Genomic DNA, 144,179 nt, shown 5'->3' on the forward strand with positions numbered 1-144,179 from the left:
CAGCAGTTACTCAGAATGATTTTCTTTATTTGCTTCAGTAACAAAACATTTTAAAATTCCTTTTCACAAACTGAAATCAATTCATTTTGAATTCATTGTGGAGTATATTTCGCATAGTTCATCAATATGCAGCGTCGTTCTGACGAATGATTAGTGCCGTACTAGAGTTCGACTAACATATGTTTCCTGCAGTAGTGAGGCCTTTAGTATGACGCTAATCACATGTCAAAGCGACTTTGCGTAAGGCGGAGTGTCTCCAGGCACGACACTAAGGGCCTTACGCAGAGTCGTTCTGAAGTGTGATTAGTGCTATATTAAAAAGTTCGACTAACGTATGTTACCTGCAGTAGTCAGGCGTTTAGTATGACGCTAATCTTACTTCAAAACGACTCTGCATAAGGCGGAACAAGTCTAGCAGATCAAGGAATATACTCGAGTTTGATTTATTACCTCGAAGAGATATATCATGTGTTGTGCAGAAAAAGATGGAACATAATATAGGATCTAACTTTCTTTCAGTTACTTTTAACTTGCTTGATTCCGGAATAAGGACAACGCTATTCTCACCTTTTTTGCCTCTTAGAAAAGAAGTCATATGCTTTCTGAACACTACACCATTAACAGAGAGTAAAAAATAAATAAATAAATAAATAAATAAAGTTTCTTCGGATTCTAAAAGCAATTGTACTCAAACTTTTGTCACCAGAAAAACCTAAAAAAGTTAATCTTTTTCGAAAATCCAAGGGGGCAATTGACCCGTCTAGTCCCCTTTGTGGGCGCCCATGGGAATAACATATGATAAATAAATTTTCCCTTGGACCTTCAATCCATATTTAGAAAAGAAACATTATTCGCTATATGTTACTGTTTTTGCCCTATACGGAATAAGAACTCCTTCTTAGCTAAGCGGTTAGCACACGTGCCTTTGGGTAGGTGATCCCGGGTCAATTTCCGGTAGGAGCTAATTCTGTTTGAATGCCACAGCAAACTAGAAGTCTACGTTTCACACAGTTTTGCAGCTGAAAGGCGATGAAAGAGAGAAACAGGACTAACCGAAGATTGGGCGCAGCAAATTGCACTGATCAGGTACTAAATCTGAGTAGCTAAATTATTACAAGTAATTACATGAACTCTTATAAATCACTTATTTATTACGTTAATAAACTTCGACATACTCTTAATACATTTACGAATAATGCCGTACTATTATCTTAAAATCACAAGCAATGGTAACATGAATCTAACTACTCATTGCAGTATCCAGTTTGCAACAACCACAGGTGAATGCATTTCATTCTCTTTTAACACTCCATGTACATGGCGTTAAAACACTAGTCACTTGTTGCCAACACTGATATTCCTCGCTATTCAGTACCCAATAACATTTCCCTCCTTTCTTTTTTCTTTATTTTTTTATTTCCAATAAGCTTGCATTCGTTTATATTTGACTTTTAAATGTGACCATATCTATTTTCTAACTCCACAGAAATTCAAGCCGTTGATATAAACCATCAATTTGCCATTTGCGATACTAACCAACAATTTGATATATTGCCATTTGCGATAATATGTGTGACAGGTCTGCCTCTATTGTAATCAGACTGCCGTAACATCTAGAATTAAAAGAATGAAATCTCCTCATGTTTTATATAATTTCTTCCGTGATTTTTTTCCCTTCTTCTTAGTGTGTTTATCATTATTCGTTAATTTCAGCAATGATCTCTATTCAGATTCATGAGACTGAAAAGTTTCCTTAGCCTCTATTGACTGTTTCGTGTCTTTCAGTTTTCCATGTTTCAGTGATAATTGATGTATCCCTCGAGTCTCAATGGAGGCGATTGCCGTTTTTATTTTATTATTTTATTTTATTTTATTTTGGTGTTTTTTCGTCTCTAATTAATGATTTTGATGTATTTCCTTCTTTTTGTGAACCTCTTCTATTCGCTTATGTACATTTATTTTATTTTCTATAGTCGAGAGTTGAGTCTCGTGAACTAGTATGCCTTCTCTTATTTTCCTATTAGGACTAGTTACTGTTTGCGGTAAGTGCTTTAGATGCATGCCTTTTGTAGTTGAAATCGAATTGATAGAGAAGTGTGGTAAATTTAGTTCCTTATCATTCTTGGATATTAAACAGGGTTGTTTCTCTGATTTAGTTGCTCTCTCCTGCTGTTGACTTTGTCTTTGGTATATTCCACGACATACCGGAGTAGATTTATCTACCATAGGGGACAAACATATGCAAAATGCCCCGGCAATTGACTACTGAAACAAAGTTTATTTACTGCAGGACATATCTTATCACTATGACTGAGGAGACAATATTTACACCGCTTAGATGAGATGTACGACTTCTGATAGCATTGGAAACACTCATAGCTTTGCCCTTTTTGCTTCAAAATAATTCTCTTCAGGTAACGTATATCCCTAACCAAATAACGTATAAGGATATCTCGTTTCTGTAGTTCAAATTTAATCCATCAGCTGTTACCGCTAGAAGGTATTGTAACACCACTATCCAGGCCCAACCACTGCAACGCGGGAAATACGTTGAACGATCTAGCCAACAGAAAGGGCTTTATGTGGCCAAGATACACGCTCAACAATTACTGATGGAATGAAAATCCAAAGGATTGGCAATATTGAAAAATACACATACAAACAGTACAAATCTATGTTGAGTCTAGGACGTCACCATCATCAGACTAAATCTTCAACTATTAAAGCTTCAGAACTTTCAAGTCTAATTTGTTTTCTACCTTTTTAGTAAAGATTTCCTTCTCTCCGATAAAGCCAAGGAATTATTAAAAAGGTTAACATTCTAACTAATAAGTAAATTACTTTCTTTCAGCCAAAAAAGAAAAAAAAAACAAACTAAGTTGAATTTAATAGTTATATTACAAATATTCCGTCGCCTAAGACTCGAATACTAATTCTGAGCAAATTATTTTGTCTCTCTTTTCGTTTTTTATTGAGAAAGAATTAGCAATTTATTTATCTCTTTAACTTCAAATCATAATCGAATAATAATTCCAAGAGAATTAATAAATTTAGAAATCGCAAATTATGGCAACCAAACCTGAAAAATACAAACATTCATATAACTGAGGTTTTGGGTCCAAACCCGCCACCTAACTTCCCTTGGATTTTCAGTTGAAACAGGGTCAAACAGCAATGAATCCTTTTTCTTTCGAGAAAAAAAGCCAATTATTCTTTATTTAGAGGCAACGACCAACAACAGACGTCAAAAAAATTGGACAAAAAAAGAAACTAACTTAATACAAAAAATTTTAACACACCTCATTTATTCTTCAGTAATATTTTACCTCTTTGGAATAATTCCTGGCTTCTAATAACTTCTGGACTACTCCTCATTTATGAAGAGAGAAAGAACAGACAAAGAAATCACATGGTCCGGGACCATGTATTCTAAAATCGGATCCCTTAATTTCCCAGGAATGAAACGAATTTGTTACCTCTATTTACATATAGTTCCATCATTAATTAAAAAACGACTATAATTCAAACACGCCACTCTAAAGCAAAAAAAAAAAAAAAAAGACTGAGTCAAATCACTATTGGGCAACAGCAGCTACAACTATCAAACAACGTTTTACTGAAACACACGAAAAATTGCTTCATTCAAACAATTTAAATACGTAACATATTAACTCGAACAACAACTCGACTCAGAATTCAGGATCGATTATGGATTCAAGGTCTGGGAACGATTACTAACGCTCTGCGAGCATTTACCATCATTTTTGTTTCGCTTAGGGAGGATTGTTCTGTTACAGACAATCGACATCCCCTTGCAGTCCGTATTGTTGACTCAAGTGGGAGCCCGTGGCCATCATCACCTAGTCATCTCCTCACCTTTTTGTGGAGGGCCAGTGCTTGCACTGACCGACATCTCCGCGAGGACGTATTGCTGCCTCAAGTGAGAGCCACAGTAGGCTTCCTCTCCGCATCTACTTCGTACGATCGCCTCAAAACACTCAGTTTGCTCAACATAATACACGGGCAACACTCCTTGAGTGCCCCGTTTTTGCTATTATAACTGTCTTCTCTCGTTTCCATCATGCATAAACTACCAGGAGTATGTCGACCACCTTCTTCAAAACCAGAACCTAAAAAAAAACTCATTTCACCGACCTCTCCCGCAAAACAAGAAATTTATCAGGATCTTCTGACAAATCAACAAGTTTCGAAAAACGAGCACGCTCAAGATCTCCAGTTTACACTTATCAGGTGCCAAACCAATCTTCTACTACAGACCAACTAACTGATATGGACTTGGAACATGTTCCTACTGGACCATCCGGATCTGCTTCTACCAAACCTACCATCCATAATTTCCTGCTCACGAAATATGATACTAAATTTAGAACACCAAAACTTGTCTATTTTCAACTTCAAAAATATATGCCGAGAGCAGATATTGCTGACATAATCTTCACCCGGAATGGGATTATTCTCAAATCTCCAGACATCAACTTCTCTACAAAACTTCGAAATAAGGCCTCTTTCGAAATTTTTGGCCCACGGGCCACTATGCAACGCCTTTCACCTTCCTCCAAAAAACAACCGCCTATTCCTCGGCGACCTCCACAACTCTCAGTCGTCATCCGAGGTGTACCTCCAGACTACACTGACGCAGAAATCGAAGACGAACTACGCTATGCTGGACATGAAATCACCAAATGTATTCGAATCATCAGACAAAATGGACCTACCTATATGGTACGAGTGCTCACCAATTCTAAAGATACCATCGATTACCTCCTTCTTTACGGTGCTTCCATCTATTGTAAAAGACATCGCGTAGAACCTTCTAAAACTCCAGCTCCTTTATCAGTACGCTGTGCACGTTGCCAAGAATACAATCAACATACCACTGCTAAATGCACCAAAACTCCTATATGTGGATACTGCACTGGCAATCACAATACCAAATCCTGCCCCAATCTACAAGCCGCTCCTAAATGGAATACCTGCTCCGAAACTCATGCTACCTATTCCTACAAATGTAAGGCTAAACCGCAACCTCTACCAGATAAACCCAATCTAACTGTCTCTGTCCGTACAAACGACGAATCAACTCCTACCAATAACTCCATCAGAGACCCAATCACCATAGAAGACATGATACGATTTACTACCATCGTTCTTCAAAATGTTCATCCTTTTCTTAGAGACCATATCGTACTACAAATCACAAACACTGCCAAGTCTCTTTTTAAAGTCCAGCTTCAAGCCACCTACTCAGGACCTCACGTACACTTCACTTTCCACCCAATTGAACCTAAACATGACTTGGAGTCTTAGATTTATGGTTTTCACCTTCTTGTTCTTAAATATTCGATCCGTCTTAAAACACAAACTCGTTTTCGAACAACTCCTACGTGAAGAACAAGTCTGTGCCTTTGCGCTCAATGAAACATTTCTTACACCCAGTTCACCATTCAAAATTCCTGGATATCAGTTATTTCGTTATGACTGTGCCAGAAATGTCCTCAGAGCACAAGGCGGAACAGCAATAGGCTGCTACCGACATCTTCCTGTCCGTACTCATACTTTACCCCACAATCTCCTCCAGCCTCTACCAGAACATAATCTTAATACAATCTACTTTAAATCCCTAACCATAACAGTAGCTACTATCTATGTTCGTCCAGGCCATCCAATTCCCTAGGACTTCTTTCATTACATCAACAATCACTTTCGCCATTATATCATTATGTCAGATATCAACTTCCATAGCCGGTCGAATCGAGAACGTACACACTTCATAACCTATGTCCAAAATCACCTGACAGCTGAAATCAAAGATCTTCCTTCTGCCTCAAGACCAATCAGCGATACAACCCCTGATGTCATCATAACCTCTACTACGCTCAATATCGCAAACATTCCTGTTCTCCCGCCTTTTGGCAGTGATCACGCTCCAATTTTGATCGATATCACCTCACCTATAGAACCCACACGACAGCCTGAACCTATCAAATACTATGACTATCAGCATGCTGACTGGAACGCTTACCAATCAGATATTACCAGAGTACTGCATTCCGTACCTGCTCCTACTTCTGAACAGGATCTTTACCATCTTACCGACAAAATTCAAGAGACAATCTTACAAGCAGCTCAAGATCATATACCTGTTAAGATGCGTTTCCTTCATAAACCGCCTGTATCACCTCAATATCGTCAAATCATCACTGCATCACGACAAGCCTTTAGGGACTACCAACGAACTCGAAATCCTGACGCACTTCGCCTCCATCGCCAATGGAACAGAATGGTCTCTAATTATCTCTCTGCCTATAAGCGCCGACAGTGGACGCGAGCCTGTAATTCTCTTTCCATTAAATCCAATCCTACTCAATATTGGCAAAAATTCAAATTACTTACTGGAAAATTCCAACGACCTACTTACCCTATCATGCTCAATACCCATCCTCTTCATACCGATCTCGAGAAGGCAAATGCTTTCGCTACTTATTTTCAGCAAATATTCACTCCACCACCTCAACTGGTTAATAGACCAATTTATCGTCGCATAGCACGATTTTGTGACCCACAAAACCGATTTCTCCAACCTGACTGTACACATATTTTGGAACCTGATAATAACCTAACCTCTGAAATTCTTCCGGCAGATATCCAAGCTATCATCCATCGAAAACGCTCAACAGCTCCGGGCTTTGACTCTATCACGTATAAGCTAATCAAGGCGGCTCCCCCAGTACTTCTACAGCTCCTAGCATCTATCTACACCTTCATATTACGCACAGGCTTCTATCCACTTGATTGGAAAGTCTCCAAGGTCCTTCTCTTCATTAAGCCCGACAAACCAATTCATGATGTTTCCTCATATAGGCCTATCCAACTGACCTCTTGCCTTAGTAAAATTTTTGAAAAAATTCTTGTTACACGTCTCCATGCTCATCTCACAGATCGTAATATCATTCCTACTCACCAAGCAGGCTTTCGCCCTGGCATTAGTCTGAATGACCAATTACTTCGCCTCAGTAACACCATCACCAATCATTATAATTCTTCTCACCCATCTTGTCTTCTACTGTTCGACCTAGAAAAAGCGTTTGATAGAGTATGGCATCAAGGGTTGCTATATAAACTTCACAAATTTCACTTACCCACTAGCTATGTCCGCCTTATACATTCCTTCCTTGCCAATAGACTCGCATATATCCTCATAAATTCTACCATATCTCATCCTATATTCCTACACACTGGAGTACCTCAAGGCTCTGTTCTCTCCCCGTTACTGTATATACTTTACGTAACAGACATGCCACCCCTACCGGCGAATATTCACTTATTTCAATATGCGGACGATACCGCTTTTTTGACTCTTGGAAAATCTATTCAACATATTAATCGCACTCTACAACCAGCCATAGATGCTTTTATCAACTGGTGTGACATATGGAAACTCTCCGTCAATGCCTCAAAAACCCAAACCCTCATTATTCAAAAACGTCCCTCCAAAATCCGTCGAAATCCTAACTTGCTACGTCTTTCAGTTCAAGGCACTCCCCTATTACCAACTTCCCATGTTAAATATCTCGGAGTGATCTTCGATAGTAAATTGACTTGGAAACCCCATTTGCAGAAGATCCAAACTCAAGCCACTAAACGATTAGCTTTACTGAAAAGCTTAGTAGGTACCTCATGGGGCCTCCATACACAAACTGTTCTTACAACATACAAATCGTTTCTCCGACCGGCACTCACTCTTGGCCATACTGCATGGATATCTTCCCCACCACAACTGTATCAGCGACTAGAAATCATTGAACGCCACGCTTTTCGCATTCGCCTTCCGTCCCCTACCGCACTACTCTACGAGAGAATTACTTTTCCTACCATTCTTCAACATCTCGAACAAACCCGCTCCAAGTATATCACCAAAGGCATTCAATCAGGTAATCTCCTTATTCTTGACGCCATTCATATAGACATCCTGCTAGACACACCTTCTCAATATCTTGATACCCCTCTTCAACATCATCTCACAATGTACTCCAATACCCTTGATGACAACGATCCTACTAAACAAGATTTTTCCATCTACCACCCTGACCATTTATCACGGCACATCTATCCATCTTTGCACTAGTACTCATCATTGTGGTTCCAGAGGCTCATCTGTGCTCATTAGCTCTGAGTTGCCACAGAGCAGAAGCTAACCCTGCATTTGTCTCTACTAATCATCTTCCCTGTGTTTGTCTTGTCCAATTGCACTGCATTCATCTATCATCTCACTAGCAGCGTTCACCCCGCTTCGCTGCGGTCACCCCGGAACGCAATAAACTTTGTTACTTAGATAATTTTTACTTTTTCGCTTTCAAGTGATATGATAAAAACCATAGAAGATTGCAGTAAATCTTAACATTATATCGCCTGTCATTTATGTTAACCCGCCCCGCTTCGCTGCGGTCATCCCGGTGCTGGCATATTGTAAAAGTGTCTGTAAAAATAAGCAAATCAATTAAAAAATTTTAAACAGAAGATTCAAGCTATTTTCCGCTGTATATCGCCTGTCATTTATGTTAACCCGCCGAGTGACACGGTCATGCGGGTTGCATATAAATACGTTTATTTTTACCTATGATGAACTAACAAAGGATTTGTGGACACCTGAATGGTCAATTATCTCAAGACACTGGTAATTAAAAATTAAAGTGATATGATAAAAACCATCTAGGGTCCAAATCCTAATAACCCCCCAAAAATGAAAGAAATTGGTTCAGCCGTATTAGCGTGATGAGCGGACAAAGAATTGTACGTTCTCTTTTATATATATAGATTATCCCGTGGATGAACTCCTAGCTTCATTTTCTCGCCGCTTATAGACACCTAAATGATGCCCTCCATATTTGAAGAGTCCGATATATGCAATGGATGTCCTGAATAAATAAATAAATAAATAAATAAATAAATAAATAAATAAAAGAAATAAACAATGTGAAAACCCAACTACATTAATCAATGCCACCCCCCCAAAAAATGCACTGAAAAAAATTAAAAATAAATAAATAAATAAATAAATAAATAAATAAAAATAAATCACTTAGCCCTCACCTTCTCTCACCTATCCCTTAGCTTTCCCTTCATGCCTTTCCCGAAGAAAGGGTGTACCCCTTGACCGGTTTAACCTTGTAAAAAAAAAAAATTACACCAAGTGGATGACAGTTTATCATTTTATTATATATTTTATTTTTGAAGAAGCAATAGATTTATTATGTCTAAGCTTCATAAGTTAATTTCAATAAACTGTTCATTGATGTATGTGTATATCCTGTAAGTTGAACGCAAGGTTTTAACTTGGTTGTATCCAGTGCACGAAATGAGACTGCATAGGGTGTTATTACATACCGCCTCTGATTTTTCAGTGTTCAAAGACATACCATAACTGGGTAGGCTATTCTAATATACCTTTAATAAATCAATTTTCATACTCACTAACTGTCGAATTTTTTTAAATGTAAAAGATTGTGAAAAAATAATTTGTAAGTTAAAAACAAGTTTTACTATATTTTTCCTGTCTTTTGTGTTTAAAAGGAGTTGTCTAGAAAGAAGATCACCAGACAACCGTGTTGAATTGGGTTGGTTCCAGATAAAGGTCATAAGACAGAAGGGAATCAGTCATGGGTAGTGATGGGTAAATTCCCATTGAATATTCCCGGGAAGATTCCCAAAAATGGGAATATTCCGAGAATTATGTACAAAGAAAGCTGCATTCTATTACTACATTATGATTTCAAACTAAAAGTAGTTTTTATCACAGTATACTTTTTACTGTTGTCTCCAGACGATTCTTTAAAATTTTCATTAAGAACTGTATCGTGTAATTTTATTAATATTTTATGGGTTTTTTTTTTTTTTTTTTTTTTTTTTTTTAGATAAATATGCAGGAAACACATTTGGTATACAAAGTCCTTATACCTCTACACCGCTAAATAGTTTAAATTTATATGTAAATGGATTTTGTAAATTTGACCCTACTACTAATATTAAAATCATATTAAATTTTAAAATGTTATAAACAAAATAGTTTGGTAACAAAATAGGCTAGAAAACATACGTAGTCTCTCGAGAAATTTGTAAGCTTCCCAGTGCATGGGATGGCATATCAAGCCCGTATCCATTAAGGTTCTAGGGGGCCACCCCCCTAAATTTTGGTTGCCCCCTAAAAGTTTCACGCTAGGTTGGCAAACGAATTATAATATGGTTGGGTCGGGCCCCCTTAATTTCGGCCGGGACCTCCTACATTTCTGGGCTGGCTACAGGCCTGTGGCATATATATACACAATGTTGATTTGAGATACACTGTGCTTTGTTACTGTGTTCTTTCTGTGTGCTATTAAATCTCTAATTTAAGAAGGTAGGCTATTTCGAACAATATTTGTGGTGTTACAACAATTCTACAAGAACGCTTCGGACAAGAATACACAAGTAGAAAGAAGCAAACAAATCCTAATTAACAAAGGTCCGGTAGACCTACTAATGAAACATCCTGAGAAGCAACTTTGATTTTGATGTGAAACCATTACATTTTAAATGTATATGTATTTACAACTACAGAGATTTCTTTCTTCAATATCTGATTCTTCCTCAGAGAACGAAATTCGAGTCAGAGAGAACAGACAGACCGACGTCTATTACTAACGGTGCTTAGGGGTGTATGATAACACATCACCTCTATCTCTAAAGAAATTCTAGATAATTTTCAACCTGGTTCGTTTTTATAATTTATAAATTAGTATTTTGGTACTTTCGAGTGCAAATGGAAATGGAATTTTTAAAAAATATTAATTAGTAATATAAAGTACAGCCAACGAATTTCATTTTTTAAACCTCCAAATTATCTAAACCCTAGAAGTAAATGATAATAAATGAAAATAAAGTAATTGCTCATATTTTGTTTGAAAATTTGGAAAATAAAATAAAGAAATGGAAATAAATTCTTTTTCGGGACTTTATATGCCAGGGGAAAAAACCGGAATATTCCTATCTTTCATTTTCATTCCCACCGAGAATATTCCCACTGGCCATCACTAGTAATTGGCCCATCCAAACAAAGGGTGAGGTGACTCACTTAAACTGAAGTCGGAAAATACTATTGTTATGAGTTCGCTGGTACTTCTTTTGTGTCTACAATTCTAAAGAAACACGTAACTAAGTCCGGTACTTATGCGAAAAAAGAAATACATATTATGCAATCAAAAAAATCTGTTATTTTGCTTAAGTGTTCAGGATCTGTGTCATGATGATTAAATTGATGGAAGGTATATGCTTTCATTAAAACGAATTTGTGTCTTTCTAATAACTGCACAACGCCCTTTCTGGGATCTGGAATAAAGCTCAGTCGAGTGTGAAGTCCGGCAATTTACCTAGTAACTAGTTAATACATATATATATATATATATATATATATATATATATATATATATATATATATATATATATATATATATATATATATATATATATATATACTGTACTGTACAGGGTGACCGCGTCAGCGTTACAAAATTTAAGGGATGATTCCTGAAACGGAAACGTACAGCGTGCATACGTGCAACGTACATAATTTCAGAGCTACCAGCTGCCGAAAGCGTGGGAAAATGACATTCAAAGCTCTATAGCTCGACTATGGCGAATGATAGAGCTAATGCGGCATGGTCACGTCAAAGACACCGAAGCTGCTGTATTCAAAAATACTGAGGTCGAGATCGTGCAATTCGTGCACAAGGTATTCCCCAAAGGAGCGTAGGGATTCCCGGATAATCTGTCAAGAAAGAACGGTCGAAAAGGATACGGATGAATAGCTGTCCCAACTGCTAGCGATAATGCGTCTGTACTAAGTCGATATCTCGCACAAGCACAAAATGGCGAACAGTTTTATACGTGCCATGTGTGGTTGCATAACGCGCACTAAATAAGAGTGGGAAACATGAAAGGAAAATGTGAATAATTTGGTACAAATGCTAAATACATGATATTATGCTGTCCTATCATTGAACAGACGCTTTTAATAAAATGTAATAGTCATGAATACTAAAATGTTATAAAAGGATCACACTATTAAAGTCTTTCTTCCATGTATTGTCATTGAAAGCAAATAAACAAAACTGAGCGAAACAACCATAATGCAAAAGAGGTTGTTTCCAAAAAACAAAAGTCACAAGAATGGCAATAATGTCTTCAATCAACATTTTACAGCAGGATTGAATGCAGCCAAGAATATCATCAATTACCTTCAAACGAGACAAATCTCTCAATTATCCTACAATAGGTGATGGACATGGCATCCCTCTACTTCAACACAGGCGTTACAGCTTCGCAGTAAGTTCTGACGCATCCGCTGTAACAACCCAGAATTTGTTCTTATAGTATCACAGGCAGAGAGTATTCGTGCTGATAGTTCTTCTGCGTTGTCCATAGGCGTTTCATAGACAAGTGTTTTGACATGACCCCACAAGAAAAAATCAAGTGGAGGGAAATCTGGGGAACGTGCAGGCCAATTACAAGGACCGCTCTTCCAATCCATCTGTCACGAAACGTTTGATTCAAATACTCTCGAGCACTACCTGAAAAGTAGGCTGGGGCGCCATCATGTTGAAACCATATCCGTTCTCGAACACCGAGAGGGACATCTGGTCACTAAGACGAATAACCACTGAAAAAGATCGTGAAAACACAGTAGAGAACAACACGTGAGAAATTTACCTGTAACAAGGAAGCACACATACGGCCAAATCTTAAGCAGCACAATACGAAAAGAGCCGCTGGCACAACACATTACGTCAGTCATATCCACACTTTCGTGGTCAAACTGAAAAGCGACATATATCAACAGTAAGTTATCACGTGACAGGATACCAGTAACGAATCTAGAACAGACACTTCTCAAAAGAGGAACCAGAAGATTGAAATCACCAATCCTGACTGACCATAGCACATTAACCAATACGCCACTGATATCATTAGCGTGGAAATAAACTTCCCCATACTTTCTATTAAATATGCCCCTAACCATAGCGCATACACAATTTGAAGCTCTAACAACTTACTTCTTATATTTACGTGCATAATTCTTTAACTTATAAACTTGAATGAGAGGCAAGGTTATCAGGTTATCTACTTTTATTGCATTTAAAAACCTATATAAGAAACATGAATAGCTAACCTCTAACCCTTTTTCATTCTCGTGTAGGCCCTACATAACTTACAACGAATGTATATATAACTCATACATAATACAAAGGAAAATAGTTGACCTTATAGGCCTATTAATGTCTTATGTGGTTCAGATTTGTTCTTCCTGTAATGTAATGCTTTCGAAGTATTAAAGTTTTTATGTAAGATAAGAAATTTTCAAAACGTAATGAAACGCACACATAACGGTACTTTGTAACGGGATAGCCAAACAGGGTAAAGTCACTGTTGCCAACTCAAAATTTTTATCAAAACTTTCCAGGAGTACATAGAGTTTATGGTAAACATAAAACCTTATATCTAACAGCTATAACTAAACTTATATCTAATTCTACAACTACATCTACTTCTCTCCTATTCCATAATATCCCCAAGCTAACGTATTTACACCATCCTGTACTATATATCTTTTATCATGACTCGGGTCTAACGCTAACTTATTAACAGCTATAGTATATACATCATGCTTATGACTACAATTAAGGCTTATATCTTTATATAGTTTTCCATATATTTATTGATTGCTTTTACATAATTTTTACGACAGTGCGAGATTCCACCATTTATACCCTTCTCTAACATTAATATCTTATCATAATCCATCAACATTTCTAGATTTGATTTTTGTCATCTTTAATATTGAATTCCACGATAAGCCAGGATTACTGAAATATCAAGCAGGATCTAAACCAAAAACTTTTATACATGCATCTCTAAAATATTCAAACACATCTGCTAGTATTATCACATCAATTTTGTTATAAAGTTCGGTATATTTTGCAAGGTTTTTAATATTGAATAATTCCAAAAGGCTTTCAGCATGTCAATTCTCTTGATCACTTATATGAGTTTGGTTAAGCTTATTGAAGAACAGTTCTTTTGGTGGTACTTTTGTTTCTTCTAATCTTTCAATTGAATCAATATAATCATACATATATACACCTTTTTGAATAACGAAATCTAGTAGATCATTGGTAAAGTATTTTGATGTTTTGATATATATATTTTTGTAAGGTTATTAGCTACTTCTGCTAAATTCTTTGACACATACCTAAATGAATCTAGAAATCGTAAATGGTTCCCGTTCTTTCTATCAAGCTTCACGTATTTTTAGTACGTTATATATTTTTCCTCGTTATTTACAATGAGTTTTATCTCACTCGTATCGTAAGCAAGCTCTAACAAACAGATGAGTATCATAACCACTTAAATAATGAATAAATACTGGAATAAAATTCGGATTTTTTTTTTGGTTAAGATTACAATAGTTGTGAGCTGCACCTCTAAACTTTCCAGTTAAATGATCATGATCTGTTACCTTTGCTTTATTTTTATTTATCTTACACAAACACTTTCTTAACTGATATTTCTATTCTTCTATTTTGCTGTGTACATAATCTTTATCTTTGTAGAATAGTGTCATCTTTTCTAATGTATTAATTTGTTTTCCAACTGCTAGTGGTAAATCACTTAAGATTCTCTCACATATCGACCGAAGTAGCTGAAGTGGTAGAGCGTTGGCTTCGCATTCGGGAGGTCGCGGGTTCGATTCCCGCTACCGACCATCCTGACTGGAGTTTTCCAGGGTTTTCCTCAGTCCTACCAGGCAAATGACGGGATGGTACCTACTAAACAGGTCCTAGCCGATACCTCCCGAAATCTTTTCCATTGTTGTTAGATATCCAGTGTAAAATGGCCTTTGAGCTGTATCTGGTGATGGTTAACTAAATAAAAAATAAATAAATATATGGCAAGTATCTGAGCAGTTATAATTCTTCTTCCTCTTCCTTTAGTATGTCCATTTCAACTTGATGATTGTATGACTTCTTTATTTTTCTTGCTTCATTTTGTAACATTTCAGCAAATACTTTCCCAGCATCTAGACCAACATAATTAAAAGGGATTTTATTATCTCCATTTGAGTACTTAATATAATAGAAGAAACTCATTGGAACATACTTTGAGTATTTTACTGTTTTAGAACGATTATGTTCTAATTCATTTTACATAATAATCTTTCAAAATCTGCACATATTGCAAATGGCTCTCATAATGATCGATTATAATTTTAATTCTATTTGATTGTCAAATGGTTTCCAAAGTTCTACTCTAACACCCTCATCTGTTTTACAATATAACTCATGTTGTTGTAACTGCTTCCCATTTCTAAAATACCTGAAGGTCTGGTGGACACAAACCTTCTTAAACGGCTCAGTATGTTAAAAGGTAATGCTTATAGTTTCTGGACTGTGTACAAAATTAAAATATTTCAAACTTCTCATAAAATAATGTTTTACATTTTTATAGTGTACGATGTTGTATGTATACGCATATTTTGTATTAAAGCACAGCCGATTTCAAAATTACTGATACCAAAGCACTTAATTAAAATTTTCTTTATAATATAAACGGGTGTAAAAGAAAATGTTCATGATATACGTGAAACAAGCTGCAATGTAAAATTGAGAACATGTTTCTCACTCTATACATGAAAAACATGAATCGAAGCATAAAGATACAATTTTTCGTCTAAACTGATTACCATTTTAAACCACATAGGAACAATATTACATCTCACGTTTGTCTTCAGTTTTATTGTCAGCCTCAGAATGCTTCAGTCTATAAAATAACCAAAGGTTATAGCTATGGAACACAATTTTCTTCGCAGTGTCGCGCGGGTTGCATAGCCGTAGCTATAAAAATATTCAAGTCCCATGAGGCAAAGGAACGAGTTGGCCGAAAAAGTCTAAATTTTCTGCATTACCTACTACTAACACAAGGTACTTTTCGGGACAATTGAAATTCAAGAAAAAAATTTTCGCTCCACACTACTTTCAATGAAGTATAATATTCAATCTGGCTGTGAAAAATACCAGATGCGTTATAAATATATCGTTATACTTGTGTGTGTGTAAACTTGTGGTTTCGTGTTTGTGTGACTGTTGCTTTTTCCCTTCATCGAGTATGTCAAAGCTGGTACTAATAGTCCAACTTCATTTAAGCCTCGGTACTAAGCACGTTTTATCTTTACTGGTTCGAAGGTGATGAGAAAGTACAATAATAGTCTCAGTAATAGGGAAACATTGTACCTCAGAGAAAGAGCATGCACTGAGGATCGAGTACCAAATATTCTGTGATGAATGCATTCTGACTCAAACAACAGAGGGATTGAATTGCTAAATTAAAGACGCCATTCCCATCTTTAATTTTATTAACAAAAATAGAAAGTAAAAAAATAACAAAGACGAATGTGTATTATTAAATTATGAGCGTACAAGTTTAAGATGTTGCAATATGACCCTTCACATCGACAAGCATAACCCCGCTTCAGATCATATGTTACTAGAAGAACACGGAGTTAACCCATACTTAATAAAAGGTAGTATCTTTGATTATTTGTACCAATAACTTGCATTGCGGAAGTAAGAAAGACTATTTCTATATAAGTGTTTAGTCTCATATCGAAGTCACGGCCGAATCTCTCGTGTGAACAAACTCCTCATTGCTCCGATCATCTTCGCCGAATGAAGCAGAGAAAAATTCTATATTACATACTTGAACTTTGAAAGCGCAGCACGCACAGGTTTCCACTGAACACTAGAATGAATGCCGCACAAAGAAAATGAGCTCAGGGCGGATCGTCTCGTATATAGTGAGATCGTCCCACACATTTCTTCCATTTTCTGACGCCGCTCGAGAATTGACGTAACGAGGTACACGAACCTTGGAGAATTTTTCACGTTCATGCCCAATAGTGGGCAAGACTTCTAGTTTCTATGAGTTTTTTTCCCTACCCCGCTGGGGAAGATGAATTTTCTTTACTTTGACTCATATATTTTTAAGTTTGAGTTTTTGTTCAAGTGAATAATGTTTTTGTTCACTCAACGCCTAAGTGATGCCTAATAGTCTAAAAGCACTACCTCAGCCCAGACAGCACAATGCACGTACAGTACCCGTATAGTATATGTACAATTGCACGGATGCAACATGTGCATCATCTGTATAGATGCACGCCTGTACATGTGATGCACATATACATCACAAGTTCTATTCAACATCTTCACGTGCACAGGACATGTGCAATGCACACGTACACGTCCTGCACAAGTGATTTACACCTACCGCGTAGGTGATTTACAAGTAGTACATATGCGATTTACATGTAGTGCACAGGTGATTTACAAGTAGCACATATTCGAGTTACATGTAGTGCACAAGTGATTTACATGTAGGACAACGCTGATTTACACGTAGCACACAGGTGATTTGCATGTAGGACAGAGGTGATTTACACGTAGCACGCAAGTGATTTACATGCAGGACAGAGATGATTTACACATAACACACAGGTGATTTACCTGCAGTACCCAGATGATTTACATGCAGGACAGAGGTCATTTACACGTAGCACATAGGTTATTTACACGCAGTACCCAGATGATTTACATGTAGAACAGAGGTGATTTCCTCGTAGTGCAGAGGTGACGTAAAAACATATTCGAGATGCAACGAAGAAAAGAGTTTATATATTTGGCGCCTTACACAGTAACATCATATATAACACCAAAGACATCGCCTTCAAAATATATCACAAGTAACTAGTAATTGTGAGTGAGAATTTCACTTTTGGAGTTCATTATTTACAACGAGTAAAGCTTTAGATAGTATATTTGACATGTTTGCCAAGTAAGAAAATAACACAACATGTGCTGTAATCAGTCACGAAAATAATTTTGTAAACCTATGAACTGTCAGACAGTAGTTATATCAGTATAGTGCTGCCACCTGTTCATTTTGTATCCTAGCTCAGCGGACGTTACGCAGTGTTTTACAATCATTCAGCTGTTATTCGTCGAAATGTCTCTATAACACCGCCTGAAGGAGAAACGACACCTACCAAAAATAGAGGTTACTTTATATTGTTGATGAGAATGAGAGTAAAAGAATGGAAGTTAAAGTATACACTTGCACGGTATTATGGATGTGTCATACACATGTGCAGTAGCCGTGCAAATGCACATGTGCACACAACGGCTTAAGTACGGGTAATTTAAATTTGCTTCATCCATGCAAATGCACATGTGCACACGGAACTTTCAAGCATGGGTTATGCACGTGCGCTGCATCCACGCAAATGCACATGTGTACATAACGGTTACAGCACGGGTTATATAAATGTGTGCTTCATCCATACAAATGCACATGTGCACATAACGGCTTAAGCACGGCCTCTGTACGTGCGCTGCATCCACGCAGATGCACATGTGTACATAACGGCTTAAGCACGGGTTATATAAATGTGTGCTTCATCCATGAAAATGCACATGTGCACATAACGGCTTAAGCACGGGTTCTGTGCGTGTGCTTCATCCCCGCAAATGCACATGTGCACGTAACGGCTTGGGCACGGGTTATATAAATGTTTGCTTTATCCATGCAAATGCACATGTGCATGTGCACGACTTAGTCACGGGTTATGTACGTGTGCACAACCCACGCAAATGCATATGTGCACACACACGGGTTATGTATGTATGCTTCATCCACGCAAATTCACGTGTACGGCTTATGCACATCTTATGTATGTGTGCATCATCTACATAAATGCACATGTACACATGTACGGCTTACGCATGGATAGTAGGGTGTATCCAAAAAAACTTTTTTTCGAAATCCGGTTACGGCTAGTGCGGATTTTTGGCCAAATGGCATCAATAAAACGTATAAAAAATTTCAACTCGATCAGACAACTCCTTCTGCTGCCGAGTAGAGCCCAAATATTAAAAAAATCAACAAAAGATTCACTTTTCAACTGATTTTCCAAAAAATATTTTTTTAAATATTTCCTATATTTTTCGGTCGTTTAAATTATTGAAATAGCATTGGAAAGGAGAAATAAATACATAAAAAATATTACGGTTATTTCTGTACACCACAAGCATAAAAACCTATTTAATTATTTGTAAAAAATGTACTGATTTTCTGGCGTATCATACAATTAAATTTTAATATAAAATTATTGAAGTCTCTTGAATAACGAAGAAAACACTTTAGTGCTAAATTCTAAGAGCAGTAATAGTATAAATAATTTGTTCCCAATGCCGTATGCATCTGCTTATCACACTAGATCACCTGCCGCCCACCTCTCCCCGAACGCCTCTTCTCTTGTACTTACCCAGCTGAAAGGATCAGTCTTATCAGTCGCCAGTAGTCAACCAGCTGTGTGGAACGTGATTGTCGCTGCTTGAGTTATTTATTAGTGCTGTAGGAAATTTTAACTAAATAATTTGTTTTCGTATGAAGTGCAGTAGGTAGAAGTGAGAACATTGTTTCAGTTGTGTTAAGTACTTTTTATTAGGAAGAAAGTGACAGATACGCTGACGTTATGGCATCGACAAGTTTGTTACGGTCTGCCGTTAGGAATAGCATTATTGGGACACTCAAGGAATTAGGTAGAACACAGCTACCAATCGTTGAAATGTATTGAGACAATACCTATGGGAGCGAGAAGAAAAAATGAGAATTTCGGGATTCCGGAAAGAGCCTTCAACAAAGGATTTATCTTCTATCTTCGCCAGGAAGATTGTAGAAAATTGAGATTACGCCTCAATCAGCGGCGAAGCAATTTTCAGTGTGAGAAGGATTGTTGCAATGATATTGAAGTACTATAATATTGTCCGTGACTTGCAAAACTCAGCAAAGTCCGGTTTCCAAAATTGTGCGAAACGAATTCCTGATTTTCAACAGTCTGCCAAAAATATTTCATTTGATATAGCCTTTTGTAAGTGTTCCGATTCTCTTGCCTGCAACTGCGAAAAACGAAGAAAAGTGTCAGTGCTAGAGGTGCCTTTTCTTCTAGATCAAAGAACCACAAGATTGAGGCGTAATCTCAATTTTCTACAATCTTCCTGGCGACGTTAGAAGATAAATCCTTTGTTGAAGGCTCTTTCCGGAATCCCGAAATTCTCATTTTTTCTTCTCGCTTCCATATATATTGTCTCAATACATTTCAACGGTTGGTAGCTGTGTTCTACCCAATTCCTTGGGTGTCCCAATAATGCTATTCCTAACGGCAGACCGTAACAAATTTGTCGATGCCATAACGTCAGCGTATCTGTCACTCTCTTCCTAATGAAAAGTACTTAACACAACTGAAACACTGTTCTCACTTCTACCTACTGCACTTCATACGAAAACAAATTATTTAGTTAAAATTTCCTACAGCACTAATAAATAACTCAAGCAGCGACAATCACGTTCGACACAGCTGGTTGACTACTGGCGACTGATAAGACTGATCCTTTCAGCTGGGTAAGTACAAGAGAAGAGGCGTTCGGGGAGAGGTGAGCGGCAGGTGGTCTAGTGTGATAAGCAGATGCATACGGCATTGGGAACAAATTATTTATACTATTACTGCTCTTAGAATTTAGCACTAAAGTGTTTTCTTCGTTACTCAAGAGACTTCAATAATTTTATATTAAAATTTAATTATACGATACGCCAGAAAATCAGTGCATTTTTTACAAACAATTAACTAGGTTTTTATGCTTGTGGTGTACAGAAATAACCGTAATAAATTTTTTATGTATTTATTTCTCCTTTCCAATGCTATTTCAAAAATTTAAACGACCGAAAAATATACGAAATATTTAAAAAATATTTTTTTTTTTTTGGAAAATCAGCTGAAAAGTGAATCTTTGTTGATTTTTTTAATATTTGGGCTCTACTCGGCAGCAGAAGGAGTTGTCTGATCAAGTTGAGATTTTTTATACGTTTTATTGATGCCATTTGGCCAAAAATCCGCACTAGCCGTAACCGGATTTCGAAAAAAAGTTTTTTTCGATACACCCTAATGGATAGTGCACATGTGTCGTACACATACGTGTTGTCTGGGAGTTCTGTGATTTGGGTAAATCAAAGCCATGGTCATGCCAGTATTACATGCATATGTTTCGGCGTTGTAAGAAAACGGATTGTAAGATTTCTTATTTTCTACTTATAGTACTTTAGTTAATTACCAAGGTTTCATTGGTAAAGTGATAGATTAGAGACCGAAATTTGTTTTTCTATGAACTATGCAGTATGAACGAAGGTATTTTACCAAATATTTAGAAAGATGTATCCTTACAATCGTTGTATTCCTCTAGCAAGTTATCGCAAAATGCTTTCTTATTGACTTAAGAGCAATACATTTGTTACCAATGGTATTGATTAAATTTTTGTATTATCCACCATTTTGAACCTAAGATGAATAACACAGTTAATGCCACACTGCTATCGAAAGGGGATTTTCGAGAATTAAACTTTGCTAATTACAATTCAGTATGCTGATTGAGAGTCCAGAGTTGAAAACAATTATCGAGTGAGGAGGGATACATAGTTTGATTTACGGATACTTGTAATAAGTTTCCTCTATTTAGATAACCGCTCGTACCAAGTATGATTGATGGATCTAAAACATGACTCAAAAGAAATTTTCAAGTAACACTTAAGAAACCGTGAAGCACCTTACGGTTTATTTGAATTAAATAGTAGCAATGCAAGAACTGCATTTTTTCAAATCTTGTACTTGTTAATTGAAATTTGTATAGCATAAATAAAGTGAGGAACACACAAAGAAATGGATGATTACACTCAACTCGTTACATCTTCTAAAGCTTCTGGGGTTATACCTTATATTCAATATAATGTTGTAGACATTTCTAGATATTGTTGTAACTAAAATTGTTGCAACTAGATTATTTTATATACTAAGGAAGGTATAAGATTTGCTGTCATCTGTCTTTTCTCAATGTCTGATGAAGAGGATGTTAGGTCCTTGAAACTGTAACAAAAATCGTGTAGTTATTAAATAATTCAATATAATTAAATATTACGTTTTTTAAAAAGGAAATAAATTATATATATATATATATATATATATATATATATATATATATATATATATATATATATATATATAATTTGTAATCCCATAGAGTAGAGACACTAGTTGATATTACCGATAAGCTTTCTTTTTTTAAAATTTCGCTTTGACAAATGATAGATATACAGGGGTTACAAAAGTTGCATTCTATGCAAAAGCGGAATGGAAATATATAGATAAGATTTCAATAACCACCTATAAGCTTACTAATTGTGTTGAACTAGTATTCCATTTTACTTGAACCATTAATAATTGTGTAAAGTCATTTATCAGGTGACAAATTTCAATTGTTTCTAGTATAGGTGTTACAATATTAGCGTGTTGTATTACATGGATATTGAGCTATTTCTATTAGAACTCCATAGTATTTTTTTTAAATCCTCCTAAGGTCATTCACAACGACAATTGAATTTAAGTCTATTCCTGTACTTATGAGAATTGTCACTGTCCTAATTTTTCTTGTCTAAGAAGAGATTTTCACCTGTAAGAGATGAATTGAGGATTATAAGGTCCGTAGGTTGGAGCAACTTCATTTCACTAAAAGGGTTAATAAATTATGTGGCACCGGCATGCACGGAACCCGAGAATTAAGTACAATTTTAGGTAACTGCTGTCCACTGACTAAATTGATAGATTGCAAACAATTTGTTCTTAATGCTGCCTTTGGGGATCAGCTCTGGAGTCGTGCTGACTCACTGTAGTCTGGAACTCTCTGGTATCACCTAATACGAAACTGTATTGCCCTTTACGTTAAGCATCTTAATAGGATAGCAATCAATGGAAGCCTGAAAGTAAAGTGACTATTATTTTACATTATCATCAACAATTACCATAACATCGTTGGCCACTGGGATGAGAGAATCGTATCTTTCTCGGGGGGGATAGGTGTAGTTGTTCATAGTTAGTGCACAACACATGTATTACATATATTGTGTTTCGAGGTTCGAAACATGAATAACTTGATACAATGGTGTCAATTTGTTTCGGGAAAATTTTACCTAAAGGAGCTGACCACACATCAGTTCAAGAAAAGTACGTTAATTGATGTAACGTGTGAGTGTTACTAGTATTGAAATCGTGTTGAGGTGAAGGTAGAGTGAGACTACGAGAGGTGAATATGTTTGTACGGATATCCCCGAGGGTGCAGACCACACATCAGCTCTAGAAGAGAATATATATATATATATATATATATATATATATATATATATATATATATATATATATATATATATATATATATATATATATATATGTGTGTGTGTGTGTGTGTGTGTGTGTACCGTGTCCTGCGAAAACGAACTAACTTCATACTTTTGAGAAAATTACGTTTAAAGGTTGATGTCCAGCATTAGTGTAGCCGTAATCAAAAGTGAAATTATGTTTCTTTTTTTGGAAAGGTGTTGATTTTCCTCTCTTTTCGATTGTGCAAAACGTTCTAATGCTTATCAGGAACCAATCGTCGCATTTACGTGGATTTTCAAAATTTGGCGCTTAGTTCACTTTGGCATAACACGGTACACACACACATATATATATATATATATATATATATATATATATATATATATATATATATATATATATATATATATATATATATATATATATATATATATATATATATATGAGTGTGTGATGATACGAACATCGGAAATGTCAATCAAAATAACTATGTATCATGAACAAAATATGTATATATGTGCTGACCACACATCATTATTATGGTGCCTCTTTTGTTTGAGCCGTGTTTGCAATGAAAAATATAAGGACAAGACTGAGGTAAGTCAGTTCTTACATGATGAAGTTTTGTATAACCTGTCCCGTTTCTCCTTGTGTGGAACAATAACGAGAGACTAAATTGTAATTGCTAAATATATTCCTCATATACTGAGGTGACTAGAGGCTGGCAGTTCGTGTAGTGAATGAATCCGAGATGATTGACAAGATGTGCAATGCCCTGTATTTTAGTAAAATGCTAGGAGTTTGCTGCATGGCGAAGAAACATTTGCCTGTTTTTTTTTTCAGGAGTGTACCAGTTACAAGGGAAGAATATACCAGTTACAAGGGTAGTGTATAAGAAGGAAGTTTGGATGGAGCAACTTGGCAGATGTTGGTTAATTTTAATTACACAGTCTGTTTTCTAGAGCTAATGACATCCGCAATGTGGTACGTGAGTTATCAGCTTGACTTATGTCAATTTCGTTGGTTGTGAGGGGCGAGGAGGGTCACAGCGACGCAACCGAAATTATTCTTTATACTGTAATAGACCAGGGCTTGCTAACTTAACATAACTATAACATAACGAAATAGACGGAAGTAACGTAATATATTTGTTAACACATTATGTTATGTACCAATTGTAAATTCATATATTTGTTACGAAACACTAATGTTACTATACTTATCAAATAACTATAATGGTACCGTCTTAAAGGAGCAAACTACTTTCTGTTTATCACTAAATAACTTTATGAAGAGATTGATAGGTATATAGTATATTGTAATAACGTTATTACTTTATACGTTATTCCCAAGGCTTACTGATTTAACTTAACTTTAAAATAACGAAAAAGATGGAAGTATAGCCAAGTATAGCAATATATTTGTTAAATATTTTGTTATGTACCAATTGTAACTTTATATATTTGCTTCGAAACAATTATGTTACTATACTTATCAGATAACTATAGAGTAACGAATTACATGATCAATCTACTTTCTGTTACCACTAAATAACTTTATGAAAATATTGATAGGAATATAGTATATTGTAATAACGTTATTACTTTATACGTTATTCCCAAGGTTTGCTGATTTAACTTAACGTTAAAATAACGAAAAAGATGGAAATACAGCCAAGTATAGCAATATATTTGTTAAATGTTTTGTTATGTACCAATTGTAACTTTATATATTTGCTTCGGAACAATTGTGTTACTATACTTATCAGATAACTATAGAGTAACGGATTGCAGGATCATTGTGCTTTCTGTTACCACTAAATAACCTTATGAAAAGCTTGATAGGAATATAGTATATTGTAATAACGTTATTATTTTATAGGTTATTCACAAGGCTTGCTCATTTAACTTAACGTTAAAATGACGAAAAAGATGGAAATCCAGCCAAATATAACAATATATTTATTAAATTTTTCGTTATGTACCATTTATAACTTTTATATTTGTTATGAAACAATAATGTTACTATACTTTTCAGACAACTATATAGCGACGAATTAGAAAAAAATAAATACTTATTGCTATCATTAAATAACGTTAAGAAAAGATCAACTGAAATATAGTACATTTCAATAACGTTATTATTGTATAGCTTATTCCCAGGACTTTCTAACTTAACGGTATCATAACTAATAATTACCGGAACAAAATGTTTTTTGTTATGAGTGTTTTATCCAGGCATGTGAGAAGGGGAAAATGTCCTCTCCAAAGTTGTAGAATTCCCGTCCCCCCCCCCCAAAAAAAAATTTGAAGATATACATATAGCTACACATATACAGCGTATTTTAAAACAACACTTTCAAGGTTTGGGAGGTGATTCCTAACACCAAGATAAGACAAAAAATATAGACGAAAATGTGTCCAAAAATGATTCCTTTCGAAGTGATAGGCTGCCGAAAACATGAAAAAATAATCCTCCAAAACAATGGGAACTACCCTAGTCAGGTCAGGACTTCACTTATGAACTAGTATCTGCCCTATCCAAATATCGATGTTTCATAATTTGCGGTACTACCTCAACAATTTTTAGAGAGATAGTTGGTAAGCACTTCAGATTATATGCCCATAGCCAAACACCCTGTATAAAAAATGTTGAATGAGTATTTTAGGATTTTGAAACATTGATGTTTGGATATGACACATATTAGTTCCTAAGTGAAGTCTGGGGCCGCGGTGGCTCAGTGGTAGAGCGTTCACTTCTGGTGCTAGGGGTCCCGGGTTCGATCCCAGCCCCCGCCAAGTGAACTTTGTGGTGGACAAACACCGTGTGCGTGGGTTATCTCGGGGTTCTCTCGTTTCCTCCCACTTTCTTCATTCCACCATTTCACTCATCTCTCATCATCACCGTCTCCTTTAGCCTAACCGGCATAACCATGGGACGTAAAACTCAAAGATTTCATTTCCTAAGTGAAGTCTTGACCCGACTAGGGTAAGCCCCTAGTTTTGGAGCTATGGACCTTTAAAGTTCATTTTTCATGCCTTTGACAGCCTCTAGCTCCGAAAGTAAGTATTTGTGAACTCAGGTTCGTCTATACTTTTTGTCTTATCTTGGTGTCAGGAATCACCTCCCAAAAGTTGTCAGTGTTTTTTAGAAACACCTTGTATATATAGCTAGTTTCAAATTTAACGTTCAGTTTATGTTTTTCCAATTTGCGAGGTTTCAGTCGATGTCCTTTTTCATATTCCCCAAAAAGTCAAATTTGTTTTCATGGTACCATTTTTATGTGTTCAATATTATAATCCGAAAAACTTACTGTTAGTGGTTTACTGATGAAAGTGTCAGTAGCAACCTCTCGTTTGAAGGATAATTATGAGTGACTAATCGAGTTATTTGGAAGCATTTCATAGGTATCACAAGAAAGTGATGAAAGAAAGTCTGTAAGCATTCCTGAAGGCAGATTTTGAAGACTATGATAAGCTCCATAATGAAGTTGTGCGACCATATGTGATAGCATTGTTAGAAAATTTTGATAGATTTGGGGATACCGTTCGAAAAGTTTCTTTATCGTCCCAAGTGTTCAACTGTGGTGACATTATGCTTATGGAGTGGCCCCGTGTAGCGTAGTCGCTAACTCTCGCCTTCGGTGCGAGCGGTCTCGGGTTCGATTCCTGGTGGGGACAATCGGTCGAAAATGAGGTTTTCCTCATTCACATGAGGCAAATGCCAGGGTGGTACCTAACTTATATGACTCAGGCCACTTCCTTCCTTCCCTTTAGTTGGATAGTGTGCTCGACGAGGGACGAAATCCATCAAACGTGACGAGCTAAATGCATTGATGCCGAAAGCACAGAAATCTAAATCCTAAAATCCATTTCCATTATGCCTATGGATAACGCAATACAAGAACTCAAATCTTTGTGTGATTTTCTTTCTTTGAATTTTGAGGAGTGTGTACCTGAATATAAGTGTTTTCATTAAATTTTAAAGAAGTGTGCAGAGAAGAATATGAAGTTGAGTGAAATGTTACGCAAACTTCAAGCGGATAATATTGGGGACGGTTTCCTACACTAAGACATCTAGCTGCCATATTAAGTATGTGTCCTATAGGTACTTGCAAACTTGAAAGATAATTCTCAAGTATGGAACGAATTTGTACTAAATTAGGACAGCTTAGACCATGTCGCTTAAGTTCACTTGTGCGTACGCGCTTTTGGCGTGGGAGACCCGGGTTCGATTCCAGCGGGAGCTCATGTGGTTTGGATTCCACGTTAATCAGTAGGTCCACGTCTCATATAGCATCGCTGCTGAACAGGACGTTAAACTCAAAATTAGCTCATTAAGTTCACTTGTGTTAATATTCATGGAAAATCCTCGTGAACTGGAACTTTTCCATGTAAGAAATTTTATCAAAATTTGCTATAATCCATCCCCACAAAGAATTGCACTGCCTTTTCTAAAACTTCAAATGTAAACTACGTTGGCTTAATAAAAATGTGTCTTTAAATATTTAGTTCATGAAAAGGTAAGAACCTCTAGATTAATCCTAATATTTTAATAATTGAATAAATATGAATATTTATCTAATCAAGATATTATTAGTAATAATTCTTGTATATGGAGAAGCTTTATATTTCAATACTTCAAAATTAATGTATAGCAGTAAAGAAGAAATATACAATTCTCTTAAAGTATACTGACGGTTTCTTTACACACAGTATATGAAGGTATGGGTTGCATAAGGTACATGGATACTTTCCACATTTTTAATTAGTTCTCCTCTAGAACTTAAAATTACCCCCCCCCCCAAAAAAAACGAGACGACTGTATAAAATTGTTGTTACTACTAAAAAGGCATCATTAAAATACTGGCTAAATATTTTGTAATATCGTTATCAGTGTTTCTTCCAGACATGTTTTTGGGGAGCACCGCCCCCCCCTGGAGGAGACCAAAATAATACATCTATAATACAATAATAAATAGAATACTACCAACAGTGCCCCCCGGAATACTAAGTATGCCCCCCTAGAATATTGTTTCTGTAAAAAAAAAAAAAAAAAACAGATCGATATTATGGCATATGGTAAAATATTGCGAACAAGAACAATAAACTAAACAGTGAAAAGTAGCTTTTCATGTATATATAAGGCCACAGGGGTAAAAGCGGATCTGAAAAGGTAGGGGGACACATGACGTCACGCCGTCCCCTGTGCCTATCTTTGCCCATTGTAATATTATTAGAAAGTGGGGGGATGCAACGGATAATTCCTGGAAGCGGAGGGACGTCGTCCTCCCGCGTTCCCCCACACTTTTACCCCTGCAAGGACATAAAATGCATACAATAATGATTGTACGTTTTTGTGTATTATTAAATGCAGGTGTAAGTATGCATGAGCTTGCTACATGTCGTAAGCATCGGTGGACCACCGATGGGCAACTAGCGACATCTCGCCAAAGATTGGCGGCCCCGCAGCTTCAATGCGCGGTGACTCCACTTCCATTCTGAAAATTATACCACCAGTGACCCACTAGTGCCAGAGACGCGACGAAACGCCAATGAACAACAAAACTACTCCCCCCCCCCCAAAAAAAAATATGTTAAATCGTCTATATGCGTAATTTATTTACATTAAGGAGAGTCTAAAAATCAATTTAAAAAGTTTTAAAAAATCACCCCAAGATGGGCGCGAACTACCGAATTTTCTATTATTAGGCACGTGCGCTTCCGACTTGGCCACTGAGGCGATGAAGAAAACGTTGCATGTAAAGGGATAAATACTTGAGATCTTTTTTAATTTTGCTAATCAGTGTGCTACTGTAACCGTGCATATTCGACGATAACCTTTCGCGATCAGATAAAATTCGCTCGCCATCCAATTTTATAACAAAATGACGCGCGTCTATTTACTTTATCTCATGATTCTCCCATATTCACTTTCAAATCATCGGTGACAGTTGCCATTTAAATTCATATAATTATACGCACTCATCTCAAGATTGCTCACGCCGTGTGGTCTTTGTGGTGAACAAGCACTGTGTTCGTGGGTTTTCTCGGGGTTCTCCCGTTTCCTCCCACTTTCTTCATTCCACCATATCACTCATCTCTCATTATTACCGTCTCCTTCAGCCTCACCGGGTGATAATTTCAATACCCCGACTATAGATATCTCTTTCGACCCGACGAAACCCTGCCGCCAGTGGCACACTAGCGGCTATCCTTCGACGCGTCGCTATATCGATGATCGACATTTACTGGCAAGTGGGCCACTAGGTGTTGGCAACGTTTACGGCATGGGGTATAGGTTACTACCAGGTATGATGTTTTATTTCTCGGTAACTACTGGCCGGATCTGTACTAAACTTGCTGGGAAGGAAGCTCATCGTCCATGAAAAAAGAAAAAACTATACACTAGGTCGTTTGCTTATATCCGACCATATTCGATTCGGTGCTGTTACCTGGTGTATCATACTGGAACTATGGGTCTGTTGGCAGAAGCGGTGTTGTGTGTGACCTTCTAAGTGCGTGAGTGTTATCAAATGTCGTCGAAAAACAACCAGTATGGGCAGATTAGGTAATGGTCCTTTTCCATGCTAAGTTTTCGTACGTACGCAAGTTCCAAGTACCTGGCAAATTCCAAATGGAAGAAAGTTGTCACAGTGGATTATCCATATGTCCATCTCACTGCTGGTGCTCTCATTCCGGCAATCATATACCGTGACATTGACGGTAAAAGACACAACAACTTTATTGGTGAGTGTAGGGACAGTTTTTCTCGTGGCATCATGGTTGTTGCGGGATTCAGATATGAGGATAAGTTAATGATACACAAGATAGACAAAAACGTGAATGTGAATGCTAGATAATTCCGAGGGTCTATTTCAACACCTATCTATTGGAAATAGATCCCATAATTGTATGGAATGAGCGCGAATCAGGTGATGTTCCATATAGACAAGGCTTCGACTAATACCACCAGAACATTGCTACGGTTTTATCAGGTGATGGCAAAGGAATTGAGGATTTGTGTTATTCTTTTTGAATACATTCCTGTGGAAAGCTCAGATGCCAGCCCAATAGATTGTTGCGCCTTTGGACTGTTGAAATATCTTCAGAGTCACCGACCGCGCACGCTGGTAACCTGGTGAATTTCATTCAACTCTGGGCCCTGGTTGCTCTCTTTGATTTTTCTTATAGCGTATTCCAGGACAAAGTTGAATAATAATGGAGACAATGCATCTCCTTGTTTCAGGCCATTCTCCACATGAAAGCTCATGAAAAAAAAATCCTATCCGGACTTTACTTTGGGATTCATTCGTTTACATAATAATAATAATAATAATAATAATAATAATAATAATAATAATAATAATAATAATAATAATAATAATAAAGGAATAACAGAAATACAATCCCAATTACGAAAACAATTCCTTCCAATGAAGAAAAATAGTTGCCATGACGGGATTTGAACCCAGATCGCTGCATATAGTACCCTGCTTTCACACCTTTTATTTTTTTTAAATTCGTTCCAATGTATTAGTGTTATTGATGGTGATTGTTATTGGTAAGAGAAGGGCGATTTCTACATCAAATATGATTGTTCGCCAGGCGCACCTCATGTCCTTTCGATGTATTCCAAACACGACAGGGACACGAACACAGAGATATCGAGGACAGTTAAAATTCCGACCTTGCTTCTCAGAGGGATTCGAACACCTAGTGGATTGCGACTCATGATACGAAGCCGAAATCCCGAGGCTTTTTTAAAAATTTTTATTATTTTTTGTGGGCTACTCGGCTATTGCCAGAGGCTACACTTCACCAAATTCATCATACGAATATAAAATAAACTAGTAGTTACGGAAGACAAAAATATAACTTTTTATTTCCACACGAGTTGATACAATTAAAAGAGTGCTAAACTAATGTCTGCCGTGTTTCTTCTTTGGAAATTAGAAGTTAAGGTGATGAAATGTAATATAAATCGAGACCATCGTTGAAAACGATGACGTAGCGTCAACTTGAAGAACGTTTCGTGATATTTTTCTCATTGACGGAGATCTATATAACTTGTTTTTGAGTTAAAGAAAATCTTGAGTAAGTGATTGTGACGTTCACATGAAGAACGTCTCTTTATACGAGCATTAGGATCGTGTGTATTGTCTTACATGCAACGATTATAACTGGCTAATAGTGTGGATGGATGGCGAAAGTGAAGCGGTAGGTATGTGGTTAGCATATTGAACTTTTATTCTGTGAACCCTCGCTCAAGTCCCCGATAGGTCCATTTTTTTTCAAATGTTTCAATTTCAATTTCAATACATACTCAGACGGAAGGGTCCCACAAGTTGTCACTAAAATCTGATTGCCCCATAGCACATCTGATAGAGAATCATCAGAAATGAACATTAGCAAAATTTAAGGTGCTATGGACCAGAAGGATAGGCGCTAGGAGGCTTCAAAATTTGAATATCCAAAATATGGTATTATAGAATTTCGTACGTTTAAAGTAAATATCTTGAAAACCGTTAAAGCAATCAAAACAAAAATTGCACAATATAATGAGAACAAAATGCCCTATCGAAAAGCATAAGCAATGTTTCCATAGGTGAAGCAGTGTTGCCAACTCAGCATAAAAAATATTTTATTTGAAATAGCACCATATACAAATGTGCACAGATTTAAAATGCACTTTTAACACTAAACATAACAGTAAAGTGTAGTGGTGCAGTGTTGCACGTTATTGCACCTACGTCTGCTGAAAATGTACAATGGAGAAGTTTGATATGTGGCAACAGATGGTAATAAAGTAGTATGAATTTAGTTTAAATGCATAAGACAGATAGTATAACATAACAAAATGTCAGCAGTGTCACAAAATATTGATGCATTTGAAAAACGAAATTGAGTGATACCATTTTTATGTTCTATGTCAGCTTCGAATCTATATAGGAGTGTAAACTGGGATCAGAATCACTATGAAAGAGAAAGATTACAATGAAATGTAAGGTGAAAAGTTCACCTTAATGCTAGCGGTCTACTAGTCTACGCTTAGTTGCATGCATGGAGAGCATACCCGCGACCGTTCGGTCTATTTGATGGACGGGTACCGCTCAAATGTATCGCACCCCGCCCGTAGTTCCTCAATACGCTATTGAATGCTCGTGCACATGCTGCACCGTCAGAATTTGTCCCCTAATTCTGACTCGCCTAAACGATGTAACCCCCATTCTCTGAGGGAGTGGGATACGCCCACTGCGCGGCCGGACCGAAGTCCTGAGTGCCTACCAGTTGACCTACTGGTTGAGGCAGACTGCTAGCGAGTCAGTCCTACTATGCTCTGCAGGCATGGCGCCCGAGCGTTATAAGGCAAGCTCACCTCCCGCCCGTGTTCACCGTTACCCAGATTCCTGGGATTGGATCCCACAAGCTACCGAATCCCACGGTATGACCACAGCCCGACAGAGTCCAACCAAATCCGGGGCCCCAGGCAATGCCCGAGGGGGCTTGTTCAATGCCGGCCCTGCCTGCCTCGTTCAACTGGCAACCGCCTTGTCGTGTAGAGGTACCACGCACACGTCGAGATACTCCCGTATCTCATCCCGGACCCAATGGTACGTGTTAAGTCACCATTTGAGTTTGGTGCCAGCCCATACCCACAGAATTTCCTCCCTTTAGCAGGATCAAAACCGTTACCCAGATTCCTGGGATTGGCCCCTCCCCACCTCCGTTTGGTCTCCCCGCAGGCAAGAATCCGACACTCCCCCCGGTAGGGTCATGCAAGCAATACTGGACTTCCTCTAATTACGGTAGAGGTACACCGTACATTACCAGAACCAATGACTGATGTAGACCGTTTGCTCAAAGGCAGACATTGTCATTTGGGAGCCGTGTCTCCCCTGGTAGGCCCGCTCAAACAATACGGGGCTACCTATCTTTTACGTGTTTAGGTACCACGTACACGTTTTAGCTAAGCTACTTGTCCGAATCCCAATGGTACGTGTAACCCACCATTAGAAGGGACACCCACACCCTTCCTTCCTTAGGGCCGTTCGAACAATACGGATCCACCTCTAATTACGGTAGAGGTACACCGTATATTACCAGACCCAGTGGCTGATGTAGACTGTCTACCTTTAAACACAATGGCCATTTAAGAGCGGCGGCTCCTCTAGTAGGGCCGTGTATTGCTCACTTCCTCAGCGCTCCTGAGGTACGAGTATGAGTTAGGATAGTAAGTATCCCATCTCGGACCCAAGAGAACGCATTACACTCTCCTTGAGGGCAGTACATCATCCTCCCGGTATGGCGCTGGATCCGCCCACACTCTTGGACACATCAACTACCCACTCTTTTTTAGCGTGTTAGGGTACCACGCAGCCTTCTCTCCCAGACCCAAGGTACGGCCTAGTTGCCCATTTCAGGGGATACCTGCATAGACACCTGGATCAGCGCTAGTAACTGCTGTTAGTGTACAGAAAAGTTTCGTGTAAGTTGGGTTGCATCTGTCCAGGCGTTTTACAAAGTGCAAATTATCTGGACCCCAAGGAATGGAATTAGAACACTTAGGAGGGAGCTACTTTTGCTGGTGACTGTACATTTAAAAGAATAATATCACACCAGCGACCCTTAAGAGTAATAAAAGAAAGTCTATTAGTAATAAATTCAACGCGCTTAGTTGCTGATACTCTTCGTTTGTGAATGAAAAACCCTGTTCCTAATTGGTGAATTTTATTTCCTTCCCCGTAAAAGAACATAAAATTTCCGGAATTCACAAATCCATTTCCTTCCAACCTAACTTAATGAACTCCTACTAGGTCCATCCTGTATTCCTCTAGCTCATTCGTTACGTATTTTAATGCGCCTGCCCTATAAAGACTTCTAATATTCCATGTTCGAAATCTCATGTCCATTTTCTTTTGCTAGGGACGTGCAAAGTTATCAGTTCCGGTCCAAGGCTTCTGTGAGTGTTTCTGAACACATACCTGTTTTTTATATGTAATATTTTTAAGTAGTCATATCATTTTAAAGTATAATATGTTTTGTCCTTACAAACATTCAGTAAATATAATCATCGCAAACTTCTGTCTACACACTCTCTTTGTAAGATATCAAGGGTGACTTACTGATAAGGTGGCACTATTATAAGGACATTGTTGATAAGGGCAAGAGTAAACTGACATTTTTTAACATAGGGCGAAAGCATACATGCCCATGAGACATGACGTGAAATACGGAAGGCGCGAATAGAAATGATGAATATGACTTCGCAACTTGTCATCAGTTTTTATTTACATTACGATATCCTTCCACACCAAACCCCGTTAAGTTTTTTTCTTTTATCTTATGACGTAATTTTTAGCCCTTTTCTCAAAACTCTTGTCTGAAGGGGATTTGGCCTATAATTTTTTCGTCTTACGAAGTCTTTTGGTGATTGACACATGGAAAGGAACAAGACGGCGAAAGAAATTTTCTTGTACCTTACATGACATAAAGTTTGGCCCTTTTTCAAACCTTCGGGGTCTTACTGTAACCAAAAGCACCCGGTTTGACGCGCAAGACTTTTTCTTACGTTCCCGCCGACCTGCACCAGATATAGGGGTGAAACAATTTGTACCTCATGACGTGATTTTTTCATGTGCTAGCTCCCTGTCCAATACTAACTCCAAAGGATAGATAGTTTTTTTTTTGTTGTTCCCTTCGTGTGACGTTTCCTTTTTCTCGGTAGTGGTAAACACAACACTCGAAACATTCTGCTCGATCGCCTGAAGGCAAGACAACACAGAGCAGCAAGCAAGCAAGGGCTACCTCTCTTAGAACGATTGGGTGCTGCCAAGTTTCAAGCTACGTCTTATCAGCAACATACAAAGTTGAGTAACAGTAGCGAGACAGGTGCAATTATTCCGGTGCAATTACCGGGGTATAAAATCATATGATAGCACAATAATATTTTACGTTTCAATTCTAGACAGTACTGTCTGTGAATCGAAGCAAAATAGAAAAATCTATTATTAACAATAGTCTGGACCGATTGCTCCTAACCGGGCCCCGCGCCTAAGGGTGCCCCGTGCTATTGCCGTCTACTCTACCCTCCAGTCTAACCTACTCTCCAGTAACGTTTTAACAACGTATTGGGCCGCAAAGTAAACAAGTGTGTTGTGGTCCCTATGACTAAATTTTGTTCCTAGTACATGTACTTAATACATGGCATTTTGCTCGCGGGGCCCTGGTCAAGTGGTCATGGTACCGTTAAGACGGCACTGCTACTCTCGGTTTTCAAGTACACAACATACGTATTGCAATACATATACATCCGTGGACTCCACAAGGGAGGGTATGGCCTCTCCCTAACAAGTAAATGAATAGTTTGTATTCAGTTACCGGGCATAAGCAAAAATTTTCTGAATTAAATGCTATAGTAGTTTCTTTATTTTTTTATGCTTACAACTTTTGTTGTAAAAATAGATATTACATCCAGGGAGTATTCTGCAGTGTTTCTACAAGAAAAATGTTTCTCTGCCACTTTGGTTGTAAACCCTTAATTACGGAGAGAGCTAATTAAAAAGTAATTACTGGAATCAGTCATCCTCCTTGCCCTTTTATTATCCCTATCTCCGTAATTAAGCGTTTTCGATCAAAGTTGCTGATTTTTTCTAGCATTGAAGTTCTTAACACACATGCGAAGTTAAAGCTCCTTCGTGGCTAAGCATTTAGCGTATGCGCCTTTGGCGTGGGAGACCCGGATTCCATTCCCGTTGGGAGCTCACGTGGTTCGGATTCCACGTTACTCAGTAGGCCCATGTCTCATATAGCCTCGCTGCTGAACAGGACGTTAAACTCAAAATCAACTCACTCAACATAAGCGAAGTTTTAAGGTTTTTCCTGGAACATCCTGTATATGAATACGTTATTGCATATATGAATACGTTTACACATACATTTGTAAATTATGTGTTTGAATGTTTAGTATCACACACATGTATTTCTTTAATTAAAACTTAGAATTTATCTTATTATACAACTTTTTACTTTAAATCTCAAATTACATTTACTCCTGTCAGCCAAGGGCGCACATTAGGGGGGCAACGTGGGGCGCTCGCCCGCTAGAAGAAATCGTACTTCAAAATATCGAAAACTTAATTGAATTTTTAAAATAGTTGCAACAAAATTTGAAACTATATCTGAAATGTCGCTTATACGTGCCCCCCCTTGGAAACTACAACATGGGCGCCCTTGCTGTCAGCAGTTAATCATCATAATTATCATAGCAGAAAATCTGAGGGTGATATCGGTGCGAAAAAACGGATTGCATTTTCGTTTTCAGGACATGTGAGTTAGTAACGATTGTGTTGTTTTATCTCTGCATATTTTTGAAACTTGAAATTTGTAGATACTGTAGTCTATGTGTTGTCAGTGCTTTAAAGCTTATTACTGAAACTATATGTAAAAATATATAAGTAAATAAATATATAAATAAATAAATTGAATCCGGGGCTGCTATTACTTACGTTATAGAGAGTTTTAAATTTAGGTTTCGCCCTACATTTCTTGCTTCCTCGCTAACCTTACTAATCAACAAAAATAATTGAAAGAGGGAGCTAATGTAAGCTATGTGCAGAACGATACTGAAGTACACCCGTCGCGTCGACAGATTTACATTTGTTTGTGTCACAAAATAAAAAAAGGTGTCACCCGTGTGCATTTTCGTGTTGTAAACACATTTGATTGTACTCATGCCCATTGAAAGGAATAACTCTAATCCTAGGACAACAGTTTAACTGACGTGAAACCTAATGCATAAATTGTCATTGAACCCAGCGGCGTTGCCAGGTTTCGGAGGGGGTTTGGGAGTCCTCCAGGAAATATTTTAGGCAGTGTGTGGATTCGAAACGCAATTTTCGGCTTTATTGTAATGACTTAAATCTTTCGGGGGTCCGGGGGTCCTCCCCTAGAAACTTTTTAGCAATATTTAGACTGGAAACGGAATTTAAGGCTTTATTTTAACAGCTTTTTACAATTTCCGGGAGGTGGTAAACAGACTCCATGACCCTCCCGCTGGCTTCGCCATTGCATTGAACTCATTGAAAAAATCTGATTTTACTTGAGACAGTATTGTAAATAGATAGTAATAGGCCATTGACCATAAGAGCTCCGAAAAACCCACTCGCACTTCCAGTAATTTCTGTTTTGAGAACTGAACAAAGGATAATACCACAATTTCATTCCACTATTTTATTCATTCTCTCATCATCACCGTTTCTTTTAGCCTACCCGGCATAACCATGGAATTTAAAACTCAAATATTTCATTTCATTTTGTTACCTTTATTTCATCTTTTGGCAAACGCTCACAACAGTTATTTCGCCGAAAACCTTGCTTTCCTTGTAGCTTTTGAACTAATAGTTATATCTGTTTTCAGCTAGTGTATTTTATATTTGCAACTTGTAAAACATTTCTTCCTAACACAATTTAAAAGGAAATGAGATGAAAAATAGTTACATAAAAGTGTTCTCAGTCTCGGGGTGAAGTTAAAAGAACATGACACAAAAATCACAGCTCAGAAATAAATTAGTGTTAGCGTATTACTCGAAACCACTTGACTTTTCCTCATTGCAAGTGATACTTTTGGGTCACTTGCTGGTTTTTATGTTTAAATAATGCTTTTAATTTATATATTGTTTTATATCAGTATATTGGTATTGATTTATATATTTTAAGTTATTATTATTATTAGGTTAAGAAATCCAGATCTGGTCATTGGTGATTAATTATTGTTATTATTAATTGTATGTAAATGTATTTCTATTTTCAGCTATTACAAAAAATACCTCTAGTAAAAAGAATAGTTAGATAGCAACTCTGTTTCAGAGAATAACAGTTTTAAAGTGTTCAGAGAAAGCTTCTTTTTGGTAGGAGAACACCCTCCTCCCTACCACTCGTTTTTTCTACATAGCTTATGATATGATAGCTTTCTTATATAAACGGAAGATTTTTACAGGAAAGGGTGTCAGTTGACCGTCAGTCTTGGGGGAGACTTCGAACAGTTTTCAAAAATGTAGTCTATAGGACGGACTCGGTTCGGTGAGCCGAATGGGAGTATTTTTCTCCCCGTAAGAGAATATCATACTTCAAGTAAATGAAGGGGGAGTATTACGGAGGTCTTGCTTAGACTCGTTAGGTTCTCCGAGTCTTAAATAGGGCAGAAGGCATGAGCTATATTAGGTTCTACCTTCTAGTAGGTTTTCATTTTTAAGGGACTTCTTTCTTGGACTAAAATGAGGTTCTGTGAGAAGAAGGGATATAGAAAAATAACTCTTATACTAATTCAAGAAACAGAATGTTGCTAGGGAATTAGGCCCCGTAAAATAGGGACAGGATTTGATCCTTGAAATGCTACATTACATATTTAGGTGGATATGGCATTTAGATTAACAATTCCCTGATACTAGAATTTTTGAGTACGTGTTCAAAACTGAAGCTGTATACGGTTTTGGTCGGTTATAAGGTAATTTGTTCCTCTTGCAGGACACAATAGTTTTTTTTTTATGAATACTCTGAACACAGATTCCTGGGTTCGATCCCTCGAAGTGGACTCGTAAGAGGCTACTGATAGAGTTTTTAATTTTTTTAAATCACATCTCCTAATTCAGGGAGTATGGTTCTTATCTAACCTTTACATCCCAGATCTATTTAAGGATCTTTCGTTACTATAAGGCGAACTCATTTTCCTTACCTACCTATCCCTATAAGTTTTTAGATAGATATCCTTCTAGTGCATCTCCTATTTAAGGGAATACACGAAATAGGGTCGTAGGCCAGGGCTTTTGATGTAGTGAGTCAATGCCCTTTATAAGTTAAGGTTGACAAAGGACGCTTTTAGTGAGGGCTAACCCTTCTGTCTGCCACAGGCACATAATTAGAGAAACCTTAGCTTTATAAAGTTTACTAAAACTAGAGGAATTAGAGAAGAGGATACCCAACAGGTATTTCTCATGCGCTTTCAAAGATAGATATTTCATAGAATTATCAACTTTTTTCTAAATAAACTTTTAATAGAGGTAACTCATGTGTTATGATTTCATATGTAGATAAGATCCTGAGTTATAAACCTGTTTATTAAGTTAATTACCCTAGAAATTGCTTATTTTGTTTTAAGATACGAGTCTGAATATAATGTATTATATTCTATTTTATTTGTTAAAGTTTGTCGATAATTTTGTGATAGAGACACGAATAGCTATAGCTCACAGTCTGACGGATTTCAGCGCTACATATAATAAGTAACTTGAATCATTTATTATATTTTTTTTCACAAACATCATGCTCACTCTTTTTTTTCACTTTTGTGTTAATTCTTTGCTTCACAAACGAGATTCAACTCAGGTCACGGCGAATGATTGGAAGCTAAATCTCTTGCAATGTTTGAATATATTTTTCGAAGAAATCAAATGCTCCGTTTTAGTCATAATATCTTACAAGGTTGAATTCACGTTTAATATACACCGTGATCAAAAGTATCCGGACACCTGTCTGAAAATGACTTACAAGTTCGTGGCGCTCTGCATCGGTACTGCTGGAATTCAATATGGTGTTTACCCACCCTTAGCCTTGATGACGGCTTCCACTCTCGCAGGCATACTTTCAATCAGGTGCTGGAAGGTTTCTTGGGGAATGGCAGCCCATTCTTTACGGAGTGCTGAACTGAGGAGAGATATCGATGTAGGTCGGTGAGGCCTGGCACGAAGTCGGCTTCCAAAACATTCCAAAGGTGTTCTATAGGATTTAAGACAGGACTCTGTGCAGGCCAGTCCATTACAGGAATGTTACGGCCGTGTAACCACTCCGCCACAGGCCGTGCAGTATGAACAAGTGCTCGATAGTGTTGAAAGATGCAATCGCCATCCCAGAATTTCTCTTCAACAGTGGGAAGCAAGAAGGTGCTTAAAACATCAATGTAGGCTTGCACTGTGAAAGTGCCACGCAAAACAACGAGGAGTGCAAGCCTCCTCCAAAAAAAACACGACCACACCATAACACCACCACCTCCGAATTTTACTGTTGGCACTACACACGCTGACAGATGACGTTCACAGGGCATTCACCATACCCACACACTGCCATCAGATCGCCACATTGTGTACCGTGATTCGTCACTCCACACAACGTTTTTCCACTGTCCACATTGGATCCTGATGCAGTTTGGAATTCCTGTGTAATGGTCTGGATAGATGTATGCCTATTACACTTTACGACCCTCTTCAACTGTCGGCGGTCTGTGTCAGTCAACAGACGAGGTCCGCCTGTACGCTTTTGTGCTGTACGTGTCCCTTCACGTTTCCGCTTCACTATCACATCAGACACAGTGGACCTAGGGATGTTTAGGAGTGTGGAAATCTCGCATGCAGACTTCTGACACAAGTGACACCCAATCACCTGACCACGTTCGAAGTCCGTGAGTTCCGCGGAGCGCCCATTCTGCTTTCTCACGATGTCTAATGACTACTGAGGTCGCTGATAATGACTACATGGCAGTAGGTAGCAGCACAATGCACCTAATATAAAAACGTATTTTTTCGGGGTGTCCGGATACTTTTGATCACATAGTGTAGCTTCTGATACGAAATGGACGCAAGACACTAGTCCAACCAACCAATCTCACATCCAGTAAGTGTTTAGATAATACATTATAGACGCAAAGAGTTCCAATGCCATTAATATATGATATTAAACAACACGCTCAAAATGATAGAGATTCATCTTACCGTTAGAATGGAGAAATGTTTCTTTCTTAGGTCCAGGGTCTTAAGGAAGTGGCTGTACCAGTGACCACAACATAATGTACCTTGGATCACTCACTTCATGTAGGCGGAATTATAAGAAAAGAAACAATAAATTCGGCTTTTTGTAAACATTTTACATTACACACCTTATTGCAAATTTTCCATTACTTTTTTGCATGACTATCTTTTAGATATGTATGTTTTGTATCAGGTGATATGAAACTGTTTGAATAGCATTCTTCATGACTTTCAGGTCTACAGTATTTCGTTTTCCCTTGTTTTACTTCGTGATATTGTTCTGCAATAAAATTTATCAATAAATATAGCATTATATACAGGGCCGCAATTCCCATTAGGCCAAATAAGTTCGTGCCTAGAGCGCAAACTCTTTTAAGGGCGTGAAATTTAGTAGTTATAACCTTTTCCAAAACATTTTGAGTTACAAACTTAAAAAGAGCAAATTAAAGATTTTTTACGTTAGATAGAAGCCAGTACCCTTCAAATCTATGTTGTAATAAATACAAAAACAGTCATCTACATTAACAAAGAAGCACCCCGCATCTACTCAGTAACGATACAACACGCTTCTTTTCCTATACCAGGAATGGTCTCCACGCCCCTTCAATTAATTTGGAATCAAAGGAAGAGGGTGGGTGCCAGCATATTTGTTGGGGGAAGGGGTCGCCGAGGTTCTAAATGCGGAACTGACCGTGTACGTGTAGCCCTGATGAACACGGGCAATAAGTGTCGCACGATCAATCCGCGACTATTTCCTGTGTTGTTGATGCGAGGTCGTGTAGGCATTGCAGTGACAGTTGGCATTATTGGCAGCAGAAACAAATCTATGGATAGCTAGTGATGGCCAGACGAATCCGGATCAGGATATCCGGATCTTGGATAAGGATCCAGAATTTCGGATGTTGGATCCGGATCAGGATATCCGGATCTTGGATCCGGATTAGGAATTTCGGATCTTGGATCCGGATCCGAAGTTTTGGATCTTGGATCCGGATCCGAAGTTTCGAATATTGGATCCGGATCCGGATATCCGGTTCCTGGATCCACACCCGAAATTTCGAAGTTCAGATTTCGACTCCTGTTTTGAATATTTTAGGCCTTAGATTGAGACCCAGAACTAAAATATCCATATGAATAAAATTTACTAGGTGAATTTTATCTAACTCTGTGGGAAGACAATTCAATTTAAATGACAAAAGATTACATCAAAATCTCATTTTCACATTTTTCGGGATTAGACCACTGTTGCGCACACCCCATCATTTAGTCTTTAGTATATCTTTAAACGTACTACAAGTATGCCACTTTCATCTCAAGTCAGTAGTTGTATAGATCTGCCTTATATTAATCGAGTTAGGATTAAAATTCGATTGTTTGTGAGACCTATGATAATATTTTCAGACTGAGTTATAACGTTGAAAAACTGCATAGTAATGTTGCATATTTTCTTTCTGCCACATTGGAATTTAATGTAGTCTATCTTATACAGTCGGCTCTTATGATTAATTCAATGATCTGAACTCCTGCAGCATTACGCTAAAATCATGGATGTCTGAATTTTCGTCATCATTTCTATTTTTTTTTTTTTTTTTTTTATTAGGAGCAAAATAAATGTCATAAGCGGTATTTTACATAATACATATAGACGCAGATCAGTCAGTTGATTGCTTAAAGTTTATAGCAAAGCTATTACATTTCTAAGACACTGGCGGCCTTAGGACAAAATCCATGGCTTTCCCATAAAATCTTAAATATCTCTATATATAAAGGGCAAAGTCCTGAGTGACTGAGTGAGTGAGTGATAGATCACCGTACAGGCCAAATCGCTTAAGCTACAAACTTGAAATTTGGACAGTTTATAGGCTTTGTGACGTAGGATACCACTAAGGAAAGACTTTGGGAAATTCGACGAGGAAGGGGGGAAATGGGGTGGAAAATATTGATGATTCTTGACGTTAGATACTTCAAATTTGGTATTTTGGTTTCTCTGTGAAAATAATTTGATACTTGTTTAAGTGTTTTTTAATATTTAAATTAGAAGGGGCAGGGAAGATGTAGAAAGTAAAAGAAGGGGTGGTAATTGCAATTATTGCAATTAGTATAATAATATGCCTATATCTCGGAAACTTAAAGGATTAGAAACATGGAATTTGGTATTTGGACTTCTCACTTAAAATAATTAGATACGTATTTCAACGTTTTTTAATATATGTGGCCCAGAAGGGAAGAAAAAGGGCAAGAAGAAAATTAAGTGGGGATTACAATTATTGTATTAATATGTTCAATCTTTTAAGGTTAGAGACTTGAAATTTGGTATTTGCATTTCTCATTGAAAATAATTTGACATGTGCTTCAGTGTTTTTTGACGTTTTAGTAAAAAGGAAAAGAAAAGAGATGGAAAGGAAAGAGGGTGGGGATTGTAATTTTTATAATAACATGTCGATATCTGGGAACCTCTGAAGGTTAGGAGCATAGAATTTGGTATTTGGACTTTACATTTGAAATACTTAGGTATGTACTTAAGCGTTTTTTTATGTATGTCTTAGAGGGGAAGAAAAAGGGCGGGGAGAAAAGACTTTTATATCTCGGAATCCTGGAATGTTAGAGAAATGAAACTTCTTATTTGAACAAAAATTCGTTATGAAATGAAATCCTTGAGTTCTACGTCCTACGCTTATGCCGGTTAGGCTAAAGGAGACGGTGATTATGGGAAATAAATGAAATGAAGAAAGTGGGAGGAAACGGAAACCCCCGAGAAAACTCACGAGCACGGTGTTTGTCCACCACAAAGTCCACACGGCGCGAGCTGGGATCGAACCAGGGATCCCAAGCACCGGAGGTGAACGCTCTACCACTGAGCCACCACCCTCCGACTTTTCGCCCTCCCCCTGCATCCGCCTGTGTGTTTACATGAATGATATAGCTCCTTATACAACCTATGCAGAGTTAATAGTAGTGGATTACTAATTACAAAGATACATGTTACTGCTCGAGGCTCCATATGGTATTTTGTATACACATACAGTACATTAATACATTGATTTTGATACATTAATTGCCATTTAGAACTTCATCTCTACTACAATTCTTAATTCTAACTGGAGTGGTACGGTCACAGAGAAACGTATTTTTAAAGAAAGAAAAAAAAAGCTCATCAAGAACAAGAAAAGGTAGTTGCTCCTTAATTTGATTTGATCTATATTTTATGGGCTGTTCTATTAGCAATGGCCTAGCCCATCACTACTAGGAAATGGCCTCATTCAGTGACCACAATAACTCAGAAAGAATGAGAAAAGTAAGCAGCCTGAGTCTAATGAAGAAGCTTGGGCTTGAGACTAAGGTTTCATCCCAGCATTTGACTAGTGTTACAGAAAACAAAGGACAAATTTCCATGAGGACGACCGCTTTAAAAAAGATTTACTACCTTTTCGGTCAAGTATTTCCACTAGAATCGAATCTGACAGTGAGATTGCTCTCACCTAAGTCGACAGTTTTACTCAATCAAATTTGGAGTAATTGTGACATATTAAGGCACGAAAACCAAATATCAACAGAATGAAGAGAACGCAAGGCTGAAGAGAACGCACGATCAGATACCAAAAGTGTCTTAAAATCTTATTTTAAGCATAGGAATGAAAATCACTTTGTCAATAATTTCGAAACTTTTGCTGATTCGGAACACCCGAATTTTCTGACACGGAGTTTCGAATCCGAATCCAAGATCCGGTTTTTCAGGTCCGGATCCAAGATCCAAAATTTCGGATCCGGATCCAAGATTTGGTTTCCCGAATTCGGATCCAAGATCCGAAATTTCAGATCCGGATCCAAGATCCTGATTTTCGAATCCGGATCTAAGATCCGTTTTTTCGGATCCGGATCCAAGATCCTGATTTTCGGATCCGGATCCAAGATTCGGATTTTCGGATCCGGATCCAAGATCCGAAATCTCGGATCCGGATCTGGCCATCCCTAATGGATACGCATTCAAGATCGAATTTCACAGGAAACTAGTTGCTTTCGTATAGTTAGTTTATAACTTTGTAAAGAAGAAAAGGAATTAATTCCCATTTCTTTATGTTCGAAAAGCAATGGGAATACAACACTCGGGTACATCAGTTTATTGATTTCAGATAGGCCTACGACTTGGGAAATATTGTACAATATTCTTACCGAACTCGGCATATACCAAAATAGCTAATTAGATTAGTAAAGATATGTTTAAATAAAACTCAAAGAAAAGTCCGGGTAGGAAAATATTTTGCCATGATCTTTCACATACAGAAGGGACTAAAACAATGAGATGCACTGTCGCAATTATTATTCAAATTTGTTCTGGAATATGCTATAAGGAAAATTAAATATATTTATAGCAACAAGGCCTTAGAGCTTAATGCCATTCAGCAGGTTATGGCTTATGCTGATCATGTCAAACTGATAGGAGATTATGTGAGGACAATTGAAAGACATGCAGAGGTTTTATTAAATGCCTGCAGGGATATGGGCTTAGAAGTAAATACAGAATAAAACTAAATACATGAAAATGCACCGTGATCACAATACTCAAGTAATGGATACGTTAAAATATCAAACAATACTTTCGACATAGTAGACCTTTTCAAATATCTAGGATCCACATTATCAGACCAGAATCATATCCGTGAAGAAGTTAAATGTCGATTGAAAGCATTGAATTCAGTCCAAACTCTTTTGTCTTCGTGAATTCTCTAAAAAGAAAAACAAGTTGAAGCTTAAAATATATAAAACAGTTATTATGCCTCTTGGACTGTATGGTTGCAAAACTTGCTCAATTACTGTGAGGAAAGAACGCAGACTGAAAGTATTCGAAAATAAAATCCTGTGGCGAATATTCGGACCAAGAGGGATGAAAATGGTGAATGGCGGAAACTTCATAACGATTAACATAATTTATACCATTTACCTAACATTGTTAGAGTCATTAAGGCTAGGAAGTTCAGGTGGGCAGGTCATGTAGCGAGAATGGAAGAAAGTAGAACCACTTTAAAGATATTAATTGGAAAGCAAATCAGGAAAAGACCATTAGGAAGACCTAGGCGTATGTGGAAGGACAAAACTAAGATGGATCTAACAGAAATAGGAGTACAAAGGTTAATTGGCTAAAGACAGAACTCAATGAAGAGCTTTTTTGAATACGGCTTGAATCTCCGGGTTCCATAGGCCACAGAATTCGTCAAGTCAGTTATTTATGAAGAAGAAAATGAGACATTACTGGAGTAATCCTTACGTAAACTTCACCTGCCTGAAAGACCTTCACATCTATATTTATAGAATTGAGATAGCAGTGAACCAAAATGTTTCATATTTTTTCACATAAACGTAAATTCATTGTATGAACTGTTGTTGGTAAACTACACTGGAAGATAACTTTACTTGAAAGGTTTCATAGTGCTGTTGCAATTGATGGATCTGAAGTCCGAGTGCTTTGTTTTTTTTATTATTTTTTATGCTATTGTTTAAAGATAAACGCCCTCCATCGTAAGCAGGCACAAATTTAAAGTACTACACTTCATATTTTCGTGGCTATATGATTACTGTACAAACCTTTGGTGTGGGAGAGCAGGATTTGATTCCTGGCAGAAAATCAAGTCCTCATAATTCTACGTAAGCTATAGACCCACGTCTCACATAGCTTCAGTGCTTAATACGGGTAAACTCCAGACCAATCAATTAACCAATCATAAACAATGGAAAATATGACATTGAAGAGTGATTAAAACAAGCTTACATGTCTGGATTTTAATGTAATTTTTACTGTCAAAACTTTGTGTGATGTGTCCTACGTAGGATCCAAATCACATGAGCTCATGGCGGAAATCAACCCCAGGCGTCCCGCACAAAAGACAAGTGCCCAGAAGTAAAACGCTGTTTATAATTTAATAGTTTGGATTCAAATTTGAAATAGTTCACTTTCCTGTAACATTTACGAGTTACTATAATAATTCATCAAAATTTCTTCAATTTCCGTGCTTAACATTTTCTGAAGCGTCTATGGATGGAATTCCAATACTCTGTCCTTTTGGGAGAACCTATTCGTAAATTTAACAAATATTGGATATTGGTTAAGTTTTAATATACTTTTCTTTAATTACATAAAGGATATTAGTCGTGCATGAAAAAGGAATGAGGCCGCGGTAGTTCAGTCGTAGAGCGTTCACCAATGCAACGTGGGGTTTCCGGTTCGATGCCAGCTTGCGCCAAGTGGCTTTATGGAGGACAAACACAATATGTGTGGTTTTTCTTAGGGTTATCACGTCTCTTCGCACTTTCTTCAATCACTTCATTTATTCTTACCATCGTCATGCACTTTATCCTATCCGGCATAAGTATGGGACGTAAAATTCAAATATTTTATTTTCATTTTCTTTTTAACAAGTCTTCTCCTTTACAACTTACCACACTAATATTCAATAACATTAATACAACTGTACGCAACTGATTCTTAATCGTAGTAACGAAATGCTGTTTTTTTCTGTCATAACATTATTTTTTATACAAATGGAAATGGTAATAACGTATATTTTAATGAAATTATATTACGTTTAAAAGCTCTGTCTTTTAAATTATCATCCAATCTATTAAGTTAGCATGCAATAAGTTATTGCAACTGTACGATACATGTGCGCCGACTACGTGTGTGCTCCGGGGCTCTAGCACCCACACAAATAATCTTATGGGTGAGCCGCAGCCACGAGATTTTTAATTTGATAGAAATAAAATAAACATTTCTCACTTGATTGCCATTACCAAAAAATAATAAGCAATTAAAACATTGAGATGGAAGTTAAAATTTCTAACCTCTAAAACATAATTGTTTGTTTCAAATGTGTTTGTGCAAAGGCAACCAAACAGCACACTTAAGGGCAGGGACATGCCGAAGAAACCTTGCGATCGACGTCGAGGTTTAAGTCGCGGCCGCACCCTCGATACTAGCACATAAACATGGATTCAAATGGGTAAGCGCATGCCGATGACGTACACTACATGACGACCTAGAGGTCGACCGCGAGGGTGAATTAGTGGTCGCGATGATGAACTGAGTTTGTTTTGACATCGATGTTCAGCGGAAGCATTACTGTGGCTCGTATTTTCATTGGTTCTCCCTGAAGCGCTGCACGGAATAAAGTCTTCATTTGTTTAGAAGTTCGTCTGCAGCGGATTGAGTGTGTCTATGCTCAAGAGGTTTTGCTGCACTATTATATTTGATTAGGGCCAGTCCTACAATATCCTGATATTCTTTCTGATTACTATCAGTCAGAATTAGATATCAGGAAGTTGTCAGTTACTTTAACCTGTGGTTCGTTCTACAATATACTGTGCCTGATATATACTCTGTCAGATAGTTAACCCGAATCAAGGTTTTAACGGACCATTTGATTGGTTGGTTTTCTGTTGCTCATACTAAAAACAATTGAAACGTCAAGTGCGTTTTCAGTATGCTTGTTTAAATTATCCTATTGAAAACATGGGAAACAGAAATGAGTACCGGTATTTTTTCTTATGCACGTTATTGTCCAGGGGTACACTATCGTAAAGGCAAACACAAACTTAAGTAATAAACACTTTTTAGGCTACACTAAGTCCCTCTTCATATTCATCCACTGCAGTGGCGCAACTCGGTGGAGCAACTGCTTGTGAAGCATTGCTTTAAATTGCTGCCTTCGTTTGCTTCCACTGCAGTTGCTTCCACTAAAACGGTTGCCGCCACCGACCGTTCTCGCGCAACTGTCTCGAGCAACTCTCAGTGTCCGTCACCCGAGGAAAAGCATTGCTTTAAATTGTAGCCTTCGTACGGGGACACTGCAGTGACGGTCACCGCACAAGGTTGCCAGTGTATCTCGATGCCAATGTATGTATATGTTCTTTAAAAAAAAAAGAAAAGAAGAAGAAGAAGAAGAAGAAAAGGTGCTGATCAGACGAAACATTCACACTTGATCTTTCCGTGCCTGCCCTAGTCGCGGGTACTACCCCTCCCCGATGGGAGCTCCTCCGTGGCTAAGCGCTTAGCGTACGCGCCTTTGGCGTGGGAGACCCGGGTTCGATTCCCGGCGGGAGCTCATGTGGTTCGGATTCCACGTTAATCAGTAGGTCCACGTCTCATATAGCCTTGCTGCTGAACGGGACGTTAAACTCAAAATCACCTCACCTCACCCTCCCCGATGGGGGAAATTTTTAACACAATAGAAAATAATAATGAAAAGCTTATTTTAGGCATACCTTTATTTCGTTTTAGTATAAATTTTAATGAATTTTCATTTTACATATGTTGTGAAAAAAGACTTTAATTACTATAAATTAACGATCTTTTCTTGTTGTTTGAAATAGTTACAGAGAATGATGAGTTTTACAATATGCGTTGGCGCAATAATGAAATAAATTCGTTTTGAATTTTCACCCGTAATAGTTTGAATATTCCAACACTAAGAATTTCATTAAAGGAATTAAAATAATTGGATTGCAAGGGCACCCATAAGGAGGGGCAAGATGGGGCGATCGCCCCCCTAGAGGAAATTGTACTTTAGAATATCGAAAATCCAATAGAATTTTTACACTAGTTACAGCAAAATTTGAAACTATTTTTGAAACGTCGCTTATACTGCCCCTCTTGTAAGCCACAACATGGGCGCCCTTGTCGGATTGATGAACTTTATCTAGATTTATATTGTGACAAAGTGTTGAGGAGCACATGCACAGAGGGTTGCGAGGGAAGTGCAGTACACCATAATTACCCGCCTCTTCGCTACTGTCTACTGCAAGTAGAATGTTAAAATTCTATTTAGCTTCGACGACCAATGATTAACGCCAATAGACTTCCTAAATCAATTATTATTTGGAGACTGTTTGACTTCTGTTATTATTATTATTATTATTATTATTATTATTATTATTATTATTATTATTATTATTATTATTATTATTAATATAATATTTTTGCGCTTTTCTTCGTCTTGCTAAATTTTTATTCAAAGTGCTCCCCTCAAAACGTTGCGCCCTGGGCCTAGTGGTAAATCCAACTCTGCCTAGTCGTTTATTATGTTTTGTTCTTTGGGTATTAGTCATTCAACACCAGATTAGCAGCCACCCCTTATGCCAAATGAATCATTTCCGGATACGTTTATAACTATTATTATTATCACGTAACGGGACTTATAATATTTTATTCTTAGTTCGTCCGTCCGTTACTCCTACGACAACTCTTGGACAAATGCCAAATTGTTATATTCTGTTTTTGCAATAGATATGTGGAGCGATTATGGTATCTCGTCCGAGTTCGTTAATGGAGACGATTAATCAACCGGACGTGGTAAAAATCAACCATACGTTTGGTTTTAACATTGCCATTATAGAGCGAAAGCCATAATAGATAGCGAGAAGGGGTTTTCTCAAATCGATTAAGTGTTCCAAGAATATCTTCCATGTCCATCCTTAATACTGTATTAAAACCGGAAGTGGTAGAAATCCAGTACGACTTCCGGTTTCAATATTAATCTATATAAAGAAAACCGATAAGAGAACAAGTTCGATATCCTTGGAATCGACTTAGCGTTCTAAGAATAGTTCGCATTTTCTGTTTTAACACTTTATTCAAATCGGTAGTGGCAGAAATCAACCATTTCCGCTTTCAGTGTTGATCGCCATAGAATAAAAACGATAATAGATAGCGAAAAGTGTTTTTGTAATCAATTTAGCATTTCAAATGTATGTACTATCTCCCCTCTTAACCCTCTATTTAAACCAGAAATGGCTACTTCCGGTTTAAACGTTGATTACTATAAGGTAAAAACGGTAATAGGTAGGGAGAAGCGGTTTTCTGTAATCAATTGTGTCCCAAGAATAATATTCCATCTCGACTCTAATCTGTTTACTAAAACCAAACCTGGTACACATTTACCATTTTTGGTTTCCAGACTACGTAATTTGAAAAAAATATTGGCACGCTCCACTTTATTATCCTTACAGAATTATGTATTATTATTATTATTATTATTATTATTATTATTATTATTATTATTATTATTATTATTATTATTAAATCATTAAGGAAAGAACTAAAGGACGGAAATATGTTGTTGACAAAACCAAATATATATTTATGGGATTCTTTGTGACTAAATGCTTAGAACTTGCACCCTTGCAGGAGTCGGGTTCGATTTCCGGTGGCAGGTACTGTGGTTTGTAGATCTACGTCCCATGTAGCCTAGTAGCGTACGTGTTGAAATGAAGTTGAACTCTAAGTAATAAAAATTAAAAATGAAATGAAATTTTTAAGTTTTACGTCCCACGGATATGCCGGTTAGGCTAAAGGAGACGGTGATGATGAGAAATGAATGAAATGATGGAATGAAGAAAGTGGGAGGAAACAGGAAACCCCGAGAAAACCCATGAGCACGGTGTTTGTCCACCACAAAGTCCACACGGCGCGAGCTGGGATCAAACAAGGGACCACAAGCACCGGAGTAAGTAATAAAAATATATAAACAAAAATATAGGTAAGTGGAAGAGTATTACCTGTGTCTAACAAAAGAATATAAATTGAGAAATTAATTACAAAGTTTATGTTGACTTTGGAGCTGCAACACCTCAAAAAAAAGTATGGAAATAATATGCATATGTATATAGTCCTAATGACAGGATTGCCCTCATGCAAATCCTCCTCTAAGGCAAATCTCTTAGCAGAAAGAGAGCTGTCCTGTGAATTCTCAGGAACCTCATTCAAACTAGTTCAGGCCAACTGTCATCCGGGGAATCTAAAATATTCCCCTTCATGTCAGCATCTTCAAAACCCAGGGAACTCACTCAATTAAAAGGATTTAGTTCTAAATATCTAAAAATTGGACATATGGACATATGGAAGTAGTTAAAGATCTTCATTTTGTCTGCACAGAGATCACGATACAAAGTATGATACAGGACAGTTTGCAATCTCGTTGATAGCTTAGGATGCACGGACATTCGTTTTTTTCCTCTACGTTTCTTCTTTTTGAGCAGCAAAATAAGAAGTGCTTGCTTACTATTAACAGCCATTTCTCAAAGTGGAATATCTTGAGACAGTGGAAATGCTTCTACGAACTATATGAACCGGATAGTCGTCGAATGGATACTGAAATCTCGAACCATGAATAGCTATATGTGCGCTTCTGCGTGTTCGATGTATTTCTATGTGTCCTGGCAACACCATTCATAACATGGGCAATAAAAGGGGTGGGGAAACAGAAAATAACAAGAAGCCTTGGTACCTGCTGTCAGTTGCTCGTCTTTTCATAAGCAGTGGCGCAACTCAGTGTTTCCACTCAGTGGATGCGAATGAAGGGGATCTTACATATGCATTGGTACTATATACATAGAAATATTGCTGTTCGTCCTTACAACCTAAGAAGCATTACTAAAATATATAACGTTAATTTCGTTATATATTACACTCCATTTTATAATACTACACGTAATAACACGATCTGAGCTTTTAATTAATTCATTTATTTGATATTCCACCTCTAAAAATATGTAAATTAGATTAATAATTTAGATATTATTTTATAGATCATTCAATTTCAATAATTAAATTCTATATTTTATATAGAATATATTTCTTCATCTTCTAACTATACAAATTACATGGCGCTTATGTGCGGGCACTTGTAGCCAACGGGTACTACTTATCATTATAAATTGGCATATATTCGAGCTAAAATGGTCTTCTAGGCCTCGCTATATATCGAACAATCTCCTCATCGTCCTCGGACAACATCAACAATTCTTCGATTTCGTCCATGATTCACTACACGACAACTAACAAGTAGCTGATAGCTGTTAACAGGCAATTGAACTTCCTGTCAAAGTACCAACCAGCCGATAGGGTTTATCAGCCACCTGATTGTTATCAGGACATTGTAGAACACTTATCGGAAAAATGTCAGGAGGATATTTATATCAGACCAGTGGCGTATTTAGGGGGCTGGCTTCCGGGCTTAAGCCCCCCCGAAATCTTACTTAGTATAGTAAAGTAAATGAAATATAATGCAGAATTTTCTCATTTCCAGGCAAAGCCCCCCCCCCCCCGAAAGTTAGCAAAGCCCTCCCGAAACAAAATCGTAAATACGCCACTGTATCAGACAGATATCAGAAGATGGTAGGATTGGCCCTATGAAAGATATATTAATAGAACTAATAATGTTCCAGCAATATGGAATAAGAAATACAAACAACTTCATAATAGGCACGTTTTAAATACAGAATGGAAGAAAATAGCAACTGAAATGGGAATGTCAGATAAGTTATTTATTTGAGAATTATATTGTAGCTTATTATTATATAAGGCAGTGGCGGTCACAGGGAGGGGGTTTTCGGACTGAAGTCCATAAATTGTAGAATTTTTAAAGAAAAAAAGAAGCTACTGTTAATCATATCTATGCTTAAAAACTCCACGCCGCCCCCATTTCGAGTATTAAACGTATATAGTGCCTTATATAATAATAACCTACAGTATAATTCTCAAATAAATAACTTATCTGACATTCCCATTTCAGTTGCTAAGAAGCTATTGTAAATAATATCTATGCTTAAAAACTCCACGCCCTCCCCCAATTCCGAGATGAATAAAAAGGATTTCTTCTAAATTCGTTATTGACGTAAGGCAAAGAAATACTTGTAAAGACAGGCACGTATCCATAGGGAGGAAACGTCGAATAATGGAATTGCAGTGCTGAAATTTCATTTGCTGCAGTTAATACCACCTCCACCCCAAAATCTGAAGACAAACCTGATTTATTTATTTATTAAATTTTACTGGGAAACGACTTCTAGCCTGAGTGCTGAAAGAGGACATTTTCTTCACAGAAAATTGAATAAAATGTAAAAGTCTTTGATTTAGAATATTGATAGAGATGAACAAGAGATGAGACTCAAATATTTTTGCGAAACAAGAGACGAAACTTTGGTATTTCTCATATCCCGTCTCGCGTCCATCCCTATTTATAAACTGTTTGGTGCTTTCAATTTCAAACTCTGGTTTTGCAGTGATTTTTGTGCACTGACGGAATAATTTCACATGCGTCACAGCAATATTTTCCCTTAAACTGAGAACTTAACAGCGAGGGTGCGACCTCCTCGCTATGTGCGCCCTTCATCATCGCGACCTAAACATCGAGGTAGCGACCGCGACTTAAATCTCGATCTCGATCGCAAGGTATCTTCGGCATGCATTTACTGTAAGTCAGTTATTTTGTAGTTTATGTTCACAACAAAACCCTTATACAGTTCTTTCTGCAATACCATTAAAATTATTTGTTTTTATGAAGATTTTTTCACTTTAATATGTATGAATGTGGTGTTTTCTTTTAGTAACGTGTTGATAATATCATTGCCTCTTGCGATCATTGTGCATCATATAAGTTATTTTAAAGTATACACTTAATGGTACGATTACATATGTTGAGGATATTCATTACAGTAACTTATCCTTAACCTTGGACCCGGGTTTGAACCCGTTTCTCTTGCGTTTAAATCAGACGTGTTAAGGCAGCCCCAACTTATCCTTATAGTACCGGTATGTTTTATTTTATCACACCACAGCCCTTTATGACAGTGTTCAGAAAATCTTTTAACTAAAAGGAAATCAATGAAAAAATATCGAGACTCCCCTGAAAACGCATAACAAGTCCTGCCATTGATATGCACCCACATAAGTTTTGGAAAGTCGGCACCGTTGGTACGATAACCTCAACAACGAAATGCTTTCTTCGCCTGCTAATAACGTTATTTTTAATAAGTATCGTAAATGTGAGAGTAACGTTTGAAATTATACCTATGACAATAACGTTACTAAATTGGTTTCGTTTTTCGTTACGATACAGGAAGTGTAACAAATAACGAATATATTTGATGCAATTAAATACAATGATATTAAGTTAAACAGTTATGTCTTTAACATTATAATTTTGTTGCAACTTATTACGTTATCATACTTTAACGTTACTGCAGCATAACTCAACGTTAGTAACGAAATGCTCTCTTCGCCTGCCAATAACGTTAGTTGTAATAAGTACCGTGATTGTGAGAGTAACATTTGAAATGATACCCATAGCAATAACGTTACTGAATTGGTTTCGTTATTTGTTACGATATACGAACGGTAACAAATAACGAATATATTTACTGCAATTAAATGCAATGATATTAAGTTAAACAGTTATGTCTTTAACGTTATCATTTTAATGAAACCTATTACGTTACCATACATTAATTTGATTGCAGCAGTAACCCAACCTTAATAACGAAATGCTCTCTCCGCCTGCCAATAACGTTATTTTTAATAAGTACCGTAATTGTGAGAGTAACATTTGAAATAATACTCGTGGCAATAACGTTACTGAATTGTTTTCGTTATTTGTTAGGATATAGGAACGGTAACAAATAACGAATACAGTTACTGCAATTAAATGCAATGATATTAAGTTAAACAGTTATGTCTTTAACGTTATCATTTTTATGAGACCTATTACGGTACCATATATTAACTTTATTACAGTACTAACCCAATCTTAATAACGAAATGCTCTCTTCGCCTGGCAATAACGTTATTTTTAATAAGTACCGTAATTGTGTCGGTAACAGCTAAAACGGTATTTAACGCAGTAACGTTATTCATTTAGTCTTAGTTTTTGTTATCATATAGGTATGGTAACAAAAAACGAATTAAAAATAACGCACATTATGTTAAGTTAGCAAGCCCTGTAATAGACGCTTTTATTCTACCATTTCGAGAATCGCCGTTGCTCCATGGACATCAGAAAAGTACTTCAAATAAGTGTATTTGTTTTTAATTACTTATAGAAGAATGGGTGTGGTCTTCTTTATATAATGTTATTCGAGAATTTTGTTATACAGTGTGTATCTCATATCTTGATGTTTTAACATCTACCTCCCTTTCTTTTTCTTTTTTAATTTAGATTAATTTTACTAAAGATGAAACTTGTTGAAATGATACTTTAAATTAACTTAGTTAACCAAATGATTTCCAAGCAGATTTTAAATAATTAAGTTTCCTTATACCTTTGTAACTATTCCAAATGCAGTTTAAATTTTATATTAAGTGGAATTCTTAACCAGGGTACATTGGAGCATTTCTATTTTTCTTCATTAGTCTCAACTTCGCTATTCTCGTAGTTTGTTTCAAATCACCTATATGAGTGGAGTTCCCTCTTTTTTCTTAAAAAAAAAAAAAAAAAAAAAAAGATTGCGTATACGTTGACTGTCAATATGAACAATATATCAGAAATAGCTCCAAACTATCTTTAGTGCTTTTACCATTTACTTTTTAAGTTCTCGGGAAAGGTGATATGATTTGGAGCATGCATTATTTCATTACTTGAATTCATCCCTAGTCTACGCCTTATGGCAGCTAGTGTACATATAGTGTTCAATATAAGACGTATCCCAGAATTGAGCATAATGAATATTGAGCGTCGATCAAGTCGGTTAATATGCCTATTTCAAAAATTTAGGTTGAATTTCTCTCAATAATTTCCATCTAAATGCTAATTGGACACCAGAGGGTAGCGAAATATTAAAAATGGTAATCTTATCAGCTTCTTGTTTTATAGTCACTGTTAGAAACTTTGTGTCATTACCTGGGGAGCTACCACTTAGTTGAATTATTTCCCTGAGGTTGATCTTGAGAACGCTTATTATTAGCTGATGTAGTAGCGGCAATTGTTGTTGCTAAATGTGTGTCATTGTCTGCTCTTAAATGAAAAGGTGAGGTTGTTCTCACTTCAACATTATATTCTACGTCCTGCTGAATTCAGGAAAATATAGCCGAGGTGTTTGCCGTATGAATTCGCTGATAATCGCACTCGCACCAATGACTCTACATCAGTAGTTTGGTGCTGAGGTGAATTGCGGGCAGATGATTGGTAAACACTAGATGTAGCTCTCCTCGGTTTAAGTATTATTTTAGCGTCCTCTTCAGGACCCTTGGCAACTTCCGTTCCAGTAGACTCACTTAGAGTGACACTCAAACATTGGGTGTTCATGCAACGTAATTCCGTTTCTTGCAGAGCACCGGATGTCGATGGGGTGGGTCGTGTAATAGTAGTGTCCTCTCATAATCGGGTGTTTTTCCATAGAGGCGGGTCGGATTAAGGCACCGCGTCATAACCCGAACTCGAGCCCTGTAAAGCTAATTCCTTGCTATCTGCGACTAATTTTTCCGGGTCGGACACTGTACAAGGGCATTACGCTTGGAATTAAGAAATGAAGATTGCTTCTCCCCTGGTCTTCGTTTTTTCGTCTATGACGTCTGCGAGCTCGTTTGATGGGAGTTGTGTTATTATGTGTAATTTCATTTTGCTGTTGCGTGGAAATTTGCCTAAATAAACCAGGATAGTCGGGAAAAGATGGGTCATTTCGTTGCGCCATCACCTGTTTTCTTTCTGAATTGTTTATGTTCAGACGCGGAGTCAGGAATGGGTTGCGAGACCAATTTGTTCTTTGCGTTGGAATGTATATTCCAACTTTACGGGAGATCTCACTGGTTGCCTCCCACTTCACTCCAACCCTTGTCCTGCATGTAATTTCGTGCATATCTGTTCCAGACTGTAAAGTTTAGTTGTTTCTTTTCACGATTTGAATTACACTTTTGTTATTTTGGCAATTCAAAATATAAGTCTTAGACATGATTTCCCCAGGGATCAGTTAATATCATATGATCCCGCGCAAGCCCTAACACGTGTAAGTGCATAAAATCTGTAGCAAGTATAGCTTGGTACGAACAGTAATTGGACGGAACCACAGCAAAATCTGAGTATCGTTTAGTAGCATTTCCCAAATGGTCCATAAGTAGTGCTCTCAACGGGTCGGGTCGGGTTGGGTTGAAGACCGACCCGACCCGACCCGTGACCCGAATTGACTGACCCGACCCGATGACCCGACCCGACCCGACTGACCCGAACCGTGATCCGATCTGATTGACCTGACCCGATAACCCGACCCGAGCTCACCCGGTTGACCCGACCCGATAACCCGACCCGAATAACCCGACCCGACAACCCGACCCGAGCTGACCCGATTGACCCGACCCGACAACCCGACCCGAATAACCCGACCCGAGCTGACCCGTTTGACCCGACCCGACAACCCGACCCGAATAACCCGACCCGACAACCCGACCCGAACTGACCCGACTGACCCGACCCGACAACCCGACCCGACCCGACCCGTAACCCGACCCGTTTGAGAGCACTATGGTCACGACACTGGGTGAACGCCAAAATGCATTCACATTGGCAAACTAGTTTTAAAAGCATTATTTTAGAAAATAAAGCATAAAGCATAATTTAAAATATATAGCACAATTCTTGGAAAATTCTCTTTAACTGAAAGTTTAACATACTGTGTTAATATTTTTTAAAGCCAATATTTACAATGCAAAATCATTGAGAACATAACAATGCAACAATGAAAAGCTTATTTTCATTTCTGTAAACTTTTCGGTGTAATCCTTTGATGTGGAGAAAAGAAAGTAAAAGAAGAAATTTTTCCGCCAACAATGAATAGTATGCAGGAACTCCATACCATATTGTTAGAGTGACAACGACAGCTTTAAGTTGTTAGGGGGGCAAAGGAGGGACAGATACATTTTGGGGGGCGGCTATTTGCCATACCAAAAATAACTTATTTATTACGTTTGACTTATTTTACATTACATTACATTGTGTATTTCGTTGCTGTTTTTATGTTAGATCTATATGATTATAAATTAAACTTATTTCAAATAAAATTTGTAACTAACAAATAAATAACGTCTGCACATGAAATATTTTTCAATGAAACTTTTGAAGCCTAAACATAAATTGAATTACTTTCGCGTATGCTACAAGTAACACATTCGTCTATATGCTACGTATCACTCTCTCTCTCTCTCTCTCTCTCTCTCTCTCTCTCTCTCTCTCTCTATATATATATATATATATATATATATATATAATATATATATATATATACAGTGGCGTATTTACGATTTTGTTTCGGGAGGGGCTTTGCTAGCTTTCGGGAGGGGGGCTTTGCTTGGAAATGGGAAAATTCTGCAAGATATTTACTTTACTTTACTATACTAAGTAAGATTTCGGGGGGGGCTTAAGCCCGGAAGCCACCCCCCTAAGTACGTCACTGTATATATATATATATATATATTATATATATATATATATAGAGAGAGAGAGAGAGAGAGAGAGAGAGAGAGAGAGAGAGAGCCAGAGAGAGAATTTACGAGGAGCTGCTGAAAATGTCGTAGTCCAATCCAGAAGGAGTGTAGGTACTAGGTAGAAAAATGAAACCGTAGTTTAGAAAAACATATCTCTGTATGTACAAATATAAATTTTCATATTAATAAGGAAATTCTTATTGTTTCTCAGGCCTCTGAAGTGATTATGTGTGCCCAAACAGATAATTTCACTAACATCCAGATTCTTACTGTTATAACATTTTTGTTCCACCAAGGAAAGTCACCGAAGTAAATTAATTAGGAAATCAGTGAAACACCACGGGACTCTCCTCCGTTATATATAGTGGTGAAGAAGTAAGTGGCTTAGTATAAACGTAGCAATTTCTCAACAAATTATGCTTTACATCCAGGATGATTAAAAGCAATGACTCTTCCTGGAATCATGGATGCAATTTGTGACATTATTCTTGAAAATTGCAGCATTTCAGCCAGTGGTGGATATAGCCCGGGGCCGGAGGGCCTAGGCCACCCCAGTTTTTGTGTGACAAAAATAATTTAAGCTATTTATATTTATTATAGTCTGAGGTCTGAACTCCGCTTTCTCAGTTTTTACCTTCTCAGAAAAACTTGTGTCAGGGATTCTGGGCATTTCTTTGGAACTCGTCGGTAACATAATTCAGAATGGCTTGGGTATGCGCAAGTTCTCGGCATAATGGGTTCCCAAAATATATGTCAGGATAATAAAAGGGTAACGGCATTAAGAGAAGTATTCTTCCAATTTGACCGTAATGCTGATCAATTTCGCTGACGAATAGTAACCATAGATGAAATATGGTTGTACCACTATGATCCTGAATCGGAACAACAGTCAATGGAGCAGTAGCACTCATTTCTCCATCGCCCCAAGAAGTTCAAGACACAGAAGTAGGTTGAGAAACTGTTTGGAACATTCTTCTGGTATAAGTATGGACTGGTAGACTACCTCCTCAATGGTCAGATATTTAATCCAGAATCTCTACATTACTTACAAAACTGAAAGAAACATTCAAAGTTCAACGCTGCGGAAAATGAAAAGAAAAGAATTCTGTTTCTTCAGGAGAATACACCTGTCCATCAAGCCCCTGCGAACATAACTGACATTGCATAATCCAGGATTTCAATGTCTAGATCATCATTCTTATTCCGCAGATTTAGCTCCGTCTAACTATTACGTGTACTTATTTCCCAAACTTAAATAACACTTGAAAGACGCCATTTTAGATCTGATAGGGGTAGTGCTACGAACAGTGGTGCGAGGAAATCTAGATTTTTTTAACTTTTCTGCAAAAGCTGGAGCACTGTACAAGGTAGTATATTGACTCTCGGGGGAAGAGAAGAAGAAGTAAAACTTCACCAATCCACGTGCACTCCTTCTGGGTTGGGCTACGAATTTTTCAGCAGTTCCTAGTCAATATGGTAGACGTCACGTCAGTACTTTGAAACAAAATAAGTAAAGGAGCACTAGTATAAACCAATTACTAACTAAAGATCAGCACTCTGACAATACATTTTATTGGGAATCAATTTCATTCCATAATTTTATTATCATTTGCAGGAAGGGAAAACACAACTCTTTTTATCTCCTTCAAAAAATTAAGCCCTGGTAGTTGCAAACTAAGCTGTTATAAGCACATCCTCTGAATATTGGAAGCCGAGAATAATGTTTCAGAAAAAAGGAGTTTTAAATAAAACAAAATATGAAACTGAAAACTTCAAACCTGGACAAATACAAACAAGTTACGTAACTGGTTTTACCTTTCTTTTGTTTCCAATCGAAGTTGATCCTATGAGAAGAAAACAAGTCGACCAAATCTACTATTGTTCGCTAGGCACAACTTCTAGTTTTGTTCTAAATCCAGACTCCATATTGGCGTAGATATTAATATTACAGTCGATTGGTAAAATCAATCTTCCACATTTAAAAATTAAAGTACACACAAGTAGAAAAATAAGCATTTATCATAAAAAGACTAGCTGCAAGTGTTCAAAATAGATTTATGGTTTCTATAAAATCAATTGAAAATTGCTATTTTTAATTAGGCAGCTAGTGAAAAACAGCAGCTTTCGACTCCAGCCGAGTTTAAACTCAACCTAAACTCAGTTGACCAAAGTGAACTGACCCGACTGACCCGACCCGACAACCCGACCCGATAACCCAACTGACCCGACCCGAGTGACCCGACACGATAACCCGACCCGAGCTGACCCGATTGACCCGACCCGACAACGCGACCCGAGTTGACCCGATTAACCCGACCCGAATAACCCGACCCGACAACCTGACCCGAGTTGACCCGATTGACCCAACCCGACAACCCGACCCGAATAACCCGACCCGATAACCCGACCCGAGCTGACCCGACTGACCCGACCCGACAACCCGACCCGATTAGCCTGACCCGACAACCCGACCCGAGCTGACCCGACTGACCCGACCCGATAACCCGACCCGACTTGACCTGACACGACCCGACCCGTTTGAGAGCACTATCCATAAGATAGCACGGTACTCACATGACACTTAATAATTCGCTAGTTCAGGCGTTTACGCCCTTAATTCTAATCCAACCTTTGATGAATTTATAGATTAAATAATGCTTAGGAATGTAGCTTGTGGTCAACCTACATGGCTCCTGTGTCAATCAGCGCGCTCGTGCATTGATTTGCTATTCTACATCCTCAAAAACAAAAACCAATATTGTTCCCGAAATTGCTCCCATACCTCATTTTAGAAGGCTCTGTTTTAATGTACTCTAAGATGTCAGTAAAAAATGGAAGGTTGGCGTCCTTCAATTCAGGCCAATCTACCCGTGTATTTTGCAAATTATTTCAGGTTTTCTCCTAAGGTTCACCATGCGTTTACCAGTCTCATATTTTCTAATGTATTTCATGCACTGTTCTAATCTATCGCTATCGTCCACTTCAAGCTTCAGCTTATTCAGTACGTCTAGTTGCAAACTCATTCTAATCTTACTCATCAATTAGCTTTCATTGATATGACCTCGTATAAAGTTCAAGTACATCATCAATTTATAAATAAACGACAAACTACTTTCATTGGGCTGCTGCTTCCTTGTCTCAAAATCATATTTTAATCTCATTAATTCATTTCCATTGATATGACCTCGTATAAAGTTCAAGTACATCATCAATTTATAAATAAACGACAAACTACTTTCATTGGGCTGCTGCTTCCTTGTCTCAAAATCATATTTTAATCTCATTAACTCATTTTCATTGATATGAGCTCGTATAAAGTTCAAGTACTTTATCATTTTATAAATAAACGACAAACTACTTTCATTGGGCTGCTGCTTCCTTCTCTCAAAATCATATTCTAACCTCATTAATTCACTTTCATTGATATGACCTCGTATAAAGTTCAAGTACTTCATCAATTTATAAATAAACGACAAACTACTTTCATTGGGCTGCTGCTTTCTTGTCTCAAAATCATATTTTAATCTCATTAATTCACTTTCATTGATATGACCTCGTATAAAGTTCATGTACTTCATCAATTTATAAATAAACTACAAACTACTTTCATTGGGCTGCTGCTTCCTTGCTTCAAAATATATTTTAACCTCATTAATTCACTTTCATTGATATGACCTCGTATAAAGTTCAAGTACTTCATCAATTTATAAATAAACGACAAACTACTTTCATTGGGCTGCTGCTTCCTTGTCTCAAAATCATATTTTAATCTCATTAATTCACTTTCATTGATATGACCTCGTATAAAGTTCATGTACTTCATCAATTTATAAATAAACTACAAACTACTTTCATTGGGCTGCTGCTTCCTTGCTTCAAAATATATTTTAACCTCATTAATTCACTTTCATTGATATGACCTCGTATAAAGTTCAAGTAGTTCATCAATTTATAAATAAAACGACAAACTACTTTCATTGGGCTGCTGCTTCCTTGTCTCAAAATCATATTCTAACCTCATTAATTCACTTTCATTGATATGACCTCGTATAAAGTTCAAGTACTTCATCAATTTATAAATAAACTACAAACTACTTTCATTAGGCTGCTGCTTCCTTGTCTCAAAATCATATTTTAATCTCATTAATTCATTTCCATTGATATGACCTCGTATAAAGTTCAAGTACTTTATCAATTTATAAATAAACGACAAACTACTTTCATTGGGCTGCTGCTTCCTTGTCTCAAAATCATATTCTAACCTCATTAATTCACTTTCATTGATATGACCTCGTATAAAGTTCAAGTAGTTTATCAATTTATAAATAAACGACAAACTACTTTCATTAGGCTGCTGCTTCCTTGTCTCAAAATCATATTTTAATCTCATTAATTCATTTCCATTGATATGACCTCGTATAAAGTTCAAGTACTTTATCAATTTATAAATAAACGACAAACTACTTTCATTGGGCTGCTGCTTCCTTGTCTCAAAATCATATTCTAATCTCATTAATTCACTTTCATTGATATGACCTCGTATAAAGTTCAAGTACTTCATCAATTTATAAATAAACTACAAACTACTTTCATTGGGCTGCTGCTTCCTTGCTTCAAAATATATTTTAACCTCATTAATTCACTTTCATTGATATGACCTCGTATAAAGTTCAAGTAGTTCATCAATTTATAAATAAACGACAAATTACTTTCATTGGGCTGCTGCTTCCTTGTCTCAAAATCATATTCTAACCTCATTAATTCACTTTCATTGATATGACCTCGGATAATGTTCAAGTACTTCATCAATTTATAAATAAACGACAAATTACTTTCATTGGGCTGCTGCTTCCTTATCTCAAAATCATATTTTAACCTCATTAATTCATTTTCGTTGATATGACCTCGTATAAAGTTCATGTACTTCATCAATTTATAAATAAACTACAAACTACTTTCATTGGGCTGCTGCTTTCTTGTCTCAAAATTATATTCTAACCTCATTAATTCACTTTCATTGATATGACCTCGTATAAAGTTCAAGTACTTCATCAATTTATAAATAAACGACAAACTACTTTCATTGGGCTGCTGCTTCCTTGTCTCAAAATCATATTTTAATCTCATTAATTCATTTCCATTGATATGACCTCGTATAAAGTTCATGTACTTCATCAATTTATAAATAAACGACAAACTACTTTCATTGGGCTGCTGCTTCCTTGTCTCAAAATCATATTTTAATCTCATTAATTCATTTCCATTGATATGACCTCGTATAAAGTTCAAGTACTTCATCAATTTATAAATAAACTACAAACTACTTTCATTGGGCTTCTGCTTTCTTGTCTCAAAATTATATTCTAACCTCATTAATTCACTTTCATTGATATGACCTCGTATAAAGTTCAAGTACTTCATCAATTTATAAATAAACGACAAACTACTTTCATTAGGCTGCTGCTTCCTTGTCTCAAAATCATATTTTAATCTCATTAATTCATTTCCATTGATACGACCTCGTATAAAGTTTAAGTACTTCATCAATTTATAAATAAACGACAAACTACTTTCATTGGGCTGCTGCTTCCTTGTCTCAAAATCATATTTTAATCTCATTAATTCATTTCCATTGATATGACCTCGTATAAAGTTCAAGTACTTCATCAATTTATAAATAAACGACAAACTACTTTCATTAGGCTGCTGCTTTTTTGTCTCAAAATCATATTTTAATCTCATTAATTCATTTCCATTGATACGACCTCGTATAAAGTTCAAGTACTTCATCAATTTATAAATAAACGACAAACTACTTTCATTAGGCTGCTGCTTTTTTGTCTCAAAATCATATTTTGATCTCATTAATTCATTTCCATTGATATGACCTCGTATAAAGTTCAAGTACTTCATCAATTTATAAATAAACGACAAACTACTTTCATTAGGCTGCTCCTTTTTTGTCTCAAAATCATATTATAATCTCATTAATTCATTTCCATTGATATGACCTCGTATAAAGTTCAAGTACTTCATCAATTTATAAATAAACGACAAACTACTTTCATTAGGCTGCTGCTTCCTTGTCTCAAAATCATATTTTAATCTCATTAATTCATTTCCATTGATATGACCTCGTATAAAGTTCAAGTACTTCATCAATTTATAAATAAACGACAAACTACTTTCATTAGGCTGCTGCTTTTTTGTCTCAAAATCATATTTTAATCTCATTAATTCATTTCCATTGATATGACCTCGTATAAAGTTCAAGTACTTCATCAATTTATAATTAAACGACAAACTACTTTCATTGGGCTGCTGCTTCCTTGTCTCAAAATCATATTTTAATCTCATTAATTCATTTCCATTGATATGACCTCGTATAAAGTTCAAGTACTTCATCAATTTATAAATAAACGACAAACTACTTTCATTAGGCTGCTGCTTCCTTGTCTCAAAATCATATTTTAATCTCATTAATTCATTTCCATTGATATGACCTCGTATAAAGTTCAAGTACTTCATCAATTTATAAATAAACGACAAAATACTTTCATTGGGCTGCTGCTTCCTTGTCTCAAAATCATATTTTAATCTCATTAATTCATTTCCATTGATATGGCCTCGAATAAAGTTCAAGTACTTCATCAATTTATAAATAAACGACAAACTACTTTCATTGGGCTGCTGCTTCCGTGTCTCAAAATCATATTTTAATCTCATTAATTCATTTCCATTGATATGACCTCGTATAAAGTTCAAGTACTTCATCAATTTATAATTAAACGACAATCTACTTTCATTGGGCTGCTGCTTCCTTGTCTCAAAATCATATTTTAATCTCATTAATTCATTTCCATTAATATGAGCTCGTATAAAGTTCAAGTACTTCATCAATTTATAAATAAACGACAAACTACTTTCATTGGGCTGCTGCTTCTTTGTGTGGAAATCATATTCTAATCTTGCGGTATACTCAATATTTGGAAAAGCTTTTTGAAGTCGTCAACTCATCATAACATAAGGATGGATGGTTCGCTATATCTACTAGATATAACGAAAGGCCTTCTCCCTTTGAAAGAAGAAGAGACAAGATAAATATTCTACCATTTGTGTGTTGGGCCTCTTGTATATGCTGGCAACTAATTCATATTGTTTTAGAAAATTTCCCACACCTTCATATCGATAGCCTGTAAAAAAATTAATTTTGACATTTGGAAAGATCATAAATTTCTGTGGTTTAGTGGCAATGGTAGAATCTTGGTTGTGACCCTCGGGGGTAGAGGTACTAAATTGGCCTGTTTTTAATGTATTTGTAATATTAGGTTTCTCATAAGTATATTGTGTGGAGAGCTCAGTAACCGGAATAGTTTTAATTTCTTGCTCAGATTTTAAGTTCATGTTAGGCTTAACTTCAGGATCTGTTTTAAAAATGGTAAAGAATGGTAAAGAACGTTTCTTGCTTACCATAGTTACTGTCGTTACTAGATAATTGAGAAAAATATACTGTTTCATGTCTAACTACCTGCCTAAAGAAGCTGAGGTGTTGACATGCTGTAACCCAGATCTAAAGTCGGTATCACTTAAGCTTCTACTTTGTAACTCTAAAGTTTGCTCTGGACTAAATTATGATATCTATTACCTATCCTTTTCGCTACACCGATTTCTCTGTCCTCTCTCATTCACTGAATTCTAATTTTTCTACCGCTGTCGTGGGAGAAACTAAGATACTCGGTGGCGAAATAAACACTATCTTTAAGGGATCTAACTTTTCCTCTTGTTGGTAGTTTTTCATTTCCTTGGTGGCAGGTATTCGCTATTTTCAATCTGAGAAATAAATTTAGAACTAGCACTAGCTGGAGTTTGCAGTCTAATGTTATTAACATTGTTAGTTTGTTCGTTAGACTCACTTTGGTAGGATGGAGAGAATGAGAAACTTCTCTATTTTCTATCTTCTCTAAACAGAATACTGACGTACCGAATTCCGCGTATTCAAAAATTCTACCAATATTCTCGTTTATTCTGCTTTTGGACTATGATTCGTTGTCTTCTTTTTCATCGATTTCCTCCTGTTGGTCGGAGTAACCAAAGGGGAGGACGTCGTCTTTTTTCTTCTCTTCGCCTATCATCCTCTACTGGAGCAGGGGCGACGACACCATTTCTTTGACCAGCGTCATCCATAGGAGGGTCCTGGGTCAGTGCTCGGGGAGTAGAAACAGTAGGAGGGTCCCAAAAGTCATAGCTGAGTTCTTCTTCAGAGTTCTGGGAAGGCTTCGATTTGTCCTCCATAGATTGTGCAGAAGTTTACTCCAAACAATTTTCCTGAGATTGGGGTATTTCTTTGTTTTGTAACTGCTGTAGTTCGTAACCTAACCAGTCATCTTTCAACGACTCACCCTCATCTGAATCTGTACTACTAACATCTCCATTTGACCACCCAACTTTACTGACCACACTAAGGATATTATCTATACTATCCAAATATTGTAATTTCTCTTGCAAGGCTATTTTCAAACATAACGGGGTTAGTTTGAGTAGCTGTTGTCCGGATAACTTTGAGCTCTTTGTCGGAGTCAATTCTAATCATTTTTGAGAACCTATAGTCTGTCTGAACGCTAACATCTTTCCTTTGCAACACCTCAGTCTGTATTTCCATATCAAATTTCCCCACTACATTTTCCTCAGGTAATAAAACTTCAAACCGGGCTGAGGGTCGGCTTCAAAATGAATATCTAATTTCTCTTCCTCGTCGTCCTGGCGACGAACAACTGAAACCTGTACTGTCTTCTTCCGTAATTGTCTAGTTAAAGTTGCCTACTTCGGGAGACAATTCCGTTTGTAATGAATACCTAATCTGTTCGATTAACGTATCATTGTTAGGTTGAGTCAGAGCGAGCAATTTATTTTCATTATTGAATTCTCGATTGATTGAATTCTCGATTATTCATTGAATTCTCGATTCAATTGATTCTGTTCCGATATTCGCATAAATTGGTTCTTTATTCGTGAAGGTCTGTGATTCGAGACCAACATTTACGTAAATTGGCTCTTTGGTCACTAAGGTCCGTGATTAGGGGCTATATTAGCGTAAATTGGCTCTATACGCGCTGAGATTTGTGGTTCAGGATTTATATTAGCATACATGGTTCTGGGGCTTATTTCAACATAAACTGCTTCATCACTACTACCAGCATAGAAAGTTTGGAAAGCACGTTTCCGCATTTCAATCGGCGCTTTTGTGTCTGGTGGTTTGTATTTAACAGGAAAATATAACGCTACTGGGCTATCTGGTTCCTTTGATACACCACTATCTTTATTTTCTGTACTAAAAACTTAGTTACTTAATCTATTTTGCTTATCAGCTAAATCATTATCATCTAAGAGTCCTTGGTTCGAGGAGACACTAGGCATTACAAATGATGTCGAACCTATCTCAATTTTTCTTTGAAGGCATTTCTGATCTGCAGCTATTAACTTTGCGATTTCTAGCTCGTCCTTTAAATTAACGTCGTTCACTAGATTTTTAGGATCCACTTCGGGTGGTGTGTCGTCAATATCTGAATTAACATATATCGTTCTAGGTTCTAGTGTTGGTTCATCGCTCGGACCAACACTTAGTATTTCAGTATCATTTCTAGTCGGTGTAGGATTAGACGCAGCCAGCGGCGTTAACTCACAGCCACTCGCCAGAGCGTCATGAATTTGCAGGCTAGAGGTCGTCCGTTCGAGATATTTATTCTGACTCCATGTGTAAAGATATCTTGGTAGATGATTCTTTTTCCGACGGCCGAATTAGGGGGGGGGGAATGCTCGTATACTTTCACTTTATTGCATTCAATTCAGTAATAATTATTCCATTGATCAAATATATAACGGTGCTTGCCCGTAGGTCTCTTATGACAATGGGGTTGTACTAAATCTAGGAGTTTCTCTTTTATTTTCTGCGTGAAGCTCACACGAGAGATAAAATACCTATGATCCTCCCCTAAGCTAACGCGGCAGGGATTTTAGACAGTTATCGCCGGGCAGACGGATCGAACATTCACCCCAACTAAAGAGATAAAATGCCTCTTATCCCTCCAGAGATAAAATGCCTGTTATTCCCCCCAAAAGTTAGCAAAAGAAGAAGCAGTCTTACGATTTGCAAGTATATAAGAAAGTTGAATTATATCTTAACACTAGCATCTCGGTTTGAATTTGCATCACTGCACAGAAGAAACGTCGTGAGGCAGACCGAGTCTTGCTCTGCGGGAACATAGCAAAAATTCCTCTTAATTATAACAACATGAAGCGAGAGAAGTTGAGAATAGAAAATTTCGTCCATACTCCGCTATTTGTGGAAGTACTACTTAGTGCAAGACATTTATACTCCTATATCAGAGTCGTAAGCTAAACACCGCCCAGAAAAGTACGCCACTGAACTTAAATGACTTTACATGATACTAAGACACCACTTAACTAATACAAAGAAAAACTTCGCGTGTTTTATTCACTTTAGCTTTGCACAGTAAAAATTAGCACTTTACTCAAAAACTTCGATAAGCTTCACTCGCAAGTTGTGCTAAAGCAGAATTGAGATTTTTACTTTACTAGCGAAGTGATCGAGCACTAGGAATTTGGTTTATAGTTTCAAGAACACAGTTCATTAGCCGAAAGGTGACTCTACCATACAATGTTGTTACCCTTGTGTGTGTGTAAACTTGTATTCCTGTATTCGTGTTTTTATGACTATTGCTTTCCCCTTCACACAGTATGTCCAAGCTGGTACTGATGGTCCAACTTCATTTAATCCTCAGTACTAAGTACGTCTTTAGCTTTACTGGTTCCAAGATGATGAGAAAGTACACTAATAGTCTCAATAACATGGGAACATTGCACCTCAGAGAAAGAGAATGCACTGAGGATCGAGTACCAGGTAATTTATGACAACTGCATTCTGACTCAAAGGGATTGCATTGCTAAATTAAAGACGCCATTCCCATCTTTAATTTTATTAACAAAAATATAAAGAGAAAAAAATAACAAAAACGAATGTGTGTTATTAAATTACGAGCGTACAAGTTTAAGATGTTACAATAATACCCATCACATCGACAAGCATAACAACGCTTCAAATCTTATGTTGCTAAAAGAACACGAAGGTTACCCATACTTAGTAAAAGGTAGTATCTTTGATTATTTGGACTAATAACTTGCATTGGGGGAATAAGAAGGACTGTTCCGAATAACGTGTTTGGTCCCGTTTCGAAGTCACGGCCTAATCCCTCGTGTAAGCAAATTCCAAAGTGCTCCGACCGACTTCGCCGAACGAAGCAAATAAAAATTCTATCTTACATATCTGAACTTTGAAAACGTACCAGGTATGGGTTTCCACTGAGCACTACAATGACTGACGCAGAAAAGAACCTGAGCTCGGGGAGGTACGTCGCTCTTCTGGGGAGGTCGTCCCACGCATCTCTTCCAGTTTCTGACGCAGCTCGAGTATTGACGTGACGACCTACACTGCCTTGAAGAATTTTTCACGCCCATGACCAATAGTGGCCAAGACTTCTAGTTTCTATGACTTTTCCCCAATCACGCTGGAGAAGATGCGTTTTCTTTACATTGTTTAATACATATTTTTAAGTTTTTGTTCAAATAAATAATGTTTTTATTCACTCAAGGCCTAAGTGATGCCTAATAATCTAAAAGCACTAGCCCAATTCTGTGATTTGGGTAAATCAAAGCCAGGGTCATGCCACTAAAATTTGCGTTTGCTTCCGCGTCAAGGAGACATTCGATTGTTATATAATTAATGCCTCTTTTGATCTGGTTCCTCTTCTATCTTCTCTCTACTCACACGAATAGAAAAACGCAGGGCGACTGACAACATATTTTGAGTCTGGTTTACGTTAGGACTTAGCGACCAAATCTGAGTATGAACTTTATATATGAACTTTAGAGGTAAACTATGCTAAGTCACTTTTTGATCGAAATTGATTTAAGAGTACTTTTTAATAGACTATGTTCTTTCTAGCAATGTGATAATGTAAGTCTAAAAACATCCTACTACTTTGTAACTACTTAGTATATTTTGGTTTTTCGATTCTCCTGTAAAATTACGAAATTATGACTTAGTTTAATTTAACTGTGAGGTCCAGATATAATAAAATCATCACCATCATCATAATCAACAATCATCAATCCACAACCGGATGAAGGTCTTTCTAAGTCTTCTCCACAATTATCAATCTTGGGCAATTCTTTTCCAGGTTACTCACCAGTGTTTCTTGATTTCGTCACACCTTCTTGTGTTGCGGACGTTTCGTAGGCTATTTTTGTCTCGTTTTATCAGTCTAGAATTTTTTTCGTAGATCGATCATAATTTCTTCTTAGACTACGTTCAGCACATTTTCCAGCTCATGTTGAAATTATTTCATTAGTACTAACCATTACTTACCAAATAATTCGTTTCTATATATTTGGATTGCAAATAGTTCAAATCCTCTACTTTCAGAACACAGACACGTTCCTTTTTTATCTTCGGATCTGGCAACACTGACCTAATGATTTAAATCAACAAAATGTGAGGATCCCTATTTCGTCTAACTGCTAGCACGCTTGTCTTCGGTTCACGTGGTCCTGAGTTCGATTCTCGGTGGGAGTAAAGTTGAACGACCGAAGTGGTTTTTATTTCACTATGATCAGTAGTTCCACGTCTCCTTTAGCCGTCGTAGCATAACCGTGGGTCGTTAAACTAAAACAAACCAAACCAAAAATAAACACAAAGTGTATTACTAACTGTGGGTCCTCGAATAATTGGTTATAGCTATATGGTAGGGAGAGTCCTTGAATAATTGCATGTACCTAAGTAGCTATATGGATCGCAGTTTGAGGTGGTCGGTGGTCAAACTAAAAAAAAAAAGTGAAATGTAGTTATAATGTTATTAGAACTAATAATTAAGCACGGTTTTAATCTAAGGTGTGCACCAGGTCTAAGACTTAGAGGGAACAACTAGTGTTACTGAAAAAAATATTATAAGTTACATTTAATTTCAGTTACAATTTGCATTTACATGTATTACTGGAACGAAAACGTTGACATTAACATTATAAATAGCCCAAAAGCTATGAAAACGTCGTCTTTTGAAAACATTCTTACACCATAAAACAAATTACGAGTAATTGTAAAATATCTTGCCGTTTAGCTACGTTCTATGCATTTTATTAAGAATAATATTTAGCAGTTAATTTAAGAGGGCAACACTGAAACTTGTTATAATTAAACGCACCAAAAACTATTGTTGTAATGTTATAGAAGCAAAGGAAAGCAAGGATGATTGCAGTATACCAATCACTACCCATGTATTTGGTATCTCTAAAACAGTTTGAAATAACAATTGTTGTAAATGGCATTATGATCATTTAAGTCTTTTCAAAGTTTCTGCATGATGAGACGTGATATGTAAGCACGTTTTCGAAGTAAAATCTTTAGAAAAGTTAAAATTTCCGTTTCCTGTATCTGTGTTCCTTTATTCATTGGAAATACATTATACCATGATCCTAGTATTTGACACTACAATACAATTGATGCGCACTACACCCTCCATGCCTTTTGAGTTATTAGAGATCTTCAAAAAGTTGATGTTAGTGATACTGTATTGTTCTTTGTTACACTGAACAATGTATATGGTATTGTGATTGTATTTAATATCTAAATTAGAAATATGTAATACCTTATTAGAGCAATTTGAGAAAATACAATTTTATGTTGCGTCAGCAATACTGCTTGTTCATCTAATGGTATTGCAAAATATCTAGAAGAATTTCCCCTTAATTTCGCACTACTTGGTACAAAATTTCAGCATTATATATATGGGAAAGGGTATCCTGGACAGTTTCACATTGGTACATAACAATGAACCGGTAAGGGTGTGTCCCCAACCGCAAGAGAAAATAGATCCATCTTAAGAGAAGGAAACTCTCCAGGCCGGTTGTGGTGGTATTCTCATCTGCTGTGTGTTTACGTGGAGTGAAATGGGTCCCCTCACACGTGTAACACAGTGCCTCACAGGTAAACGCTACCACGATATTCTGGACGATCATGTCATGTCATTTGCTCGGGTGCTACATTCAGGTGGTGACCTCGTCTTGCAGCAGGACTATGCGCCGGCCCACCGCTCTAGGATTGCAGCAAACTAGTTTGATGAGCACTCCTCTGATCTGGCAACACAGCCATCGGACCTCAATCCGATCTAACACATCTGAGACGCCATGGGACAACGCCTTCGGCTGTGGACCCTCTTCCAACTAACCTGAAAGCTCTGTGGTAGACTTTGCAGCAGATATGGATTGAGATTGCACAACCACACTTCAGGCGCCAACCACACTTCAGCGTCTATCCGTCAGATGTCAAGATAAAGTTAAAGAATGGTATCATGCAGTCTGTGTCGGAGCTGAAGGCAAAAAGTGTTATTTGTGATAAGTGTGGGCATACATAGATTTGGAATTTCTACGTGACAAAAGTGTATTCACGTAAGATCTACCAGAGACTAATTACATTCATCAACATTTGTAGTGAAATAAAGTGCGTAAGACTTTATCAAAACATTACTTTTTTACAACAATAAATATTTTTCACCTTCTATCTTGGGTGTCAGTATAAAACTAATCTTTATCTTGAGCAAATAATATAATTTGTATTAGCTACTTTTTTTTAAAAATTTTTTTTTTTTTAAATTTATGTGCCTCTTACAATGTATATCCGACCTTTAAAATATAATACAATCTCCTTATCAATCAATAGTTATAGACTACTATATTGGGTTATCAGTCTGTCAGTGTACAATGCAGAAGTGTTATTACGTGTGGCTTGATTGAAAATTTTAATATTTGTATGTATTTTAATGTATTTTTGATAACCCCTTTCATCCTACGGCCTTGATCCTTTTCATCCGACACGGTGTGGGTGAATAGGGCCATGCACAACTTTTTTTTTTTAATTTTAAGAATTATGAATAAGAAGACCAAACGAATTGAGAAATGTCAGATAAGGATATATGTATAAAACAAGGAAACGCTAGAAATTCTAGAAATTGACGTATGATAATTATGAGTAATTCTTTTTCATCTTTCTCCTGACAATATTCGGCGGACGTTACCCTAGAAGAAAGAGTGATATTTGATATTGTTTATAGCAGATCATGTTCTTTGTGAACTTTTCCCAGGCAATGTCAACTTTTCCAAAAGTCAATTCAAATCAATGCGAATCGATAGAGGGTTCGAAGAGCTATTAGCGGATGCAAGAGAAATTGCAACGACTCTCGAAATCGACCAACCAATTCCAAGTGAGTCACAATTACGACCAGGGAGAACCAAACGTTAGTTTGAATATGAAGGCTCTGATGAGCGCATTTCGGATCCCAAAATTTCTTTCAAAAGTAGTTTTCAAAAATTTTCACATTTTGGATCAAGCCATAAGCTTACTAGAAGAGCAGTCTTTTCAACTAAATTACCATCATGAACTATTTGGGTTTTTATACAGGATCAAAAATGAAGACAAGGATTCCTTGATGAAGAAAACTACTGACCTTCAGGTGGCTTTAACAGATGAAGCGCGTTGTGATATTGAGTGTTTCCAACTTCAACAGAAACTATTGGTTTTACTATCCCTACTACCAGATGAAAGTGCTAAAAGCCTCATTGAACAATTAAAATACTTGAAGAGTAAACAACTGAATGAAAATTTCACTAATGTATCAATTGCACTCAGATTTCCCCTTACTCCTCTTGTCAGCATGGCTTCAGGCAAAAAAAGAAAAAAAGCTTCACAAAATTAAAATTAATTAAAAATTAGAGATCTTTGTATTGTGTGCCAGAAGAGCGTTGTGAGAGTCTCCGTGATGCCTATTGAGTTTGACATGATATGATCCAGAAGACTGATATTGTAGTTGTTATGAGGTCCTGAAAACAAATATATTTAAAATTGATAAATTTGCTGCTAATCTTCAGTAATAGTAGGATTTTACTTTTTATTTAGTTCCTCTTAAGTTTCACTCATATTAATTATCACGCCCGAGGCCAAAGGTTGCAAAATTAAAAAAGCAATTTCTGTAAATTATTCTAGATTTTAAGGTATTGTTTTTATAGCCCAGCCAAATTAGACATTTTTGGGGCCGAGCCAGGACATGTAAAATTACAAAACAAAACTTGGTATATGTAGTACTAGTTATGTTGTACTTCTGGCAGAAAAAAATGCTCAAGAATCCTGTGACGGGTTTTGGAGCTATGACGTCATCAATTAGGCTGCCGTAAATTCATAGTGAAATCTTTGAATGCGTATAACTTTACATTTAATTAAGACGTTCATTTTTGTAGCAAACTGAAGAGAACTGATTGGAAAATTTCTAGAATAAAATACAATGGTTAAATCGAAGGTTTTCTTTGAAATATTTCCACAAACTTCAAAAATACCTTTTTTGAATACTGGTTTAGAAGTATGCACGTAAATACCTCCCTGACTATAGATTAATAATACACGTTTTTTGAATAGTATTGTAGGCCATTTTATTAGCTTTAAAAAGACACTGGTTTTATTTCTTGATCGCAAAAATTAATGGAGGTACTTGAATCGAAGCAAACACATAGAAGAAAGGAATGTCCTTTACATGTAAATTAGAAGTAATGTGGTGCAAGGTCACTAGATGGCGGAAGAAAATTTATCATTTACGACGTAGTTTTTCCTTAATATTTAATCAATATTTTAATAATATTTATAGTGGGTTACATTTATTATAACTATATAAAATTAGCACTTATAAATTTAAAAGAATTAATTATATATAGCGTTATTAAAATTGTAAAAATAATGGATTTTCGGGATATAGCTTCTCCTCCAGTAAACCCTCCTAAATCTGTTGTAGTACAACTTGGTAGATTACAGTTTTTCTCTCTTCTCTGGCCTTCATTCGTAAATTATGAGCAATAGTGGATTGTAAGTTTTGTGGCAGACAGTGTATAGAAAGAACAATGTAAGTAGGCGAGTATACTCTAGAGCTGTACGTTCTCATTTGTTGACCCTTTAGGCTTTAGCTACTCTTCTACTTGAAGAAAGTACTGAAGATAATAAATTTGTTCAAAGTTTAAGAGATGTTACAATTCAGTTTTTAATGGCACAACTAACGTATAAAGCCCTGCTGAATTCCAAGTTGTCAAAACATGTACCGATCTACTAAAGGAAAAAATGGAAGAATTGGAAGCGAAATGGGGACGAACAGTTAAACTATTGATTCAGTACATAAACATAGTGAAAATTATATGTTTGTTTATTCGAGCTGAGCGCTATGGAGATTGGAGGGTACATCTTTACAGTCAGTCGTTCTTTCAGAAAAAATGTTCCGGGGGACACACTTAGTATTCCTGGGGCGCACTGCTGGTACTTTTATATTTATTATTATATTGTAGACGATTATTTTGGTCTCCTCCGGGGTGGCAGTGCCCCCTCCAAAAAACAGGTCTGGAGGAAGCACTGTTTCCTGTGTACAACAAATGTTGCCGTATTTTCAGGACTCTGACCAATACAATCATACAAAGAGTGCACATGTTTATGTTCAAGAAATGCTTACTCTGGAGCAGAAACTAAATCAAGATTAATATCAAAATTTTCTGCACGCGGTTTCTTTACAATTCGCCGATCAAGCAAATGTTGGGCTGGTGTCTGTACTGATATGACCATAAAGCAGGTATTGGCCGTTCAATGAAGAGCGTAGGAAGATTGATTCATGGCCATGGTATGTCCGCGTCTACGGTTGCAAAATAGGTGCACACAGTGCCAGTAAGATTAAGAGTAGTAGAGAATATTGAAGATGAAGCCGGAGTTCATACCACATCTTCAGAACAACACATCGATCTAAGATTGTCAAGACAGGAGATAGATACAAACAAGTTGCTAGACTGACTCCTTGCCCACTACCCTTTCAAGAGAGCTTCTACTGAACTTGTGTCCCTTTCCAGCGTAATTATTGTTGACAATTGAGATCGAGCTAACATAATTGGATCTGTTTTTCTTAAGAATAATGTTGGTAAGGTCTTCAACGAAGTTCATTTCCAGAGGAAAAATATGACCAGGTTGTCGACTACAATGAACAAGAATTGTTCAAATAAACAACGAAGATATTGTAGTTAATTCAAACCGGGTTTTCCACTTAATGTTGTGCATTGTGCATAGTGAAAAAAATTGGAGAACGTTTTATCTTATGAACTGGCAGCACAACCAGCATCACTGTTTGACGATATCTCGATGAGAAAGGGCAATAAATCATCTCTCCTTCAAATTATTAATACAATATCTAGCGATTTTTCTATCCTAAGCAATGCAACGTATACAATTGAAGGTAGTTATTTGTTGCGGCAACGCCCAGCTACTTACAGAAATATCTGCACGCAATATATGACATACATTATGGAGCATTACAGAAGTTGCCACATAGTGTTTGATTGCTATGAAGGAGGACCCAGCATAAGAGATGTGATCCACTCACGAAGAAAGCTATGTACTTCTGTAGAGGTGAATGTCGAAGATTATGTTGAGATTTCCATGTCTCAACACCATTTCCTTTCAAATCACATCAACAATGCCATGTTAATAAATATTTTAAAACGCTATCTGACAGTCGCTGGGTTAGTAACTCTGAGTTAGTGTCTGATGAAGACAACGTTAAGTAGTAGAAACCGTTACACTGTAATTTAGTTTTTAAAAAATAAATGGGTGTATATACTCTGCTCAGAAGTGTTTATTATTACCTTATGCTGATATAGCACATATTGCGGATCGCGTGCTCCACCACATAAATTCACGTAGCTCCCTCACTTTTTGTGATAGAGAAATAAAACTAGTGTCGTTTTTAAAGCTAATAAAATAGCCTACGACATTCTGCAAAACGGAGTATTAGTGGTCTGTAGTCAGCGAGATATTTACGTAAAATCTTCAAAACAAGTATTCAAAAAATGTGAATTTTTGCAATCTCTGCGGAAATATATCAAAGGAAACCTTTGATTTAACCACTGTAATTTATTCTGCAAATTTTCAAATCAGTTCTCTTGAGTTTGTCACAAAAAAGAATGTCTTAGATTTATTACGAGAAAAGTTATACACATTGAAAGATTTCACTATGAATTTTGACAGCAGCCATATTGATGACGTCAGAGCTCCAAAACCCGTCAGAGGGTTTCGTTGTAATACGATTCCTGTCCAATTTATAACGTATGGTTAATACATCGTTTCGTCATATTTATTGGTACTATGCAGAATGGCAAAATGCATACAGAGAAATTTCGACAAAAGTACAATTTATTGAAGGATTACCTCGAACAAAAGACTTTTTACCTGAAACTGGACCACATCTTATTATTATTGATGATCAAATGTGTGAAGTGAACCGCAATATATTTGATTTCTTTACAAAGGGTTCTCATCATAGAAATCTTAGTGTACTATTTATTACACAATACATATTTCATCAGGGAAAAGGAAGCAGAGATATGAGCTTGAATTGTTCTTATCTCGTATTATTTAAAAATCCAAGAGATAAATCACAAATTAAACATTTGAGTTATCAACTAACTCCTGAAAATCCAAAATTTCTTCAAGAAAGTTTCAACGACGCAACAAAGTTACCATATGGATATTTGTTTATTCATTTAAAACAGGATACCTCAGATGAACTTCGTTTTCAAACAAATGTCTTTACTGATGATATTTATCATTACGTTTATGTTTCAACGAAGTAGAAGAAGATGTGTTTATAATGTTTGTTTTAAACTGTGTTTCTTCCTTCTGACAATATGTCTCCAAGAGTAAAACACGGAGATCTTCGTACGCAGAGCAAAACAAATCCTAAATTACGTAAAGCTATACTAGCCAATGCAGACTCTTCAGTGATTCGAAGTATTTGCGAATTTTGTTATAATGTATTAAAAGGGAATGTACCTATTACAAAGACACAGAAAGCAAGATTAAAGCGATACAAGAGAACGCTTCGATATCTTGTGATGAAAGGAAACTCCATCCAAAAGAAGAATAAGCATTTATTAGTACAACAGCAGGGTGGATTCCTACCGGCATTATTAGCTCCTATTTTAACTGGTGCCATCTAATTATTTATCTTCTAATAACACACCTCAAGAACTTATTGGAAATCCAAAACGTTTGTCATATATTTTACGACGAACTAAAGCATCACCAACAGCATCATCGTTAAGGGAAAAATACCTCTGAAATCGTTTCCAGAAAACGACGAAGAAGCAGAAGAAGAAGAAGAAGAAGAAGAAAAGGAAAAAGTAGTATCTCGTATAAGGAAAAGGAAACGTGCCTGTAAACGTCCAGTATGGTCAAGATGGAAACCGTAAACAAACAGTTAAGCAAGATTTACTACAACCGTTCACATCCTGACTCGTTTTCAACTGTTAAAAAATTGTGGTTAGCTACAAAGAAGAAAATTCCTATACATTGTATAAGAAGATGGTTACTGCAACAAGCAACATATACGTTACAGAAACCTGTACGTCGTCGTTTTAAAAGAGATTTCTATGTAGTGAATAACATTGATGGTGAGTGGGAAAGTGAAATTAATCATCTTCAATCACTTCATAAACTTAATGATGGATATCGTTATATTATTACAGTGATAAATGTGTTCAGTCGATATGCATGGGCTGTGCCATTAAAATCTAAAAGTACAAATGATGTCGTAAAAGCATTGCAAATTGTGTTCAAAGACAGAAAACCAATTACATTCCGAACAGATAAAGAAAGTGAGTTTACTAATAAAACAATACAGAAGTACTTAGAGAACAACAAAATAAAGCATATTACAACTAAAAGTCCTGATATAAAATCTAATATTGTAGAACGTTTTAACGAGACTCTAAAAGAAAAAAATGTGGAAGTATTTTACAAAGTATCAAACGTATAATTATTTAAATGTATTACCTCTTCTTGTGACATACAATGAAGGTTATCATTCAAGCATAAAGATGTCACCTGCAAATGTTTCTCAAAATAACCTATTACAAGTATGGCATAATCAATACGATAATAAAATAAAGAAGAAGAAGAATCCAAATTTCTCAAAACATCTTAAGATTGGCGATACAGTACGAATTGGTAAAACTAAACGTACATTTGATAAAGGATATATGCAAAATTGGACTTGGGAAATATTTCAAGTGAAGAAGATAATACCAAGAGATCCACCTGTTTATGAAATTCAAGATTTAAACAAGGAACCACTGGATGGATTATTTTACATAGAGGAATTACAACCTGTGACGTTATCAAAGACATTTTACATAGATAAAATCATACGTACAAGAAGAAAAGGCAGCAGAAAAGAATATCTTGTTCATTGGAAAGGATATCCTTCTTCTTTCGATTCTTGGATACCTGCATCATCCGTAAAGAAGATCGAGAAGTACAATGGAACCAGATGGAGATTTTAACGTTACGCCTCCCAGTAATAGTTCTATGGAATATTTTCCTGACAACACCTTAACATCATACACTACGAAACTTCATCAAAGAATGGAATTCCATGAAAAGTGGGAAGTGGCTATTGTTGAAATTCATTATCCTCATTCAATATTAAATAATATTGAAGAAAATAATATAATTTTTTACAAACCTGCAAAAAGTGATGAATGGAAATTTATAACTATTCCTGTACTTTATTACACTGACATATCAGAATTGATAAAGATAATAAATACTTACGACAGATTCACAAATTTACATATTTCTTATACTCATGGGAGTAATACCTGTTTTATACGACGTCTTTATAAAGATATAGATGTAGTCGTTGCATTATCACCAAGTGTTAGTGCGATGTTGGGGTTTGATCCAAACGTTGATATAAAGGATTTGCAACAAGGCCAAAGCATTCCAAATTTACGTTTAGGACTTCCATCTACAATGTATGTGTATTGTGATATAATTCAATCTGTATTTGTTGGAGATACAGTAGCACCATTATCACGTATCATAAATATGAATCCTGTGAATCATACATTTGGAAGTAGTCTTTTAGAAATTTTTAATCCTCCACATTGTGTGCCTATAGAGAAGATGCATTTTGAACACATCAAAATAGATATAAGAGATAGTACAGGCTCTTCACTGGCATTCACTTTCGGAACTGTATGCATTAATCTACATTTTCGACCAGTGCGTCAACATCGACAAATATGAATAATCCATATTTACAATATTATCAAAAACTAGCTCTTTCTGGAACTGGAAACGTTTATGTTGGATCCCCTTATCAAGTTGGACATGGTATTGGAAGTTTCCTTGGAGGATTATATCGTTCTGTCATGCCACTAGTAAAACAAGGAGCTAAAACAGTAGGAAAGCAATTATTAAAATCTGGAACAAACGTTATTACTGATGTCAAAATCGATAATCAACCTATTAACGAATCCTTTCATCAACGAATGGGTGAAGCTAGATTCGTCTTGCAAGACAAAGCAAAAAATAAACTGAAATCTATGCTAGGATCTGGATATCAACGAAGGAAAAGAAGAATTACACATCATTCCATCTTTAACCCTTCATCATTACACATCATCAAGCGCAAGAAGAAGGAGGGAAAGAGGAAGCGTACACAGAAAACAAAAAAAAATCAGTCTTATAAGAAGGATAAGTTATCACATGATATCTTTGAGTAAACCATCACCATCATGGCTTTCTTACATCATCAACCCTGCGAGTGTCTAAAAAGTGAACTAGAAATTTTTTCTACAAAACCAACGCAAACCAGTATATTGGATAATCATGTTGTTACATACAAACCAATCAGTTCACTAGCTGATAATGCTCCTATAGAGTTTGTCATCCCAGAAACAAGTGATGAATACATAGATCTACCACATAGTCTTCTTTACATCGAAACTCTAATCGTTAAGCCTGATGGATCAGCATTTGGTGAAAGTGATAAAGCTGTGGCTCCTATTAATGGCTTTTTAAATTCTATGTTCAGTGAAGTGGAAGTGTATTTAAATAACGAACTGATTTCATTTCGATCTCATAATCATCCATATCGATCTACATTGAAAAACTGTTAAATTATGATGATTCTGCTAAAAAATACTCATCTTCAATGTGCATTCTGGTTTCAAGATACTGATGGACATATGGATGCAACATCTAGTGGTAATAGAGGATTTCAACAACGATGTGAATTAACAAACAAAGTGCAAAATTCGACATGCTTGGACATCTTCATTGTGATACTTTTAATCAGGATAATTTTTTTAATCCAAGGAGTAGATTTACGTCTCAAGTTAATTCCTGCAAAGCGAAACCTTTGTCTCATCGCTAATGATTTGTCTGTTGAGGCTAATGTGAATATTTTAGACGCTGCTTTACATATTAAAAAGATTAATGTTAGTCCTACATTAAAACTAGCACATAACAAGCTTCTACAATCAACAACAGCCAAGTATCCTCTCACAAGAGTGCAAATGAAGTCATTCGTCATCCAAAAGATCTTCAATCAAAAACAATTGATAATTTATTCATGGGAGTATTACCAACTCGAGTGATTGTGGCGTTTACACAAAATGATGCCTATACAGGAACAATAACTTCAAATCCATTTCATTTCAAACATTTTGACATCAATTTCATCTCTTTATACATTGATGGAAAACCTGTACCTTTAAAACGATTACAACCAAATTTCGAAAACAACCTCTATGTTTCCTCATATCATACCTTATTCTGTGGATCAGGTATTCACTTTTCCAATCATCTCAACAATATTCCTCGCCTTGCCTTTCCTCAAGGATACACTATCTTTGTTTTCGATATTACTCAAGATGGAGAAGCCAGCGCTTTGCAGCATTGGAACCTTATACGTCACGGCTGTGTTCGTCTGGAAGTTCATTTTACGAAGCCTCTACCAGCACCTATCTCATGCATCACGTATGGAGAAATCCAATCTCTCTTAGAAGTGGATCATCAGAGGAACATCATCATGGATTTTTAAAGGTACGTTATTTAAATATCATATCATATATGTACATGTCTGCATTTTTATACATGATGTCCTCTACACTAGATTTATTGAATGCTTTGCAAACAAATTCTTTATTTCACAATCATTTCGTTAGCGTATATGCAGCCAATCAATTACCAACACATGTTCCACCACCTGCAGCTATCATCATAAATACAGATCCCTTGAACAAACTTGACATACACTAGATTCCCGTATATATTCATACTGATGGACGTGCCCACTACTTCGATACATTTGGATTTCCTCCATATGTAATGCAACATATTCAATTTCTACGTAGAAATTCCACTTCTTATACATTTAATAATAAACAAATTCAAAGTGTGAAATCGTCCCTATGTGGGAATTATTCATATCTTTTCCTATGCTTCAAAGCTAAAGGAAAGTCCTTAAATGAATTTCATTACACTTTCTCATCAACTCCAGAAAAAGTGATCGTCGCTTGCTGTATTTTCTTTTACAGGTAATCATTTCTCCTGTATACATATCATCATCTCTTCATTGTTCTTCTTTTTTTGTTTTGATTACTTTTTTCATATTATTGCAGGTAATCATTTCTTCTTATTATTATTTATTATAATGTGTTTGTATATATTATCATTTGTTGTTTTATTTGTTCATGATTATAGATAAAATAAATTTTAAGTTATGTTTTTCAATTTTTTTCATTTCAGAGAGTAAAAGATCGTCATCGTGTGTATGGACATCATCATTGTACAGTATGACTTCTATCTACGTTTCGTCACCACCATCAACAGCAGTAATATCATCTGCGAAGTTAGTATCATTAATTGAACTGTGTAAAAAAAAGACAGCATCAGTGAACAGTATATTGCAGCTTTGAAGTTATCATCACCTGAACAATGAAAAAATCTAACGTTCTTTTAAAAATGTACTATACTTACCGTCGCTTTAATTGTGTAAATAGTTTCATCAGCAATAAATACTTTGTATTCATTTTTCTCTTTGAAAACAAATGTTTTATTTTTTATTTTCTTCATTTCCTAATAAATAAATATGTTTTATGATCAATTATGTAATTAAATACACATATCATAAAACATATTTTAAGTCATTGAATTAAAGAATTTCATAGTGGTTTTTTTAAAAAAAAGATTCTAAAACTGATTTTTTAATTCAATGATGTAATCACATAACTACAAAATAATAATGAATTCAAATACTTAATCAGTTATTCTTTCGTAAATAAATCAAGTATGTGAATTCAATATTATTATGACAGGACTTTTGTTTTTAAAATTTTAATATTAATTATTTTAGTTCCTTTTTAAAAAAATAAAAAAGTCCTATCATACTTAAGACAAAGTTGTATAATAATAATAATAATAATTTCAAATATTAATTTTATTTTAACATTCATTTCAAGAATTTGAATTCATTATGATGATGATGATTATTATTATTATACGTATCTCTTATAGTATACGAGGAAAAATATGTTAGGATTTTTTCTTATAATTATTAGTACACTAATTAAAAATCCTATCATATTGAGGTGTATGAAACGAACAAAAAACACACAAATAAAACATTTCACTTTCACTATATATTTTATTGCATTTGATATTACGTTGTTTAGTATACATATAAAAACAAATCAATGTTCTTCTTCTTTATGAAGACACGTTCACTTCATTGATACCCTCCGAAGGTTGAGTATCGGTTTCCCCCACCATGCCTGTGTCGACACACTATCAAATAAATCAGCAATAATTGAATCTATTAGTTTTTGTTTGCAAAATACTTTCATTTCCAATTTTAATCGTTCACCATCAATGTTCACATCACTATTCTTATCAAGAGAGAGACTTGGAAAACTGATGTTCATACCATTATTTAATACTCTGTTCATCTACACAGGTATGGATTCCGGTAAGTCCTCTGCATGTAAGACACTGCAATTGTACATGATTACGAATAGTATCTGTACACAAGTCAAAATATTCACGTAGCACAACACTACAAACTTTACTGTTTTTCACAGCATGTTCAATACACGTCAATATTTCCAAGAAATAAAGCCAATCACTTGAAGTTATGTACACAGCGTTTCGAGGAGCATGAAGTGTTCCTTTCTTCTCTAACATCACTAATTTTTCACCCATTAGTTTTCGCACCACCAGTTCGTTTTTTCGACCAAGAGATTTTATAAATGTAATTTCCACTTGAGAATTTAAATAGTCTGTAACAAATGGGGTCAAATGTACAAGTTTCTCCCACTCTGCCAAATTTAACTCCACTCCAAACACAAGTCCTTTGCCAACACGAATCACTAGTTCAAAAGTATCACTATCCAGTCCAATACAAATTAATTTGGTTTTCACTGAATTAATTCCATATTCAACATTTAACAAGTACTCTTTCTTGGTATCCATAGTTGATGCACAAGCACTCAAAGACATGTTACTTCCAGTCGCTTGCCAACACAGAATAACGACACTATGAATACAGATGACTGTGCATGCATGAAGAGGAAGGGGGCGAAGAGGAAAATTCATGTTTCATCTTGTTTGTACAGAATGATCTACACAAGCACATACGTTCCGCTTACGCTCTTCGCATGAGGGTGGGGGTTTGGGGATTCAAATTATTAGCCAATACACGACAAGAACACGAAAAAGGCATGTTTCATCTTGTTTCTACATCTGGTAGGCGTAAAAGACTATGAGCATAGCAACACCCGGTTCCCATAACCAAAATTTTCGCACGGACTTCTGTGGTAGTCGTAAAAGGCTATGAACATAACAACTAAAGGCTTGTCGAAACTTGCCTCCCAATTCCAGGAAATGTTATCGATTTCTAGGAAAACAAGACAATTTTTTGCTGACTCGGCCGTCTATCCAGCCTCTATTCTACTTTTCGTATCAAATATGGAGTAAGAAAATTTTGTCTTAAAGTGGCCCTTTCGAACGGCGGGGAGCTTCTCTTGGAGGCAGTTGCACTTGCCAGCACAAGTTACGGCCATGTACGAGTCCAAATATGTCACGTCATGCAAATCTCTAAAAAGGAATCCCTTAATCTATATCAAATTTTGTAATAGTAGTTACGGATTTTAGTCTGAATAATTAAAAATATAAATGTTACTAATTCTTCGTCGTTATTTAAAAGGGAAGATATTTACTTTCCCCTTTTCTTCTCCATACAAAAATTTGAATTGGAAGGTGAACAGTCGTTTATATTTACTTAATTTTGGAAGATCATGTATATGAATATCCAATTAGAAGCAGCAATGTCGTTTGAACACTACAACATATTATTCAAATCATTTATTGATTTACAGCAAGAAACTTGAATAGACCATTTCAATGTCGACAGAAACCAACATATACTGTACAGGATGAAAAATTCTTCTCAACGTTTTTATTCCAAAAGATTATAAGTTTTAGTTTATTTACTTCCGTTAGTAATCCGATTCTTTGAGGTATATACCATGAAGGCTTTTGGTCTGCAGATGGTTTTCAGTGATCTGATGTATTGTATGAGGCTATCAGAACATCGAGTTACTATACAGTCTTTTTTTTTATTTACATGGTTATTACGAGTGGCGTCTGGAAAAATTAAGCCCAATCCAAATGGAGTGAAGGTAAATGAGGAAATATTACAGTTTTGAAGAACATATATCTGATGGGTAAATACAATTCTTTTTATTAATAACAAACTTTTATTGGTTTTCCAGGTCTCTGAAGTGATCGAGAGTGCCAAAACAACGAATTTCACCCACATCGAGATAACAGCTGTCATCAAATTATTGTTCCATCAAGGAAAGTCACCGAATAAGTGAAACAATATGAAACTCTTCTCCGACGGCGATTTTTCAAGGGATCACATATATTAATGCTTGCTCCCTTAACAAAAATCTAAGTTACGGCACTGGACTGGACTTTGAAACTATACTTATATGACGTTAATTTTGATAATTTTAAATTTCAATTTAATCATATAACCTCAAATTCGAAAACTAGCGTATATGTATGGGTGATAAAGAACACATCGATCGGTTCCCCGATATTAATTCTAGCGGTTCCGAAATACCACACTGAAATATAGAAAGAATACGTAATATATTATCGCTACTAACATGCAATGCTACAAATATAAATCACTGAATAGTAGTAGTAGGATTTGAGTTAATAAAATAATACTCGTACAACCGATCTCCTTAAGAAATCCAAAGAGTATATTTAAACTTTCAAGAACTCAATAACCAAAATTATATATATATAACAATTCAACAAGCGGTATTGCATTATGGTCTTCATGACAGCGGAAAGAGAATTTAAACACATTCAATCTTAAACTATTACCCAATTAACAGCGTAAACTATTCTACCTCAGTAACAGCTAACTTCTTCTAATTAGTCACGGAGATTGGTAATAATGCAGGAATCTAATTCAATTAAAAAAAAAAACTAAAGTGAAAAAGCAATAGGCAAAGTGTCCAAAAATAACAAAACGACAAAGCGACCTTTAAATGTAAGAATAATAGATAAAGTAAAGGAAGGAAAAAGCAAGTAACATACGTATCTCACTGCCTTATTAAGCCAATCCGTGCTATCAAATAGAACAACTAGCCCATATGAGGTTACAGTACACTAATATATTCTTAAATATATTCAAATTTTAAACTTCAACAGAATTATACTTTGAATATCACTCGTAGCATATGTATATAGAAGAACCTTTTTTGATCTAATAACTCGATTACAAACTATGATAGTAGTACCGGAACACAACCATTATACTTCCTCCCTCGGACGTTCCAGCACAACTATAGCCACCTATAGAGAGAATCCATCCGCCGTGCTAGTACGTCCCACCAGAGGTCATAAGCAACAAAAACAAAAGAATAAGCAAAAACGAAAAAGCTTTTTCGGCACAAAATGTTATAAATTGTTCATAGAGAGAGGTAATAATCAGTGACATAAAATCCATGGATTATATGTTACAACTTGCAGCGATGAAGGATAAAATGCAAATGTTTCCTAAAAGTGAAGAAGATGGTACCGATGCCAAAGTAGTTCATGTATAGGATTTCATCCGCATCTTAGTAAGTACAGGTTTCTATTCCATGAAGCACACAAACTAACAACAATTTCTCTGAAATCCCAGTCTCTAACTCTGTGTGTAACTCTCTCTTTTTCTCGTGTGAAGTGAATTTGGAGTCTTTCAGTTAATAAACTACTGAATACCATGTTGATACATTTCTCTGTTCTGGCGATAGAAAAAGAAGAACGCAAGCTGCTAGAACTGTCAAAATTTGTGGATATGTTCTCTGCAACGCATGGCAACACGAGAATGCTTCATTAAGAAAGGTACACTTTTGTTAGGGTTTTTTTTTTTTCTGTTCACGTAATGTGCTGTAAAATCATCAAACGTCCTCCATAACATTTTTCGTTAGCGCATAACTTCAGAATATCAAAACAGATTAGTCTAGAAGACAAATGTGTTACTTGTAGGTACGCAAAAGCTGTTCAGTTTATGTTTAAGCTATCCACAGTTGCAACTTATGTCCAGACCGTACCTTATTTTTAGTTGCATATTTACCAGAATTAAGTTTACTTTATAATTATATAATAGGAAAAGAGCAACGTAATAGGGACTACACATTATATTGCAATCAGTGTTGAATTCAGACATTTTCACACGGGGGGAATGTCATCTCCTCGGGGGGAGAGTTGCTTTTCTCTATTTTTGAAAAAAAAAATGCAGCACATTTAACAATTCCAATCACATGCACATCTTACCTAATATTGAGACTAATTGATGATAAATATTCAATGCGAGAATATAATTTTAAAAAACAACCGTTTAATTTTATCTAAAACATTAAATAAAGACTGGCAAAAATATTTTACACTAATGTTTAACTGCTATTTACAGTTGCTATTTTTGTTATTATTAACTATATTCAGTAGTTACTGTTTGTTACTAATGTAGAAGTTTTTAAAAACATTTAAATTACTCAAATATTTTTTGACCTAAAACAAACATACATAGGAATATTTTGACAAAAAGTTATCATTTTTTCTCACACTTCTGATTCTAAATCAATCATATTAGCCTCGGTTAGTTTACGAAATCTTCAGTAGGATTAATGCCATTTCGTGGAAAATCAGCGCTTGGTTCGAGAGTATACGACGGCACCCCCGTATATATGAGTGTGGTCGACAGACCAGCCGCGAAAGGTGAGAAAATTTTAAAAAGTAAACCCTGCTTTTCCTTGATTTTGAGCACTTTTCATTACTTTTTTCCTTTCATTTTATATATGTGCACATGTGTTTCATTCCTCTGTTTTTCTTTCCTTCATTTCTTTTCTTTTTCCCTCCCGAATTTTGCACCCCTTACTTCGGCGCCCGGGGCCGTCGCCGCGCTTGCTCCTCCTCCATAGCACGGCACTGAGCAGGATCTTCATCACCTTCAATAGCAATCTTTTACTTATATACTACTATCATGTCCGATGCGAGAAGTAGGATTTAGGTGTTCTATTTCAAATAATGCAATAACTGTACATTTTCAAGAATTAAAGTCTGCTGACATCAGAGATCATATGGAATGATCCAAAGATCTTCCCTATCTTTCCTTTCCTATCTCAATCTGTGCTAGTGCTACCTAATAATATATAATATAGGGCGAGAGTATAGTACCTACTAAAATATAGACCTTTCTTCAACAGTTGACAATTTCATGTTCTGTCAAACTCGGTCATAGCTTTAAGAAATACGGATTTTATTGACTATTTGGTATACTATCTTAGATGGTACATGTTTAATATTTATATAGAATGGGACTGCGTCATTTATATGTATATTCAGAGATCGCATTTCGTCTACACCTGCACGGAAAGAAAAGAAAATAATTGGGTGAAGCAAATTCTACATTTTGTGACTGAATTTTTTCTCCGGGGGGAGAATGAATTTTTTCGGGGGGATGTTTCCCCAGGCTACACCCTGAATTCAACCCTGATTGCAATGCAAGTCAAACATCATAAAAACATCATTTTTGGTAGGCTATGCAAAAAAAACCGCTCATGTCAAGATGAATCGGTGTCTCTTGTTCACCATTAAACCTGGCGTCGTCAATTCTAAATTAGTAAGGTTGGTTGCATTCCGTCCACTGGTTAGACCTACATCTTCCACTGGTTAGGCCGTCGAGTCCATTGAAATCGATACGTTGATTATACTTGCGTCAAGTTGGCGACCACACTTGTAGCGACCACACTAATATTGACAAATTTTTTCGTGCTCAATTTGTGCTAATTTATGCTGCAGTTATCAGAATTTGTGCTACGATAGTTACGGAACTAAGTGAAAAAGAAAGTTGGTCGCCAATTTGATGTCAAGTTAGCGACCACATTGTCAAAAGTGACTCCTACCATAGAGACATTAATAAATTATTTTGGCTCAATTTGTGCTGATTTATGATGCACCTATTAGAACTTTCGCTGCAATAATTAAAGAATGGAGAAAAAACAGGTTGCTCACCAAGATGACGTCCAGCTAGGAAGGAAAATACTAAACGTTCAGCGACCACCCCTTCTACACTTGAAAGAAGAAATTAATGCTTGCGATGGAATTGACTCTCGATGCTTCTATTTGTGCAGCACAAACCAGAATTTGTGCTCAAACAGTTAACCAGAAATACGGCAATAAGAAAAACTAGAAACAAATATTAAAATTTCAGCGACCACCCTATCTACACTTGAAAGAAGAAACTAATTCTTGCGATGGAATTCTCTCTCGATGCTTATATTTGTGCAGCACGAAGCAGAATTTGTGCTCCCACAGTTAACCAGAAATTCGGCATTACCAAAAAGTAAAAAGACATTAAAATTTCAGCGACCACCCTTTCTACACTTGAAAGAAAAAATTAATGCTTGCGATGGAATTGTCTCTCGACGCTTGTATTTGTGCAGCACAAAGCAGAATTTGTGCTCGCACAGTTAACCAGAAATACGGCATTAATAAAAAGTAGAAAGAAAAGTTTAAAATTTCAGCACCCACCCTTTCTACACCTGAAAGAAGAAATTATTACTTGCGATGCAATTGTCTCTCGATGCTTGTATTTGTGCAGCAGAAAGCAGAATTTGTGCTCCCACTGTTAACCAGATATACGACATTAAAAAAAACTAGAAACAAATATTAAAATTTCGGCGACCACCCTATCTACACTTTAAAGAAGAAATTAATGCTTGCGATGGAATTGTCTTTCGATGCTTGTATTTGTGCAGCACAAAGCAGAATATGTGATCCCATAATTAACCAGATATATGGCATTATTAAAAAGTAGAGGGAATATGAAAATTTCAGCGACCACCCTTTATACACTTGAAAGAAGAAATTAATACTTGCGATGTAATTGTCTCCCGATCTTGTATTTGTGCAGCACAAAGCAGAATTTGTGCTCGCACAGTTAACCAGAAATACGGCATTAATAAAAACTACAAATATTAAAATTTCAGCGACCTCCCTTTCTACACTTGATAAAAGAAATTAATGCTTGCGATAGAATTGTCTCTCGATGCTTGTATTTGTGCAGCACAAAGCAGAATTTGTGCTCGCACAGTTAACCAGAAATACGGCATTAATAAAAAGTAGAAACAAATATTAAAATTTCAGCGACCATTCTTCACCCTTCACCCCAGCGACGACTAATGTTGGACACCCATGAAAAAATTGGAAATAAAAAGTGATATTAGCAAGAATGTGGTGGATCCATATACATGTAAAACGGGGACATGTTCTAAAATACAATACATAGATACCAGCTCAACAGAATTACCAACCCAGTACAAAGTTTTATTTTTTAAAATAACACTACACCAGGTTATTACAAAATTCAAATCTACACGTAAAATAAGAACATGTTCAGTGTTTAGTGTTCAGTGTTCAGTGCATGCTACAGTATCCAAATATCGAAAACGTCTCAAATTTGGAGTTCTCTACAGCGGTAACCACGCAAGTGAGACAGATAGAGCAACACTTCGAAAGGGCCTTTGTGTTGCTCTATATTACCATCAAAATATGACGTATTTCTAATAAACTTAAAAAAAGTTACAAAGAAATTAAAATTAAACTTTTTGAAAGAGCTTTATTTCGAAAAATTACATAAGTATCACATCTATGTACGTACGTTCCCTTGAAAAAAAATGTAGAAATCGTGAAGCCAATTACAGCAAGAGACTATTTCAAACCAACCCGGAGATATATTTTAATTAATAATAAAGTTGACAATATAGCTTAAAGTTATGAAAACGCAGATTTCCAGTAATCAAAACTAAGTAAAATTAATAGTGAAATAACTGTCTATTAATAGTAAATAAATTAATAGTAAAATAATAGTAAGAAACAAACAAAAAATACTACCTTTTCAACTCTGCTTCCTGTTGCACATATAAAAGTATCTAAGGGCAAGTGCATCGCAAATATCAGTTTGGTTATTCAAGTTGAAAAGGGGTGGTCGCTGAAATTTTAATATTTGTTTCTAGCTTTTAATGCCGTATATCTTGTTAACAGTGGAAGCACAAATTCTGCTTTGTGATGCAGAAATACAACCATGTAGAGACAATTCCATCACAAGAATTAATTTCTTCTTTCAAGTGTAGAAAGGGTGGTCGCTGAAATTTTAATACTTGTTTCTACTTTTTATTAATGCCGTATATCTTGTTAACTGTGCGAGCACAAATTCTGCTTTTTGCTGCACAATTACAGGCATCGAGAGACAATTCCATCGCAAGCATTAATTTCTTCTTTCAAGTGCAGAAAGGGTGGTCGCTGAAATTTTCATATTTCCCTCTACTTTTTATTAATGCCGTATATCTGATTAACAATGGGAGCACAAATTCTGCTTTGTGCTGCACAAGTACAAGCATCGAAAGACAATTAAATCGCAAGCATTAATTTCTTCTTTCAAGTGTAGAAAGGGTGGTCGCTGAAATTTTAATATTTGTTTCTACTTTTTATTAATGCTGTATATCTGGTTAACAGTGGTAGCACAAATTCTGCTTTGTGCTGCAAAAATACAAGCATTGAGAGACTATTCCATCGCGAGCATTATTTTTTTCTTTCAAATGTAGAAGGGGTGGTCGCTGTAAGTTTAGTAATTTTTTTTTCCTAGCTGGACGTCATCTTGGTGACCAACCTGTTTTTTTTCATTCTTTAATTATTGCAGCGAAAGTTCTAGTAACTGCATCATAAATCAGCGCAAATTGAGCACAAAATAATTTATTAATGTCTCTCTGTTAGGAGTCGTTTTTGACAATGTCGCTAACTTGATATCAAATTGGCGACCAACTTTCTTTTTCACTTAGTTCCGTAACTATTGTAGCACAAATTCTGATAACTGCAGCATAAATGAGCACAAATTGAGCACGAAAAAATTTGTTAATATTAGTGTGGTCGCTACAAGTGTGGTCGCCAACTTGACGTAAGTGTTGATTATGATATCTGGTGTGTAAGGTGTGCGTACCAAATAGGGTCTACACTGTGAACTGGTAGATTAAAGCTATCGTTTCTTGCCTCCTCGCAACTTGCAATACACGTACACATAAAATTACTTCCAATGGTGATCCACACATTCTAAATAGTAGTGTCCCGCTAATATCATTTTAACTGCCTTATAACTGTTGGTTTAACTTTATACCTACAAGGACTATTCATAGATGGCAGCACAATTCTTCATAAACAAAATACCAAAAGTTGAATGAGGTAAGCTAAACAAAGATTGCTTTGTTTCAAGAGAACTTTAACGAATTATTGACTCAATTTAGATAGTTTGTTATTTTGTTGTAATAATAGTCATTTGTTGAAAATTGTGTATTAAGACTTTCCTTCTCCTAATACTCTACGGGGGCTTCTGGAATTAATTTACAGTGGAGGGTTTGTCGATGTAACTCAGTCGTCTGTTATGTCTTTCTTGATTTATTTTTAGAGGCAATAAGGGGTAATTTATGCCCTTGCTTCAAGCAAAATATTTATATGTGTGGTAGTACTAGTTAGTGATGGGAATTCAGTTTCCTTTTTGGTATTCGATTCCTTTGGATTCGTTGAGTGAAAGGAATCATAAAAAGTAACGACTACTTTCGTTACTTGATTACAAGGACTCATGTGTCCCTCTGAATCCCTGTACTCAGTAGAGGTGGGAAGTTTGATTCCTTTTATGGAATCGACTCCTTTGATTCCGTTCACTAGAAGAACTCATAAAAAGGAACGACTCCATGGAACGAGTCGTTCCTTTCTAACATGAATACTTTGATTCCATCGGAGATGCAAGCAACACATGTTCGTTCATTTCTTTCGTTGTATATCGTGAAAACTCGGAAACCTTGGGTAGCGGTGGAACCAATGCATTTGAAGCTTGCAGGAAAAAAAAAAAAAAAACTATTGCCATCTCATCTGTTTCTGGTGGTCTGACTGTAGGGGAAGTTCTGGTTTGGAATAAAGCTCTTGTTCTCTAAGGGTCAAGTGAAGGGGAAAGGGAGGTATGTTGCTTGGGTTGTCATATGTTTGTCCTCATTCAGAAAACAAAAGAGACAAACCTGTGTGTCAAGGTCAAGAGTGAAAACTTCAATCCATATTGGTATTGTTTGAAGAAACGTAAAATTTCCGTCTATCTACCCGGTATCCATCTTCTCTTCCTCTGTCTCTGTTGGTGGGCACGGACCCAAATAAAGAAAACAACAACAACAATAAAATGAACATTGGAAACAAAGAACGAGTACAATAAAGTTCTTCAAGATGAATGAACTATAAGAATGGGTTGTCATTCTTTTTTCTCTTACTTATAATACCAAGGAAACAGTGGCAGAACTTCAGAATCAGCCCCCACGTAAAAATTCTTCTCGGTCCCTTGCGCGAAAATTTATCTCAGCCCAGTCTCTCGCAAAAGTCTTGTCAGGGCCTATAAAGCAATTCAATCTTTTCATGCATTTTCCCAACACAGATATTCGAAATGAGACAATGATTGTACTATGTAACACAAGTATCTAATTATCAGAAAACTATTTTTGCATGAGGGGGGCGGGGTGGCTCAGTGATAGAGCGTTCTCCTCCGGTGCTTGGGGTCCCATGTTCGAACCCAGCACGCGCCGTGTGGACTTTGTGGTGGACAAACACCGTGCTCGTGGGTTTTCTCGGGGTTTTCCCGTTTCCTCCCACTTTCTTCATTCCAACATTTCATTCATTTCTCATCATCACCATCTCCTTTAGCCTAACTGGCATAATCGTGGGACGTAAAATTAAAGATTTCATTTCATTTTTTTTTTATTATTTTTGCATGAGAACTGTTACGCTTAAACTGTATTTACTATATGTGAATGGACTGTTTATGATTATTGGGGGACCGGTGGCTCAGTGGTAGAGCACTTACCTCTGGTGTGAAGGGTCGCGGTTTCGATCCCCGCCCAAGTAAGTTCGTGGTGGACGACATCGTTGCTCGTGGGTTTTCTCGGGGTTCTCGTTTCCTTCCACTTTCTCATTCCACCATTTCTTTCGTCATCATTCACTTGCAATTTCATCTGTCTCCTTTAGCACTCCGTTTTCATAATCGTGGGACGTTAAACTAAAGCTTTCCTTTCTTTTGTTTATGATTATTACACTGTTGTACTGCAACGAATCTATGGCTGATTCATTTGTATACGACTGATTCAGTGCTGAATTCAGATTTTTGTACAAGGAGGGGCAATAGATATTCTAGATATACACTATATTCTAGATATGCACTATATATAGATATTCAAGGGGAGCTGAGCCCCCTTGAGCATGTCTGAATTCAACACTGGACTGATTCACAGTGAGAGTTCAGAGGAAGAAAAGTGTTATTTACTTTCCCAGTGACCTTCTGATTACATCACTAAAAGTTACATCATAACGCATGAAAACTAATTGTATTCAAATAAATTTTGTAATATATTAAATTTAACTCAGACTCAAAAGGCCGCAAGCATTCCGAAAGCAGACTTTCTAAACTTAATCGGAAAAATTAATATCCTTTGGCCCGGTCATAATTAAATCTGAAACGACAATATCAGGTCTTGTGACCTCTCAGAACCAACAATCTATAGGGTCAAATATATTCTACTATATATTCTTAGAGTTTTCAACAAGATTAACAAGATTTGTGTGTGGGAGGGGCTCGAATATGAGGTTCCGCCACTGGTCAGTATTATTTTATGTTTTAATAAACCATTTGCCTCAATTTCTTTGTTTCTTTCGCGGAGCTCACCTCGTGTTATACGATACTCATGTTTGTTTAAATATTTCTTTTCAATAGTCTTTTCTTTGTGTCCAGCTGGAGACGGGAGTGGAGGGGAACTTCGTGGTAAATAGGAAGTATATATTTGCCACTCAAAAACAAGGCCAATATGATTCCCTTTCGTGAGTTCTTTCGTTCACTGCCAGTTTTGACTGCATTTTTTGATTCCTTCGTTCCACATCCACTTTTGACTCTATTTGTGAAGCCCCTCGTTCCTCGTTTTTTGTAGTAGTTTGTACGACAATGTTGAGGAAACGAAGGAAAGTTTGATTCCATGATTCCTTCGTTGACGCCACTCTTTGTTTTGTTTTGGATTTGGCGGGGCGAGAGGAAGGAATGGTCGTCTTTTCGTTTATAGCTTTGTAGAAGGGAACTTCGTTAACTTTCGCAGCAAAACGGAAGTGTTTAACCGAAGATGTTCAGCCAGTGTCGTCTACGTTTAGTGTTTCTTCCATTTGTCAAAGGCGATACACGTGCTGCATTGCAGTACATACTCGTTCCTTTCGAAATGAGTTTGATTCCTTTCAAGGATTCGTTCCATTCGTTCTCAGAAAGGATTCGTTCCAAAGGAACGACTCGTTCGCGAACGACACATCTCTAGTACTCAGTTGCCTTTTGGGTTTCTTTCTCTCAGTTCTGATTACCCGTACTCAAACACATTTTCAAAAGCTTTTTCCTCGTTTTCGTCAATGTATTCAGTTTGGCATCGTACTAGCTCGTATATCTTCGGCAGCATACTATTCATAATGCAATCAAGTAGAATTGTGCTTCGGGTGAGTGAAAGGGAGAAAAGGAAAGAATATTTTTAGGCAACTGACTTTAAAAGAAAACAGCACCTCCCGCTTCATCCTCCTTAGAGGCAGTGACACCAGCGAGCGGTGGAAAATAGTTGTTTTCATTCTTCCTTCCTTAATGAACACCCTACGTAGAACTACCACATGTTTGATAGTACTATTGTGAATAACTGTGGGGCGGCTAAATAAGACATAGAAAGAAGGGCTGTGTTTCACTGTATTTTAATATACTTTTTTTAAATGGTGTTGGTTATTTATAGTCTAGTAGCTTAGCAGTATAAAAGGGCCGAATTGTGCAAAGTGTGATACCAACATACCACTTTCAGGGATGATAGACCTATTAATAAGAAGTAAATCCTGATATAGACCCAAATCGGCGGGGGTCTTGTTTTAGGTATATGACGTCATCAATATGGCCGCCAATGAATTTCGACTTAACTGAGTTTAAAAGTGTATAACTCCATTACCATTGAAGGTAGAAACTTCCTTTTACCTTTATTTTGCAGAGAATACATTGTACCTTTATTGTCATTATAAATACTTGCATTATATTGCCGCCATTTTTAAATATGGCGTCTCAAACTGGAAAAATGTTTATTTTCAAAACGATTTTCTATGTTTTATAGCAAATAACTTTGAAACTGCTATGATTATGGGAAAATATATTGATATAATCGTCAAAGGGCATTTCAATAGCTTTCGAACGCGACCAGAATCATTGATGTATCTCAACAAATAACCGAGATAATCAATTTTTTGTAGGACTAAATGTCGAACTTTCGTGAATAATGTTCGAATGTATCCGTAGATGTAGTTATATGGCATTTGTAGTTCCATTGGCCCTTTGATAATAGGAACATTGTACCGCTACCAGTATGTTCCTTTAAACGTGGAGAATAGCAAATCACAAGTGTTTATCTTTTGTCCGTGCTGAAAACCCTTTATAATGTCATAAATCCAAGATGGCCGCCGCGGTTTATCTCCGGTACGAGAAGTGAAAATTTCTCGCCACAGAAAAATAATTTAAACATGCAACAACATGCTCTTTCTTTGGATGTGAAAAAATCTTGACATAACATGTGATTGACTCTCCTTTGTGTCTACAAGCCAGTATATGACGTTATAAACACAGTATGGCGCCATGGCTTACATACGGATTATGAAAATTATTTATTTCTCGCATTAGAGAAACGATAGAAACGTACAACTACCAATATCTTTTTTTATATGTAGAATCAAAAAGTAACTTAAGTTATTGTGTTTTCTTTGAGGCGAAAGTATATGACGTCATAAACCCAAGATTGCCTTGGACTCTTAAATATACATGAAGAAAACTGTGCCTTTCTCACCTAAAAAAGGTGATAGAAACGTGGAAAACCACTATTTTTTCTCCTTAAATAAGTTAAATCATGAAGTAACAGAAAGATGTATCGTGTTTGCGTCCAAAGGTTAGTATTTGTCTTGTTTAAGTGTATGACCTCGTTATACAAAGTAGGCGCTGTATGTATTTTGAATATTATATTATGCATTAAACTGAAAAACTAACAAAGCTGAAATTATGCATTATTCGAAAATAATTTTGAAATATATTCTCTTTAATATTAATTGTCCGAGAGTGAATATTTTTCATGTTATTAAACAAAGAATTATGCGCTATATGAAAGTATAAGGCTTGCACTAATATTTGCGCTAAATGAATATTTCAAGGAATATGGGAACTGTGCATTTCGAAAGACATATTTTACATTTAAAATATTTTTAGTCTGTCCATTGAGAATGTAATTGTCTGTAAATTATGCTTTTCATATTATTTTACAAAATAGCTCGAGGCAAAAGGCGTCACGTTTTCAAACCACCACCCAACTTAATTTGATATTTTTGGAGTTTGTATTAAAATGTTTATGAAACAGACTCAATGTATAAATTTAACAGTACATCAGCGAGAGATAAATTTGCAACACAATAAACAGTTATGCAATTAAATATGTTAAGAATTAGGAAGAGAAAATATTTGTGAGATAGTATGACTATTAACTTAACATCTGAAACGTACTTCAGAGAACTAGGGGAAGTAATTTTTGTTAATCACATTTCTTATTTAGACAAGATCAACTCACAATAAAATGATCTACTCTATCACACTGTCCATCGCAGGTACACAACAAAGTGCACACTAACCCAAAGTTTTGACCCTTGCAAGAATGTTGACAAGGAGTCTTGCAACCACAGCGAATAAGTTCTCTACAGTGCGCAGAAACTTTTGGAAGTAAGGACCACAGAGGATAATAACCATGACAGAGGATAATAACCTTCTTTCAACCCCTTTACAAATTTCGGGTATTATGGGCACTTTCTGGAGAGCTTGAGACCAGTAATACCCGGCCTGTAGGGCAACTCGCAGACAGTGTTGAAATAAGGCTGTCTATGTAGGTGCGATCCCTTCGTAAGAACAATTCTTTTTCGTCATTAATCTTTGTCGACAGTCTTTAACATTTAGTAAAGAACTAGAGCGATCGTACAGGAGTACGGTGAAGCGTTGAAGAGCTGCAAAGTCCTGAGCTGAAATTTCAGCAGGAGTAACTGAAAGTTTGATAAATAATTCCGTTATTTCAGGGAATTCTTGCCACACCTGCCAAGCTGTCTTCTTGCCATGACCACCAAAAGTGGACACTGTGTCACACCCTGCAAATGCGTACCAAAAGAGCAGGGCTTTCGAGTGAGACTTTCCTAGCCTTGTTGCAATTTCGTGGACAGGAATATATCTCTTATTTTACCACTCCCATATTCAATCCACAAGTGTGATACATTGAGCTCAAAGAATAAAGCAACGGCAATAACAACATCAGAAGCGACAGTTTTAATTGAGATAATCTTATGTCCGTGGTTGCTGGGATGCAATGCATGCAAGAACATGCGTGTGTCTGCTTCTTCTTTTTTGCAGGGCATAAGGCTTATCACGTCCATATTAGAGTTTGCTGATTGCGGTATCATCACATGCACACACAATCTCTCTCTTACCACCAGAATCACTTATGTTCTGTGAGTGTTTACACAGAAGTCGAAATAAATCAGTTTTATTTTCAGAATTATTCGAAAACAATGCCCATTTTTTGGGAGTCATTGTGGAGTCTTTCACAAGTATTCTTGGTCCTTTTCCTCGTTGGTCTCGTTCTTCTTTTTTCAGACTGTCGGGATCATAATTGTCAAAGACTATATCTATTCTGACGACATCACTCGCAAACTTTTCTAAAAATGGTTGAAATGTGTTAGTGTAATACATAGAAAACGTCTGTCCCGGAATAGGCTTCAGCATGTGAGCTAATACTGCTTCATCAAATATAACACACGATACACTAGGTACATCGTATTGTGATGTTCCAAGTGGTTCTAAGCAAGAAATAATATCTGATTTTGCTCCCTTGCGCAATTCACCATTTGAAGAGAGTGACGGAGGGTACGAAAGGTTTTCGTGAGCAAAGAAATCTTTGATGTTTCCACCTCGACTTCGACAAGATATGTATAAGCGAGAAAACAGGTTACAGTAACTCTTTAAAATTGACTCCTTGAGTCCTTCTTCGTTCCTTCTTTTTGCGATGTGTGAAAAAGCGAAAGTTTATTTCTTTTAATCGGTTCTCTTAAAGGCATCTGGCATTCGACGAGCCGTTTCCGAACAAATGTTTGTCCTGTTGCTTTCCCAATTCTTCTGCTTTGAAGACAGGCTCAGCTGCTTTCTCATCCATAACAGCATATGTGGCAACGCATATTAGGGCACCATTTTATTGAGCAAATGTATTTCTGTCATCATCTTCACATGCATTTATTAAAGCTTTCACATGTTTTTTGAACCTAGAGGAAAAAGCGTCTGTATCTTCATGATGACTGTGATAATCTGAATCGTCACTTATTTCTGCCTCTTTCTCAAGTTCGGTTAGTAATCCTGCAATCACTGGACCCGAAACCATCCAACGCAGAAGAGCACATTCATTATCAAATAGACCAATGGCACCTCCTTCACATTTTAGATCCTTATTACATTGTTCATGTAACAGGTCGTGGGACATGTACGAATATTTACTGTTAGTCTTTCTTTCCACAAAATTACCTTTCTGAAATTCATCATATACTTGTGGATTTCGTACATTCAATTCTCCCAAAGACTTTACGAATACTGACATCCAACGGACATAATTGATATGATCCAAGGCGAACATCCAGGGACAAATTGGGCCAAAATTTGAATTGGGCGAGAAAAATAAATCATATAATATTATGCATTACACATATTTAAGAGTCGACGGCAATCTTGGGTTTATGACGTCATATACTCGCCTTTCGCCTGAAAGAAAAGACAAACCTTATGTCTTTATGATTCTACATATGAAGAAAGATATTGATGGTTGTTGCACGTTTCTATCGTTTCTCTAATGCGAGAAATAAATAATTTTCATAATCCGTATGTAAGCCATGGCGCCATACTGTGTTTATGACGTCATATACTGGCTTGTAGACACAAATGAGAGTCAATCACATGTTATGTCAAGACTTTTTCACATCCAAAGAAAGAGCATGTTGTTGCATGTTTCTATTATTTTTCTGTGGCGAGAAATTTTCACTTCTCGTACCGGAGATAAACCGCGGCGGCCATCTTGGATTTATGACATTATAAAGGGTTTTCAGCACGGACAAAAGATAAACACTTGTGATTTGCTATTCTCCACGTTTAAAGGAACATACTGGTAGCGGTACAATGTTCCTATTATCAAAGGGCCAATGGAACTACAAATGCCATATAACTACATCTACGGATACATTCGAACATTATTCACGAAAGTTCGACATTTAGTCCTACAAAAAAATTGATTATCTCGGTTATTTGTTGAGATACATCAATGATTCTGGTCGCGTTCGAAAGCTATTGAAATGACTTTTGAGGATTATATCAAAGTATTTTCCCATAATCATAGCAGTTTCAAAGTTATTTGCTATAAAACATAGAAAATCGTTTTGAAAATAAACATTTTTCCAGTTTGAGACGCCATATTTAAAAATGGCGGCAATATAATGCAAGTATTTATAATGACAATAAAGGTACAATGTATTCTCTGCAAAATAAAGGTAAAAGGAAGTTTCTACCTTCAATGGTAATGGAGTTATACACTTTTAAACTCAGTTAAGTCGAAATTCATTGGCGGCCATATTGATGACGTCATATACCTAAAACAAGACCCCCGCCGATTTGGGTCTATATCAGGATTTACTTCTTATTAATAGGTCTATCATCCCTGAAAGTGGTATGTTGGTATCACATTTTGCATGATCCAGTCGCTAAGCTAATAGACTATTACATGAATTTGAAGTGAATTAACATAATATCCCTCGAAAGTATGAAAATATCGAGAAAATAGAACGAAATTTGGGATAAAAAAATTTAGAACGCAAAAATTTCTGACCTCCACTACAAATCAAGCCTTTACAAACAACAGATACAAGCAGTGTGCGGACTGCTTGGAGAATACCTTTGAATTCTTTCCACGGTAAAATTGAAATCTTCCATGACTAAATAGAACTTGGGTTCTGTCCTCCGTAAATAAATTAATTCGCATACTGACTACAAGTGACAAATTCGACAAGGTTCAAACATTTAAGGTACCGGTACTTTCTGCGCAAGAATCGTAAGAGTGGCCTCGCATAGCGTAGTCGCCAACACTCTCTCAACTTTCGTGCGAGCGGTCCCGGGTTCTATTCCCGATGGGGACACACGGTCGAAAAAGTGTAAAATCTTTCTGAGGCCAGCCATCCTGTTTGGATTTTCCTGTGTTTTACTCATTCACACCAGACTAATGCCGGGATGGTACCTAACATATAGGTCCTAGGCGCTTAATTTCTTCCGCTTCCCCCGGTTAGCCAAGGACGTCATCCCTCATACGTGACGGGCTAACGTATCCATCCATGCTGAAAGCTCAGAAACCAAATTCCTGATCCTATAATCCTAAGGATCAAATAAAATCTTTGATAGCCGGTAGTACGTCGAATCTGATGACATTTTAACGTTTTTCTCTATTGTCTGTTAGTTTGTCAAGAATGAAAGCAAATACTGGAATGTGAATAACCATAGTCGTAGATAATGGTGTTATGCACCAGAAAAGATGCACAAAAGCAACCATTAGCGTTGATATCTCTAGACATTTGCAGTGTTACCACAAGTTACGATTCAAAAAATCTATGTGAAGAAAGCGACTAGAACAATGAATTTAATGGCATTAAATGAGAAATTGTGTTATCTTTGTGGTATTTTAAAACATTACTTCTACTTCATTCTAATAATTGTATTTCAAAACGATTTTGCTTATTGCAAATGTAATAAAAGTACGAGACAATTAGAACACAGCCGTATATTTGACAATTAGAACACAGCCGTATAAGGATTGAAATTGAATTCGAGCTGCTCAAAATGGCAACAGATGGAGAAATTTTTTTTCTGCTACTGTGAACTATCTGGTTTCTTAAGCCATAGCCGGAGATGGGGCTCGGGTGTAGTTAGCCTCCTACTAAATATAGCTTATATTTATGTTACTAAAGCTGATCAAACGTTAAAAATTGGTGATCAAATGATGAACATAAGAAAAAGTCGAATCGGCGGTGTAGGAGGACTGCCCCCCCCCCCCATTTTCTAACCATTATTTCTCTGTTAGTAAAGTTGATCAAACGCTGAAAATCGTTGATCAAACCTGATCGAACAAGTGGCACAGGGGCGTAATTTAGGCGGGGCAGGGAGGGGCATTTGCCCGCCCTGAGTTTTGAGATTTATATGGATTTTACGAATAGAATAGAAGTAAGTCAGTGAAAAACGCGAAATTATACATCAAGGGGTCTTCCCCCCAAGCCAAATCTGAAATGATGCTACTGAATTGGCATCGAAAAATTCAGACTCAGGCGTGAAGGGGAACTAGCATGTAGTTAGCCCCCCCTACTAAATATAGCTTATATTTATGTTAGTAAATCTGATCAAATCTTAAAAATTTTTCACCATACCTAATCACACGATTCACATAAAAATAATTTTAATTTTTTGTAAAGTAGATGCTAACGGCACGCAGGTGATCGCAATCTTCCAAATTCTCCAAAATTATGTTTTTATATGCAAATATGTAAGGAAGACTGCCAGTGTAAATAGTTGTAAACACATTTAAAAACAATTTGGATATAACTAGAGAATAGACCGAACCACACTTTTTTATTACTTTGTTATTTGTTCGCTTGTATGGCTAAAGCCGTGGATTCTGACCGCTGGATGTTAAAAGTTGCCATGCCGTGAGAAAGGGGAGGGAAACAATTTAGCTTCGTCGTCCCCTTTACGAAGCATGCATAAGGTTGAAGAAGAGAGAGAGCACTCAGCAAGCAGAAGAATCAAGCAATTATATTTTTTTTTCCTTAAACCATGCGCACTATAATAGCCATATGCTTCCAACGTGTCTTTTTGTCTGTTTCGTGTGAGTATTCGTTACTAAATCTTGTCAATCTCTCCAATGCAGACGCGAATTGCTTCCAGGAATCATATATATAACTTTAAATCCGAATCCAAATGAATACTTTGAGTCCTTGGATTCAAAAGATTACGAAGTGAATCCGAGTCCTTTAAATTGTTTTCAGTATTCGTTCCTTTGAGTACTCAAGAAGAGTCGTCACTTTGTAACGTCTCCGCAAGTAACGACCCATCACTACTACTTTCGTTACTTTGATTACAAGGACTCATGTGTCCCTCTGAATCCTTGTACTCAGTTGCCTTTTAGGTTTCTCTCCCTCAGTTCTGATCATAGATGTTCATTTTACTTCGACCTCACTCACCCTCACCCTCGCAGTAGCAGTTGGCCCTCGCCCTCGTTCACCCTCGCCCTCGCGAATGGAATTGTCCATCGCCCTCGCGCGCCCTCACCCTCGCTGTCGAAACTTGTCCTCACCCTCGCGCACCCTCGCCCTCGCCGTCGAAGCTTGTCCTCGCCCCCGCGCACACTCGCCCTCGCAACCAAAACTTGTCCTCGCCCTCGCGCACCCTCACCCTCGCCATCGAAGTTTGTCCTCGCCCTCGCGCAGCCTCACCCTCGCCATCGAAGCTTGTCCTTGTCCTCGCGCACCCTCGCCCTCGCTGCCGAAACTTGTCCTCGCCCTCTCGCACCCTCACCCTCGCCATCGAAGCTTGTCCTCGCCCTCGCGCACCCTCACCCTCGCTGTCGAAGCTTCTCCTCGCCCTTTTCGTCGAAGCTTGTCCTCGCCCTCGCGCACCCTCGCCCTCGCGATAGGAGTTGTCCATTATCCTCGCTCGCCCTCGCCTTCGTGCTCAAAACTTTTCCTCGCCCTCGCGCACCCTCGCACTCATATCGTTGAGGGCGAGGGTAATTCAGGGTGAGGAGGTCTCGAGAGGGCCTCCTTCGTTAGGATCAGAGCATCAATTATTCAACCTATTTGTTGAATTATTTCCTTATCGTCAGCGGCGGATCCAGGGGGGGCGATCGGGGCGATCGCCCCCCCCCCCAGAAGAGGAAACTTCTTTATTTTATATATACAAATAAAACGCATCCCAGAGTTTGGAGCTCTTAAAAGTAGCTCTAAGTAGCAGTATTACAACCCGCCATCCCCACCAGAAGTCCGTCCTGGATCCGCCCTTGCTTAACATACGTCCTAAAGAAAGGAAACTAAACATATCATCGTATAATTTACTGTGGAACACCTAAAATGGAACAACTGTTACAATGGAGATGTCGGTCGATAGTGACGTTTACTCAGAGATGGAGTGGGTTAGTGGGTCGGTGGGTCAGTGGGTCAAGTGGGTCAAGTTTTCTGTGTGGGTCAGTGGGTCGTGGGTAAACAGCATGTGACCCACCACCCACCGTGACCCACTGCGACCCACCACCCACCATGACCCACTGTGACCCACCACCCACCGTGACCCACTGCGACCCACCGACTCAGTATGATCTACAGACCCTCTCTGCTCACTGTATTGCAGACAGTATCTTCTGAGGACTGGTAAATTTGTCTCCGTTTTACTTTCAAGACCTTAATTTCCCTTTCTTTTCCACTTGTTTCTGGTTACTTACCTGAGGTGAGTATATCTAACCAATTGAAAAAAAAAAACTTCAGGCACTTTTGGATATTGATATTTTTAATAGTAATAATAGCAATAGGACTTAAACTACTACTTGGCTTTCGAGATCTGTGAGTTTTTAGAGCTAACTACTGGAAAAAATACATTTTTGAATCACTGTAATATATAGGCCTAAATTATTATATAAAAAAAAATGAATGTAACTATGTGCGCCTGATCATCACGGTCAAATTGCAACGTCAAATGAAATTACTTTTGGTATATAGTTAGGCCTTAATCCAAATTGGTATGTTATATTGCTTTTATTATAATGCATAATATCCTAAGGAGGTAGTGAGGATCCGAATTTTTGCGAAAAAAATGAGTATCTCGCAAGCCCTTAAACTAACGAAGATGAAATTCAGTGTATTAACTCTTTATTGAAAATAAACAGTGTGTGTCCTAGCATTTTTTAAAATTTTCCTTTATGTGGGGGGCGGGGGCAGTTTCTATATATGGAATATTGGTAGTGAGTTGGTTTGTAAAAATGATCGAAAACGATCGATGTTATTTAAGAAAACAATTAGAAGCAAAAAATATAGTGCTTGGCTTCATATATTCATTGCTTTCTGCTATAATAATTGCTGAACCTTATGTTTATTATTTGGAGCGCTTACAGCACAGGGCAATCAACCCCAAAACTTGTGACTAAAATAGGCATAAAATTTGTACTGTAAGCTTAAATTACACGGAAATTTGAAGTTTGGATTGTACGCATAATTATATGGAAAATTATACACTTTTTCTCCCTTTACGTTGGTCTACTTACTTTGATTTGGGACTTTGAAATTTCTTCCTTTTTTCCACTGAAAAGTATTGATAATTCAACAAGGAAATAATACTATGATAATTTAATTGAAATTCATCATAATTTGGCACATGGCAAACAGCATTGTGGTAATTCAAGTTGAAGAAGGAGGGAAATTTCCATTCAACTCTGAACACTTTCCAGGAACCTCGTTCCCTTTCGCTTTCTAGACGGAGGAGGGAACTTGGTAATGGTATCAAACCTTCGTGTGTAATTACAAAAATTAAATTTATAAACAAATAAGAAATCATCAGTTTATCAGGCTTTACTTGATAATTTATTCACAAGATTCCCTATCGAAGGCGTGGTAGATGAAGTTTCTGTTCTACATGGGTCGACATTACAATTGACATGGTCGATATGGAAAAGATGTTGTATGGTGATAGAGAGATGATACTTCTTGCTGAGTATTTCAAACCTAACCAAGAAAACTCGTTGTCAGACTTAAGTCTAACAAGTAAATTGTCGATGAGAAGTTGCAGAAATCGGGTAGAAATATTATCAATTTCCACGACAGAGTACGAACGGGAATCTCCCCTTGTTAATTTACAGATGACTAATATTAGAAATAGACTAAGTGCTCAAACATTGTCTAACTTGTTGCTCATCAATGTTAATTGTTCACCGCTAGACAAGCTCAAAGTAGACGAGCTAGTTATTTCTTGGCTGAAGTATGGACATCATTGCACTGCGGATGATTTACCGCCAAAAAGTTACCAACAGGAAATAAATCCAATTTCAGATCTGTTTTAAGGTGGAAAATTACGTGTTACGGAAAATGTATACTTGTATTACTAATGGCTTATTTGTGTTATTCAACTTTGTACCTAATTTTTAGTAAGTCTTTTCTTTGCTTTAGGTAAACTACGTTGAATAAATATTCATAATAATTGCAATTATGCATATTTGTAACTTAAATTTAACATGGTGTTTTAGTGATTACACAAATTACAATTATGAGCATACTTTATGAAGGTGCTCTCACAGAGGGTAACCGAGCACCTTTATACCCTATGAACAACTGACTTTTCAAGTCTTTTGTGAGAAAAATACTGTGAACTGAGAAATCATAACCTTTTCCATATTGTACAGGGGTATTTTCCTGCGAATAGAAGTTTCTTGTGGAATGCGTTCAGAAATTAACACTTGAAAGAATACTCTCTTAGTACAAGTATATTTTAGGCACACACTAATTTCCCCGCACCTCGAACCGTTTCAATTCCCTCACTGACAAACACTTTACCATTTTATATCGTAAAGGTCAGATCCACCGTTATTGTAATAGAGTGGTGCTTGAGCGATTGACTAGAAATTCAAACTCCGATTAGTGATAATTTCATACAAGTGCAAACTCTTTAGTCAGTTCAGAAGAGGCCGTGGATCGTGTTCAGAGTTGATGACGATGGATTTTGGTGAGTCAGAGTAGGTCAAAGTGGATGAAAGTGGTTCATGGTGGATGGTGGGTCACGGTGGGTGGTGGGTCAGAGTGGGTCACCGTGGGTGGTGGGTCATGGTGGGTCATGGTGGGTGGTGGGTCAGAGTGGGTCATGGTGGGTGATGGGTCAGAGTGGGTCACGGTGTGTGGTGGGTCAGAGTGGGTCACGGTGTGTGGTGGGTCAGAGTGGGTCACGGTGGGTGGTGGGTCGTGGGTCAGAGTGGGTCATGGTGGGTGGTGGGTCAGTGGGTCGTGGGTCAAGTTTTCATTGACCCACGCCAACTCCCTTTACATCATTTATCAACAGTATCCAATGCCTTTACTTCAAAATGTTCCCTGAACTACGATGCAAGCATAAGTATTCAGCCACACAAGGGCGGCTCTCATGAGGGTGAGGGTGAAATCAAGGTTCGATGAGTGGCGTTAGAGTGACTGCCGCGGACTATCTGTCAGAATTTGACAGTAAACACGTTGGCCATCCCTGATGTGTGTAGCGTAACTGAGGAATTTGAACAAATTCAAAGGGAAAGATCTAAAGAGCTTAATTTTGAAACTCCGTCAGCAAACAAATAAAATACATCAGAACACTATTGTTGAATTATCACTCGGAAATATATACCCACTCTAACCTATAACATGAAAGACTTTATTGATTTGAATGTGAATCTAAGTTAATTGGTATCTTAAAATATAAACTGAAATGTGTCAATGTGCTTGTAAGGTTAATTTCGATGCTCAAATATTGTTAATATTCACCACTAATAGAGATACATTTGTCCTACCTTAACAATGTTAAAATTTTTAATTTTTTAAATAATTGCCTAAATATGAAACTTTGTCTTAAGAAACTACCCTAGGGGCCAATTTGTGCATTTTATCACTTTGGTCTTGGTTCATTTTTGGCAGCTATCATTGTTGGAAAGTTTATTTTCAGTAATTCCCACAATTATGAAATGATATCTTTCAAACGTTGTCTCAAGGATTCCTTACACTACAAATACGTAAAGGCAAATGAAAAATGAAATCTTAAGTTTAAGATCCCACGATTATGCAAGCTAAATGCTAAAGGAGACAGAAGTGAATGATGAAGAAATAGTTGAATGAGAATGTGGTAGGAAACTGGAGAATCCCCAGAAAACCCACGAACACGATGTCCTCCACCACGAACTTACTTGGACGGGAATCGAACATGCGACCCTTCGAACAAAGGTAATTTCTCTATCGCTGAGCCACCGTTCCTCCCTAAATGTCACGCTCAGAGCTTAGCGCCTCCAGGGGCCTTGGAAAGATTATCGAGCCTAAAATGATTTAGCACTGACTTTTATAAATCCACCAATTCAACAATTAATAATGTCGTGCAAACTTTAAGGTTGTAGTAATGAAAGAAAGATGAAATCTTTAGTTTAGCGCCCCAGAGTTATGTAACTGCTAAAGGAGATGGATGAAATTGCGAGTGAATGATGATGAAAGAAATGGTGGAACGGGAAAGTAAGAGAACAAACCTTTATTTTCTTTAGCACAAATAATTAAAGGTGTAGATTAATTGATTTCCAGAAATTTTATTATAATTAGCAATTAAAAACTGAAAGGGCGATCACAAACTTTTCTTGTCCAGGACCTCACAACAATTTGTTACACGCTGCCATACATCATTAAAACAGGAGTAGAGTGACTGAATTATTTTGCTCTGTGGTTGAAAAGTAATAATGCAAAACAGACAATTATTGACTTGTAGAGATAAGATAGTTTAAAAATTCTGACTGGGGAATAAAATCTTCATTTTTACGTCCTACGATTATCGCAGTCTTGTAGCCAACCTGAAACGAAAGAGATTCAGCCCACTGAAGATTCTTCGCGAATATCATTTCAATGTGAATTTCGAACAAAGATCTAAGCTTACCTTCATGCTTACGTTACGTCAAACAACTAACATATAAGGTGGAAATTATTCAACTTTTTTCATAAGATGTAATCCAGCTGACTAATTAAAATTTTGTAAGCTTTATATGTTATATGTTGATTGATTAAATGTTGCAACTGATAATATGTAGTCGTTACTGCTTGTTACATAGTATTAGCGTGTGTAATGGTTGTATGGGGGAGAGGAGTATTTAAACGCTAATATTCTAAAGTGAAATATTTACATAAAAATTAGGATAATTAAACATTTTCAATAACTCCTTCTTAGACTTAGACTCTGGTTATAGGTCGATTACCGGTGATTACTGAAAGTTAATGATATTGAAATATACAAAGGAAGTTAGTATAGTGTCTAGCAAGCATGTCTGCTTTGCAGCAAGTCTCAGGTTCGATTCCCTTGAGTGAAGTTTGAACGCATTATGGTGGTTCGGATCCTACCATAAACTATAGATTCACGTACCATTTAGCATCGGCATCGGTGATGAATTATAAAGGGACATTAATACGTCAGAATACAGACAGATCGACTGATTCCCAGATATACATAAGTAAAACTTACATTTTCCAAAACAGCAAATTACGTTAGTAGAATGCTATTTTTTTCTAAATATAGATCATGAACGGTTTGAAATTATGTTTATTCTGTTGTGTGAGAACGTTTCTCTATAGTTAGAATTGAGGACATCTTCGAAAGTTCCCCTTCGGGAGGATGAACTCTAAGAATCATGAAATTATAGGTGTAAACCTGAATGCAGTTTTACCCACTTATCTCAATAGTAATCTATGTAAATGTAAGGTCACTTGACAGGTCCAAATGTAAGGTCACTTGACCAAAGGCTTAGATAATGTCCCCACAAGCTCCACGATGCGGGGCCACCAACTCCAGGGATGTAAAATATATAGAAAATGTTTAGAAAGTAGAGGCGAATAACTAGCGGCTGCAGCGGGCAGGGGCTGTGTTGCAATAATAGACTATCAAAAACTTCCTGCTCAAGTCCTAAAATTTCACACTGCGTACACCATAGTTTTAAAATTTTCACAGAGTATACGCTAGTCTTAAAAATTTCACAGGTTATATATGCTAGTTTTGAATATAGTACTACACGCCTTGAAGCAGAAAGTATGCACAAATGACTAAGATTGAGCAATACACCTTCGTATACTCTCGACTACACCCCTGAATATATGCTTTTATTTTCTTAGTTTGCTTACATACGTGTGACGAAAATCTGGGAGGAACGCGACCACCCAAGCCCCTCGTTACGACGCCCATGATTAGATGAACCATAGCCGAATACTTCGGGTAGTTTTGCTTCTTTATTTCTAAGTTTTCCTATGCTTTGCTGACTAAATATCAGTTGTCAGGGAGCTTTAAAACTTGCGATATAGAACCAAATCAGTCTATTTTAATATCGTATTTAGCGAAAAAAAAAATAATAATAATAATAAAAATGTCAATAATGAAGGGTAACAGATCACAGAAAGAAGCCTACTGGACGCCCAAAATAGTCTCCCTTTTCAAGGCTGTGCGCTGCATATTCTTATATTAAAAACGCTTTCAAAGATACCAATCTTAAAATAAATAAATAAATAAATAAATAAATAAATAAATAAAATAAAATAAAATAAATAAATCTTTAGTTTAACATCCAACTAGGGATGGTATCGAGACAAGACGAGACGAGACTTTGTACAGTCACGTTCTCGTCTCGGTTGATAAATAACGGTCTCGGTCTCGGTCTCGGTCTCGTCTCGAGTAAAAAATCACCGTCTCGGTCTCGGTCTCGTCTCGGTCAACAGATGCTTGTCTCAATCTCGGTCTCGGTCTCGAGTATCAAATCTCGGTCTCGTCTCGAAAGTCTCGAAATAAATAGTGTGAAATTAAAATAGTGAAACTATTATTCTCGTACAGTCTGTCGTTTCCGCTTATTTTTTCATTTCATTTTGACTTAGAATTATAGTATCGTGTACCTCTTCGTAGTTAATTTGCTAGTGCTAAAGCTTTCCATGCGCGTATTCCAGGTTCAATGATCAGTGGATATATCACGCTAAAACCCTAATAGAACCCATATTTCACTTTCAGCAATAGACTTTGTCTCATATAGCCTCAGAACTGCGTATACAATTAAACTCTATTAAATTAACTCCAGTACTCTACAGTAGTTTATTTCCTTCCTTTGAATCAGAATTGGTCAATACCTCCTAACGGATAACGCAACACATAGCAGCAATGTACCGGTATTTAATCGTGCCGAAATTGAAACTTTACAATTTCTCATTTATTATTCAATACATTCTGCTTTGACTGTCATTTTAAAATATAACGCTCATTATCTTAACATATTATTACTACAATATACGTATTTTGTTTGAAATTGATGAAATGCTATATTTCCGTTTCACATCTCCGTGTTTAATTGACACTTTATAACACGAACGTCCTGAACCTTGTGGTGGGAGCTACTACACTCATCTTTTCTATCTGAGGTCTCGAGTTGGATCACAAAACAAGTTAGATTCAAAGTCCGATGTTTCGCATAGTTCGCGTCTCATTTTAAGTGCATTCTGTTTCTTATACAAGTTCATTAGGTCGTAATGCACTACGTAAGCACATATCCAGTGCCGTAACATAGATTAATCTTATTCCTGAGCTCTCAACGGTGCATGCAATTTTTATTCGAGAAAACTAATCTTGCTTCATTACGTTGGAAATTTTATATTGATTAAAAATTACTTGCAAAACATGGACATACATATTACAGTAGAGCGTCGATTATCCGAACGTCGGTCAACCGAACGACCGCTTAACCGAACTGTGTACTCGCTCGCACCTGTTACTCTCCCACCCTACCGTCCATCATCCCCCCTCACTCCCAAACCAAGTTTCCCACAGTAGTCGCCGCGTATGTGTATGTAATATGTACATATTTTTGTTTAATAAACTGTACCACATACTATATATTCCTACTAAAGTTGCCTTTGTACGTTACTTTGTAATACTTAAAGAGATGCCTGTTTTTATGAATAAATTTACTGTACAGTATTTCTTTTTGGCAAATAAACATGTACAGTTCAATTATCCGAACAAACCAGTTTTCCGAACACCCATGTCCCCCAATTACTTCGGATAATCGACGCTCTACTGTATATAAGTATACATAGGTAATTCGAGTTATCTGTATCTTTTTGTTCTCACTCGCCAAAACAAGTCATTCTTAACTTTCTAGTTTTCTTTTGTATTAATTTTCGTAGTTTTGCTGCAACATGATGGATTGGATAGTCAAAAATATTTTTTCGCTCTATGATTTTAATTAAAGTTTGGATCCATTTTTACCCCACCTTACCTAGTAAAAGTTTTATATTTAGTCTTAGTTGAGGAACTGGTTTTTCGCATCTGTAAAATTACGAAATTATGACTTGGTTTAGTTTACCTCCGAGGTCCAGATATAATAAAATCATCACCATCATCATAATCAACCATTATCAATCCATTGCTAATGAAGGTCTTTCTAATTCTTCTCCACAACTATCTAACTTGGGCAATTCTTTTCCAGGTTACTCCTCAGTGGCTCTTGATTTCGTCACACCTTCTTGTATGGGGAGGTTTCCTAGGCTGGTTTTGTCTCGTCTAGAATTGTTTTCGTCCGTCGATCATAATTTCTTCTTGCAATACGTCCAGCACACTTTCCAGCTCATATTAAATTATTTAATTAGCTCCATCATTTCTATATATTTGGGGTACAAATAGTTCGAATTCGCTACTTTCGGAGTACAGAAACGCTACTTTTTAATCTTCAGATCTGGCAACACTGATTGAATGATTTAACTCAACACAATGTGAGGACCTCCATTTGGTCTAGCGGCTAGCACTCTTGATTTCGGTTCGCGTGGTCTGGAGTTCGATTTCCGGTAGGGGTAAAGTTGAACGACCGAAGTGGTTCGGATTCCACTATAATCATTAGCTCCACGTCTCCTTTAGCCGCCCTAGCATAACTGTGGGACGTTGAACTAAAACAAAACAAAACAAAAGTGAACACTGTCTATTACTAACTGTAAATCCTTGAATAATTGCATATAGCTATATGGTATAGATCGAGTTTGAGATGGTTGGTGGTCAAACTAAAGCAAGTGAAATGTAATTAGAGTGTAATTAGTACTTTTAATTAAGCATGTTCTTAATCTAAAGTGTACACCAGGCCTAAGGCTTAGTTGGAACAACTAGTGTTACTGAAAATATATCAGTTACATTTAATTCAGTTACAATTTCCATTTACATGTATTGCTGGAACGAAGACTTAAACATTAACATTATAAGTAGCCCAAAGACTATGATAAACGTCGTCTCTTGAAAGCATTCTTGCACCATGAAATAAATTACGAGTAATTTTAAAATATTTTGCAGTTTATCTATTTGCACATATTTAGAATAATATTTAGCAATTTATTTGAGTGAGCAACACTGCTTAAAATAATGTAACTGCGACTTTTTGTAATTAACCGGTTAACTGAAAAGCTCGAGTACATTCGAGATTTTAATTTTACAAATAATTTAAAACCTCGAGTATATTCGGGCATCATACGGCATTATTACAATTGATCACTGTTGAACGGTACAAAGTTTACAAGCTCGAATATATTCGAGGTTTTATTGAAAGCACATTTTAGGCTTACGTAAATCATTGTTGCCTTCAGTAAAAATAATCACACTGTTGTCATTCGTTTTGTTCCTAAAATGTTAGAAGATGTTAGATGTTAGAATTTAGCAATAAAAAAATAGGTAAAAATTGAAACGCTCCTTTGGAAATAATTGGTAAGTTAACCGGTTAAAACCACCAGAAACTATTGTTGTAATGTTATAGAAGCAAAGGAAAACAATAATCATTATAAAAATTTAATACAAATACGTCTTTTTAAGCAGTATAACAATTACTACCAATGTGTTTGGTATCTCTGAAACTATTTGAAATAACAATTATTGTAAATGGCGTTATAAGCATTTAAGTCTTTTGGAAGCATCTGCATGATTATACGTGATATGTCAGCGCGTTTTCGGAGTAAAGTCTTTAGAAACATTTAAATTTTCCGTTTCTTGTAGCTTTGTTCCTTCATTCATTCGAAATATATTATACCATGATCTCAGTACTTGACGCTAAGGTACAGTTGATGCACATCGCACCGTCCATGCCATTTAAGTTATTAGAGATTTCCAAGCTACACTAAATAATGTATGGGCTATTGTGGTTTTGTTAAATAACTAAATTAGAAATATGTAATACTTTACGTAGCGCAATTTGAGAAAATATAACTTTATTTTGCTTTAGCAACATTGCTTGTTTATCTAGTGATATTGCAGAGTATCAAGAAAAATTTCCCAACTTGGGAAATATATATCGCAGATCCTAGGGGAGGGCCATAGGGACTATAGCCCCCTTTAACGCTCAGGTATGCACTGGATAAAATGGGCTTCAATCCTACTTTCTTTACACTGGATAAAGCGGCAAACCATGGTTTAGCCCCTCCCTTGATCATATACTGGGTCCGTGGCTATATACATCCAGGATGGCCCATTTTAATCTTTCCACGGAGATATCTCGAAAACGGTTGAACATAAATAAACCAAACAAAAACTCAAATAGGAAATGCCATGGGACACACTAAATGGTGTTGTCGCGGCGCCTCCCGGGGCCGCCTTTCATGGGGTACCAGGGCCAAACCTTAAAATTTTAAATAGAAACATGGGGCGAGTAATACCTCGTTCCATAGATCTTTAAAAAGTAAAAAGTGTTACGGAAAAAGATTTTTCATATCGGTCACCGTATTCAAGATGGCCGCAAAGACATGGTGCCTGTATCTGATAAAACGTCCAGTACTACTAGACCCCTATTATGAAAATAGTTGGAGATAAATGAACAGAATAAAACTCGTATAGGAAAGCACAGAGGGTATTTATCATTCCACAGCTCGAATATAATGCAACTTAGATCATTAAAATATAATTGACATGATGCAAAAGAGGAAATGATAGAAAATTATCTTTCTCCATTTGTCCGTAAGTAGGTGAAGCGGGAACAAATGGTAAAATCTTAAATGAGAACCTCATTTTTATTTGCAATAGATATGGTTTGTCTAAAACACTTGTGTGTACAAATGACTGGTACTATAATGAATAATAATAAAGTGAAATAAGGTGAACAAAAACAAGGTGAAATTCAAGTTTAACAACGTTTTACCCGCCTCTTCGCCCTTGATAATTTAACGCATTGCGTTCAAAATTTTTGGGACATATCTGCATCAGTGTATATACCGTTTCGTTACTAAGGATCGCAACTGAAATTGCCGTTGAAAGTTATTCGGAATGTAACTGTGGACAATATCTCAGTGAAACTCATCACATGCAAGAAGACAGAAGGAAAATAAGCGAACCAATATCATGCAGAGGACTGTTGAACAAAACCAACGTTCGTAAACATTGTTCTAAAATTGCATTGTTTGACAAATTTGTTTCGCATTTCAGTTGATTCATTTTTGCATCAAACCATTGCGCGCAATCGAAATGGAAGGTACCATTTAACAAGAATTTTACATACTTTATCCCATTACAGAGACATTTATCTCTTATAAAAACACATTTCAAATAACTTTGTTTCGTAGATACAATTTGCAAAAACTAAGGCTCTCATTTGCAATTTCACCGATCCTTCCCGCTTCACTCAAGTACGGAGTGAGGTTTGAGCGATAATTTTCTAGAGGTTAGATTTCTTCCTTTCCATTATGGCACTTTCTCTAATCATCTTTTCGACTGTTGAAACTTCCCGATTTATAGAATGATAAATACCCTCTGTGATTTCCCATTCGAATATTTGTTCTGGTGTTTTCATATTAGTGATACTGGACGTTTTACCTGATGCAGATATCATGTCTTGGTGGTCATTTTGAAAACGGTGACCCATATGAACAATCTTTTGCAACAGCACTCTTTAGTTTTTAAAGATATGTCGAACGAGGTATCACTCACCCCATGTTTCCATTTACAATTTTGAAGTTGCGCCCTGGGCCCCCATGAAGTGTGGCCCTGGAAGCCTCCGCGACAATATCGATCGATGTGCCACATGACATTTTCTATTTGAGTTTTTGTTCGATTCATTTATGTTCAACCGTTTTCATGTTAGTGGTACTGCACGTTTTACTATCTGATAGAGGCAACATGTCTTGGCGGCCATTTTGAGTACACTGCCCGATATGAAAGATCTTTTGCCACAACTCTTTTTAGTTTTTCAAGATTTATCGAACGAGGTACCACTCGTCCCTTGCTTCAATTTAAAATTCAAGTTGGGCCCCTGGGGTACCCGTGCAGGCCGGACCTGGGTGGCAACGCGACCATATATATATATATATATATATATATATATATATATATATATATATATATATATATATATATATATATATATATATATATATATATATATATATATATATAGAGAGAGAGAGAGAGAGAGAGAGAGAATTCTAGTCGCATCAGCAGTGGATTTTGTTTCGGGAGAGGCTTGAGGAACGAGTAAGAAACATTTGCGTTGTACGTGCAATGCAAACAATTATCACAAATTTATTTCGGAAGGGGTTTGAGCCCGATAACCACCCCCTAACTACGCCATTGTACATGAGTCAACCGTTCTCCTATTATCTAACACAGCAACGAAACAAATTTTGAGTGAAGGTAATTTTAGTATCTATCAATATCAATATTCGAGACGAGACCGAGACTTTCGAGACTGACCTAAGACTCATCTCGGTCTCGTCTCGATTTATAGAGGTCTGTCTCGGTCTCGGTCTCGTCTCGGTGTTTAAAAGTCCGTCTCGGTCTCGTCTCGATAATTCGAGAAGAGACCGAGACGAGACCGAGACTAGTCTCGGTCTCGGTACCATCCCTACATCCAACGGTTATGCCATCGATGGCTAAAGGAGACAGATGGAATTGCAAGTGAATGATGATGAAAGAATAGGTGGAATGAGAAAACGGGAGGAAACAGGAAAATCCCGAGAAAACCCAAGTATACGCTATCGTCCTCCACGAACTCACTTGGCCTGGAATCGAACGAGTGACCCCTGAAACCACAGATTGGCTGTAGCACTGAGCCAACGTGCTCCCGTCCAATAATACCAATCGTGTTAATCGTTTAATTACAATAAATATTTTCGTATTTAGTTTTAAGTATTGACTTAATAGTTTTGTAACTGTGTACTTGGAAAACTGATAGGAGTTCAATTAAAAACAGTTTGTGGGCTGGCCTAGATAGTTGCGATCTACACTTAACGTAATTATCTTAGAATGAGATTTTATTTACAAAATTGACAATTCAATTAAACCATTAACAGTAGTGATTTATAAGATAATCCTAATTTAAGATCAATTAAAATTATTGATCAACTAATAACTGACTTTGATGAAGTGGATTACACTAAGTGTTATCAATTTAGGGTGTCTACATTTAATTCATTTAAAAAGTTCGTTATTGAATTCTATATGTCTTTCTCTCTGTCTGTGTGTGTGTGTTTGTGTCAGGGGTGGATCCAGGACCGACTTCGGGGGGGGGGGGGTTGTCATACTGCTACTTTTAAGGGCTCTAAACTCTGGGATGAGTTTTATTCATATATGTAAAATAAGAAAGTTTCCTCTTCTGCGGGGAAACTGCCCCGATCGCCCCTGGTGTGTGTGTTATTTGCGAATTTTTCAATTTTGAGTTCCCCATTCGATGGAGCATAAAAAAATATCTAAAAGAAGTGAGGCATTTTCAACGTCACTTTAATACCAATACTAGTTATTGATCGAAAAATTATTGCGTCATTAGTTATTTCAATTTAAACTTTTAAAATAACTACATATTTTTCATAGTTTTCATTTAATTAATTGCCTACAATTTGTATGATATTTTTCTAATTACTTTATTACGATTATAATTTATATTAATATAATTATATATATTGTATTATCTATTGAATTTAATCAAATACATTTAATATACAATTTCATATAAATTTCGAAAAAAATAATTCAAGGTTTTTCTGGCAATGCTATTCGAGCATTCTCAACTGGTTTAATATTAAGATCTATTTCTAAATAGATAAACCCAATCTGTCAGCCTGTTTGTAAAATTTGCCGCTGTATGCCGTGTTGGTGCCATCCAACTAATAACTCATTGGCTGCACTTCTCAGAATAGAACGGGATGAGATGGAGATTGAAAAGACGGATGTACCTAAAACAATGGTAAACTGGTAGGACTAGGAAAAAAAATCAGTCAGAATTGAACGCTAGACCTCTTCGAAGGTTTACTCTGTTATGTATGACAGCTTCACATAGTTAAATATAACCCTTCTTTTCCTTCATTGCTTTGTGGTTTATGATCAACGTATCTGTTTCCATCCAACAAAATAAGAACGAGCTTTCTTATCAAATGAATATCTAATTGTTGAAATTTCTGTATTCAAACAAGCATCACATGATTTTACGCTTGGATGCACTTTTAAACGAAGCACTTGTATTCACAGAATTCTTTGGTCTTGGCAAATTCTAGGAATTGAATTATCCTCAAAGTGACACATTTTGTAGTCTCAGTCTCACTATTAAAGAGTGAATTGCAGAGATGTGAATCAGATCGCTAAAAATATTTCCGACAAAGGCATAAACCTCTGCAAATCCCTGCTAGCTACTATTAAGATATTTCTACCTGAGATGGGAAGCGACCCAAACAAGTACCACTGAACTCAAACGAGTCATTGAAAAATTCAACGAACAAAGAATAGTGTGACATCCAACAGTTTTATTTTTTTACACTTTAAAAAAAAATTATTCTGTTCACCTGTTAGTTACATTTTTTTCCTTCTAAACACAGAACGTTTTTAAATATGGATATATTAAATTACACAAAATACAGCCTAACTCCCTCCCTCGTGGCTAAGTGGTGCGGGAGACCGGAGTTTGATCCCCCGCTTGGTCATGTAGCTTAGATACCACGTTAATTTGTAAGTCTCGTTTCATGTGAATTGGCTGATGAAGGGTGTGAGAAACCAAACAATAAGAATACAACACAGAGGACATTTACCAATGGTTAATACTATAAAGGAAACATTTGAAAAGAAATGTAATTTGTCAGCATCTAAGATACCATCTTAATACTTACCTCATTATCATAAATGTTCTGCCATCGTTAGTACTGTCTATTATTTGCCTCTACTAAAAAGAGTACGTAGATTACGTTGCACTGCAAACTTGCTGACGTAAAAATGGTCATTTCTAGTTTTGCAATATTTTTTCTTCTCTCTTGTTTCATTCAACTATTCCTTAAAACTAAATCCTTAGAATAGAAACCCTTCTCAGCAGACAATGCGATCATTCCTTATTTTTCCATGGCTTTACCTACTTCATTTACTTGAACATTTCTTAGAATATAATACATATTCTAATATTAGAATATAATGAATAAATAACTGAATAAATAACATTAGCTTAGAAGAATCTCAACTGCGTCGCGATAAATAACCAGAACATTTCTAAATAATAGGTAGGGATGGTACCGAAACCGAGACTCTCGATAATTCGAGATGAGACCGAGACGGACTTTTATATAGTGAGACGAGACCGAGACGGATTTTATTTAACTGAGGCGAGACCGAGACAGACCTCTATAAACCGAGACGAGACAGGTCAGTCTCGAAAGTCTCGGTCTTGTCTCGAATATTGATAGCTATTAAAATTGCCTTTACTCAAAATTTGTTTCCTGTGTTAGATAATGTTGGAAAGTTTGTGTAATGTACAGTCGTGTATTTAGGCGGTGGCTATCGAGCTCAAGCCCCTCCCGAAACAAAATCCACTTCTGATGTATGTAGCCTTCTCTCTCTCTCTCTCTCTCTCTCTCTCTCTCTCTCTCTCTCTCCATATATATATATATGAGTTCGGGTGTTTGTCTGTCTGTGTGTGGCCTGGGTACAAGACGAGTGGACCTAGAGTTGCTAAATTTTGGTCACGGGTATCTTGGTCACGGGTCACGGAACACCAGACCAAAATGAAACGTTTTCTACAAAATTCGAACCAATGGGTCTCAGGGGAGAGGTGTTTACCGGGACATGTAAAAGTAGTACAAAATGGCCAATATTAGTGTCGAATTCATAGTTCTCACTGTCGCTGAGATCAATTGTGAAATTCCGATCTCATTAATTTCCAAATTCACCTCATTCGGCTGCAGGCCGGGGATCATGGGGGGTAATATCGAGACATGTAAAAATAATCCAAAATTACTTATATTAATGTCAAATCTATACTTTTGACGGTCGCTTAGATCAATGGTGACACTTCCATTAGCGATGACTTCGAAATTCAGATTGATGAAGGACTTCTTTTTCTGCGAAATGTCATCTCAATTAGTTCTAAAGACTAACATATCGAGCCCTTGTAAGAAGAAATGAATATGAAAGTACGCTCGGATAGGTTAATTTTTTAGCCATTTTTCGTGGCAATTAAAACGCAACTCCTGTAGCTTTCTTAACTGCACGGGAAGACAACTAATACGTACTCACGGAACGGCAAATATTTTATGGCACCATTTTCATTCTATGAACCTTAATACATACAAAAACTTTATATTTCCAAATGAAACTATATAGCGACATTAATGGGTCATTTCAAAAGAGTGGGGGGTAACTGTCCCCCTTTGCCCCCCCCTAATCGCCGCCCATACTATGATGTGTAGCACATTTGGGCGAAATTAATAATAATATGTCTAAACTTTTTACCCACAACAAAATCCTGCTCGTTTTGCTGAAGTGGCTTTTCCTAAGTTTTATATGTTTCATATATCCTACAGTTTTTTTCAGGCCTTTTTTTAATTTGTCCAAATTTATATTTCTCCTTTTACCACACAATCGTTCAATACTTGCACTATAATATTTACAATCAGTATATCATCCTGTAACGTATTATATTCCTAATAAAAATCATTGAACAACACAACATACAAACCCTATCTCACTGGCTTGCACGCGAACCTTTGGTGCATGGAGTCCTGGGGACAATTCCGAGTGGGAGAACATTGAACGACAGTGGATCGAATTCCGCGTTAAACCTATAGGTCCACTTCTCATATAGCCTCGCCGACGAAAGAGAACGCTAAACGGCAATCAGTCAACAGTTGCAAATTCCGGCTGCATAAACAACTTATGTCTTGTGGAACTTATTAAATTTATTTTGTTAAAGCAGCTCTTTCAACAAAATTTCAATATTAACGTGTCAGATATTTCTATTTAAGGACAAGAAAAAACATATTATTTATTTTGTAACTAAATGATAGCTCTACCCACGTAGATTATAAAAGCAGAAACAATGAAAATCGATACAATAGTGACTGACATTATTTTAACAAATATCGATTGAGATAATAGTTTGGGCTCTCACAAAACTATGAAAAGTTAAAAATTCCGATTAATTGTAACAACTTCATCAGTGGTGGACTTTGGAGGAGGATGTATGCTATTAATCAGCCCATTTCATGGGAATCCAAACTCACGAGCCCAACGCTCGCTAGCTTGGCATTCGCGCTCAACCGTTCTCGGGTTCAATAATTAAGCGCTACCCCGAGCGCCAATGAAATAAGTCAGCGCGAGTCCAACTGAGGGAAGTGAGCCCGAGCACGATTCCCAAAGGAATAAATGAACGAGAGCCCAGTTGAAAAAAATGAGCCCGAGTCCGAGAGTGTCCAGAGCAAAATAGCCATCTATGAACCAAAGTCATTCCATCAAGTCTTTTTCCATCTGATCTACTGCATTCTGATGGTTCTCTCATTGATTGTGTTTGTTCAGATATCAGCGCTCTTGTCATTTACTGCTGAATGACGTGAGTGACTGTCTGTCTGTCTACCAACACTCTTTAAACATGACACTGTAGTAGACACTTCTTATCTAAAACGTCTCCAGCACAGGATTGGCAACAATGAGGCACACTTACTTCTTAATGTAGCGCTATTTCTACCCGGAAACTTTCATGGGAAAAATCAAATATTATTATTCTTATTTCCATTATTATTTTTAATAATTATGTACGTATACACGAGAAATTGTCTACTGCAATTAATTGAAAGGAAAAATACGATTAATGTATAACCTTGCTATGACACTAACTTTTCATCTAGGGGACATGGCAGATGTTATTTTAAATTTTGCCTCTCTCCAAAAGAGGTCAAACAGCAAACTCCAAAATAGTTGCTTTTAAGAAAGCTTGTTCTCCTCCCTCGTGTGCCCTCGTTCTCCTGAAGGAAGTTGTACCTAGCCATCGTGCACCCTCGCTCCCGCAGTAACACTTGGCTCTCACCCTCGTTCACCCTCACCCTCTTCGTCGAAGCTGTTCCTCGCCCTCGCGCACCCTCACCCTCGCCATCGAAGCTTGTCCTCGCCCTCGCGCATCCTCACCTCGCTGCCGAAACTTGTCCTCGCCCTCGCGCACCCTCGCCCTCTTCGTCGAAGCTTGTACTCGCCCTCGCTCACCCTCACCCTCGCCATCGAAGCTTGTCCTCGCCCTCGCGCACCATCGCCCTCGCGATTAAAACTTGTCCTCGCCCTCGCGCACCCTCGCCCTCTTCGTCGAAGCTTGTCCTCGCCCTCGCGCACCCTCACCCTCGCCATCGAAGCTTATCCTCGCCCTCGCGCACCCTCGCCCTCGCTGCCGAAACTTGTCCTCGCCCTCGCGCACCCTTACCCTCTTCGTCGAAGCTTTTTCTCACCCTCGCGCACCCTCACCCTCGCCATCGAAGCTTGTCCTCGCCCTCGCAGCCAAAACTTGTCCTCTCCCTCGCGCACCCTCACCCTCGCCATCGAAGCTTGTCCTCGCCCTCGCGCACCCTCGCCCTCACGTCACTGTGGGCGAGGGAACTTGAGGGTGAGGATGCCCTCGAGAGGGACACCCTCGCGAGGGTGAACATCTCTGGTTCTGATTACCCGTATTGAAACACGTTTTCAAAAGCTTGTTCCTTGTTTTCGTCAATGTATTCAGTTTGGCTTCGTAGTAGTTCGTAATACTTCGGCAGCATACTATTCATAAAGCAATCAAGTATAATTCTGCTTCGGGTGAGTGAAAGGAAGAAAAGGAAAGAATATTTTTAGGCAACTGACTTTAAAAGAAAATAGCACCTCCTGCTTCATCCTTTTTAGAGACAGTGACACCAGCGAGCGGTGGAAAATAGCTGTTTTCATTCTTCCCTCCTTAATGAACATCCAACGTAGAACTGCCCTATGTTTGATAGTACTATTGTGAATAACTGTGGGTAGGCAAAATAAGACAAAGAATGAAAGGCTGTGTTTCACTGCATTTTTATATACTTTTTTAAAATGGTGTTGGTTATTTACATGAATTTGAAGTGAATTAACACAATATCCTTCGAAAGTAACAAAATATCGGGAAAATAGAATGAAATTTGAGATTAAAAAAATGTAGAACGAAAAACTTTCTGGCCTCCACTACAAATCAAGCCTTTACAAACAACAGATACAAGCAGTGTGCGGACTGCTTGGAGAATACCTTTGAATTCTTTCCACGGTAAAATTGAAATCTTCCATGACTAAATAGAACTTGGTTTCTGTCCTCCCTAAATAAATTAATTAGCATACTGACTACAAGTGACAAATTCGACAAGGTTCAAAAAATTAAGGTACCGGTACTTTCTGCACAAGAATCGTAAGAGTGGCCTCGCATATCGTAGTCGTTAACACACTCTCGCCTTTGGTGTGAGCGGTCATGGGTTCTATTCACGGTGGGGACACTCGGTCGAAGAAGTGTAAAATCTTTCTGAAGCCAGACATCCTGATTGGATTTTCCTGTTTTATCTCATTCACACCAGACAAATGCCGGGATGATACCTAACATAAAGGCTCTAGGCCGCTTCCTTCCTTTCCCTTCAGTCGGTTAGCCGAGGACATTATCCCTCATGATGGGCTAACTTGACCTTCCATGCTGACAGCCAAGGAACCTAATTCCTAATCCTATGATAACTTAGGATGAAATAGAATCTAGAAGAGCAGATAAAACGTCGAATCTGATGACATTTTAACGTTTTTATCTTTTGTCTCTTAGCTCGTCAAGAATGAAAGCAAATACTGGAATGTGAATAACCATAATCATAGATAATGGTGTTATGCACCAGAAAAGATGCACAAAAGCAACCATTAGTGTTGGTATCTCTAGACATTTGCAGTGTTACCACAAATTACGATTCAAAAAATCTACGTGAAGAAAAAGACTAGAACAATGAATTTAACGGCATTATGTGAGAAATTGTGTTATCTTTGTGGTATTTTTAAATACTACACCTACTTAATTCTAATAATTGTATTTCAAAACGATTTTGTTTATTACAAATGTAATAAAAGTACGAGCCAATTAGAACTCAGCGGTATATTTGACAATTAAAACACAGCATTATAATGATTCAAATTGAATTGGAGCTTCTCAAAATGGCAACAGATGGAGACATTTTGTATCTGCTGCTGTGAACTATCTGGTTCCTTAAGCCATTGCCGGAGAGGGGGATAGCGTGTAGTAGCCCCCTATTAAATATAGCTTATATTTATTTTACTAAAGCTGATCAAACGTTAAAAATTGGTGATAAAATCATTGACAAACGTTGTTCAAATGGTTGACATAAGAAAATGTCGAATCGGCGGTGTAGGAGGACTGCCCCCCCCCCCCATTTTCTAACCATTATTTCTCTGTTATTAAAGCTGATCAAACGTTTAAAATCGTTGATCATACCTGATCGAACAATTGGCACAGGGCCTTATTTAGGGTGGGCAGGGAGGGGCATTTGCCCGCCCTGAGTTTGAGATTTATATAGATTTTACCAATAGAATAGAAGCAAGTCAGTGAAAAACGCGAAATTTTACAGCAAGGGGTCTTACCCCCCAAGCCAAATCTGAAATGATGCTACTGAATTGGCATCAAAAAATTCAGACTCAGGCGTGAAGGGGAACTAGCATGTAGTTAGCCCCCCCCCTACTAAATATAGCTTATATTTATGTTAGTAAATCTGATCAAATCTTAAAAATTTTTGACCATACATAATCACACGATTCACATAAAAATAATTTTAATTTTTTTGTAAAGGGGATGCTAACGGCACGCAGGTGATTGCAATCTTCCAAAGTCTCCCAAATTCTGTTTTTATATGCAAATATGCAAGGAAGACTGCCAGTGTAAATAGTTGTAAATACATTTAAAAACAATTTTTTATATAACTAGAGAATAGACGGCACCACACTTTTTTTTATTACATTGTTGTTTTTTCGCTTGTATGGCTAAAGCCGTGGATTCTGACCGCTGGATGTTAAAAGTTGCCATGCCGTGAGAAAGGGGAGGGAAACAGTTTAGCTTCGTCGTCCTGTTTACGAAGCGTGCATAAGGGCGAAGAGGAGAGAGCACTCAACAAGCAGAAGAATCAAGCAATGATATTTTTTTCTAGCCATATGCTACCAACGTGTCTTTTTGTCTGTTTCGCGTGAGTATTCGTTACTAAATCTTGTCAATCTCTCCAATGCAGACGCTAATTGATTCCAGGAATCATATATATAACTTTAAATCCGAATCCAAATGAATACCTTGAGTTCTTGGATTCAAAAATTCCGAAGTGAATCCGAGTCCTTTGAGTTGTCTTCAGTATTCGTTCCTTTGAGTACTCAAGAAGAGTCGTTACTTTGTAACGACTCCGCAAGTAACGACCCATCACTAGTGCTAGCTAGTGCAACTCTGCAGATTAGTGACTGATAGTGTAGCCTAAGAATTTGACATTAGATTTCGTATATGCGCTAACATTTTCTTTTCTTATAAAAGCAACCTGGTCCTATAATTTTCTTCCAAAAGCAAGAGTAGCAGGTTAAAGGTTACGTATTTTCTTCTCGGTGTAGAATAACATCGGCACAATACTACGTAAATAGTACATAAAGGTAATCTGTGCTGTAATATTGGACTCCAAGCTCAAACTTTGCCCCGTCTCCGGCCTATGAAAAATTTCTGGTTGTGCGCCTGATCTGGAGACAAATTAAGTCCATGAGTAGAGCTCGCACTTGTTTTCAATATGTCAACGAAAAGTGTAAATAACAAGTTTTATTCCATTTTGTGTTTTCAAATATCGAAATCGACCATAGTCATTTTATTTCGAACCAATCAACACCATCACCACACTCGCTCCATTAGGTTCCATTATTTTATCTCAATCGGTTGCTCGCTGCTCACAAAGCCGTTGTATCATTTCTGAATTAGCCATTGGTGTGAAGGTTGTTCCCCTATGATTCACCTTGTGATGATTGTTCACCTATGATGTATATAATTTATTAAAAGCGTTTCTTTTTACAAAGGAGGGGGGAGGCAATTCCTTACTGCAATGGCCAGATGTCACTGTAACAAAGTGGTTACAAACTGAATGTGTAGAAGTTGATCGAAAGAAAAGTGATTATACAGATTTAATGGGATCTAAATTTCTCACTTTATGTTTATCCTAAACTAACAGCACGTTTTATACCTTGATAGAATAATGATTCTCTTACGAGAGATTCATAGTATTTCCACTTTACTACGGTAGTTATGATTTTACTAACTGGAGATAACGTAGTCTGGGAAATTGTTCACAGAGTCTACAACGAAAAGCGATAAATCATCTTTACAACCAACATGCGTAACAAGGTAACAAGTACCATTACTGTAACAAGCAACATGTAACAGAAATGAACATCAAACTACTGGTATTGTTGGGGAGTATTATCCGACACAATCATATAAATCATAAGAAAGCGGACCAGCGTAGCTTAGTCGCTAACGGTCTCGCCTTCCGTGCGAAAAGTTCCAGGTTAGATTCCCGGTGGGGCACTCGGTCGAAAAATTGTCAACGCTTTTTCAGACGAGCCATCCTCAATGAGGTTTTCCTGGGTTTTCCTTATTCAGCGGTGGTACCTAACTTATACCTAACTTATAGGTCCTAAGCCGCTTTCTTCTTTCCTTTTCCTCGAATTGTGTGCTCGCCGAGGTACGTCATCTCTCAAAACGTGACGGCTTAAATGACCCATAGATGTCGAAAGCCGAGAAATCTAAATTCTAATCCTAACGATCATAAGGAAATAATGAGTTACTTATAAAAATACTTACAAAAGTAGGGTGTTGTGAGGCAATATGCGACACTTAAGAGGCTCTATTACGACGAAATTAAAGTACCGCTAATTTACAGTAATTGTGTGATATCTTCAAACAGAGAAACGATAATCGAAATATATATAAAAAAAACAGAGTCCTAGACAATATTATTTTCATGAGATACCGTTATCACGACTCACTTATCCGCTTTCGATTTCCAGCAATTTAGAAAATCGGCATTTATTTCCGCGTTTCTAAATGGCTGCAGACGGAAAGTTACTAGGTGACAAGTGATAACGGTACTTCATGCAAAATAAAATTGTCGAAGATGTTCTTGTTCCACATTTCGATTATCTCTTATCTATTTGAACATATCACATAATTACTGTAAAATTAGCGGTATTTTAATTTCGCAGTGATTTTAATATCGCGAGTTAGGCCTCTTAAGGATTGAGAAAAATACTTAAAACGTCCATTAGACACATTGAACTGAAACCTTACTCAAAACCTATACATACCACTGGCAACTTAACCATTAACTCATGATGAGTCTTAGTACATTTTTAAGAAAATATAGTAAATGCAAGTCTACAATTGACACTTGTTACCGCATACCGTAGAGCAAAGAGCAACAGCTATACTAATTAGTAATTGTTTATTTATTTTCATAGACTATTCCAATGCATATTTTAAGACATTTTCACTAGGCTATATTAGAACTTAAGAACAGCTTGCATCATAATACGAGGTATCAAATTAAAGGTCTTTCGTAAGGCTCCGTTAGACGCTAACAATTTGTGTCACACATTCAAGTCGCATCGTTTAGAAGGAACATGTGAACAGTGAATCTCACACTTAGTACCACACTTTCTGTAATATATTTTATAAATATAAGTGACACTATTTTTAGTGTATTGTTTAATCTTTAACAATTAATGGCTTAATCATTTAATGGTTACTATCGTATTAGAACCTTAGTACTTCTAAGTTCTAACTTAACTAATCTAAAATGTGAGGGGGCGCGGGGGTTCAGTGGTACAGCGTTCACCTTCGGTGCTTGGGGTCCCTGGTTAGATATCGGCTCGCGCCGTGTGGAACTTGTGGTGGACAAACACCGTACTCGTGTGTTTTCTCGGGGTTCTCCCATTTATTCCCACTTTCTTCAATCCACCATTTCACTCATCTCTCATCATCACCGTCTCCTTTAGCCTAAACGGCATAAGGATGGGAAATAAAATTTAAAGATTTCATTTCATTTTTCATCTAAAATGAGGCGTCAGTTACAAAAATCAAACAAAAGAAATGATGAAGGGAAGAAAATATAAGACACAGATTTCTTACATATGTTAGACGATTTATTTGATATAGCCAGCGCACGCAAATACTTAAGAGTTAATACAAATTCAGGAAGACAAAGAATTCCTTATATCTGAAGGACAAAAATTACGTCCTGGAAGTATGGTTGGTAGGGATGTGTCTAGCTCGTAAAGAAAGAGTAGCAAAGCAACTAGAGCTTGACACTTCTCGCAAACAAAAATATAAAGAGGAACAGTGTCAAATCAGTGGATCGGGTGAAGCGTGGATTATCAATTCAAGTCTGAAGACGAAGATGTATGTCAAACAGAAAATGCTTTTCCAACGAAGGAGTAGAAACTGATGAGCCAGTGACAGGATCCTTGAGAATAGGGAATGTACGTTTTATTACTCCACGACTGGTTGCTCCCCTTGATAGCTATCAAGTTAGTGATAGAGCTGCCGTACAAATATTAATCGCATTGGAACATAATGTGGAAGAACTGGCAATAAACAGATCGTCCATTCGACGATGTCCAGAAAACACCCACAAAAAAACTATTCAGAAGCAGCTAGATGAATGCGTTAGGAAAACGTCAGGTTCTCTTGTTGTTCATTAGGACGGAAAATTAATGAAAGTATTAATTGGAAGAGAAAATCTTCACATAATTCCAATAACTGTTACAGGTGAAGATGGTGAGAAACCACTTGGAGTTCCTATCCTCCCGTCTGGAACAGAAGAGAACTTTGTCAATTGTGGTTTTCACACTGTAGAAGAGTGGGGAATAGAAGAACTTGTACAGGCGTTGTCCCTTGACACAACTTATAATACTGTCAAAATTTGAAAATGGAGCTTTGCAGAGTCTAGGCAATACGCCTCCTCGAGGTATTTCTTTATGTTGCCCTGCAGCTGTACATCAAGCGAGGTGGATGGGAAAAGCCTTATATTGTTTAAAAATATTTCTCTTCGTAATCAGTTTAAACTAAGTGACCTGCAAGAAGAAGGACATCGCGAAGTGTCCATTTTTCTTGTTCTATTATATTTAAAGCTTGGTTTACTCTTTCAAGTGCATCTCGTGCACTACATTAAGATATACAAATTTTTATAACCTTCAAAGGTACAAACTCATAAATTCTGATGTCTCGAGGGTGGATTCCTTCTTGTAACTTAACTCAACTGTTCTTTTAAGTTTTCCTGGGATCTTCGGTACTTCTCAGAAAATGTTTGGCACTTTCATTTTTTTAAGAGAACGCTAGTAATGAACAGAATCACAAAATGACAGAAAAATAAAAAAAATGTTGGTTTTTCATGTGTAACGATGAAGGGATTTGCGAAACTGCGCGCTAGTGAAATAGATAGCACTAAGCTAAGAAATTGATGATTTTGTAACAAGAAATAGGAAGATGTTCTTTGAAAGGTTTAAGACTTCTAAAGGTTTTTTTTTTTTAAGATATTGATAAGTTTTGCTGATTGACAAATGATGAATTTATTTTCAGGAAAAAAGTGTTTGGTTAGTTGTATGTTACAAATGACGCAGTGGAAAGAGCTGTGAAGTTAAGAGAAGATTACAATGCAGTTCTAACTAAAACCGAAGAACAGATTCAATTCCTTTCGCAGGTGGTTAAAGACTAAAGAAACTTGTTTCCAGGATGTGGAAAAGCAACCTTATGTAAAAAGTAGTTGGTTAGTTGCATGTTACAAATGACGCAGTGGAAAGAGCTGTGAAGTTAAGGGAAGATTACAATGCAGTTCTAACTAAAACCGAAGAACAGAATCAATTCCTTTCGCAGGTGGTTAAAGACTAAAGAAACTTGTTTCCAGGATGTGGAAAAGCAACCTTATCTAAAAAGTAGTTGGTTAGTTGCATGTTACAAATGACGCAGTGGAAAGAGCTGTGAAGTTAAGGGAAGATTACAATGCAGTTCTAACTAAAACCGAAGAACAGAATCAATTCCTTTCGCAGGTGGTTAAAGACTAAAGAAACTTGTTTCCAGGATGTGGAAAAGCAACCTTATGTAAAACGTATAAGCTATCGTTAAGTTGACCTTCATTTCAAACATTATTTTTATATATTTTTTAAGTATCTGCAACTACCATTTTCATTTGTGTTTACTATCTAATTGATTTCTAACTAACATAAATTCTATTAATGAAATAAGAAGCATGAGAAACAGATCCAGGTGTTTTTTCTATAGTGGTTCATAACACTTTATTACTATAAGTACCACGTGCACGGACGACGATAATGATACTGGTATCTTGTTGCCTGATAACCAACCGACTGTATTTAAACACCAGTCAATTCTTAATTACGGAGGAAAAGTTATATTGTTCTGTTTACACTATTGTAATAATTATTATACGTTTATATTGACGAATAGTAAATCGAGTGCCAATGATATTCAACTAGATTTTTATTTGCAGAAATGAATTGCTTTGCGGCATGGGTTAAAGTTGATGGATTTTGGTGAAATTTTCAGTATGATGTTTCTATTACGAAAGGGAAATAAATAAGGGATGCGGCAGAAGAAATACGAAAAATTATTTTTACCCATATACCTAAAAACCACCTTATAGTGTATGAATAAAACTAGTCGTAGGTAGAAATAACTGAATAGAAGTCTATTAGAATGTCTTTATATAGGTTCCTCATCCCAAAACTTGAGTTATTTTCACGGGACTTTTTTGGGGAAGGTAGGAGTTCTGTGATTCGCAATGTTTTCACATTCGGGATATGTAGTACGGATCTTGGAACCTTAGGTAAACGGATAGTTCAATCTAATGCTTGCAATAATCAGTTTGATGTTTTATAATTGTTTTCATTAGGCATTCTTATTATGTGAGCGTGCATTTGCCATCTCATTGATTTGAAGGGACGTATCCCACTCTCAGTTCCGGGAGCATCTCCCTCTGTCTTTGTCTGTATATATATATATATATATATATATATATATGCAGAGAGTGGGAGAGAGGAAAGAAACTTTCGAACTGAGGGGGGTTTTCGACTCAGAGGGTGATGATAGACAAGGGTGCATAGAAATTTTTCAGGATCTCTGATATGATAGTTTCTGCAATAGGCACATTTATAAAAAAAAAAAATTCCTAATGTAGAGACTCACATGTGCGAAATTCGGGAAAATTTTGTTTTGCGGAACACCGTCCTTTGATACACACCGCTGATTAGATATACCTGCTTCCTTGTTTTCATTATTTCACTTCACTAATAAATGTCACTGGAATTTTTACCTTCTTTCACTTAACATATTCAACGTAATCTAGCGTCTTTACCACTAGACAAAAGTCATTGCTTGGAAGCGTTTAGTTGTTGGCATATTTGTTCGTATTTGTATTAAATGTTCTCACTTCAACCATTTTTATTCTTTTCTCTTGGCTCTTCAATGTCTTAATCGTATTAGGCTTTTCTCCTTGCCCTGCCGACATACGTTTGATGTGATTCTCATATCCTCTATGGATGTAGCACAAGAGTACCAGACATCGTAGACAGTGTGTTCGATAATTATCAAAGGACAAGATAATTTTGTGCTCCGATTGATAAAAAATAATAATTATAAAACGTACGATCATTACAGGATTCGATAGAATATTTTCTTTTTGCATAAGGAAGAACAGCTGTTTGTGCGGAGATAGACAGAGACAAAAATCGATTGTTTAAAACGAAAAGGCAAACAAAATGACGCATTCCGTTTTGAATCCCTAGTTGCTTCAGCGGACAAACCTCAGGTCAGGAGGATGACCATAAAATCACAATTAAACTCGGTTCTCTTTTCGGTGGGCAAGAGGAACAAGTGCAGCAATTTTCTTCCTTGTCTGTTCCTCTACATAAGGACAAGAGAGCAGGCTCTCTGGCAAATCCAACACAATAGCTGTACATCAAATATTGCAGATTTATGATCCTAACTGCTTTATCACCTTTCCCTCCCATTATACAGTCATATATAGAGAGTAGAGAGGGAAGAAAAAGGATGCTAATACCAAATGTTGATGTAGTCGTGGTGGGAATACTTAATTCACAAACCGAGCTCTTTTTATTTTCCGCCTTATTTCCCCAAATCAAAAAGACGACTGTGAAGAAAAGGGAAGCTCGAAAAAATTGCAAGGAAGTATTTTAGGTTGTGAACCAATAACAAAGAACATTTGTTAATATGTGCTTCATTTCTTTATATTTATGCTTTATTTTGATGAAAACAGAGTATGCAAATCAAATATTACTCTCAGAATATGGAACGCGTACACACACACATACATACAATAATTTCACCCGATATTCCGTATTTTTTAGTTATTGTGACGATAAATTTGTTTCTTTAGTCTGGCAACGCTGGTACCAGACTAAAAATGATAATTACTTCACTGTTCACACTTAATTTTTTTCAAAAGCGAGTACATAAATTTATCCATTACTGCCTCCAAAAATTATTCTAGTCTAACGTGTATTGAAAGAAGATATGTAAGGATACCCTCTTTCCTACATTGCTAGCTAAGGCTGGCCAATTTGAGAGGGTTACGCCCACTTTTAGGGAAGTGATTTGAAGGGATTGTCGGTTTTCAGGTCGGTGGTTGGTCTAAGTATTTTTTTTATTTATTTCATAGCAGTAATGGTCATAAGTAACTTTGCGTTCCTTAACATTAGGTGGAGAGATAGACATAAATACATATAGTCAACATAAAACACACATATATAGCTGTTATGAAAGTAGGTGAACAATGATCTACAAATCAATAAACGAGGAACAATAAACAATATATACAATAAATACGATCAGGAGAATAGAAGCTAAGTGATAGTAATGTAGTATTATAGTAATATGATTAATGAGGATGAAGTATGGGATGAGGTGCAATCACAGCACAAAACATAGGAAAATGTTAGCGGACGAATGCAGTTATATTCTTGCCTAGGGGGACTCTAGGCTATGAAGAGAGACATGATGAACCCAAGTTAGTATGAGAATATTACTGTGCATGAAATGATGGAAAAATAAGAAGTAAATGATCATGAGTGACGTAATCGTTAAGAAGCAAGAGTGAGGGATCATCAGGAGGAAGAATGTAATGGTATAACGTAAACAAAAGAGATAATGGAGTGTGAAGATAACAGGTAGGTGTAGGATGTAGTGCTAAATAGTGCATTGTGTCGAAAAGTAGTGGATGTTGGATTTGAAATGAAATGAAATGAAATCTTTGAGTTTTACGTCCCACGGTTATGCCGGTTAGGCTAAAGGAGACGGTGATTATGAGAGATGAGTGAAATGGTGGAATGAAGAAAGCGGGAGGAAACGGGAGAACCCCGAGAAAACCCACGAGCACAGTGTTTGTCCACCACAAAATTCACTTGGCGGAGGCTGGGATCGAACCCGAGACCCCAAGCACCAGAGGTGAACGCTCTACCACTGAGCCACCGCACCCCCCATGTTGGATTTAAAATCGGCTTGGTATGTATGAGATTCGAAGGCATTCAAGATGGTACTGCAGGCGGAAAATGTAATTCGCTGATATGGTTCTTGTGTGGGGCTAGGTAATTTGATGCAATAAGTAATTCGGAAGGCATTGCGTTCGAGAATAAGAAGTTTGTGGTTGAACTTTTCTGATGCGGCTATCCAAGCTGTGAAACCATAGGTGAGAGTAGGGCGGAGAAAGACTTTGTAGGTGTTCAAGACTGTGTGTGATTTGAGACCCCATGTTATACCTGCGAGACGTTTAAGCAGGTTGAGACGATTGTAAGCTTTAGTCGAAATTTTTTAGGTGCTGCATCCAGGTGAGGTATGTCAAACGTGATACCTAAGTATGTGACTGCTTTTATAGCTTGCAGAGGAACCTGGTCTATGTAGAGAGATAGGCAACGTCAATTTATGCGGACTTTGGTTGTTTTCTTTGGTGGCAAGATGATAGCGTGCGTTTTTGTAGCATTGATGGTGAGTTTCCAGCGTCGGCACTAAAGGCAGAAGTCAGAGATGGTTGTTTTTTAGATCTTATTTATATGCTGGATTTATGTTTCTAGAGCGAGAAAAGCACTATCATCTGCAGTAAGTCGTACGTATGCTGGAGGAAGATGGAGCCTAATCAGTTTATAAATACGACCGAGATGCCACAATTTGTCGAAAGTTTTCTCGAGATCGAGTAAGACTAGACATGACGGTTTTATTCTATCATAATGTATAGTGATAAGGCTTGTGAGACGTAAGAGTAAATCGTTTATGTAGAAACAAAGACAGAAGCCTGCTTGAGTGAGAGGAATGATATTTCTGGTGTTGAGGTAAGTATGAAGCCGTTTAACTAGAATTCGTTCGAGAATTTTGCTAAATGTGCTTGTGAGCTGGATTGGCCTGTAAGCATAAGAGTGGTTTTGGAAGCATAAGAGTTTTAGATGTTTTCCAGAGTAGAAGGAAGAAATCTGTACGCAGTACGAAGGTGAAGAGATTGCCGATGAGGATAAGTAATGTAGGTGGACACTCTCTGATCTGGCGATAGGTAATATTATCAAAGCCAGGCGCTGTGTTTCGCTTACATTTGACAATATCTCTGACCTCTTCAACAGTGATAGGTGAAGTAGCAGGTTGGTTTACACTGTGTTCATTCATGGTGTTGAGTTGCAAGAATAGAGAGGTGTCAACACTGTCTACAACATGGAGTGTAGTTCCAGGTGGCGGTGGTGTGAAGGTGTTCTGCACATGATCAGCGAAAGCGTTCGTTTTCTCTGTATCTGTTTGAGCAGCTGAATTGCAAAAATCAGAATTGGATATGGAGTTTTTGTACACTTGCCGCACAAAGCGTTAAACTTTTTCCAGAATTTGGTAGAATGACTGATGGTAGACAGGTTGATGCAGGTTTTGATCCAACAACGAAGTTTATATGGCTGTATGTAGTTGTGTACAGTTCTTTGTAATTGTTGATGATAGAATAGGGCTTCAGAATTTCTGAAGCGAATGTAATCTTGATAAAGTTGGTGAGAGCGTGAGGTCATAGTCAGATAATTTGGGTCAGTCAAGGTTGATATGGGATACTTTTGTCAGTGGGAATGAAGAGTGTGCTAGCTTCTTGTATGGTTTGAGTAAGTGTATGAGCCGTGATGTATAGATCTTCTTCTGTAGTAGGAGATGAAAAGTGCTCTGTGTGTTGAGCGAGGCAAGAGCGATAGCTTATCCTGTTAGCTTTATCAAATAGGAAACAGGTACGGGAAGGCATTTGTTAGGGAGATGATGCAGAAGAATAGAAGATTATGGTGAGTTTAATAGGAGCGTGATCACCACCTAATGTATCAAGTGCTGCAATACTTCTATGAGTAAAGAGATTGCTAGATGTTATAACGATGTCGGGTGTGGTAATTGACTCTGGGTGAGTAGGTTTGGGCAGCTGATAAATATTTTCAGTGCTGTGTGTGGTGATAAAAGCTGCAAAATTGGTACGATCGAGATCTGAGCGACTATGCATATTTAAATCTGCCGTAATGATGTAGTTGCGATAGGTGTTTCAAATGTGGCGTACAAATTGTACGGAAGGGGATGAACAGGCCGGATATAGTTAGTTGCAACAGTAATGTTAATGGATTTGAAGTACACTTTGGTAATCATGTATTCCGGTAACGGAGTAAGAGCACAGTAGAACTGGCGATAAGGCAAATGAGAGAAATCCAACCGCTACAATCCCATTAGCTCTTTGAGCAGGCAGCAAATTGTCTTCGCGTAGAATTGTGTATCCCGGTAGTCGACTTGGAGTTGATTTGGTTAAATATTTTTAATTAAGGAGAAAAACTGTGATATGTTCCTCTAGTAGCTGAGTTTCAAACAATAGTTTGTTCTTTGGAAAAAATCTGATGTTCAAATATAGAAAGTTAAGTGCCATGATTAAATGAAATTTAACCTTTTAGAGTTGTTGGAGATGCATGAAAATGTACTGAGTTCCCAGAATATGTTGCCGTAAAGTGAATGTGAAATGTTGAATCGGCTGCAATGATTTGCTGCAAAATTTGTGGACGGATGAAAGGGTGGATATTATGTAGCGAAAGGGTTAGAAATGTGAAGAGTTGATTTACTCTAACCGGAGTTCCATTGTAGGCGGGGTGGTGGTAGCAATGGACGTTACACGTAATGGTACGACCAGTTCAGGATGTTGGGGCGTTTGTTACGGTTTCGCTTGACATTTGTAACTATATGTGGGGAGGTTGTCAGCACATGTAGAGTATTTCGTTGCCTGATGCAAATTAGTATATATGCGTGTAGAATGTGGTCCTCCACAGTCGCCACATTTCAAATTTTTCTAACATTCAGCTGTACTATGGGTGCTATATACCTCACAACGTTCGCAACGTACTGGTAATAGTGCCATTGAACTTGATAGCTCGACTCTATGTTTCCGATTGTATATGTAAGCTCCATGAGCAAGCAGGTCGTCTATTGTCTCTTGAGGGGGGGGGGTAAGAATGCGAATCATGAAGGTTGGTCCACGGTCATTCCGGATTCTAAGTACCTTCGAAATGGTAAAACCATCCAGTTTTATTTCATTCAGACGACCTGGATCGAAATGAAACAAAAGATTCAACGGTTGTGTCGGAGGTCTGAGAGTTTGCAAGAGCCTGAAGTGCTTGGTTGTGATTGTGACGGCAGCTTCCGTGGCCCCATCTTCCTTGAGCAAACGGATGGGCCATCAACCACAGAAGGTAAATTTAGATGTCGATCGCTGGTTCGTTTGCCAAGTTTCGTGAAAGTCCGCCATAGTGAAATCTATCCGGTGGGCTGATGCCCAGATAACGAAGAGGATACGGTAATGTAGATATGATGAGATGTAATGTAATGGAATGATCTGATACCAAGGTTGGACTACCTGTTTGGATAGTGGTCCTGGTAAGACAGTACACCTATTAATGCAGTGACACTGTAGACACTTGGCTGAGATAAGCCTGATGAACAGTGTTCTGTGAAAACGAAGAGAACTGTCCAGGATCAGATGTCGGAAGGTTTCTCAAAAATTGTCACCGTTCTAAGTGCGTGGCGCTTCAGAAGCAAATCTCTGGAAACTATGAATGCAGATGCAGTGTTTCTTTTACCGGCTAGCCAAAGTTGCTAGCAACCGTTAAGAGGGTTACACCCTCTGTGAGGTGAGTGAAGGAAAGGACTTTAGGTGCAGAGGACAGAACAAATAACAAACAACAAAATGAAAATAGCAAAATAATAAAATGGAAATAACAAAACTGGATGTAAGGAACTTTGATCCTTACCATTACGAAAGGAATGAAGCGTACATACATTAACTATAACGAAAAATAATGTAAATGGAAAATAGAATAATGATATACAAGAAAAAACGGGGGAAATGCAATGGAAATTTCATAGGCTTATAATGAGGGTGAAGAATGAGGCGGGCTGCAAGGCACAAGAAAACACGCTATTTTGTTAGTCAGACAAATGAAACTATCTTCTGCCTAGGGGCAACTCTAGGCGATGATGAAAAACAGGGGAAGTCCAAGTAAGTAGACAAAGGAGTCCAAGTGAGTGCAGGATACGATGGATGAATGAGTGGAAGATATTCATGAATAATGTAGTCAGAGGTGAAAAACGAAGGATAACTCGGGGTTAAAGTGTATTGATACAGCGTAAACAGGAGAGAAAAATTTGGATGATAATAACGATGTAGTGTGGGACACAATTCCAGATATCGCATAGTGTCATAAAGTAAAGGGTGTTCGTTTTGGAAACGTTTGTTGATATAGGTGAGACGTAGTTTTTTGATGTAACACTGTAATGTAGGGAAAGCGATGCGTTAGTGTAGCTCCTGGGTGGCGCTAAGTAATCGGACACGGAATGCTATGCGGAAAGCATGTAAGAAAACTTTGTATGTATTTAGAATTGTCTCTGCCTTTAAGTCTCCATGTCGTACCAGTTAAGCGTTTCATCAGTTTGAGTATATTGTAGGCTTTTGCTGTGATAGTTGCTAAGTGTTTGTTCCATGTGAAGTGATGGTCGTATGTAATCCCTAGATAGGTGACTGTGTTACTGAGATGTATAGAATCGTCATCAACATGGAGTACGATATTGCGAGGATTTCGACGGACTTTAGATCTTCGTTGTGGTGGTAGAAAGACAATAGTTTGAGTTCTAGCCGCATTTATGGCGAGTTTCCAACGACTACACAATAAGTTGAAGTGATTAATTGCAGTCTGAAGAACTGAACTTTTTTGCTGGATAGTGTAGCATAGAACAAGGAATACCGTGTCGTCGGCATATTGAAAAAAATGGATTTCCCCTGGAAGCCGAGGCATTTCCGCAACCTAGAACATGTAAAGTAATGGGGACAACACCGATCCTTGCGGTACGTCTGATAGTAGAAAAATAGGATTGACAGACTGGAGTTAAGAGAGATGTATGTGAGGCAGTTTGAAATATAGCTGTGAATGAAACGAATGTATGCTATGGAAAGCTGTAGAGTAAGGAGTTTGTATAGGAAACCATTATGCCAGACGTTATCGAAAGCTTTCTCTAGATCGAATAGCACCAGACAGGATGGTTGTACGGAATTGAAGTGCTGAGTCATAAGTGAGATAAGTCGAAGAAGCTAATCATTTATAGAGAATGATGTTCAGAAACCAGCTTCTGTGAAAAGAAGATTACGATCGTCGAAATTAGCATGCAGTGGTTTAACTAAAATACGTTCCAGAATTTTGTTGAATGTAGGAGTGAGTTGTATGGGCGCGAAGTGTGTTGTAAACCACCAAACATCCTGTGGTGGTTTATGAGGCTTGAGGTACATTACCGTGTTAGAAGTATTCCAAGACGTGGGAAAGCGTCCAGTAAGGTAGATAAACGTGTAGATATGAGCAAGAAAGATTAACAGAGTGCCACGTCATTCCTTAATATTGCAATATGTAATATTGTCTTATCCAGGCACTGTGTTTCGTATGTTGTGAACGACTGCAGTAATACCCTATATTGTAATCGGTGCCGTTACAGGTGTATTTTCGTGAATACATGGTTATTACTGGGCTGGAATTGTGGTGATAAAGTGTTAAACCTGTCGACAACATGAGGAGTGTTGCCTATCATTGTAGGTAAATGATCAGCAAAGGCGTTTGCTTTGTCAGTGTCAGTATTTGCTCGTATGTCACCGAGTAAGAGAGGGTATTTTGCTTTGGAGAACTTGCCGCAAAGTGCATCAGAACGTATCCAATAATTGCTGGGATGGGTAGTGTCTGGGAGATTATTTCAAGCCTTAACCCAGTAACGAAGTTTATAGGCCTTATTATAGTTATGGACCATATGCTGTAATTATCGGTAGTGATGTAATGCCTCTGGATTGCGAGTATGTAGAAATTCTCTGCATGACTGATGTGAGCGCTTTATGAGTATGAGGTATTGTGGAGGAAGGTGGTGTGTGACGAAGTAGATGTAGAGGTAGGGATAAGTTTAAGTTACTTGCTTCTTGAATGATATTGGTGATTTTGTGGACTGTTGTATGTAACTCACCTTCTATGGTGGGTTCCATGAGATTTATGGTGCGTGGGGAGATGTGAGAGCGATATTCGTCCCAATTTGCTTTATCAAAACATAAACTAGTCCGTGGCGGTAGTGGTGAAACAGCAGCGTTTAGTGAACGTGATTGATATGTTAATTTAATAGGTGCGTGGACACTTCCAAGGAGATCAAGAACTTCAACCGTGCAGTGAGATGTGAGACTACTTGAAACAATACCAAGGTCTGGTGTGGTATCTGAAATTGGAGGAGTAACTTCAGGGAGATGAACAATAATGCCAATGGTGTTAGCCGTGATGAAGTTCTGAAGAGTTGTTCTTTCCTGATTGGTGCGGCTGTGCATATTAATATCGGTCATGATGAGATACGAACGGTAGTTTTCCGAGATATATTGCACAAATTGATATAGAAGGTAATGGACGGGTCTTATATATATAGCAGCCAGTGTAAGGACGATTCTTTTGAAGTAAACTGTTTCCAGGAGGTATTCTGGCAAAGGTGTTGTATTGTAGTGGTGCTGCCGAAAAGATAAAGAAGGTGATATATCAATAGCTACTCCTCCATTGACTCGAAGTGCTGGTACAGTATTTTCTGCACGGATCATTGTATAATGTGGTATTCGACAGGAGTGACACGAAGTAAGAAAGGTTTCTTTAAGCAAGAATGCCGTGACATTGTTTTCAAGGAGAAGTTGCTCAAGTAAAAGTTTGTATTTTTGGCAGAGAGCGTATATTGAGAAACAGAAAGATCAGAGCCATTGTAAGAAAGAATTTAATCGATAGATGAAGCATGGGACTTATACAAGTGAACAGTATTACCAGAATAGGTGGCGGTGAAACTAACGGGAAAGGTAGTTTTTGCCGCTAGTATTATTTGCTGAGGGAGATAAGGTCTGATAAATGGATAGATGTTTTTTTAATGCCAATGTTAAGAAAGTAAAAAGCTGATCCAGATTAACAGGATAATCGAGCAGATGTGGTGTGTTATGCGGTTGGGCCGGAGGCCTTAATGGAACGATCAACTCCGGACGTTCCTGAGCAGGTTCTGGTTTCGCTTTACACCTGTAGCTGTACGTTGGGTGTTGCTCATTACACGTAGCACATATTGGAGGTTGTGTAAGATTGTTACAGGCGCGTAACAGTAACCACATTTACTGATATTCTTGCAATCTGTCGTGCGATGTGAGGAATATAGCTGACAACGCCCGCAGCGTGCTGGCATAGGAGCAGTAGACCGCGAAGGCTCTACACGATTCTTGTGATTATAGATTGTGGCTCCGGATTCTAACAGTTCAACAATCGTGCCTTGATGAGAAGTGAGCACACGAACCATATAACTCGGGCCTCGGTCATTTCGAATCTGAATTATTTTGGTAATCGTGTGTCCTTCGAGTGTCAGATCCTCTTGTGAACCCTTCATCGGTATATGATGGGTGTACTCCACGTATGACCACTGAAAGTAGTACAGGTCTTCCCGGAGGCGGAGGTTGTTTTTGTCAAGGTGCGTTGAGTGCTTCCAACTTTGAATGTTTGCCAAATATGTCGATCGGCACATTGTTCTTGATCGTGTTGTATAGTGTTGGAGCCGTTGTCTTTAGAATAATGCCATTTCTGGTGTGGATACGGTGAGCAATTTATATACGTAGTAGGTACTTCTGAAATTGAATTGCAACCATCTTTGGGTGCTGAATTTCGAATAGAAGTTTGTGAGAAGCATGGAATGAATAGTAGTTGGTTTCTGGTCGGCGGTGCTGGATGTTGAGTCTCCGATGTCCATTCGGACAGAATCTGATTCTATGGATGAATCTAGGTGGTGCTTCTTCGCAGAAGGAGATGGTTGCAGACGATCGCCGTAGCTGACACTCTTGTCTTATTGCGGTGACCGTGATCAGATAGAGGAATGCGATACTACAGAGGCTGTCGATTCGATGGATCCTATGGAATCTGTCCGTTGATGTTGGTGTATAGTTGGCTTCTGAGGACGAGGTAAAGATTGGTCGTTTCCTGGTCTCGTATTGGTACAGATCTCGGATGTTCCGTTAACGACTTGTGGGAGGCCTTGATGTCTTCGTTTAATTTTACAACCACCGGCTAATCCTGCGTCCGCCTTGAGGAGTTCCCTCTGTGGGCGTTTGCCCAAATCAAAAGGAGTATTATGCCTATAGATGTGTGATGCATGATTTGAACAAATAGAGTGTAATGATGATATGAGTCACCATCCAGCACTGAAACATTTTAGCATTCCATCCCTTCGAGATTGCTACGATTGATGAAGAATGGATGGGTACAAAATAATAAAAAAGAATATATATATATATATATATATATATATATATATATATATATATATATATATATATATATATATATATATGTATATATATATATATAATTAGTATTAATGTGTATAAATTGGTAAAGTAA

Source organism: Thermobia domestica, chromosome 14 (genome assembly GCF_964235325.1).
Source record: "Thermobia domestica chromosome 14, izTheDome1.hap1.1, whole genome shotgun sequence".
NCBI lineage: Eukaryota > Metazoa > Arthropoda > Insecta > Zygentoma > Lepismatidae > Thermobia > Thermobia domestica.